At 38.7% G+C, this 142612-nt stretch overlaps 14 protein-coding genes, 1 long non-coding RNA gene and 3 pseudogenes across 21 annotated transcripts in view; 6 read left to right on the forward strand and 12 right to left on the reverse strand.

Annotated features, from left to right (window-relative positions):
• Positions 1 to 5833: 5833 nt before the first annotated feature.
• On the reverse strand, positions 5834 to 7807 carry LOC121780575. The gene is made up of 3 exons (XR_006046050.1): positions 7346 to 7807; positions 6935 to 7029; positions 5834 to 6625 (listed from the first exon to the last, which is right to left on the reverse strand). It is a non-coding gene; the product is annotated as an uncharacterized LOC121780575 (long non-coding RNA).
• A 2376-nt stretch (positions 7808 to 10183) lies between these two features.
• On the forward strand, positions 10184 to 10651 carry LOC121781336 (F-box protein SKIP19-like). The gene has a single exon (XM_042179083.1). It carries the CDS (start codon positions 10184 to 10186, stop codon positions 10649 to 10651), a length of 468 nt encoding a protein of 155 aa, XP_042035017.1.
• Positions 10652 to 18277: 7626 nt separating this feature from the next.
• LOC121782576 lies at positions 18278 to 23200 on the forward strand. 2 transcript variants are annotated; one of them, XM_042180470.1, is made up of 6 exons: positions 18278 to 18532; positions 18639 to 19153; positions 19279 to 20000; positions 20096 to 20185; positions 21686 to 22468; positions 22719 to 23200. In XM_042180470.1, exons 2-6 carry the CDS (start codon positions 19066 to 19068, stop codon positions 22851 to 22853), a joined length of 1818 nt encoding a protein of 605 aa, XP_042036404.1. In that variant the 5' UTR covers positions 18278 to 18532; positions 18639 to 19065; the 3' UTR covers positions 22854 to 23200. The 2 variants fall into 2 exon arrangements, with proteins under 2 accessions (XP_042036404.1, XP_042036405.1); XM_042180471.1 differs by having other exon boundaries at positions 18669 to 19153.
• Positions 23201 to 23729: 529 nt separating this feature from the next.
• Positions 23730 to 32825, reverse strand: LOC121781126. 4 transcript variants are annotated; one of them, XM_042178828.1, is made up of 20 exons: positions 31067 to 32825; positions 29725 to 29810; positions 29396 to 29480; positions 29123 to 29310; positions 28923 to 29006; positions 28411 to 28788; positions 27888 to 27948; positions 27572 to 27668; positions 27310 to 27416; positions 26995 to 27243; positions 26616 to 26857; positions 26309 to 26539; positions 25968 to 26189; positions 25814 to 25867; positions 25670 to 25735; positions 25431 to 25571; positions 25287 to 25340; positions 25045 to 25104; positions 24485 to 24883; positions 23730 to 24355 (listed from the first exon to the last, which is right to left on the reverse strand). In XM_042178828.1, the coding sequence occupies exons 1-20, from the start codon at positions 32397 to 32399 to the stop codon at positions 24212 to 24214; spliced, it is 4281 nt and encodes a 1426-aa protein (XP_042034762.1). In that variant the 5' UTR covers positions 32400 to 32825; the 3' UTR covers positions 23730 to 24211. The 4 variants fall into 4 exon arrangements, with proteins under 4 accessions (XP_042034762.1, XP_042034761.1, XP_042034760.1 ...); XM_042178827.1 differs by having other exon boundaries at positions 23730 to 24358; XM_042178826.1 differs by having other exon boundaries at positions 23730 to 24361.
• A 2130-nt stretch (positions 32826 to 34955) lies between these two features.
• On the reverse strand, positions 34956 to 36183 carry LOC121782051 (annotated as a pseudogene).
• A 1433-nt stretch (positions 36184 to 37616) lies between these two features.
• LOC121780969 (DNA-directed RNA polymerases II and IV subunit 5A-like) lies at positions 37617 to 40476 on the reverse strand. 2 transcript variants are annotated; one of them, XM_042178636.1, is made up of 5 exons: positions 40380 to 40476; positions 39719 to 39924; positions 38856 to 39035; positions 38456 to 38569; positions 37617 to 38025 (listed from the first exon to the last, which is right to left on the reverse strand). In XM_042178636.1, exons 2-5 carry the CDS (start codon positions 39914 to 39916, stop codon positions 37900 to 37902), a joined length of 618 nt encoding a protein of 205 aa, XP_042034570.1. In that variant the 5' UTR covers positions 39917 to 39924; positions 40380 to 40476; the 3' UTR covers positions 37617 to 37899. The 2 variants fall into 2 exon arrangements, with proteins under 2 accessions (XP_042034570.1, XP_042034571.1); XM_042178637.1 differs by having other exon boundaries at positions 39719 to 39921; positions 40380 to 40427.
• A 1104-nt stretch (positions 40477 to 41580) lies between these two features.
• LOC121781059 (histone acetyltransferase of the MYST family 1-like) lies at positions 41581 to 46334 on the forward strand. Its single transcript, XM_042178741.1, has 9 exons — positions 41581 to 41870; positions 42259 to 42347; positions 42535 to 42594; positions 43076 to 43285; positions 43520 to 43588; positions 44204 to 44365; positions 44959 to 45052; positions 45624 to 45766; positions 45852 to 46334. Exons 1-9 carry the CDS (start codon positions 41582 to 41584, stop codon positions 46053 to 46055), a joined length of 1320 nt encoding a protein of 439 aa, XP_042034675.1. The 5' UTR covers position 41581; the 3' UTR covers positions 46056 to 46334.
• Positions 46335 to 47747: 1413 nt separating this feature from the next.
• LOC121781337 lies at positions 47748 to 48335 on the reverse strand. Its single transcript, XM_042179084.1, has one exon. It carries the CDS (start codon positions 48333 to 48335, stop codon positions 47748 to 47750), a length of 588 nt encoding a protein of 195 aa, XP_042035018.1.
• Positions 48336 to 51303: 2968 nt separating this feature from the next.
• LOC121781338 lies at positions 51304 to 51744 on the forward strand. The gene has a single exon (XM_042179085.1). It carries the CDS (start codon positions 51304 to 51306, stop codon positions 51742 to 51744), a length of 441 nt encoding a protein of 146 aa, XP_042035019.1.
• A 29739-nt stretch (positions 51745 to 81483) lies between these two features.
• On the reverse strand, positions 81484 to 98592 carry LOC121782976 (LRR receptor-like serine/threonine-protein kinase GSO1). 2 transcript variants are annotated; one of them, XM_042180990.1, is made up of 12 exons: positions 98487 to 98534; positions 98284 to 98339; positions 97795 to 97907; positions 89359 to 89739; positions 88987 to 89205; positions 88395 to 88607; positions 88061 to 88197; positions 87229 to 87591; positions 86409 to 86621; positions 86056 to 86310; positions 84206 to 84349; positions 81484 to 83801 (listed from the first exon to the last, which is right to left on the reverse strand). In XM_042180990.1, the coding sequence occupies exons 8-12, from the start codon at positions 87524 to 87526 to the stop codon at positions 82648 to 82650; spliced, it is 2064 nt and encodes a 687-aa protein (XP_042036924.1). In that variant the 5' UTR covers positions 87527 to 87591; positions 88061 to 88197; positions 88395 to 88607; positions 88987 to 89205; positions 89359 to 89739; positions 97795 to 97907; positions 98284 to 98339; positions 98487 to 98534; the 3' UTR covers positions 81484 to 82647. The 2 variants fall into 2 exon arrangements, with proteins under 2 accessions (XP_042036924.1, XP_042036925.1); XM_042180991.1 differs by lacking the exon at positions 98284 to 98339 and having other exon boundaries at positions 98487 to 98592.
• LOC121781339 (receptor kinase-like protein Xa21) lies at positions 81584 to 82192 on the reverse strand. Its single transcript, XM_042179086.1, has 2 exons — positions 82090 to 82192; positions 81584 to 81975 (listed from the first exon to the last, which is right to left on the reverse strand). Exons 1-2 carry the CDS (start codon positions 82190 to 82192, stop codon positions 81584 to 81586), a joined length of 495 nt encoding a protein of 164 aa, XP_042035020.1.
• On the reverse strand, positions 87557 to 93423 carry LOC121781341 (putative receptor-like protein kinase At3g47110). The gene is made up of 5 exons (XM_042179087.1): positions 93336 to 93423; positions 92068 to 92172; positions 89359 to 89739; positions 88395 to 88607; positions 87557 to 87591 (listed from the first exon to the last, which is right to left on the reverse strand). Exons 1-5 carry the CDS (start codon positions 93421 to 93423, stop codon positions 87557 to 87559), a joined length of 822 nt encoding a protein of 273 aa, XP_042035021.1.
• LOC121781342 lies at positions 94595 to 95539 on the reverse strand. The gene is made up of 2 exons (XM_042179088.1): positions 95213 to 95539; positions 94595 to 95134 (listed from the first exon to the last, which is right to left on the reverse strand). Exons 1-2 carry the CDS (start codon positions 95537 to 95539, stop codon positions 94595 to 94597), a joined length of 867 nt encoding a protein of 288 aa, XP_042035022.1.
• A 1313-nt stretch (positions 98593 to 99905) lies between the features above and the next one.
• Positions 99906 to 107279, forward strand: LOC121781343 (annotated as a pseudogene).
• A 1318-nt stretch (positions 107280 to 108597) lies between these two features.
• Positions 108598 to 118283, forward strand: LOC121781344 (annotated as a pseudogene).
• Positions 118284 to 131331: 13048 nt separating this feature from the next.
• Positions 131332 to 134668, reverse strand: LOC121781286 (probable LRR receptor-like serine/threonine-protein kinase At3g47570). Its single transcript, XM_042179026.1, has 4 exons — positions 134500 to 134668; positions 133870 to 134088; positions 131824 to 133794; positions 131332 to 131722 (listed from the first exon to the last, which is right to left on the reverse strand). The coding sequence occupies exons 1-4, from the start codon at positions 134600 to 134602 to the stop codon at positions 131355 to 131357; spliced, it is 2661 nt and encodes an 886-aa protein (XP_042034960.1). The 5' UTR covers positions 134603 to 134668; the 3' UTR covers positions 131332 to 131354.
• Positions 134605 to 135595, reverse strand: LOC121781345 (leucine-rich repeat receptor-like protein kinase PEPR2). The gene has a single exon (XM_042179089.1). The coding sequence runs from the start codon at positions 135593 to 135595 to the stop codon at positions 134693 to 134695; it is 903 nt and encodes a 300-aa protein (XP_042035023.1). The 3' UTR covers positions 134605 to 134692.
• Positions 135596 to 137613: 2018 nt separating this feature from the next.
• LOC121780797 (putative receptor-like protein kinase At3g47110) overlaps positions 137614 to 142612 on the reverse strand; it is a 6994-nt gene continuing 1995 nt past the window's right edge. Inside the window, exons 3-4 of the mRNA XM_042178425.1 lie at positions 138369 to 140342; positions 137614 to 138071 (exon numbers count right to left, since the gene is read on the reverse strand). Of these exons, the coding sequence (XP_042034359.1) occupies positions 137698 to 138071; positions 138369 to 140342 (2348 nt within the window). The 3' untranslated portion in view covers positions 137614 to 137697. The remainder of the gene's footprint in view (positions 138072 to 138368; positions 140343 to 142612) is intronic.

Below are 142612 nucleotides of genomic sequence, written 5' to 3' on the forward strand. Positions count from 1 at the left end.
TTTTGAAATTTGGAGGATGCATAATATATTTTGATTGTTTTAAAATATATAAAATGGCAATATAAGTTTTTAGTGATTGTTTTGAAATAATTTTCTTTTATTATTCAATTTCATGATAAAAATGATTCCTATAAAAATAAAAATATTACATGACGTATTCAAAAATTAGAATTTTGTTGTTTTTCACTCTAAAGTTTACGCCATTTAAATTGTTTAAACTACATATATCATATTTAAAAAAATCATAATTTTCACATTAGTTTCTTTGCAAAGAAGAATACTTTGTGTATAAACAAGTGTATTTTCTTAGGTAATGCACTTTTTATTAGTATTAAATAAACCTTCAAGTATACATAGTATACATAATATAGCTAAAGGTCAGTATCGGATATCGATTATGAGAAAAACTATCACAGATTGTCTACATTCTACTAAGTTTCTTCTACTACTTCAAAAAAACAAAGATTTTTGGTTTTGAAAAGTAAAAACTTGTAAAATAATGAAAGCAAGTAAACAGTTGTAAATAAAATCACAGAGATAAAACAAATGAGATAAGAAAATTCCAAGGATGTGATTTCACAGTCAGTTGCGGACGTAGGATTCTAATACCGGGGGGGTCCAAACTACTGTTAACAATTATTGTACTCCCTCTGTTCCGTTAAAAATGAAATGTTTTCCTTTTTGGATTGTCCCATTAAAAATGATACGTTTCCTAAAATAGAAATAACTTTATCTCTACTTTTCCTCTCTTTTACTTTACTCTCTCTTCTTTAACTCACAAAACAACACTACATAAAATCTTGTGCCGAAAAGCAAACGTTTCATATTTATTGGGATTGAGGGAGTAAATTTTTATTTTCAATTACAATAGAAACAATTCCGACTTGAACAATATATAGTTGTGATGGAGATAGATTGAAAGATAATAATTTGAAAATGAGCAATATAAGTTATGATACATATAGTACTAGTGTCGGATACATATAGTACTAGTGTCAATATCGAAATAATTATAGAATATATTTATTAAAAATGAAAACGGAACTTTAAAAATTAAACTTACTAATATTATATGATATAAATACATATTTATAAGGCTAAGGTACTATTATTATAAAGAACATTACTATTCATTAAGGCTAAGGAACTCGGTACTATTATTATAAAGAACATTACTATTCATTAAGGCTAAGGAACTCTTATTATAAATGAATGAGTCAATCCGATAAGGATACGAACCCAATAAAGTTTGATATGGGTTCGGATCAAGCTTTATTGGGTTCGTATCGTTATTGGATTGATCCATTAAAAATCCAGTAAATTCATGCTGGTTACAGATAACTCATTAAAAAGTAATCCCTCAGAAGAGATCACCTCCTATATTATACTCCCTCCATCCCTTTGTAGCTGAGTCATATTCTTTTTTGAGTTGTTCCATTATAGGTGAATCATTTGTTTTTTGGCAAAACGTACTTTACTCTCTCTTCATCTTTCTATCTTTTTCCTCTCCACTTTATTCTTCTTTTACTTAACTCATTTAAAACAATTTTTCTTAAATCTCATGCCAAAAAGAAACACCTCTACTAGAGAGGGACGAAAGTAGTATGGGTGTCGAAACAGGTACCCGCACCCAATTTCAGCCGAAATTGTTGTCCCGATACCTGCCCCGCATTATGTCGGGTATTACTCGATACCCTAGTCGGATATCCCGCAACCGACCCGAAATTAGAATAAAGCTACTCTATTTGTAAAAACTTCGAGCTACTAATTAGCTCATTAACCATAAGTAAACCCACTCTATATCCCTCCTATGCATTCTCAGTAACTAATTTCTAGCTAGGCAGGGGCGTATCTACATGTAACCTCATGTTTTCTATCCCATGTATTTATAAACCTTTAAATTAATTTTTTTAATCTTCTACTAAATGCCCGTTCTCAAAATTTTAAATTTCCTTCCTATATAATATAAATTAAAGACTAAAGTTCCAAAATGGTCCTTAACATATTGCGTTTTTTAATTTTGGTCCAAAACATTATCTTTTGAATTATTCGGTCCCTCACATTTGAAATCGGATCACATTTGGTCCATTTTGGACGGTTCCGTCAAATATTTGACGGTTTTAACTACCGAGTCACTAATCCGTCACTAATTGGGAGAAACTGATCCGTTACTAATCCTTCACTAATCCGTAACTAATCTGTAACTAATCTGTAACTAATTCTTTTAAATTGTTTTATCTCCTTATAAAATATTGTCTTTTGATAATATTCAAAACAATATTATTTCATCAAAATAAATGGAGTATTTACTTTAGTGAAATCATATAAGTTAAACAGTAAAAGATGATATTTTAAATAAACAATTGGAATGGCTAATTAAGACGAATATAGTATGATGAGAATTACATATGAAATGTTGTCAAAAGACAATATTTTATAAGGAGATAAATCAATTTAAAAGAATTTGTGGCGGATTTGTGACGGACTTGTGACGGATCAGTTTCTCCCAATTAGTGACGGATCTGTGACCCGGTAATTAAAACCGTCAAAAATTTGACGGAACCGTCCAAAGTGGACCAAATGTGATCCGATTTCAAATGTGAGGGACCGAATAATTCAAAAGATAATGTTTTGGACAAAAAAAACGCAATATGTTAAGGACCATTTTGAGAGTTTAGTCTAAATTAAATAAAGTCTCATTTGGTAGCCACGTATACATAATTAGTTATAAAAATTAGGCAAACTCCCACCAAGTTGGTAGACATAAAGAAAAAAAAAAACAAAATGGATTCCTTCCTTTCTTGGCTGCTCTATTCCTCATCACCGCCGCAACATGGTTCATCTCCTTCCGCCGCAAGAAGAGTCTCCCGCCCGGGCCAACGCCCCTCCCCATCATCGGAAACATGCTGCAGATCAGGTCCCAACCCCACGAGACATTCGCGGAACTATCCAAGCAATACGGCTCTCTGATGTCCATCCACCTTGGCAGCCTGTACAACCCCGGAGATGGCCAAGGAAATCCTGGTAATCACGGGCAGGTATTCTCCGGTCGATACACGGTGCAGGCGCTGGAGGGGTGCGGACACAACCAGAACTCCATGTCGATGATGCCAGTGGGGGATTAGTGGCGCGACATGCGGAAGATATGCAAGGAGCAGATGTTCTCGAGCCAGAGCTTGGAGAGAAGCCAAGAACTCCGCAGGCAGAAGCTGCAGCAGCAGCTCGGCTACGCCCAGAAATGCTCGGAGGAAGGCAGGGCCGTTGATATCAACAAGGCCGCATTCGTTAGTAACTATAAGTTAAATATACAATTTATCTTGGCACGCTAACGACCAAAATATGATATTACACAATCAAACTTGTTATGATATGATTAAAATTTATGTTCCATGTTAATTGAGTCATTTTTCAATTTTAAGAAGTTCCAAGATAATTGAGTCATTTTTATTTTTGGTAAAAAGTAACTCTGTCTCTTACTTATTCTCTCTAACTTTATTTGCTATCCACTTAACACACTATACTTAATCTTTGTGCCAAAAAGAAGCACCTCTATTAATAAGAAACGAATAAATAAAGTTAAAGTATAATACTTTTTAGTTAATAAAAATAATTAAAAAATAATATTGTTTTTTAAGTGATAACTAAAATCGAACGTAATCCAACCTTAACCCAACCCGAGATTTAATCATGTACCAAAGCAATCAAATAATGCACAGAAGAGTCTTACAATTACCCATCCAGCCATTTACAAGATCTGTCGATGAATGCACAAAGGAACCCTAATTGATGTTCAACTACTCAAGTAATTCTACATGAAATTAAATTGATTGGTTACCTGCAGCCTGGGTAGGTTGAGATCTTGACGGTCGGCCTCTTTTCGTCATGTTAAATCTGTGAGACGAACCACAAATTAAATCGCCGAATACACACTTTTAAACCAGTAAATAATTACAGTTTCTATATAAGACAAAACCCTAACCAAAATGACAACCCATATGTGATTACGCAAAATTGCGACCAAGGCGTGGTTAAAAACATTGATTTTTTGGTTGAAATATTCAAGAATCGACTAGTAGACGTTGTCTATCGTCGTCTACCGAGTGCTATTACTAAAAAAACTTTTTGTAACCCTACCTTGTCGACGCGTTCAGCAATATGTTTGCGCGCTACCGGAGTGAGAGTTGGAGAGTGAAACGAACGAAAACGATCACTTTCTGGAGATACCCGGCGAAAAACACTGGCAGCTAGGGTTTGACGAGTGGTGGAATATGGGGAGACGAATTGCAGAGACGTAGAGAGAGGGATAGACGTTTGGAGTGAGACAGAGAGAGAGTGAGTAGATGGAAGGTTGTATCAATATCCCGCTTAAATTTCGCTCATTCCATTTTAGGTTGTTTTCAATTTTGTTTTTGTACTTGTTTACCCTTATAATGCACAGAATCCTCCCTATAATGCAACACGGGATCAAAATTAAGGATTTCGTCCGGTCCCTCCATCCATCTAATCTAACGGTCCAAATTAAAAAGAAACTTAAATCTAAGGGAGCAATAGGAGATTAATGTTCCCCTGTATAGGGGGGAAGCACTATGGCGCATCCTTAATTAGAGTTACAACGTACATCCAATATAGTGCTGCCATGTGGCACGAAACATGTAATATTGTGCACATCAAAATGCAATATACATTTGTGAAGCTGTAAATGGATTTCCGCATATTGCATTTTATAGTGTTGAGTTTTGCATTTTAACCTAAACTGTCGACAATGCAAAATAAAGTATACATAAATGCATTTCGTCTATATATAAAATGCTAATTAAACAGTCAATGTCTACAATGTAAAACTCAACAATATAAAATGCAATATCTCTATAACTAAAATGCAATATCTATATAACTAAAATGCAATATGATGAAATTCATCTACACCTTTTACAGATGTATATTGCATTTTTGTGTTTACAGTGTTGCATGTTTCGCGACACATGGCAGCACGAGATTGGATGTATGTTGTAACTTTAAAATTACTCCCTTCGTCCCATTTTAGGAGTCCCGGTCACTTTTGCCCAATAATAAATAGTTAAAGTGGAGAAATGATAAAGTAAGATAGAGAATAATGTTGAGAAGAATCTTCTCAACAAGAAACTCTCTTAGTTAATTATTTCTCCACTTTAACTATTCATTATCATTTTTATTAAACGAGTCTACAAAAGTGACCGGGACTCCTAAAGTGGGACGAAAGGAGTAGTTGTTATAGTGTACTTATAAAATAACTCAAACTAGAATCACAACATCATTCCAACCATATGCTACCACATATCACTTATAAGCAACAAAATAACTTTATTAAGCAACAAAATTAATGGATGACATTGATGGATTTTCGTGGATTGTATAAAAGACTATTTATGTTGTATTAAATGCACTTTATTTTGCATTGTAGACTAAAATTGCAAAATAAACACTACTACAAAATGAGCCTTTAATGACACCTAAAATTGCCACTAGAAAACTATTGTTGTGGCACTTTGCTTGTAATGGCACTTCATGCAAGTGCATTATCGGTAGCTGTAGTTATAGGTAACGTGTAAGGATAGATCTTGTATTATGGCAATCAAAAAGTGTCATGAAACATGACGTGTAATGTCACTAGAAAATGCCACGATATATTTTCTTAAACTACATTAACTTTTAGAAAAATATACAACATACCCCAATAAATATTTATTATTACAATTTTCCCTCATTTTTTTTAATTTACTTTTTTCACCTACATATTTCTGTAATTTATATTTTTATCCTTCAAATATTTATAAATTCATTTTAATCCTTCAAATTTAATAAACTACTCACTCAAATAAAATGACAACTATTTGAATAATATTCAAACCATCAAATGATTTTACACAAAAATGTAACGTGTTTGAGCACACAAACTAAACAATATTAAAAGTGTTGGTAACTGGGCGAAGAGGAGCTGACTCGTTCTCCAGAACTCCCCAGAATTCCTCCTCATTCGACAACCACATCACCATGGTTTCTGTCAACATAGCCAATAGAACCTTCTGTATCTTCTCTTTTCCTAACAGAACATCTCTCCTGCCACCGCGGCCAGTTGCTGCAGCTTCCCGAATAATGCCTGTGGACATAGCAAATTACAGAAGGGGCCCTTCCCAAGCTTCAATAAACTGGACAACACCTTCCTCAGTTCTAGAATACCAACTGAGGGCTGTCGGCTAATCTCAATGAGCTGGTTTTCAAGCATGGCTTTTCTCTTCGAGAGCGCAGACTTGAAAGAGGAGCTTTCATCAGTTGTACTATACCCCGTCCCTTTCAGCTCGGGGTAAGTTCGCTCTTCTGTATCAATTGCATCTATTGCTCTGCCAGTAGAACATCCACATGCTCCAAAAACAGCATTCGTCGATCTTCCACTTCAGTTGAGAATATTCCATTAGTTTCATTAGTTAGAGGGTCCTCAGCCTCTGAGACATCTCCACCAGCTCCACTCCATTCTTCCAATTCACGAGACACGCCACTCATTAAATCCTGGATAAGAATCCCATGGGAAGAGATATGCTTTTGGAGCTCATTTAACTCGTGCTTCATTTCAACCACTTCATCGGATAACCTACAATTACCAAAAAAAGGTATTTATACAAAGGCATACACTCGGATAACAGCTTTAGGTCAAAGAGACTAAATCGGAACCAAGTCTTCTTATCGGAAAGTGATGAGTTTAACCCAATTCAGCTTATTCCTATGTAAAATATATGGTATTAAGAGAAGTTTACATTAAATACCATTCAAGATTGCAGTACACTTTTTCTTATAAATCTTTACACATGTATGTGTATGAGATGATTATACGAGCAAAATCTACATAACATCGTTCACAATATAGCCATAATACGAGCAGAAATCAAGCCGTTTCACTCACCTTAAAAAGGCCAAATACTTTGTTCGAGTATTGCTGCACAAGTTCTCAACTGCATCTTTCAAATCCAATAGCTCAAAACAGATCTTTCTGATTCCCTGCATCAATTTAAGTTGCAAATTGTCACAAAAAATGAGAGGATTAAGTATTTACATTCACTCTTAAGCAGACTCACAAGACCATGAAGCATTAAACACAAACAAAACAAGAAAATAATCTCTAACACAAAAGGTTAAAATCTCAGTAGTAAACATAACAAAAAAAATTCTGCATTTCTGATTTGAATGGATAATTTTCCAACAAAATTCCAACATAAATGCATCTAAATGGAAGCAATCCCCCAAAACGTGAGGGCAAGAGAAGAAATAACACATTCCATATTGTCTAATAAGAGGAATGATAAAAGTAGGATACCTTTGGGCAACAGGGGCGAGAGATCGATCGGAGCAATGCCTGACGCGGATCTGAGTGAGGGAACCTGAGCTCCAAACGACGACGGATCGGAGCATATTATCAACCCTGCGCTTGAATTCGGGAGTCCAGAAGCGACGGGCTGAACCGCGACAGTCGCGCGGCGCTGCTGAACACCGGGGAGCAACTGGCGATGACTCTCCGTCGTGAGGAAAGGAGCGACGGCAGTGATGCTCGCCGAGAGCGGAAATTTGGCGGAGGGGCGGCGACAGATTCGAGAGAGAAGAGAGAGGGCGACGACGCTGAATCACAGAATCGGGAGACGGCGACGGGCAATTTTCGAACTAACGCCGAGAATGAGAGAGCTAGGGTTGTTTGCCTGTAATTGGGGATTTACCTTGAAGACGAAGAGAGAAAGAGGGGAATAGATGGAGAGATGGAACGATTTTTTTCCCGTAAGTTCTAGAGGGAGTTACTTCTCCTTTATCCCTTTTTTTTTAATTTCATTTTATTTTGAGTTTGAAACAAATTTTTCAATGTATTATTTATTGGTATGACACTTGGCACAAGTGCCACTACATGAATCTCTTCATGGCATTTATTTGGAGATGTAATATTAGTTTAGGATATAAGTGTGGCTAAATGTTGGTGTATTGAGTGACTATCTGTAGTGGCAGTTTTAAAAAAGTGCCACAAATTTAGTGTAGTCTTAGGCTAATTTTCTAGTAGTGAAACTGCATTTAATGCAACATAAATAATCTTTTATGCAATTTGCGGAAATTCGTTAATGTCATCCTTTAATTTTGTTGCTTAATAACCTTATTTTATTGCTTATAAGTGCCACATGGCAACATATAGTTGGAAGGATGTTGTGATTCTAAGGGTAAAAGAACACTAGAAACAATTGATCCTTCCCTAATTTCTTCATGCTTTTATAAAATGCGGGGAAACGATCCTTGAATCATATTGCCCTGCATGGGAAAAAATAATAATGAATGATTTTAGATAAATAACTGTAGAAACGTATTAAATAAGAAACAATACATCCATACCGTGCGATCATGGAAAACGCATTCCAAGGAAGTTACATTTGATTTGTCTCTATGTTTAGTCATTCTAAAAATACGCACACACTAAACTCTGATGACTAATTAGGTATGCCGGTAAAATCCGGTATACCGTATAGGAAATCTAATAAAATATCAATTAAAGTTGTTCAATAAGACGATAAATATTTCAAAATCAAATTACCTTTTCATTGTATTGTAAGGGTATATTTTGATGTCCTATCTAAAATGGATTATTTCCTTTGTGACAAATTATAATATAATGCATTTATTTTTTATTTTATTTTTACTTATCTATTCTATTCTTCCTTTTATTTTATTAATTCTTTACTTAATTTTATTAATATTGTTTTTTTTAAATCTCTTGCCAAATAAAGCTCCTCATGGCAGGAGGAGGGAAAATAATATATACATGTACGCTAAACATAAATACATATTTAAGGGATGTATTCATTTTGTTTTTGCATATTTTCTCCTTTTTCCTTCTTAATCTCAGCCCCACGATTTTGTCATGTGACGGTTAGATTAGTGTCACGTGTCATTTAATAATGCAGATTTTCCGTTGAAAAATGCACACCGACTAATAATACACCATTATAGTGTAATAATGCAGATCATCTGGACCGTTGATGAATGAGATCTAACGGCTCGTATTAAGAAGAATAAAGGATCTAAGGGATGAATAGGAGAATAACGTGTTTAATTTACTAACTATTTAAATCAAATAAAATTCTCCGCCAAAATATGGTGTCGGTTTTATTCCTTAAATTTTGGGATTGCCCACTAGATCTTGGAACTTGTGGAATCAACTAGATTTTCATCGAACTAACAAATAAGTAGGCAAAATAAGATAGTCATAGATAGAAATAGAGAAAAAAAGGGAAATATGTGAATATAAGTGCATTTTCTAGATTTTCATAAAACTTCTTCCCTACCAAATACACTCAGATAAAATGAAATCATTCATGATTTCAGGTTCAAGCATAATCCGCCATTTATGAAACCACTAAATTCAAGTTGGGATGTCAATAAAAGCATAAGAGGAAAAAATATAATGATGCCTATGGTACAACAGTGGAGATTTATTCAGGTAAAGAATCCAAGATTTAAGCTCTCCAAATTTATGAGACCTGTTTGACAAGTAAACGAATAAAACTTAAATGTATTAACAGTATAAATCAGCTTTCATTTAGAAGCACTCAAATCCTCATAGGTTTTGGGTGGAAACCTTTAAGATGTACCAAAATTGCACCTGAGATTTCAGTGATGTACCAAAATTGCATAGTTATAGTAGGAGATATTTAAGCTTCTTCACAACTAGCAACGATGGTATAAAGATGAAGACAAACAGAGACCGAAGATAAAAACAAATCTAAACTAAAAATAATATAAACTAAATATGATATTAAATACTAGTATAAAAGATACACTCCAGTCCATCAATAAAGATGAATATATAGTCTAATGTTTGGGCATATTGAAAACCAGAATTAAATAAAGATATAATCACTTTATTTATATTGTAAAATATAGTACGCATGGACTTGAAACTTTTGTTTTCCACTCTATAAATATCCAAAAATACTTCCTTATTCCTTATATTATTATTCCATGGAACGATTTGATAAGCTATTCTCTCTATATCACTCCTTTCCCCTTGAGAATAACCTTCATATCCAACCGGATTCTCCACCGGATTCCACTCCTCGCAATGCACCTTCTCCTTTCTACACCTCCCGAGGCCCCCACATCCGCTTTCATACTCGTAAATTCGATGGCAACGACCCCACTGGCCTCTACATACTTCGACTTCTACCCTGCTCCTCACCATAAGCGAGCACGCTTATTGGATCAATCCAGGGGAGGCCAAGCTTCAAAGTGGCTCCGATGGATGCGGACCAACGTCCTTATGCCTCTGAACAAAATTCCGGTGGTTTCTTCATCCTTAGTCCCTCCGTGGATTGAACTGCCTGGAGATGTAACTGCCAATATTCTGCAGAGACTGGGGGCGGAGGAGGTGCTCAGAAGTGCGCAGGCAGTGTGTACTACATGTTGGAAGGTTTCGAAGGATCCACTCTTGTGGCGAGTCATCGATTTCTCAAACCCTAGGCAAGGCCTTTTCAACGACGAGTACAATGCTATGTGCCGCTGCGCAGTGGATCGCAGTCAGGGACAACTGGTCGACCTCACCATACAGTACTTCGGCGACAATGCACTCATGGACTACGTCGCCAATCGGTAAACTTATATCAACAATAATATTTTGTCGTTCCTTTTCATCTGTTACATTTATTATAACTAACCCAAATTAGAATTCATCAAAATTCATGTTTTTCCCAACAATTTTTGTGTTTATTGTGTTCAATCTTTTTCTTAGCTAATTACTCTTTCACTGATTCTTTTTAGTAATATTAATTGGAGATTTGCTTTGTTTCAAATCTGTAATTTAGAAGTGTGTCTTTGTCACTTGCTTCGGCTTTGTAAATTGTACTCACTCCGTCCCTTAAATTTAAATTAAACAGGATATTTAGTTTTATAAAGTATTAATTTTATAATAAAATGTGAGTGAGAACGAGTTAATAGAATGCGATGTTCATTATTAAAAATGAAAAAAAGTGAAATGGGTCAAATTTTGGATAATGGACAGAAATAGAAAAATGTGAGGGTATATAAATTGTATATAGTGGTAAGAGTCGAGGAGATACAAAGAATTATTTATTTTTTTCTTGAATGCTTCTACTTCAACCTTGCTTATATTTTGCCTGATTCATCCTACTTCTCCGTCCATTAAAAATTATTTCATTTTTTTATTTTAATTGATCCGTTCATAAAAAAATAATCTCGTTCAAAAATAAAAAGGTTCTATTAAATACTTTATCCATTGTTTTCTTTCTTCTCTCTACTCTATCCATTTTTTCTCTTTAAATCTCATACTTTATTCATTTTTTCTCATTCTCTATTTTATTTTACCTTTTTCTCATTAAAACTAGTGTTGCCTATCCATGAGACTATTTTTGATTGACGAATGGAGTATAATGTAGTAGATGTGAGAAGATATTTGAGTTGTTTTGAACATTTTCCCTTAATTCTATATCACGTAAGCTAATGTAAAGTAGCTTCTATTATATGTTAAAGTTATATAATCGTTTGATATTTTACAGATCACCAAGTCTTACACGACTTAAACTCGGAACTTGCGTTTTTATATCTGGATATTGTGCAAAAAGAACGGTTGCAAAACTTAGACAGTTGGAAGAATTACACCTTACTCTTAGACCATGGATTGGTGCTGTCCAAATTCAAGATATTGGTTATTCTTGCCCATTGTTAAAATCATTCTCATGCAATGGACTTAAGTGCAAGCTTCGGAGATACGAAGATATTATTCATAATGATCGGTTTCGGAATGCGTATGCTCTTGCAATCAGCAAAAGCATGCCTAATTTAAAAAATGTGTAATACCTATTTCTTGAGAATACCTATAAAAAATGTGTAATACCTATTTAAAAAATGTGTATATACACTTGTGATCATATAATAACCCATAAATCATACTATAATAATGCTATAACCAAAGTGGGACTACACATCTTTTTTTCAATCATGTAGCTGAAATTGATCCCTTCCTTTTTCCTTAATTTGAAGGACAACTTTGACCTTTGAATATATGCATCTATATCTATGCATCTATATCTATATTCTATATATCCTTAAAAGCAAGGCTTTTTTAAGAGCATCATTAACGCACTGGGCCTGGCCGCAAAACGTGAGTCCCGGCCCGTCCTAAGCGTTGGAGGGGCAGAAGTTCCGGCCCAGGCCGGTCCCGGGGCCGCATTTGCCACCCGGTGACGCTCCCGGGGTCCGGCCCGGCCTGGGGTTAACTGCTTCGGGACGGGCCGCAAACCCCTCAAAAAATTATTTTTCTTTTTCTTTTTTTATTTTTTTTGCCTATTTTTACCCATTTCTTCAACATTCTTCCACCAATTTCTCCATTTATATCCTCTAAATTATTTCAATATTTTTTCTAGGAATTGTAATTTTTATTTTCTAGGGCTTAATAAAAAGAAATTTTCTAGGATTTGTAATTTTCTTTTTTTCGACTGAACAATGTATTTTCCTGGCTTGAATTGTTCAACGTATTGCATTTACGAGTAAAATATATTGAAGTTGTGAATAATGTCATTTATTAGTTGCGGCCCGGGTTGGGGCCTGCAGGGTTAGAGCAGTTGGGGCCTGGGCCGCAACTGTAGAGGAATAATGACGTGGAGGGGACTTGGGGCCTGAAATCGGGCCGGAGTTATTGATGCTCTAAGGGAACTTTGAGGGACCTTTCCCTCACTTTCAAATTGTATATTAGGAGGGAAAAGTTTCCACTAACATAACAAGGTTAGTAGATGATTTTTTGGGTGGGAAACAAGTAGGGCCCCACCAACGTAACAATATTTTGGGTAGATTTCTTTGGTGGGAAAACAAGTTTCACCAAAACGTCTGAAAATGAGCTTTTATAAAAACATTTACCGCTATTAAAGCTACATGCACCAAAGGTTAATATAAGGAATGTTTTTTTAATGCTTAATCCAACAGATTTTAGAATCCACTCTGAAAAGCAATGTTGAGTAGACCAAATACTAACAATCAATCAAATCATCTTACACAAAGATAATCTCTAAAATTGAGATTTGGAAAGCATTCTCAGATTGAGAACATGATTAAAGGTTCTTTGAGAGCCAAAACAAGGACTTTTTTGGAGCCAAATCTTCTAAGGGGCAAAATACAAAATCGGGATCACAAAGGATGTAAAGGTAAATAAATGAACTTAACAAAAAATTGTTCTATAGCTGTCCAAAAAACATATTCTTCTTCAATAGCAATAGAGTTGTATCTCTACAATTTCACTGCATTTGTTTACCTTCTCTATTTTCTTATAGCATTTCTTTATATTTTTACAGAAATTGCAGATTAAAATGTTGGAATAATTGAATAAACAATTATACGAAGCTCTCTATGATAATTAACCAAGAACAACGGAGAAGGACCACAAATCGTAAAGCGGAAGCGTACCTTGATTCATAACGAATTGAACGGCGGAATTGCTTTGCAGCGGCTATGGATCTTCCAGACGATCAGAGACGTCCTTCACAATAGTCTGCCGAAAGAATACAAAGATATTGAACGTTCTTCTGACTCTGGGGACCCTAGCTTATATTTATATAAAATATAAGACCCTTTATCTTCTATTATGTCCCTCGTCAAATAGAAAATCTCATATGGTATCTACACTTATTTCATAACAAATAAATACACCTAAGCCCAAACTTTAATCCTTATAGGATCATTTTAATTGGACAACTAAAAGATAGTCATACACATTATATTAGTCATGTGGAAGCCCAAATTTCTAACAATCTCCCACTTGGTAAACACATGACACCAAATAAATGTGTACAAACCGAATGAGCGCTCAAATATGCTATCACATAGCGTATTCCCGAACAATCTTATTATCAACCATATCGGCATAGGACTAAAGAGACAGTCAACATATTTTTTCATGATCAAAACCATCAGTAATCACATATACAAATATAATCAATAACAAATGAATTACAGAGTGTAGCATGGAAATTTCATGCGAGGTGATCATACATGCCTATTTCTAACTGGTCCTCACAAATCCTTAGTGAGATCAAACCAAAACCAAATTACGCAAATGATGGACAAAACATAACCTTTAATTCTGCAGAGAATAACAAAACACAATATAGAGCAATAACTAAAATTGCTCCCACTAAACGGAAGCATCCTCAAATGACATAACACCCCATTGTGGCTACATGCCCATGAAAGACCTTGGGTGATAGTCCCTTAGTGAGCGGATTTGCTATCATCAAATCCGTTCATTTATACTTTATATGTATTTGTCCATTCCAAACTCTTTATCTCATAACCAGGAAGCTGCTCCTGTTGTTTTAGAATATAATACCGCAGAGTTATTGTCACAGCATAACTTAAGTGGTCTTTCAACTTTAATACTATGCAGCCTAGTGACAAAATTTTGCAGTCATATTCAATAACTAGATGCCCCAAAACAAGCTTCGAATTTTGTTGTCATGGCAGAAGGTGATACAAGTGTTTGCTCAACACTTCTCCACGAAAGGGCTCCACACCCAACAAACGCTTTCCCTTAAAACGACACTGTTAATTGAGAGTGAGGGCTTTTCAATGGTCTTAGGAGCTTGATAAGGCTCGTTTCATGCATTGGTTTTAGATCTAAATTCTGTGTTTTTCAGTGCGCTAATGTGTATTTGTAAGTTCAGGTGCGTAAAAATCTGCCGGACCTAGGAACACATACAATTTGCCGGGGCAAGGAAAAAGAGGAGAAAAAAGTGAAGAAAGGAGCAAGGTTTAAAGATCCGATTACATGGTTAATCGACCAATTTTTTCGGTTCATAATATTGAACCGAACAACGAGCCGATTTACTGTCGAACCGATCGAGTCAAGTGACTTGTTCCGATTTTTATAGCACTACTATATTATTGAAGTGTCTTTCAAATTAAAAATAGTGAAACTTTTAAACCATATGAGTGGGCCAAAGGCCTGACATTATTGGGCCATCTTTTCTTTAGACGAAAGGTATTTTTATATACATAAGACTCGGTTTACCTATTTTATAGATAATGATAAATAATAGTACTCCAAATTAAATAGGAGTATCGTTCTAGTAGTACATTTACCAGTATTTTACCTATAACTCTGAATTAAATATCCTAACAATAATTTATCATTCCAATTTTGTTCCACCTTATATACTTCTACAAGAAAAGAAAACTTCAAATTCGGATCTTTTCTTTTTCATCTTTTTTCCCGATATACTTGTTCCAATATTTGTGCATTCTACTTTCTATTACTTCGAACCATGTTTCAATTATTTTATAAGTAGAAACGTAAATAAGGCTCTAATTAATTGTTCAATTTGACCAATTAGATCAAGTTTTTGTCCTGAATGAAAGGGCTACGAAATAGATTGATCTTTTTTTAAACTTGTAACTACATGGACAATATATAGTAATTTTCATTATATTTTCAGTATTTTATATGGTAGGGTTATAGTAAGTGAAACTAGTGCTATGAATAGAATAGCCTAAGGCGAATAGTCAAACACATCTCAAATTTAATAGTCAATTTGTATTATTGTTTTATTTTCGAAACTGCAATATATATCTGAAGATTGTGATCAATAGACTTGAACCCAAAGATTTTTGTCTCTATAATCACTCTTTATTTGGGAGCAGATGCAGAAAATATTATTGGAGGAAGGCAGGAAGCTATTCTTAAAAAAAATTGAGTTTGGAATCTCAAAATGATATTTTTCTTGCTATGAATGGATGATACACCTATTGTAATATAATTCAAAAAAAATATTTCAATAAGTTAACAATTTTCAAAAAAGAAATTACGCAAAAAAAGAATTGTTTGGCTTTGTCCCAACTTGCACGCCTATACAAAACACGATTTAACATTAAATCGTCCACTTAATGAATCAATATTAAAATTACATTAAACTGTACCGATTTATTGTCATAAATTTGACGTGGTTATATATTGATGAAATGCTTTAAACGTTACGTTACACTTGTAATTAATTGATATTTTTAGCAATTAATTCAGATAATTAAAACAGATAATTTTGAAATAAAAATGAGATTTTTGCAGATTAGCATCATATATTGAGAAGATTTTATTATTCCTTTATGACAATTTTGGGAAGTAATTGTCGAATTCTAGAAAGCAATTTACTTTTCATGGATCTTTATTTCTTGTATCTTTCTTTTTTGTATGAAACCAATTTATGTTGATACAATTACAAAAACTCAAAGTGTCACACTACACACTCATTTCAACTTTTTTTCTCAATTTCCTTGTTTGCTCTTTTGATTTAAGAAAAAATGTTCAAATAAAAAATATTACAAATTAAAAATATGAAAATAATTCGAAAAATAAATATTAGTAATAAAAAATAATAAATTTAAAGTTCTATATAAACCTATTATAAAAATAATAAAACTAAAACAAACTAGCAGCACACGAAATAGCATTATTTTCCTCGGTAGCTAAAATACTCTTCTAGGAGTATGTAAATACTAGTATATTTTTTCACTATTATTTGTTACTATCAGAGATTTTGATATTCTATCGGTTCACAAAAAATATTCCACTTTAGATACTACCTCAAAAAAATCTACTTCATTATCAACTTTTTTACTTAACCAATATTGACATAATCGCCATTATTGAATCCATTGTAAATCATTTATTTCTCAACACACTCAAGCACACAGATCATCAAAATTAATGCCACTAACATTAGTCATATTTTTGAGAAAAAAAAATGCTTATGACTATTCATCGTAGATATGTACATAGGGGTGGATTTTGATTTCGTATAATTTTTTAAACCTTTTTAAGATATGTACTCCCTCCGTTCCACTTTAGGAGTTTCGGTTAACCATATTTATGTGTCGCACTATAAGAATCCCGGTTAACCATATTTGGGTGTCTCACTTTAAGAGTCCCAGTTGAAATATTGCATAAATGGTATTGGTCTCACATTCCACTAACATTTTTTCAATTAAATTTTATTATAGAATAAATATATAAAAGTATAACCCACATTCAACTATCTTTTTTCACTAAACTTCCTTTACATCCCGTGCTGAACTCAAATGAGACTTCTAAAGTGGGACGGAAGGAGTATTATAAATAGGGATATTGGTTTCTAATATCACGAAATTTTTTAAAAACTGTTTTGTTTCCACGAACTTTGACTTGATATATAATACCATGAACTTAAATAGTTGTTGACAAAATGTGACTACATTAAAATGAGATTAATAACCATATCTGGCTTCTACGAACTTTGTATTCACATCACTATAATTTTTAAGTGGTAATCATATCTTATGTGATGTACTAACAATGAAATGTAGCCGGATTTTGTCGTCGATGGAAAAAATTCGATAATTATTTAAGTTTGTTATATTATATGTCAAGTTTAATACAATTAGTTTATTGGACAAGGCAGAAACCTAGACGTTTAGGTTTATGGTTAAAATTTCTTTCGAACTGATTCACAACTAAAATTGACAATTTTTTATATAATAAACAAGCACAAAATTAATGTGTTAATGTCAATTGTTATTATGTTCGCGTTCTTATTGGATTGACATGATAAGCAGACGGTGATATTGTGTTTGATTCTAGTCGGATATTGGAGTTATTATTAAGTTTTTATTTTTTCATTTTACATATGACGCATTTATTCTTTCCTTTAACAACCATGACTGATTTGATGACGTTGTCGGATCATACCTCATCCACAACAAGTTATCGCGTGGTTGTCGTGTGTTGTCATTATTTAGTTTTTGCCTCGTCATGCCAAGTCATACCTCCTCCACAATACATTTGAATCAGTTCGTGTCATTATCGCGTTGGTTGTCGTGTGTTCTCAAGTTTGTGCAATTATTGTGTTTTTATCCCTAACGCATTCGTGTAATAAGATTATATCGCTAACGCATTCGTGTAATAAGATTATATCGCTAACGCATTCGTGTAAAATGTCGGACTTGTGTTTGAGTTTGTTTGGATTGAGTTGTCGATAACAACTTAATCTGCTCAATTTGTCATTTTTATCCGTACTCAAAATAGATTGACTCAATACTTTTAAAAGCTCAACATTGATGTCCCTACTGAGTATGCACTATTTCATGAGACGAAGAGAGTATATATATATAGTTTCTCTTGTCCACAAAATCGAAAAAAAAAAACAATTTAAAAAGACACATTTATTTATGTACCCTAAGATTAGCCTCTCTACATTCACATTTAAATCCATCGTTGATGAAATTCACATCTTAATTTCGCCGCCTGCATTTTTCCTGCTGCCAAACCGTAAACTGCAAAAACGCTCAACAACTGCGAATTCACAATCTTTCCATTTTCTTCGTGCCCAAAATTCGACCTTATATACTGTTTTGTGGTGGAGTTTTTTACTACTCGTAGTGTGGCGATTGTTGGAGGGGATAGGGTTTTGTGCGATCCTTTTTTTGGGGATTTTTTTACGAGGTAGGGTTACTTCTCTCTCTCTCTCAATTGATTTTTCGTATTTGGATATTTATGCGAACGAATTAGTTTTTTATCCTGGTTTCTGAGTATATTTATCTATTGACAGAACCTAGTTTTGGGGGAATTTGTCATTTAGGGTTTGCCTTTTTGATTCGCCGCATATCACATTCTGTTTACGGTTATCAGTTTATGGTTATGTGACATTTCAAGAGAGGGACGATCGTGTATTGGGGAATTAATCGTGGAATTCGGGGGGTTGGAACAGAAATTGTTAAGAATGGAGTGAAGTAGGAAGAATTTTCATTGTTGATTGAATATTACGTGAGGATTGTGGGACAGTTAAGCAGGACGGTTGCATTCCTGGGGGTTGGGGGAAGTTTGGTTTCCAGGAGTTAATACACCGTCTAAAGGCACTGTTTGTGGGTCTATAAATCGCGTTACATTCAAAAGGATTCATTTTGGGGATAATCAGTACTGTGTTGTGGCATTAGAATTTATTCTTTCTAAGAATAACCAGATCATGTCTGGTGCTGATGGAAAGAACTGAGCCAGCATTAGTTCCAGAATGGTTGAGATGCACAGGAAATATTGCCGGAGGTGGCGCAGCACTCCATGTCTCAGGTAAAGTTACTTCGATGATCTTTCACACATTCACTGCACTTTTTTATTTACTGATCATTTGTTCTGCCTGGAAGTTCGGATTGTTATAACTGGTTTTGATTATTAATTTCTATTTTTCTTGTCAGATACTTCTTCGCCGCGAAGTAGGGCTTTTAGGAGCAATAGTGAGAAGGAAAGCTCACATTACCTTCAGAGGAGTTCTTCGTCGAATTCTAGGCGTAGTTCAGGTAGTAATGGCTCTGCAAAGCATCCGTATAGTAGTTTCTCAAGGAGCCACTGGGACAGAAACCGTGACAGGGAGAAAGAGAAGTCTATTTCTGAGGACTTCTGGGAGCATGGCTCTTCTGACCCTTTGGTGAGTATATTAACTAGTAAAGTTGAGAGAAATGCCTTGAGGCGTTCTCAGTCATTGGTTTCAAGAAAGACTGGTGAACCTTCACCTCAAAGAGTAGATAACAAGGACTCACCTATTACTGGGAATGGTGTCCTTTCGCGGGGGAGCAAGCTAAACGTAATTCAGAAGTCTGTGTTTGAAAAGGATTTTCCATCGCTGGGGACTGAAGATAAGCAAGGTGTAGCAGGAATTAGGAGAGTCTCATCTCCTGGTTTGAGCTCTGCTGTTCAAAGTTTGCCCATGGGCAGCTCAGGGTTTCTTGGTGGTGAGAAGTGGACATCTGCATTAGCAGAGGTGCCTGCTGCTGTTGCAAATAATGGCACATGTCACTCTCCTGTTCAACAGAATGTTTCTACATTTCCAAATTCATCTTCTGGGGTTTCTAGTACTGCTGGTCTTAATATGGCTGAGGCACTGTCACAGCCTCCTGCACGAGTTCATACTAATCCCCAGGTAATAAGTGTATGTTCCTTCCTTATATGAGCATATGTTTATATCTTTACTAGCGAATAAATTTTAACTTATAGTCTCTTCAATATTTATTGCAGCTACCAGATAAGAGTCAGAGACTTGAGGATTTGGCCATCAAGCAATCGAGACAATTAATTCCTGTGACACCTTCAATGCCTAAACCATTGGTAAAAGGAGTGATTATACTACATGTTTAAGATTATCTGATATATGATGACGACTTGCAAAATTCTCATTCACCTTGAACATTATAGCAGGTCTTCTGTAACATTTTAGTTTTAAGCCCTTATACTCTTTTGTTTACAAAAAAAGAAGCATGAGGTGCTACTTTATTTATAGTCAAGGAAAAGTATGTTTTGTCAGATCCTATAGATGACAGGATATCATGCAATTCGCCTCTATTAATATATATGCCTAGCATGTGTCTTTTCTCAGCATGACTGTATCCGCTGTTTCAGTCTTTAGCAATGATAAATTGATCTAGGCACTCCTCTCTTGAGCGCACAGCCTTTCCTTTCTTTCTTTTCTGTGGAGTAATAAATGAGAAAGTAAAGAAGCATGAGAGGCCCTTATTTATAAAAGGTAGTTGAATGGGATTAGTATCTGAAACAGATAATTGGCCTCTATAAGGAGTTGATGCACGCTCACTTTTAAAAGTTTGTGAGTGTTCTGTGACAGTTGAGTTTCCTTTTTCTTCCTGAATTAATGCAACATCAAGGTACTAAAACTGTTACCAGTTCTCACTGCTGTAATATCCTGTCATATGACTACAAACAAGTGTGTCCCTCGTCAAATTCTTTCATGTCATGCCTCTGTTGGTAGAGCACATCCAATTCTCTTTCAGTTTCAGTGTTGACCTTGTTTTTCGTACTCGTGTGTTGCCACTTGCCAGATTCTTAAAAGGTTGTTGTTACAACACAAGCAGGCCAATTCTGTGAAAGTTTGATTGAATCAGTTATTCTTATTCTCTTTAACCATCAAATTCACTGCGTAGTATGTATTTGAGTGTGTGCTTTGGAATTGGTAAACATCTGCTAACTGATTGGTTCTACTCTCAGAATGTAAACTAACTGGGGGTAGTAACTAGTATAACTACTAGTCTTATCAAGTTTGGGCAATATGTAGTTGTGACACAGTGTAATTATGAGGCTGGTCAGGAAAGCATTGCTACTGGCTATTCCACTCTTTTCTTCATTTTTTTCATTTCCTCTCTCTGGCAGAACTACCAAACCTATAAGAGTTTTCCCCTTAATGCATGCAATATGTAGTTTCCAGGATTTACATACAAACATTTGTTATTGCAGTGAACTTTGTCATGCTCTGTACTTGCCCAACTAATGTTAGTGATGCTGAGCACCCCATATTTCTTTTGCATTTTTGCAAATCTATACTTCTGCATTCATAACCATGAGTTGCTTAAATATGGAACTACATCAAATGATGGTCAAAAGTTAATCTGTTCTGTGGTTGATGGGCTGTCATGTTACATTGATTATGTTGAGCTAGTTTTTCTCAATTCACAGTAAATGCAACCTAAGTAAATGCTCATTATAGCACTTCTTGGCTTATATGTTTGCTACAATACATTGCGTTAAATGGCAAGTGGTTTCTTTTCTTTGACTTGGAGTATGAAGATTGTATGTGTTAAAATCGGCTGCCCTTTTCAGGTTCCTGGCACTGCAGATAAATCAAAGCAATTAAAGATTGCTCTGAGAACCAATGATATGACTTTGGCTCCCAAGGCTGTTCATGCACAGCCCAATTCTTCTCATTCTGCTAATCAATCTCGTGCTGGACAAACCAGGTCTGATTCTGTAATCAACCCTCATGTTGGAAAGTTTCTCGTTCTTAAACCCGGCCGTGATAGTATCGTCGTTGGACAAAAGGATGTAAATAGTGCACCTGGTAATGGCAATGGAAAAGGAACTAAAGATGGCCAGCTTGCTATGGGTTCATGTACTGCGACTGCATCAAATAGTGTGAGCAATGCGAGGGTTTCTGTTCTTGAAAACAAGTCTGCTGCCCTATCACAAGGTTCAAGATCCCCCGTGGACAAGAAATCACCCCAATCTCTGGCACAAAGCAGAAGTGAATTCTTTAATCTGATGAGGAGGAAAACCTCAGTCCGTGCTCCTGCCATTCAGTCAGATTCAAGTTCGGATATTCTCTCTCCCACTGCAGAGACAACTGTAGAAAATTGTAAAGAAGGCCATGCTTCTGACACTCCTTGTGTTTTGGAGAATGGAAACCAGATGGTGTGTAATGGTGATAGATATGACATTACGGAGAAGACAGGATGTCTTCCGGATGTCGAAGACAGTAGCTTGTCTTATCATGGATCAATTTACCCTGATGCAGAAGAGGCTGCTTTCCTTCGTTCACTTGGCTGGGAGGAAAATGGTGAAGATGAAGGATTAACTGAGGAAGAGATTAATGCTTTTTATGACGAGGTGAGTCTGCCCAGTATTCATTTGTTACTATTAGTTTGATGTATACCAATATTATTTCTTAGGGAGTACTAGTGCATCCGCCATAAACTCTCTTGCCACAATCCATGTTGAATAAAGCAATATAACAAAAAAAGGAAATGAATATGTCACCCTCTCTGTTGACATGTATACATTTGCTAAGATGGCCATTTGTTTTGTTAGCTCCTCACCATGTATATCTTAATTAACCTCTGTTACGTATTCTATGCAGTACATGAAGCAGAGGCCATCCATGGAGGCGTGTCAAAGCTCTCAGCCCAAGCAGGCTACACCGTCAAAACTTCCAAATGCTATTTCAGATGCAATCTCTGACTCCAGCTCCTCTGAGTCAGAGCCCGAAGCTTGATTGTCGGGACCATGCTGAAAGTTATGTGGAGAACTCAATTTTGTTTGCTTTTTTCTAGAGGAGACCTAAGGTTTTTGCTTGATAAGGATTTTTGGCTGTGGATACCGGCAGAATGAGGGGCCGTATAATAAATAGTTGGCACCTGATATTAGCAGAAACGGCATCTTGTTGACCGGTCTACGTCTGAAAGACAAGATAGGGGATGCACTCTTGCATTTTGCGTTGACAGTAGTTGGTAGGACTTCTTTATGGTATTTTCTTTCTAGAGGAGGTTGGGAAAAGAAGTTACCATGTTTTGATTAATTTTACGCCAATAGAAAGGAAATGAAAAGTGGGTTACATATTTATTCTTTTGTTTGTAGCTTGGCTTTTTTTGCTGATTCTCTTTCACTTTTCCTGCACATTAATGTGGCCTCTAAATCAAATTTTATAAATGAGAATTAGGTATTTGAAACATCAGGAATGCATAAATTTATGTGTATACATTCTCATTTTCTTTCCTATACTTGCTGTTTTCTTCTTGATTCTTCCTTCTGCTACAGCTGCACATCTTTGTTTTTGAACGGCGTGAGAGACTGCGAGCCTCTCACGCCTTCTCCCCCACGCGGTGGAAGCTGTTCGCAGTGGAGATCAAGCTCTTAACTAGTTTATGCTTGATTTATGATTTTTGCTGCTGGTAATTATGATAATTCTTTGGAAATATTTATCATATAAAACATGAATATTACTACTTAATATGATGACAAAGTTCGCAGGTTCTTATTCGCAAAAAGACATTAGTAAAATTCAAATTCATAATGTCCAAATATAAGAAAGATAAATATAAACTGTACACACATCAAGATAAATATAAACTGTCGGGACAGAGACCTTGGATGAATCTAATTGGACTAAATTGCATTGATTCTTTAATCATGATACCACTACTATATACACAACTTTACAAGATGCTACAAGAAACATAGGCAGATGGTTTTGTACAATTATTACAAGCAGCAGAGCTCCATTGCCCCCTTTCCAACTAGGAAATGTATAATTTAGTTTTAAAAGGTAGGGAAAAAATAAAGAAATAAGATGGCCAGAGAAATTGAGCCGCTGGACATACATACAATGGGAAAAATACACCGAATCCCACTTTACAGTATACTCTGACATGCATGTACAACAATGGTTCCGATCTATCATCATCTGCGCTGGTAAAATCGGCCCTTTCGGCATTAAACAGGGCCATACCTTGTGTAGCACCAAATGTCCCAGGGAGATGATGATATGCATCAGGACTCAGCCGATGCAACGTCTCAGATCTAAACGAGAGTCTCAGGCGAAACAAGTCTAACCTTGTATGTTCCATCTGGTTCTCATGCTCGGGCATCTGAGACGGTATCCTTGTCCTTGGATACGCATCGTATTGGAACGTACACGAATCCTTTTGGTAGCCGCTGATTCTTCATGGATGCTTGGTCTGATGTCATTATGAGCTCTTTTTCGAAGGTTTCAGTGTGCTGCTGCTACACCAACATTTAACAAGAAGGCACGTCCTATTAATTTGAAAAGTAGAATACTGTGACATATATCACGATATACATGATATTACAAGAATATGAATTATGGAAACCTGGTCATCGACTTACTTTTCTACTTCTCGTTCGTTTTTCAGTGTCATTGGAGGGATTCCTCGGTTTGGCAGAAGGTCTCTGGGGGAATTTCTTCCCAGCAAAAGACTGTCTCTCTGGTGGTTTCAGAGAATGGACATTCTGCGATGTTGAACTGTCCTCTGTTCTCTGATCGTTATCCACAGACATGGGGATTTTAACACGCCTCTTACAAGCGACTGTGCTGTCAACCGATATGTCATCTGATCTTTGAATCATTTCACTGCTTGATCTGTAACCATCAGTGTAACCTTTGATGGAGGTTGTTGCAGATTCTGAACTAACTTCAGGTTGGTAAAATGGGTGACGAGCCAAATTAGACAAAACGGAATCTCGACTTGAAGCAAGAATATCATGAGAGCAAAGAACCAATTCACGCTGCAAAGTAGAAGAAGGTTAATATATGGGTAATATATAACGATAGGAGCAAGAAGAGGAGAAGTTGCTAACAGCAGCATAACAATGAGAAAACATAAAGTGATTCCATTAATATAGAATCAGTAATTGATCTATGAAAATTCCAAGGGCAGTAAGCTTACTTTCAATTTCTCCCTTTTTATAATTCTCTCGCACAAAAGACGCAATCTCTCCAATTCAACCTACAGGAATCAAAGCAGAAAGACCAAACATCAGCTCTTGATAAATTTAGCTAAAGAATTTGCATCAGAACACTTCTTATTTATGGGTTCAACTAACAAAGAACTATCTAAAACAGTGAATGAGGTACAAATGTACAATGAGCAGATTAAACCACCCAAATATTGCACCAGCTATCACTTACCCTGACTTGCTTAAGGCTCTTGAACTCTTCCACACCATGCTTCTGAGTGTCAGCCTGAAGAAGTGCATATAGAAAACTCAAAGTTAAATTGCATGAAAACCACCTCCTCAAAAAAGTTACAAGGCAGAAGGAAAATAGTCAAACCTTTGCTTTTTGTTCAACACTATGCTTTTCACAGTAAGCCTTATGTTGCAACTTGTCACCATTAGTCCTCACAGTCATGTAGAAACCAGCACTTCTAGCACAAGTAGGATGAAATGTGGTTTGACAGTGACCGTAGCTACACTGCAGATAAGCAAAATAACAGAGAAAATTACTTATGCATGGAAGACAACTTCAAAGTAGGAAGCATGACGTACAGAAAATAAAACTGATGTCTTCACCTTAAGGCAAACACCCTGTTTACGACGGCAGACAGTGCAAGTATCACATCCCCTGGAGACATTATCCTGGAAAACAAATAGAGCTGATCTTGAACAAAAGAACAAAGCGCAATGGGGAAGGCAAGTATAGTGACAGCTAGTTACCATGCCCACAATAGGACTGACTTGTCCCCTTTTGTATGTTGACTCTAACACCCACTACATCGAGATCAAAATAAAAACACTTTAGCTTTGAGAAGGATGCCAGGCATACACTTTCCAGATAGAAATAAATGGCAGATGAGAAAGAATCAATTACTTCAGCACATAATGCGTGTATCCATTGGCCACCAACTGACTTTCTAAAAGCACCTGCAGTGCCTCCACATAGACCACATTCTGCAACATAATAGGGCTTCTCCCAAGAATTTGTTGCCAGAGCTCCCAAACCCCGAGAAGAAAATAAGTCCTCACACAATTCACAGTGCCATGGCCCAGTGGCACTTCTATCACTACGGTAGCAATCCATGTGAACTGTAATCTGCATTCCAAAAAGAATTGGCGCAAGAGCAGTAATATATATCTGATTGTCCATGAAACATGAAGAAATGTACGATCAGAACTTTGAAGAGAATTTCAAAAGAATATTATGGCAAGAACCTTGCAACTTGAACAAACTAAAACAGGGTTCAAAGTAGTCTCTGGACGTCTGCATACGTCACATGTCCTAGGATGGTCTTTAGAGAACTCAGAAGTTGACCGGGCAGAATCCAAGTTCACATCAGATGAAGACCTCACAACAGCAGACCTTGAAGTAGTCTCTTTTGCTCGAGGATTGAGCTTGGAGTAGAACCCAGGTCTTACATCAGATGAACCATTCTTATGAAGATCCTGGATGAAAACACATATATGAAAAAAAGTTCGAAGCAATAGCTCCAAAAGCTAGGATATTTTAGAACAAGTGTACCTCATGTTGATCTTCTAAGGTGTCCTTCCTAAGTGATGATATTCTAGAGGAAGCTGCAGCTGCAGCAGTTGCAGCAGCCAGTACAGCTTGAGCTTCTTTATGCCGACGTTCTTTCCTTCCCTGCTTTTTTGCTTCTCTAAGCTCAAGATTATACTGACTAACAAGAACAGCATCCCATTTTTGTTTTCCTGCAGCATCTAACTCCTGTGGAAGACTACTGACAACCTTTGAAATCAAATCATCTGCCATATTGATACAACAAGGAAAATATTCAGTACCCACTTAAAATGGTATAACTCTAATCAACCACACAATGTGCACTAAAATGCCACAGAAAAAGAAAATGCAGAAGAAATGCTAACAGGTTTAGAGTAGAGACCACTTATTCGTTTTCTCGTAGTAGCATTGCAAAGGAGCTGTTGTTGATAATATATAAGCGCTCCTTCCACTTCATCTCTAGGAGATAGTTTTAATATACCCAGGTCTCTTGCCTTGGCCAATTGATCAATATTCAAACCCTCACAACTGGAAGTCTGGTCAGAAGATGTAGCTGGAAGGTTATCAATATTGCAACCAAGGCGTGAACTGGAAGATACTTTCATCTGCGAAACTTCCCGATCTCTCAAAACTGCCAAGAAACTAATCAATCCCTGAACTTGACAGGCCAAATAAGGAGAAGCAGACAGGAACCTACCTGCAGACTGGTCGAATACAACTTTTTCAAGCATGTCACTCTTGGTCTGCATCAATTTACAGTAGATAAATGGATGGATGTATGAAGCATGGTTTACTTCCCCATTTCTGCATAACAAAATGCAAGAAAGAGGTCAGTGTCGAAGACCCGATCTTAGGCAAAACAACAAAAAGGAGAACTAACTAGAAGCCACATAAGACCCCTTATTGCATCCATAAGTCATTGAGAGGGTAAATAAAAGGAATCTCAAATAAAAGATTACCTGAAAACGAGTGAACAAGCATCCATCGTCTGAGATTGTTTGGTTTCCCCAACCAGACCATCTTCAGAAAGACACTGCACTAGAGCTCTGAGTTCATCTGCCAATGACAGAATAAAATCAGAAGAAGCACATACATACCCAAGATGTAAAAAAAATAAGTAAAATGATGCAAGATGCCAATAAATGAAACAGCTGCAGTAACTTGTATTGTGTTGAATAAAAAGTTCTCTCTAACATCTATACATTCTTATGTAGAGCTGGTTTCATAGGTCTAGAACCTCAGTATCCTCAAGTAAAACAATTTAAGAAAACAAACCTTCAATTTTAACAGAATTATTTGTTGAATTATCTTGCTGTTGCTGAGGATCGGGCAAAACCTACATACCAGAAAGTAAAACTTTTAAATGCCTCATTAAAGCCAAGGAACTTTGAGAATTTCATTTCACGCAATTAAAGGTTAAACAGTAAAATCGGAATTCTAAATATGTATCACAACAAAAAATAAGAACTACATTCTTCCACCATACCAGCCAAGAACTGGTAATATAATATTTGTAGTTTGTACAAGGATATATGTACAGAGAGATTTTACAGAGATACTCCCTCCGTCCCGAGCTACTCGCTCATTTCCTTTTCGGCTCGGAGATTAAGGAATGAGTGTATAGGGAAGTCAAAAATGACGGCTGTAGGTGAAATTTTTTACTAAAAATGGAAAGAGTGCAAGTAACTTGGGACGCCCAAAAAGGAAATAAGTGCGAGTAGTGCGGGACGGAGGGAGTATTAAATTACTGCCACACAATTATACTTCCAAAAAGCAGACTAAAAAATAGTAACAATACCTTTTTGGACTCATCCGGACAGGAGTCACTTGGCACATCATTAGAGTGTTCTCCAACAAGAAGAGATAGACAGGCATCGCCCTCAGTTGTTTCGTTGTGAGTCTTGTCAGTTGAAAGGCATGAGTTATCGTCTTTCATAGTCCACACGCTGCTTTTGGTTCTTCTCCGAGGTGGAACAGATTTAACTGGAACAGCATCAGAGAGACCAGACTCCTCTATTGAAACATCACCAACACCCTCAGCTACATCTGGCACAGGCTTTGATCCTAAAGATGATCTAATCATCACTTGTAAAGTCTTTTGTAAGTTCCCAACATGAACATGGGTCTTCAACCATTTAAGTAATTTATATTTACACTCGGGAACCATGTGATTTTCCTGCATAAACAAAAATTGGAAAATGAGAAGATAAGTAACCAGGAAGTAGACCCAGTAAATTCAACCAAAAGTAATTGGTCTGGAACAAGAAATATCTTAACTGACTCTGCTCAGTACATTAATCAAAGCATTACCGTGAGTACTGTATTTAAAGAATCAGCAGAAACACCAATCTCTGAGGCGAGATCTCTAGCGTTGACTTTCCCTAGATCAATCAACTGTGAAAACAAAATATAAAAAATAGGATAAGTAACACAAAAAATCTGCCAAAAGGAAAGGAAACAAAACCAAGTAAAATATAAATATCTGGCTGTTCTTGGTAATCTTTCAATACCTTCTTCAAAACCATAGAGAAATTGGGAGGACCGCAGGTATCAAAGCCCTCATTGCCATTCCTATCTGCTGAACAAAGAGCAGTACGCAGTGCAACTCCATTTTCTGGATGATTATCAGAACTCATACTATCTACCAAGTCCTCCCCATCCAGTACAATGTCATTCAGCTTGCGAAGATCCGAATCAGCTATTCCAAAGTAAACAACCAACTTATAACCATTTCTTTGGTTAATGATATCACTCATGCTTTCTAACATAAAAAGTAATTTCACCTGTCAACGGAATGTCCCCAATATCTTGACAGCCACTTTCAGACTGGACTTCTGAATGCTTTGAACAAAAAGCACGCAATTCAACCTAAAAGATATGGCATACATCAATATCAGCGCAAAAATTGTAGAAGACTGAATATTACAACAGGAAGAAACTTGAAGGGCAACAACACAATAAATGCACATGCATGCCCATGCTCATAACATCCCAAAATGTACGTAAAATCACTCATGATTATTAGGACAACAGTTCCACTGAAGTTAATAACAATAGGTGTGGACTAATTGTTGGTTCATAACTAATAACATAAGACCAAAAAGAGAAACACCTCATCAGATCTAATCTTGCCCCATATCTCCATTCTGTGTTTTGCTTCCCTTGCACAAATAGGATGGAACGATGTTCTGCACGATCCTAATAAACACCAAAGGAAACAAATCTAATCAGCATACCAACACCTGGATAAAGACAAAAGGAATCATAATCATCAATACCAAGAAGGCAGATATCTCATTATATATGATGACTCAATTTAAAATGTTCTTATGTACCAGAATGATGAAACAAAAAATCCTACAACATCCTTTACAGGAGTGCCAGCTATGCAATTCCATACAACACAGAGGTACTCTATTCCAATATTACAGCTATTCAGGTCAAAACCTATCACTGAACTAAGTCCGTTTCAACCACACAAGTATAACAAAAACTACGTGCAAGTTGGAACACTCTTCCGGTATAATTAATAGCTCAGGGTTGGACAAATTTTGGTCAAATGCTGATTAACTTAGCCTGTTAGTCCAGAAATCTTTTCTATGGAGAATGGGTTAGAAACCCTTAAGCTCTCTACAGACTGGTTTAAAGTTGTTACATAAATTTCTGATGTAGTTTTCTTATTTCAGTAAGGGGGACAAAACCTAATTCAAGAGTATAGGCGTGGCACAGTCTTCTGCCAGCAATTAAGTAGCTTCCAGTTATTTACTAGACGAAGGTGTCATCCCCAATTGAATATATGCAGCTGCATCAATATGTTTCCATAATAGAAAAAATGCCTATTGTACTCCTGTTAATAACAAATGCCTATTGTACTCCTGTTAATAACATTCATTATAGTATGAGTAAACAAATCTTAAGTCAGCCAACAATATTATGGGAAATTAATTTTTGTCGTGAAATCTTGAAAGAATCTTGGAGAATATTAGCGACCATCTTGATAATTTAAACCACCCACTTGACAGGGCTCATCAGCATTGAAAATATCATATTCAAAATGTGACCAGAAAAAGAATATCATACAAAATTGCTGATATTAAGCAGTAGCATATATATTCAGAGGTGCTGGGCATCATTTTCATTGCACATGTATATGAATTTCCATATCGAATGTTCAAATGCCCCATTCCATATATTTAAATTTGAACACCATGGCTTTTATTATTTATGTTTACTCCAGGCTACAAGTTCTACTACCTATAAAGAAAAGAAGAGAACATGAACAGCTTCCTGGGAATCAAATACTCATAAGATGATAAAACCAACAGCTAATGAGTTATAAGGATTAATATAAGAACTTATAAAACCACAGCAGATTACAAATAACACAGATTCTTCATCCTGACACCTTACAAAAAATGTAGGGGCCTCTAACATAAAAAAGCAACAAAACATACCATTGCTGCATCGGACACAGGTACCGTGCTTAACCTTGCACAAATAACAAATTAACTTCCTTCTAGTGTCCTTCAATTCGCCCATATTCATGATAGACTCCATTGTATCAATGTTATCAAGATAAACCTCAGGCATCCACAGGCAACAAAATAAATGAGCGAACTTCGACTTCTCATCATTCTCGTTACCAAGTCCTCTTTCAAGCATAGGCTTCAGGGCACCGCCTTGCTTTGGACAGAGTAAACATGGTTTCTCTACACTCACATCCACTTTATTCCTCCATATACACCATGAGCATAACCACAAACTATCTACATCTTCTTGAACTCCATAACACTTTTGATGCACCACCATCCCACAAGAAGAACACTTAATTAACTTATTCAAGAGGTCACCAATGTCACCAAAACTACAATAATGGCACACAGACTCTACACCTTCAACTGGGCATGCTACAAGGAGCCTATCCAGACCAGCATTTTTCCCAAAAAGCTTTCGTTTCTTGGAGTGCCGCTCTGATGCCAAATAAATCCTGTTCCTTGAACCTAAAAGCCATTCTACACCACTAAAAGAAGTAGTAACTTCCTCGTTATTCATTCTTTCCTCTGCATTACTTTCTTCAACAATCTCCAACTCCTTTCTTTCTACTTCATCATCGTCAACAATATCCATAGAACAAGGCCCATTCTCTTCTTTCTCAATCTTCACGCCAGGGTTCAACTCAACACTATTTTCTAAGTTCAAGCTGTCCTCACATGCTCTTGAAAGCATCCCATTGATCATGCCATATCGGTTACACAAGCTTTCATCATTATTCAAAGCTGGGACTAAGAAACACTTCTCACTGCTCGAACACCCAAGATTCGAAACCCTCTCAAGCCTCTGGACATCCTCAGCAGTCAGTTCACGAAAATATTCCTCGTTCTCCGCCCAAAAGTTGTTTCCCCGAGACCTCCCCGAAGCTGAGGACTTGTTCTCTGAGCTCGAGTGCAACTTCTTGTGCCGTTTCCTACTATCCGATTGCCTACTCAACAAATGCGACACCCCACTTGGTAAACTGTTCCCACTGGAAACCAACGCGGTGGGCACTTGAGAGTCCTCTGAATCGAAAGGGGAACGAAACGACAACGCCTTGAGAGCTTGAGTGTACAAACCAAGCTCAACTCTACAAGCCGGGGGCAGTTTCGTAAATTCAAAAGAATACAAGGGCTTTTCCGTAAATTCCCGCTTCAAATTAGGGCTGCCGCGATTCGAACCAATTACCTTCGCCTGGGCGGCGCCCCTACCACCGGCCATGCCCTTCCTCCGCCTCTGGCATCTGCCGCCAGTCATCGCGTTCCACTACCGCCGCCCTTGCAACATACCCTTCCCAACAACAACAAGCCCTAAAATCCTATTTTATCCTAAATAAAAACGATATCCAAAAAATTCAATCCCCGTCCTACAGAAGACAGGCTCTAACAGAGAGAAAAGGAGAAGAAGCGTGGAGGGGGAAGAGAGATTAAACGCATCTGCTTCGTTCTCGGGTTGCGGCTAGGGTTAGGGTTCCTATTCGGTTTTGGGGCTAAAAAACAATTTGGGGCTATTTTTAATTATTTTGTGGTCAATTTCGTTATTTGGAATTGGATCCGTTTCGAAATAATCCTTTTTTTCGCTTTCTAGAGAGAGAAAGAGTCGCGTTTTTTGGAGGCAGAGTCGGTTTTAGATAGAGAAAATAGTGCGTGTGTGTGTGAGAGAGAAAGAGAGTAAGTGAGAGAAATTGAGAGTGCGAGTAAAGTGTAGCCGCTTCCAAATTTAAAGGACGCGTCCGTTTGGGAATCATTGACTGCCTTCGGTGCATTGAGCCAAGCCAATAAACATTAATGTTTTCGATAAATTTATAAATGTAGGGTGATGTGGAAAATACGGATTGGGTTTGGTCTTTGACTTGGATTTCGTGCACATTTGCACTTGGAGGCAGGGAAACGAAATTAGTGGCAGGTTAATTTCTTGCAAAGTGATCCTGTTGGAATTTATATTTGCATACAGGGGCCTGTGGAACTTAGAATTAGTATATGAACACCTACTTTTCTGAGTGATTGCATTTCTTGTTGTGTATATATTGTTTTTTGTTTTTTTAAAAGGGAAGAAGCCAAGATTCTTTAGTTGAAAGAACCTTTGGGATTTTTTTAGTGAAAAGGGAGCCGGAGATGGCTCCACAATGGGGGAGAGTCGGCAGAGGTTGATGTCTCGGTGCGGCCCCGATGTCCACAATGCCCGTTTTGGGCAGGACTCAACGAAATAGGGGTGGGTGGTTCAATTTTGTTTAAATTTAAAATCTATAATACAATCTCAATCCTCGCTCAATTTCTCAACAATCCCTCACAAAAATTGTCTCTCTAAAAAATGAATCCGAGACCGGACAAGAAAACCCTCTGCGATCAAGTTATAAAAATGTTCATGAAGGCCATACCAAATCGAAGAAGTTCGGTCAAATACCAACATTTTCCAAAATTGACTCACATGCTCTATAAATTTGAATCCACCCATTTGTAATTTTTTCAAACTTTTGGCTATTCGAATCAATTTGTTCGTATATTCGATTTTTCTTTAATTTAATTTGATTTGATTTTTTATTCAATTCGATTTTAGCAAAAAAATGGATCGATACAAAATTACTTGGCTATACTCTATGCTAAAATAATAAGAGTGACTTTGGTAGGTGGGTCCCGTGTGAGTTTTGGTAAAAATAATCATGAATTTATCAGCTATATGGTTCTATTTTGCAAAAGTTCTTAACCCGATTTGGGAGCACTTTGTGGGAAGTTGTCTTTTGTCATTGTTTTGAAAGAAGCAATTTTGGTTGCATTGAACAAAGAATGTGTGAGCAAACAACAAATTGCAGTATGTCTATTGTCTCTTGAGCAATGGGATCATAGATATTAAAGGGTAAATTTGTAAATTTAATCAATCAGATTCAAGATAATTTATGTTGCATGACATGACCAGTCCAACTGGCCAACCAAACTAAGCACTGTGTGCCAATTTCTTTTCGGGGCAAATTGCCTAAAAAGTCATCAACTTTGGGAAAAGTTTTATTTTTTTCTCGAATTATAAAGTTGCACCTAATATCACGAACTTTATCAGATTATGCAAATTTCCCAAACTACCCGACCTAACGACATATTTCCGTTAAAAACTTATCTCACGTGGCATGCCGTAGGCGTGACTTGACAAAATTTCAGACTGGGTACAAAACGAAGTCATTTTATGCTTTTTTTACTAAATCTTCTTTACATGTTGCCGATTTTATCCCTAAACCGTTTGTCGACTATTTCACTCTTGTCATTTAAGTTTTCCATCGATGAATTGGGGTTGCGCTTTCGAAATCAACCAAAAAGAGGTTATTTACCTGAGTTCATAAATTTTGCCAAGTCACACCTCCAGCATGCTACGTTGGATAAGTTTTTAACGGAAATATGTCGTCAGGTCGGGTAGTTTAGGAAATTTGCACGATCCAATAGAGTTCATGACTTTAGGCGCAACTTTTATAGTTTGTGGGAAAAACTAAACTTTCTCCAAAGTTTGTGACTTTTTAGGCAATTTACCATTTTTTTTTATTTATAAGTATGTTATTGGAGTGGCATTGAAAGGGTCGTGACACACATGCTTTATTATTTTTCATTAAGTTATGCGTCAATCTAGTGAAGTAAAATTCATGTTTTATAAGGGCAATAAATATCGTGGGAATTTGAATTTTGACCAATCTTTTATAAAAAAAATGTTTTACTGTTTGAATGTCCCGAAAGGAACAATAAGATTATGAAAATTGTCACCATGTTCAGTTGTTCACCATGTACAATACACTAAGATAAAAGAAAAAATAATTGTGTAAAGATATGATTAAAGTATGATTTAAGAAAACATTTGATTCATTAATACTTGACACTAACATAATACATCTTTAAAGGCACATCACCGTATCATATATTTGATAAGCAGCGTATACCATACAATCACATTTCTTTTCCAATTTTTAAAATAACATCAAATAATCATAATTTTGCATCTTTGGATAATCTGTGACGACTTGATCCAAAATACACTTCTAAGGGGCATAGCCACCGTGACCGCCACCTTCGCCGCTACCAGAGCCTCCACCATATCCACCTGGATGCTCGCCACCACCGGCATAACCTCCTCCAGCACCACCACCACCCCCATGCCCACCACCTCCCGCAATCGACCCTTCCCCACCCGCATAACCCCCACCGACCCCAGACCCACCTCCATGCCCACCCCCTCCCACAGCCGACCCCGGTCCACCAACATATCCACTGCCCCCGCCAATTCCACCTCCTTCACCACCACCTCCGTACGCTCCTCCATGAGCTCATCCACCACCTGCACCCGCACCTCCCCCACTACCATATCCCCCTGCTCCCCCTCCAGCATATCCCCCGCCCCCACCAGCCCCCCTCCTTCCCCACCCCCATAACCCCAACCATGAGCCCCCCCACCCCCACCCCCACCCCCACCTCCACCTCCACCTCCACCTCCACCTCCACCACTCCCATAACCACCCGCACCCGCTCCTTCAGCGGCCCCTCCTCCACCATGTCCACTCCCACCGCCATACCCTCCATCCGCGGAATATCCACCCCCAACACCTCCACTTTCACCACCACCATACCCACCCGCATGCCCCCCACCGGCACTACCACCACCTCCACCCTCCACCTCCTCCATTCACACCACCACCAGAACCCCCACCTCCTCCCTAACCACCCCCACTCCCATAACCAACCCCATGCTCACCACCACCAGCATAACCACCTCCTCCACCACCACCATTGCCCGCCCCACCGCCACCCCCACCATGCTCCCCACCGCTGCCATATCCAGCCCCACCTCCAACACCACTCCCTCCCCCCGCTAGCATCTGCCACGGCCCCACCCGATCCCCCCCTCCACCATGCCCTCCACCACCAGCGCCACCATAACCGCTCGGCTCTTAGCTAGTAAGCGTCCTAGAAGCAGAGCATAAGGCTACACCCAACAACACAAAGAAAACAACATTAAACACTCTATTTGAAGCCATTTTGAATGGCATGAAAACGGTTGATGAGAATTGCATGGAATTGTAGGCTATTTATAGGCGCTACAGAGCACACAATTGGATCAAAAGTGCGATTTCCAACAGTTGAAATTTGATATCTAAGAAAAGAGAAACGCGGTTTGTCCCACTAAGTGGTCCATTTTAGTAGCACATGCATCTCTCTATAGTGTGCTTCTGCCGTCTCCCACATTTTCATAACCAAATCATGCTTCATATCCTATCAAGATTTTGAAACATTATATGATGCTAATTCTAAGAATTTGCCAATTTTATGAAATTATATTGATAATATAGGATTGAGTATTTTTATCTTTCCCAAAATTCATGAAATCTCAAGTTAAAACAAAAGGATTTAGAATGTCCTGAACTTTAATTAGTACTACTCCATATTTTCTTAGTGCATTAAGTTATAATCCCAAGTTTCATTTGAATATGAGCAGAATTTGTTCATTTATATTCATGCACAGTGAATATTGGAGAGAAGAACGTCTTACCAACTGAATTACGCTTATACTTAAAAATCTTTTCATTATTTTGGTGTCATGTGCCCACCTTTCGTAATTTTTGTATTTTATCTTTTGACTTCTTGGAATTCAGTTCAATTTTGTAGCATGGGATTTACAATTCAAGTTACTAAATGATTACACCATTTCTCTAAGCCTCACCATAGTAATAAAAGCATATTAGAGCTTATTATATAACAAAATTGTTTTATAGTAAGTATCTTTATATTAATGTAATAAGTAGTGTAGAATAGTGAAACATACATGACTTTTGGACTTGTTGATAAATCTTCAATGTGTAATGTTGGATTACATAGTTGTGCACCAATGATAGTATAGGCTTCATTAAAATACAAGAAATAATGGAAGTTTATGACCGAATTTGCTGATGGATATTGGATAAGATCTTTTGCTAAATTCTTTTTATTGTTTAAGAGTCATATAGGAAACATAATAATGTGGAGATTATCCTAAAATACAAAATACAAGAGGAGCTTTTTTATATACTTAAATATTTTTCAAAGAAGATCTGTATATTTTTTATTTATTCAGATGGTTGTGGTGGCTCGAAGTCTCAAACCCCTAATCTATTAATTAGAGGCTAGGAAAATATGCATAAATTTATTTTGGTAGGAGCTATATATTTTAACTTTTAGAGTTTGAAATTTCTAGATAACAAAATTGATATGTGTTTTTTGTAATAATAAGAGTATAAGACATTTTGATGATCTCTAAAACTCCCAAAACTCAAATATCTTGTTTGTATTGGTGGGTCATGATTAAAAGCGCTTATTACCATAAACGTTCACAAGAAAATACATTTAAATAATCAAGATTAACCAAAATTGGACTTAGTGCAAAGTGCAAACAACACTTTTATTATCACTTATATATCATGATGGAAATCCAACTCACTTTCAATCTTCTTTTTTCTTTTCAACACAAAACTTATACAGTTAAATATTTTCTTAACAAAAAATGGCACAAGAACAGTCATACAGGTCATGTCTTCACAATCACAAAATCTATGAAATTATGAAGTTGCAAAAATAGCTAAAGTTACACTCACAAGATGTTTTTAGAGAGTTCAATTACACCACCAAAAAGATTATATTTCCAGTTGGGAGCTGTGTTGCAGGCTTGCGGCCTTGTGTTTTCTCGACTGCTTTGTGCCTTATTGTCATCTGCTGCTGTCATCGACAAGATCAGCAGGTACAGAGCTTCCCATGATTCAAACAACGTATCGGTAGGTGATATAACGTCCAGCAGTTTCACTCGGTCGTATGATCTTCACAACCTGCCCTCGCTTGAGCCCATAGTATCTTGCAATCGGGTCAGTTATCTGGATACGAGGGAGCTGCCAACGGAAAGCATCAAGAAAATATACTCATTTCTTAGGTCTACTCGACACAAAACAATTTTTAGAATGCTGTATAGGAAAAGGTTCGAGTAAAGTGAAAGGCGGATATGAATCAGCACAAAAAAAAATTCTGGGCGTCAGATTTCAAAATTATAAGCTAAAAAGAGATCCAGAGATAGTGCTGGTCCAAAAGCAACCCAAATGCAGCATAAATCGACACTGACTAATCAGAAAAAGCTAAATTCAACAAAAACGGCACATGAAATGGTGAAAATGTACTCGACACGATAGAAGTCAAGCAGTGTACAAGAGAAAATAACTGCTTCTGTGCTATAGTAGATTTCCACTGTGCAAATATTCGATGCTACAGAAATCACTTAGCTGTGCATATTTAGATGGCATTGATTATTGGAAAATGGAAACTAACCTGTGTTTCTTTCACGGTGTACCTCTCCAGCAACGTCTTCTTTTCTTCAGCCGTAAGCAGCTGATGCTCGGGAACTAGAACATGTTCTTTTATGTTAACTAACAACTCAGCTTCCTGCACTATTGCAGCAAGAAAACATGAATTCCCTCGAAATACAACTGTAAATGAGGCTCACTTGTAAGTAACTTTCAAAAACACCGCAAAAATATTAGAAGCATAAAATGGCGAATATCAATAATACCATATTACATAGTGATGAAAGCGATGCCTCATAAAATTTAAGAGTTCTTGAGACCATATAGCATGTTAAACAGAAAATGAATCTATGTCCTAATAAGATAAAATTTATTAGTAGTGAAGAAATATAGGAAATAAATGAAATGAGAGCCCCAACAATAACCTGGAAGACTTCTAAGTGAAATTTAGTTGATATTTCACTAACGCAGGTCCTTGCAAACGGTGTTAAATTTTGCTGGACCACTAAGATTGCCCGATGAACACCTTCTTCTTTCATTCGATTAGTGTAGGTCTTCATTGTCTTCACACCAACTTTCTGTTCCTCGGGAAAGAAGACGTATATCTGGAAATAAGCAGACAAGAAAAAAATGGTTATTAGGTGCTATATCGGTTATTTTCAACAATTCAGAAAAATGCTCACAAAATGCATTATAGTTTGACTAATTTAAAAACGATATATATAGAAAGATCTGAACTTAGTACCATTGTTTAGAACAAAAATATCTCTGTCATTATAAAACTTCATTTTTTACTGATAGGCAACTACGTAACAGAAAAGAATCGAGCATTTCTACTGGATATCAGAGGAAGATAAAATTGATTAAAAAATGCGATGTCAGTTACACAAATTGGTACTACTACTTTCTTACTATGGGACAAACATCTTTAAAATTAAAGTTAAAACAGTGGTTGTTCTTTGCTAGATTGATCGTGTAACCTATAAGACATCGTAAATGAACAAATTTTAAGCATGCAAACCAGTGCAATTAAAACACAATAAGAAACTGATTCATCAGCCTCAATTCTAACATAAGCTCTTCTACATATCTCACAGACGAGATACCTTAATTCATCACCTCAATGACATTATTCTTTTCTGACATTGTTCCACCAAACACAACACCAGCTACACAATCATACATCTTGTATGCAGAGAAACAAGATAAAATATTTCCACTGATTTCAGATAATACCCATTTTCAAGGCCACACATTGCAAACATATTCTACATGAACGGAACCACACCTGTTCAGAGCTATTACGGAAGCCTTTATTAATAACGAGGTCCTCTCTCTTCATATTCTCGCCATATTTCTGAACGAACTCATACTTTGTCATTTCAATCTCAAAATCTCCCACCATGTAACCTCTATCCTTCAACATCTGCATCACTGTCTTCCGGATTCTGAAAAGCCGGGTAATTTCCTCTTCCAACAAAACCATCTTGCCTACTTTAGCCAAAGAAACAAAAAGAAAATGAACAAAACTTAAAGACAATGTAAGACATTTTGACAACTACTACTTCCTACTCTAGCAACACACACACACACACACATTATATCCATTTAATCACCTAAAAATACAATCTTTAACCAGATAAGTGTTTCCATCCACTGTCAATAGCTACAAAAAGAAAACTAATTGCCTAAACTCCAGTTTAATCAAGTAATGCTATTTTTTCACTCAATGGCTTAACAGCTACAGATTGATCAGCAAAGGATAAATAATCAAATTAAATCATATCAATTTCTGAGTTTCTTAATCCCCTCTCTATCTCTCTATCTCCATGAATTAATCCTTCACTCCGCCTAAATGTGGAACCCTTACCGATTCAGCTAAGATCAGCGTATAAGCAGAAAAAAACGATCTTTAAATTGGATGATAAGAATATAACTAGAAAAATAACCTGAGCTTAACGAGTGTTTTAGCTGTGTAGAATGTGCGCGAAAGAGCGGGAGCGGCACACAAAGGATTGAGAGAGGCTGAATTTATATGCAGACACAGCTTCTCACAGAACACAACTATATAATTATAAAACCACCTCTTTACTTGATTATATTACATCACGACCCTATATTTTGCTACGCACTTTCCAAAACGAAATCCTTATGGTGCGATATTTCTACGTTAAAGGTTCTGTTTTATAAAGAGTAAAAGTCAATTTTGGTCCTAAATACATGATCAAAATATGAATTTGGTTCAAAACATTCATTTTTTGAAACAAAGGTTAATAACAAATGAAAATGTCGACAATGATTTCATTTGTTATAAACATTTTTTTAAAAGTAAATGTTTTGGATCAAATTCATATTTTGGTCATATGTTTAGGAGCAAAATTGACATTTACTCTTTTATTTTTAGTTTTACAAATTGAGTTTTTTCGATCTAAGTTCGGGTTAAGTGTAAGCATGTCGGTATGGACACATGTTTTAAGAAATATAAATAATTGTTAATTGGAAAAGTGAGTGGAATACGAAATTTATTTTTTTATATTAATTTTTATAATAAAATATGAGTGAAGTGAGTTAATGGAATATGGATCTACTTATCATTTATGATAAAAGTAAAATATGACTTAAGTTTTTAATTAATATAAATGGGACGGAAATATGACTTAAGTTGTTAATTTTTATAATATAAATGAGATGGAGGAAGTAACACTTTTATCAATTATATTTTGTAAATTAAAACTCATTAGATTACTATGTACATTTTGAATATTTTTATTTATTAATATTGTCAATTTATTTACTTTAAGTTGTTAATTTTTGTGATTGAGGTTTTTATTAGTTCGTTTTTTTTATTTGATCATAGGTGTACCGAATTCTTTTTTGGCGGAATCCGACTAATTCTGTTTGATCGGGTTTGTCGATAAAGGCCAAATGTCTCTCAGCGGGTGACAGAGTTTGAACCCGTCACCTCAAAGTTACTACAACTCTGCGCTGCCAACTGCGCACGTAACGACCCGTTGGTATCGAAGTACAAAAATACTTAAAAAGAGGGGATGAAGTTAGAATTTTAAGAAGTTAAGGGGGTGAGATTGAAATATAAAAAACTCAAATGCTTTAATACTTTTCCCAACCTGCAATTTTGGGTAATCGGTTAAAAATGGTTTCAATTGACAACACAAATTCCACCACCGTCAACGGCCACGGCGCCGCCGCAGCGGCCGTCGATGATATGTCCACTGATCCTCCGGCGCCAGAGTCCAACGGTTCTCAGCCGGAGTTCGACGCATATCGGAGGAGGAAATTGACGATTCTGCCCTTGGAGGTCGGTACGCGCGTCAATTGCCGGTGGCGTGACGGAAAGTACCATCCTGTGAAGGTTATCGAGCGCCGCAAGCATTTCTCCGGCGGATCCAACTATTATGAGTACTATGTTCACTACACTGAATGTAAGATTTTTTTATATATTAATATAATTAAAAAATTATTGCTATGTTAAGAATTTCGAATTAACCAGTAATTTTTCACTGAGGAATTATGTTTCAGATATATTGTTTGCTGCTGACTTATTGTGGCATTTGCTGATGGTTATTTGTATGCACAGTGTTGAATTACTGGAATTGAACTTGATGAACAATCTATGCAATTTCAATTCCTGTGTTTTTAGCCTATTCAGTTCTTTTTTCAGGCATTCACATTCCTCATTGTATCACGCTGATTATATTTGATTTTTCAACAATAAAAGATTTTTTGTTGTTACTCAAGCTTCGGCCGAAACTGTATGTCTGTATGATTCAGTCTTATTTATGCTGTGCACTTCTTCATTTTGTTGGGCAGTCAACCGCAGGCTTGATGAATGGGTACACCTCGATCAACTTGATCTCGGCTCTGTAGAAACTGATGTGGATGACAAAGTTGAGGACAAGGTAATATACTGCTCATACCTTTTGCTTTCCACGCTTAAGATAATTGTAGATGAAAGACTCAAGCTTTAGTTCAAATTCAGATTCATAGGGATCAGAACTCTCTTCTTTTAAGGTGGTTGTAGTACTGACGTAGTCGATGACACTGAAATTTCTTCATCGTGAATGTACTCACCTGAAAATATCTCAGGTCACAGGCTTGAAAATGACGCGCCATCAGAAGCGCAAGATTGATGAAACTCATATAGAGGTATTTTTAAATACTTTTGTTAATCACTTAGCAATATATGTATGACAGTTTTGTGGTTTTTTTTTTCCATATGTATTGTCATTCATCATAGACCTATTGGTTCCTTATCATGGAGCCATTGTTACTTTTACGGTGTTTGAAAATACACATCTTGACAAGCAGTTGTACCATCAGTGTGGGTTTAGATTATGCTTGTATGGACCCATGGGCATCATGTCTTGGTGTGATTCTTGTTGGTTTACTTCTTCTCCGGCAGAAAGCTAGTAATGTATAATTTCTCAGTGGTGTCCTATGAAATGGCTAACAATGATAGTCCAATCAAGTTTATGTCAACTAACTGCTTTGGTATATGCTGGGCAAGTTCACTCATTCAAATGAGTTGGAATATCATATCCTCTAACAGATTGAAGTTTTTCACACTTTGTTTCCTCAAGTTTCCTCATTTTTTGTTTGGATTCCTAAGAGCTTGTGGTTAAAATAGGGCCACGAGGAGCTTGATGCTGCTAGCTTGCGAGAACATGAAGAGTTTACCAAAGTGAAAAATATTGCAACAATTGAACTTGGAAAATATGAAATTGAGACTTGGTACTTTTCCCCATTTCCACCTGAATACAATGAATGTACAAAGCTATTCTTCTGTGAATTTTGCCTGAATTTCATGAAGCGCAAAGAACAGCTTCAAAGGCATATGGTAAGCTTCCTTTCTCAGCTGTTCATTTATCCTTGTCCACTTGTTTATTTTATTTTGAATTAACTCCAGTGATCCAGTAGAAATCCTTTAGTTTTGCAATTGTGCCAGCTACTTGAGCATTTGATTATGTTTATGATAAATATTCTAAATACTAGGCTGTAAAAGGAGATACTTCTGTTGTTTCTTAAATAAAGATTTTCCTGTAGTTACTACATTTCATATTTGTATTTGCAGAAGAAATGTGACCTTAAGCATCCCCCTGGTGATGAAATATATCGGGACAAGACTTTGTCAATGTTTGAGGTATGTATTGCATAACTCTAGAACTCAACTCTGAAGCATGAAGAAACAATTATCAACTATGAAAAGCCCTATTATTAAGCACATGAAAAGTTTTTGGCATGAATAGAGAAATTGAAAAACACTTGTTTTTCTTCCCTTAAGGAATAATTGTTGCTCTTAAATTCAGTGTCTTAAAAACTCTCTCATAATTTCTTCCCTTTATTGTGTTCAGACTTTCTATGCAACAAGATGAAACATCATATGAACAAATTTCCCTTAAAAACCTGGATGTCACTCATGTTGGTTCATATAAATTAGATGCCCTTATTAAGATTAAAAGGACTTTTGTTCCAAATGTTCCTCTATATATTTCTTTTCTAAGGATCATTTTTTCGAATGGTCTTATTTGGAAATCAAATGGAGATTTGATCGAGGCGGTTACTGGTATAGCCCTCATCTTTTACGTGAATGTGGTTTACATGGAAATTTTATTTTTCAATATTAAGCTTGGCTCGCACCGTGTACTTAGTATGTGCAGTTGTCTTACATTTTCTGTTTGTCCAAATGTCCAGATTCCAAATTTGGTAGAGTTGTTAATAAGAAAACCAGAATCTAATTTTTGAATTGCTAAAACAGGTTGACGGCAAAAAGAACAAAATTTACGGGCAGAACCTTTGTTATCTGGCCAAGTTGTTTCTTGATCACAAGACCCTGTACTATGATGTAGACCTATTTTTATTTTATGTGCTATGTGAATGTGATGATCGGGGATGCCACATGGTGGGCTACTTCTCCAAGGTAAATTTTCCCCCTAGAAAATTACCAAGTTAATCTTGCTCACTTTTGTCATCCATTATCATTGTTCACGACAGATGAGTTCTGATTGAGTAAAGGGATATACAATAAATACTCGTTCTACTGAAAGGCAATATTAGATAGTATTGAAATGGCAAATCTACCATGTTAGGCAACTTCTACTTCATTCTATAATTTGATAAATCCTAACTCTAGGATGTGGACATAGACCACATAATTGGCCCATTGTTTGATTCTAGATTACTATCTAAAGAATATAATGAAAGGTGCTACTATCTAAACAATAACGAGAAGTTAACTGAATCAATTAATCACAGAAACAAGATACAAGAATATTCATAAGTTCTTCGCTTTTAATTGAGAAACCACAGTTGTATCATCATACGCTTTTTTCCACTAGCCATTTAGGTCACCGTCTTTGTCACATAATAGCATTCCTGTAAATTGACCTCTTCTCGTACTTACACGTAGTATACCTAATGGCTTATTCCAGAGTTTGAAGGATAAGATTTTGCATGTTTTTTTCAGAAATGATATTTAACTTCCATATAATACTTTCATTACTTGATGTACAGGAGAAGCAATCAGAGGAGTCTTACAATTTAGCTTGTATACTCACTCTTCCTCCTTATCAAAGAAAAGGCTATGGGAAGTTCCTGATTGCATTTTGTAAGCTCATTATTCATCCTCATGCTTAATTTCTATAGACTTTAATCACTTTTATGAATATGGTGAAGAAGTGAAACTTAAATGCAAATAAATGAAATCGAATCCTGTTTTCTTGTAAATTTTTAGACCAACTATTATGCTTTATTATGTCTTATATGCACTCAAACCTGCTGATCACGCAGTGTGACTTATGAACATTTCATTGTGTTTTCTTGATTAAGGAGTTCTAAAAGTAGAAGCTTTTTACACACAAAAAGTTAGTCAACTTAGTAGATCCTATCACTTTAAACACAAAACACAACTTTCTTAATCTATGTGCCCAATTCAAGCAGGCTACTTATATTGGGACGGAGGAAGTATAATGTAAGACTGAATTGCGCATACGTTTATATAAGCAGAAGTAATTGCCTCACTGTTCGTCTTAGAATTCTGAGGACATTTCTGTTAGACATGAAAAGTTGTTTCGAGGAAAATTTGACATTTGTATATTCCTTTTGTTTAACTTCCTAACTTATACTGATTAGATTTATCGATAGGGATTTGCTTAACTAACTGCAACGTTCTGGTGCAGCTTATGAACTTTCAAAGAAGGAAGCCAAAGTTGGAACACCGGAACGACCCCTCTCAGACCTGGGCCTATTGAGCTATCGAGGATACTGGACACGGGTTCTTCTAGATATACTGAAAAAACACAAAGGCAATATCTCCATCAAGGTTGCGATCAATTAGCTATTGTCTATTGAGTTCTACATCAATTCTTCCCTTTGTCCTTACTTCCTCCTTCTCATTGCTTATCCAGGAGCTCAGTGACATGACGGCCATCAAGGCAGAGGATATCTTGACTACCCTTCAGAGCTTAGAGTTGATCCAGTACCGGAAGGGGCAGCATGTGATATGTGCAGACCCAAAGGTCCTAGACCGCCATCTCAAAGCTGCAGGCCGAGGCGGTCCTGATGTCGAAAGCAGTAAGTTGATCTGGACCCCTTATAAAGAGCAGAACTGATCTCATCTCAAATCTAGATGAACTAATCTCCATTTTCCCCCTTTTGTATATACAACTCCACCTTCGTTATAACCTACTAGCTATTTCTCACTCGAATTCGTCAAATCTCCTATATATAACAATGTATGAGAGTGTGTATGTATCTTTCTTAAACTTAGAACTCAAACTTAGAAGTTGACATATTTACTTAAAACTTAGATTGCATGTTACGTTGTTGTCAAGTTGTCACTGATGTCACCTAACGCACCCCTATCTCTATATATATCATCTTTAGCTTTATGTTTGTCCCCTTTATCTGTTTAGTTTTTTCTCCCTTTGTCCCGATTAATGTGGTTTTTTTTAGGTCGTCCCACACATTACGGGCTTATTTTCTTTACACAACCCAATTGTTTTAATGAGTACGGCTAAAGTATTTACAATACAATATTGTGTTTTCAGTGTTATGTCAGTGGTCAAGAATTTTCTCCTCACCGTCTCTATCGGAAAAGGTGTGTAGTTTGGACCTTTAGAAGACTTGGACTCGATTCGAGTTGCGTTATTCACACTTCATATGATTGAAGTGGACACTATATTAAAAAAAACTTGTAACATAATTATCAATTTCAGAAATTGCGGAACAAATCAAATCTAATTTCCATCAAATGTAAAGTCGAGCTACGTGACAGCCGTGGGTGGAAACAGAAAACAACCTTTACCTTAATTTGAATTTTAATTCAATTGAATATATTCTTTTGTGTTTTCACCACATTTTGAACACGAAGTCGCTGACTGCTAAATTGGACGAGCTATTGTTTGGTAGATTAGAATACAATTTTTGGTAGAAAAACATTATGTCACGTGATGATGATGGATTATGCTAGTTACTCCAATCATTTTGACCTAACTTTACTCCAATCATTTTGACCTTTTATTTAATTAAAATTTGGCTCACTACTTTGTTCGAACATATCTGCAAGAACAGTTATTAATGGCAGAAATAAATTCGTATTGAAAAATGAAGAGAGATCGAAATTGGATGAGGACACAAGAACTAAAACCATCAACAAATTTCTATGTTTGCGGCGAACTATACACACATATATTTGCAGTAGGCTTATTTGTTTTGTTATATAATTAATTTAATAATTAAATTCTACGGTACTATAAATTGTTACTTTATTCATTTAAATTTAGAGTTATATAGAAAATAGACGAACGCTTATTTAAAAATTAACAACGTCGTCAATAATAAAATCTCTCAAGTATTAGAATCAAATAAACATTTAAAACAAAACAAATATTAGTATAAGGTTTGTAGACCAAATATTTCTAACTAACTGGATTACTTGATTGAAAAATAAACACTAAACAAAATAAAATACAAAAAAAGGGAGAGAATAAAGTACTCAATATTCTGCAAAAATGTGGGACAACCTTAATTTGAACCCAAACACATACCCTGACTATCATTGTCAAAAACCATTCTGTTAAAAAAAGCAATGAAAAAGAACAAAGAATAAAAGAATAAAGAAAAAAAAAATTCTACCATTCTATTTAAATTTATTCGATCCGTTATCTACATCAAAATCACCAATCTAAATTATTCGATCCGTTATACATTGATCGATCGTATACATCTAAATTTCCAAATTAATTTATAAACTATATAACTAAATATATATAAATTGAACCTTTAAATTTAAATCCATCTCCTCACTGCATAAACCTCGTACCGTCGTCAGCCGCATCTGACGACGGTCGAAATTCCTTAGCCGGCAAACGGATGGGTTGAATACTCATACTACTTTTCACCCCATCAAATCTTCTCTTCCACAAATTCACCTCCCCGGCCTCGGCCGCCGCCCTCTTCACCACCGGCAGCGGCGGATCCATCTTGCTAATATCCAACGCCGCCGCCGCCGGTTTAACACTAAACAATTCTTGATCAAAGCTACCCCTCGCCGCCGGCCTTCTTGATTCTCTCCGGCAGCTCCGGCTCACACTTTCCCGGCCGCCGGCGGCGGGTTTTGGTGGAAAAGTGTGTGTTTTTCTTGGCTTGTTGGGGTGTTTGTGGTGGTGGGAGATGGTGGTGGCGGAGGAGGGATAGCCGGAGACGCGGCTGTTGCGCTTGACTTGGCCGATGCAGCTGACTCTCGGGGAGGTGGGATCGGCTGCGGCGGCGGCGGAGATGGGGATGGTGTTGAGCTTGACGTCTTTGATGGATAGGCGGCAAAACATGGGGAGGAAGATGATTTTTTGATCGTGGAAAATGGTTTCTTCGTTGTAATTCATAATTCCCATTTGTTTTGATTGTGGTTTTTCTTAAAATCAAGAATTGTAGAGAGAGGGAGAGAGGTGGAGTTGCTAAATCGGAGGAAAACGGACGGAATTATGTGGAAAAGGGAGATCAGTGTAGCTAAATATGTACGCGTCAATAAATACCTACATATATATGTTGATATAAGTCAGCAGTCACACAAATACTAAAGTGGGTGTAATATATAAATATACTTCAGTGTGTAACTGAAAAGTACTCTTTCCTCTTTCCTCCAATCTTTATTAGAAGTCTCGTTTTGCTATTTTCGTCCGTTTTAAAAGTTCTATTTCATTTTTACTATTTTTGGCAAATGGACCTCACGTTTCGCTAATTCGCTTTCCTCATATTTTATTATAAAATTAATATATATATATATATATAGGGATGTATTCATCTCTTTTTTGTATCTTTTGTTCTTTGTTTTTTTTAATCTCAGCCCCACGATTTTGTCATCCGACGGTTAGATTGGTGCCACGTGTCATTTAATAATGCAGATTTTCCGTTGAATAATGCACACCGACTAATAATGCACCATTATAGTGTAATAATGCAGATCATCTGGACCGTTGATGAATGAGATCTAACGGCCCATATTAAGAAGAATAAAGGATCTAAGGGATGAATAGGAGAATAACGCCCCCTATATATATATATATATATATATATATATGGTAGTGATCTATGGCAAACACCCCTTAACCAAATAACTAGAGAACAAATCATAGCCACAAGATCAAGAAAATCAAGGGCTATTATTAATACATGTAATTTTTGAATTTAAAGGAGAAATTAGTTCCCTTATCACTAATTTACTTCATAATAATAAGGCGGGGGTATAATGGTCATTGCACAAATAAAATTAGGGTTAAACTCTAACTAGTCGCTCATTCCTGAAAATCATTTCTCCCGCTCTTCTATTTTCTTCTCTTCTCTACTCTCTTCTTCTCGTTGAGGGAGGTGGCGGTGGGGCTGTAGAGGAGCGAGAGAGGTTTTTATGGGTGGTAAGGTCGTCGCCGACGGAGGAGCAGGCGGTATCTGAAGCCGCCGGAGCCGGATTTGGAGGAGCTGCTGCCGGCGGGGTTCGTGGAGCGGATGGGGGAGGGGGATGGTGGTGAAGTTTGTGGAGCAGATGGCGGCGTGGCCGATGTACGCGGAGCATCACTTCAACAGGGTGGTGTTCGTGGAGTACATGGAGCTAGCGGTGAGGGCGGTGGAGGATGAGGAGGGGATCCTGTCGACGGAGGAGGTGGAGAAGCAGGTGGTGGAGCTGATGGAGGGGGCAGAGGAGGTGGGGAGGGAGGTGGAGAAGAAGAGCGTGGAAGCGAGGGAAGCCATGGTGAATGGGGGATCTTCCCTATCTGTGTGCGTGATTGAGATAGAGAGTTGGGCGAAGACTATATCAGTTGATAGCAACTCATGATGTATGATGAACCACCATCTCAAAATTTGAGCAAACTTATCAATTCAAATTTAATCAGTTGTACTACTACTAATTTCCAGTTCACTTATCCAACTATCACCGAGGAAATCATGAGTTTTAATTTCCAATTCACTTAACAACAGTAATAGTAATGTATTTTGTTAGAATAAGAGTGATGTGTTTTGTAAACAAGAGTGAAGTAAAATCAGAATAAGAGTGATGTGTTTTGTAAACAAGAGTGAAGTAAAATCAGAATAAGAGTGATGTGTTTTGTAAACAAGAGTGAAGTAAAATCAGAATAAGAGTGATGTGTTTTGTAAACAAGAGTGAAGTAAAATCAGAATAAGAGTGATGTGTTTTGTAAACAAGAGTGAAGTAAAATCAGAATAACAGTGATGTGTTTTGTAAACAAGAGTGAAGTAAAATCAGAATAACAGTGATGTGTTTTGTAAACAAGAGTGAAGTAAAATCAGAATAAGAGAGATGTGTTTTGTAAACAAGAGTGAAGTAAAATCAGAATAAGAGTAGTGTGTTTTGTAAACAAGAGTGAAGTAAAATCAGAATAAGAGTGATGTGTTTTGTAAACAAGAGTGAAGTAAAATCAGAATAAGAGTGATGTGTTTTGTAAACAAGAGTGAAGTAAAATCAGAATAAGAGTGATGTGTTTTGTAAACAAGAGTGAAGTAAAATCAGAATAAGAGTGATGTGTTTTGTAAATAAGAGTGAAGTAAAATCAGAATAAGAGTGACGTGTTTTGTAAACAAGAGTGAAGTAAAATCAGAATAAGAGTGACGTGTTTTGTAAACAAGAGTGAAGTAAAATCAGAATAAGAGTGACGTGTTTTGTAAACAAGAGTGAAGTAAAATCAGAATAAGAGTGACGTGTTTTGTAAACAAGAGTGAAGTAAAATCAGAATAAGAGTGACGTGTTTTGTAAACAAGAGTGAAGTAAAATCAGAATAAGAGTGACGTGTTTTGTAAACAAGAGTGAAGTAAAATCAGAATAAGAGTGACGTGTTTTGTAAACAAGAGTGAAGTAAAATCAGAACAAGAGTGACGTGTTTTGTAAACAAGAGTGAAGTAAAATCAGAACAAGAGTGACGTGTTTTGTAAACAAGAGTGAAGTAAAATCAGAATAAGAGTGATGTGTTTTGTAAACAAGAGTGAAGTAAAATCAGAATAAGAGTGATGTGTTTTGTAAACAACAGTGAAGTAAAATCATGCTAAGAGTGATGTGTTGAGATAATTACAATTAGTATATTTTAATTGGAAATCTGAATTTGATTGTGTACATAATTGTTCGCCTAATTTTTGGCAAGATACAAAATGCTCAAACCATGGTAGTGACAAGCAATAAAAGACAATACAAAGATATTTCAAAATCGAAACAACAAAAAGTTGTGACATTAATACATAGATAAAAACAAATGCTCTATCTTAAACTTCTACATAAGAAATTCACTACATACACAAAACTATATATAGTGACCACTCCTTTAGCAAGTCAGTGTTGAGATCACAGAGTAATTAACCATGAAGGAAAAAAGTTCGAGGTTGAAGCAGCTGATATCAATGGCGAGTTGCATGACCAAAGCCAAATGCATAGCCGTCAGAAGCAAAACCGACGCCATGAGAGCGCTCCTCATGCTCACATCGCTCACGCTTCTCTCCAAGAAGAAGAGCTTCTCCATCGCCACCATCACCACCAAGATCAACCACATTTTCCACCACCACCACCACGAATCTGGTGACGAAATCGACGACAATGATCCGAGCAAGGAGATCGTCCTCTACAGCAGCAAATCCGCGGCCAGCTGCTGCAAAGACATCAGCGGCAGATGTGAAACTATACGAGAATTCTACGGCGTCGGCGACGACGATGATGATAAATATCCAGATCTGAGGCACTCGCTGTTCGAGGAGGAGGAGAAGAAGCTGGCGGAGCTGCTGGATGATCCGAATTCACAGATTTGAATGAATTTGATAGCATGTAAGACGCAGGTTTAAATTCATAATGTAATTTCCTAAAATACCCTCAGCATATTTTCTATAATTAAAATAAATAATATTTATTCCATTAAAATGTGTATCTTGATCACTATCCTATATATATATATATATATATATATATATATAGTCTCATTATTCACAAATCCACTCTTAAAGACCGAACCACCGAACCATACCAAATTAGGGTTTTTAGATCTAGTTTTTTATGGATGAGAGACACAAATTTATCAATTATTTTCGCCTTCATCACGAGCCTATTTTAATTCACCCGAAGGTAAATAAGTCATACTAACATGTTACGAAGATGTAATTTCATTCCAGTAGGTTTTTACTTCATTCTAGTATGTTTTTACTTCATTCCAGTAGGATTATTACTTCATTCCAGTACGTAAATGCGGTTTCGCAGTCGCGTGCCTTTCTTTCTCTCTACAATATCTATCACCACCGCCACAACGCTGATATGGTGTAATAAACACATGGAATGATGTAATAAATTATTGGAATGAAGTATGTGTAGAAGCATTTGAAGTCCTACTGAAATGAAGTAAAAACCTTATCCAATGAAGTAATAACGTTTCTGAATGAAGTAATAAACGCACTTGAATAAATTGCATTTTTTAATGTAAATAAAGTAAAAATTCAGGTCAATGAATTCAAATGAAACATATGTTGAATCATTTCAAAACCTAGTGGAAGAAAGTAAAAACATGTTGTAGTTTCAAAGTATTACGTACGAAATGAAGTAATAAACCTATACAATGAAGTAAAATGGGCTTGTAATGAAGACCGAAAAATTTACACAACAGCACATCTCATCAAAAAAACTAGATCTAATGGCCCAGATTTGGTCTCTAGTTCGGTCTTTAAAATTGGTTCGACATTGATCACAACTCTCTCTCTCTCTATATATATATATAAATATTAATTTTATAATAAAATATGAGTGAAGGGAATTAGCGAAACGTGAGGTCCATTTGCCAAAAATAGTAAAAATGAAATAGAACTTGATCACAGTCCTATATATATATATATATAGGGGTGCATTATAATGATAACCCCAATTTCCGTAATAACCCTATAACTAAATCTGGACCACACATTTTTAAAATCACGTGGTCTAGATTCGAACTTAGATTTACTTCATAAAAAAACGCGCGGGGTAAATATGTCATTTCGCTCATGCTAAAATTTACGTATCCAAATTTTTCTCATTTAATTTCTGAATTTCGCTCATTTTATCAGTCAGTCAAAAGTATCATTTTATCAACTCAGAGTATCATTCTATCCAATAAACCTAACATATATCATTTTATCAGTCAGTCAAAAGTATCATTTTATCAACTCAGAGTATCATTCTATCCGGCAAAACTATCATTCTATGCAATAAACCTATCATTTTATCATTTTATCAGTCAGTCAAAAGTATCATTTTATCAACTCAGAGTATCATTCTATCCGGCAAAACTATCATTCTATGCAATAAACCTAACACATATCATTTTATCATTTTATCAGTCAGTCAAAAGTATCATTTTATCAACTCAGAGTATCATTCTATCCGGCAAAACTATCATTCTATGCAATAAACCTAATATAATCGGCACAATACATAATATACAAACCTACAAAGCAGTAAACGTATCATTTTATCAACTCAGAGTATCATTTTTATAAGGTTACTGTCATTTTATCCGCTTAGATTATCATTTTATCAGGTAAAAGTATCATTTTATTAAACAAAAATGTCATTTTATACACCAAAAATACCTATCATTCTATCGGCTGAAAGTATCATTCTACCCGGCAAAACTATCATTCTATCGGCTGAAAGTATCATTCTATCCGGCAAAACTATCATTTTATTCAGTAAACCTAACATTTATAAGCTAAAAGTATCATTTTATCAACTCAGAGTATCATTCTATCCGGAAAAACTATCATTTTTATAAGGTTTCTGTAATTTTATCCGCTTATATTATCATTTTATCAGGTAAAAGTATCATTTTATTAAACAAAAATGTCATTTATACACCAAAAATACCTATCATTCTATCGGCTGAAAGTATCATTCTACCCGGCAAAACTATCATTCTATCGGCTGAAAGTATCATTCTATCCGGCAAAACTATCATTTTATGCAGTAAACCTAACATTTATAAGCTAAAAGTATCATTTTATCAACTCAGAGTATCATTCTATCCGGCAAAACTATCATTCTATGCAATAAACCTATCATTTTATCAGTCAGTCAAAAGTATCATTTTATCAACTCAGAGTATCATTCTATCCGGCAAAACTATCATTCTATGCAATAAACCTATCATTTTATCATTTTATCATTTTACGTGATATTTGGAGAAATTCAGAAATTAAATGAGGGAAATGACAGTTTTACCCCTGCGCTTTTTTTTATGAAGTAAATCTAAGTTTGAATCTTAAAACTATCGTTCTATGCAATAAACCTATCATTTTATCATTTTACGTGATATTTGGCAAAATTCAGAAATTAAATGAGAGAAATGACAGTTTTACCCCCGCATTTTTTTTATGAAGTAAATCTAAGTTTGAATCTCAACCGCATGATTAGAAATATGTGTGATCCAGATTTGGTTATAGGGTTATTACGATATTTAGGGGTTATCATATGATCACGACTCTATATATATATAGAACTTATAATGAACTAATAACAAACTTATAATGAACTTCAGATCTTTATATTATGCTAGACGATGTCATTGTTTTTAAATCTTTGAATTCCCTATAATGAACTACAAATAAAATTGTAATGAACTCTGCGTTGTTTTATAATGATGTGTTTGGTGTTTAGAGTTTAAAATTAGTTTGGTATATAAAACAACCCTATATATATATATATATATATATATATATATATATATAGGGTTGTGATCAATGTCGAACCAATTTTAAAGACCGAACTAGAGACCAAATCTGGGCCATTAGATCTAGTTTTTTTGATGAGATGTGCTGCTGTGTAAATTTTTCGGTCTTCATTACAAACCCATTTTACTTCATTGTATAGATTTATTACTTCATTCCGTACGTAATACCTTGAAACTACAACATGTTTTTACTTTCTTCTAGTAGGTTTTGAAATGATTCAACATATGTTTCATTTGAATTCATTGACCTGAGTTTTTACTTTATTTACATTAAAAATGCAATTTATTCAAGTGCGTTTATTACTTCATTCAGAAACGTTATTACTTCATTGGATAAGGTTTTTACTTCATTCCAGTAGGACTTCACATACTTCATTCCAATAATTTTTTGCATTATTCCATGTGTTTATTACATCATATCAGCGTTGTGGCGGTGGTGATAGATATTGTAGAGAGAAAGAACGACACGCGACGGCGAAACCGCATTTACGTACTGGAATGAAGTAATAATCCTACTGGAATGAAGTAAAAACCTACTGGAATGAAGTAAAAACCTACTGGAATGAATTTAAATCTTTGTAACATGTTTGTATGACTTATTTACCTTCGGATGAATTAAAATAGGCACATGATGAAGGTGAAAATAAATTATAAATTTGTGCCTCTCATCCATAAAAAACTAGATAAAAAACCCTAATTTGGTATGGTTCGGTGGTTCGGTCTTTAAGAGTGGATTTGTGAATAATGAGACTCTATATATATATATATAAAAGTAAAACCCATATTCGACTAACGTTTTCTACTTCTTTCATTTACAAAGTTAAATAGTAACTTCATAAAACTGTACAGGTAAAAAATGAGACTTCTAGTGGGGAACGTACTTTGAAATGCCTACAAATGAACGAGATAATTAGTTATTGATATCGCCAGCGAATATCATAGTCTTGAAAAAAAAAGTTGAATTTTCACCTTGTAATCACAATTTATATCCCCAACTTTAATAATTTTCTCAATTAAGTGATACTGAATAATTAAGTGATACTGAATGACCATATTATATTTATCAGCATGAATAAACGAGTAAAATTACTTAAACCGATTGTTGTTATGTAGACGTGACTCCATAAATTTACGAGATTCTCTATTTTCATATTCTCTCCAAAAATATATTATATGCAAAAAGTTTGATTCATATCTCATTTAACATAAAAAGAAAGTTGGAATTAACCCAAGATTAAATTACTTATAAATGGTAGGAGTAATAATAATTTTCAACGTTTAATTAACGACATCTTTTTTAGAAATATTCGAGGATATGATCAATAAGTAAAATTATAGTAGTAACAAATTTTGGTGAAGAACAAAGTGATGTTTGATTATAATACCACAATATTGTTGGGTTTCTGGTTTAACATTAATTTGGCATTTCTTGCTATGTTGAAATTAAGTTAGAAATCCACCACTATTGCCTTGAATTCAGTTCAAATCAGTGGGATTCGCTCCTTGTATTTCCCCACACATAAAATCAACCTAAAAAGGTCTTTGAATTTTGTAATGTTTTTTGTCAACTAACTTATGGGGTAATAATTTCTTGGGATGGGAGAATAAATTTATTGAAGTCTTCTTGTAGATAATAAGTACTATTATCTACATGAAGAAAATTGTGAATATGTATGTAGCTTTTGGTGTCTTACTTATATGTGTATATATATAAAATTTTATTGAATATAGTACTTTGGATAGGAGTCTGGTTTATAGATAAAACTTACTCCTATATTATCTGTAATGTACATTTTTTTTTGATAGAGCATAATTCTTTCATGTATTTTATAGTATATCTTAGACTCTCCTCCTTTCTCATTGTGAATACTAATTAATACTCCATCCGTTTTCAAAAATTAGAAATTTTGGGAACAACAAGATTTTAGTATAAAATTAGTAAAGTAAGAGAGAGAAAAAAATAGTAGAATTAGTATTAGTGGATTGTGTGGTCCATTTCTTATAATGGAGAGTTTCTATTTTAAAAAATGGACTAAAAAGGAAGAAATTTCAAAGGAATATAGGGAGTTCTTATTAATATTTATACAAGTATTCAATATGTCAATTAAATATATCGAAGTTTTATTCGCGCAAATCAGTGATTATCAATTTCTTGTGCCGGCTTATAAATATGTGTGCATTAGAACTATTATTTTTAAAATAAAAACTAGCTTACTTCGTAAATGTGGTTTACTTAATATTTAAATCAAATGTTGTGTTCATCCAATGACAAGTGCACGCACAAGTTACCATGTCTCTATCGTTGAATTTTAATGGTCCTAATTAATAAATTAAAATGAAATACAACAGAATTAATACTTGGGGTGTTTGTGGTAGTAATGATATTTAAAATAAGAAAGCAACTTATAACCATCTTGGAAAAAATATAATAAAAATAAAATGATGGGGATCGAAGAATGCAAGAGTTGAATAGTGAAGCGTGTTAAGATTTCTTTGTCTCAAAGGTAGCTATCTTTATAGACCAAATGACTTAGTAAATGGTTCAACTATAATGGCACTTATTTTGTTATGAGATAGTTGAGCAAGAGGCTATAGACTATATACCCCTACATTATTACCCTATTTTCACATTACAAGCAATATATGCATGCTACCTAAATCACTATTTAACTTACAATAAGGACCCCATTTTCAGCTACAATTCACTTTTCCTTTGTCACATAAACATTTTCAAATTTTCAAATTCAGTCAAAACACATTCAAGTTGAACGCACTTGTGGCGATCATGAAATTGAGCCTTATTGTGGATGTCCTTAGAGCATTCCAAAAGACGATGCTCTAGCTCATTCCACAGGGACATAGAACACAATGAATGCGCCGTGGGGACGTTTAAGAGACATATGTCACTTATATAGCTAAGGGTACGATTTGTCAAATTTATATGAGATAAATTGGAGGTAATCTAATATTTGATATTTCAATAAGATTATAGGGTGTCCAAGCAATTAATTTATGCAAGTATATGTTCAGTTTTCCAACTATTCCCAACAAATTTTAAATCCAATAATCTTTAATTTAAAAAAACTTTGTAAATGTTTGATTGTGCTAGATTGTCATTGAATTGTGAATGCTTAGGGTTTGTTTATACTTTGAAGATTGTAAATTGACATTTTATACACATAATTAGCATGTAAGTACATGAAGGATCCATATTGAATTGGTTAATTGATGATCTCACTCCCTTGATTGGATAATGTGAGAAAAGTTGGACATCTAAATAATAGTGTCTTTAGTCATGCCATAAAAATACTATAATGTTGAAAGTGATATAGACATTACATGAAGTTCCAAAGGAAAAAGGAAATGAGTGTGTTGATGGCCTCTCATTTCTCGTGGGCAACATTGTTTTGTATTTGTAGTGGACCTATATATCTATCTTTTTATTATCAACTTTTAGGCAAAGAAAAATGTCCCAAACCCCTCATACATCCATCCTTTCCATCTTTTGCATATTGCACACATATATTATGGTGATCTCTTTGGGTCAGCCGGTCTCACGGTAAGACGGGTCAAGATACATTATCTTCATGATCACTAGTAAAATCATAAAGATAATTTGCTAGTAAATTCTTAAATACTAATTGTTATCATTATAGTTTTGCATACTAACTTCAAAATTTGTTAGTAAATTATTAAATCATGAATATGTGCTAATTTTGCAACCGAACTAATTAATTTGTTTTGATTTTACAACCAATCAAGATTTGAACACTACATAGGTTGATGACACTATCAGACGTCAACCAAAATGATGCCATATTTGAGTTTATATTAAGTCATAAATAATGCTAGAATCTTGACTGATTGCAAAATCAGAATACCCTGATTATAAATTTGTCACTGAAATATCAAGTTTGAATTCAGATCTCGCTCGGTCTCACACTGAGATGACTTATACAAATTTTGTAGTATGTAATTCACAAAAGCAATAAAAATTAATCAGAGTTAATAATAATAATAATCGATTTCAACCATGCACGGTCTAGGTATAAATAAACAATTGAAACTTATATAAGAATTTGAAATAATTAAAAATTAAACATAACTTGATTTAAAAACAAGGCATGCATGCAGTCAATCAAATACATACTGAAAATTTTACTTTACTAATAAATAATCACAATACTTTTTTTATTCTTATTTTGATTCTTTGATTTGTCTCGTGGGTACTGCGATGCATAAAATCTCTATTACTTTAGAAATAAATATAATTAGGAATTACCTGCATCAATGCTGTCGAGATATTTCTATATATTTGACAAAAAAATAAAAAAATAATACAGATAATCTTAAGAAAATGATGTAATTAGGGTCCCAGGTTTAGTTAGCTTAAAATGGCCTTTTATACAAAAGTCATTGTTAGATGTGATTGAAAGTCAAAGCTAATGAACACATTGTGGGATATCCTAACAGTTAGGATAATAAATTTGTATTTAATATCCCCCACAATGAAAAATTCAAATCCCCGAACAAGTTTCTGTTTTCATATAGCTTTTTGATCTAATAATTTAGTGAGTAATTTGTTCGTAAATTTTTAAATTTTGCATACCAGCTTTAAAATCTTCATGTATAGTATACTAAATTATTAATTTATTCTAATTTTATAATTAATCAAAATTTGGACACTAATATAATTTGATAATTTATTTATGTGATGTTATTATGTGTTATATTATTATAAACTATCAAACAATATCGATTAAATAACATGGGACATAGGGAAAATTTTTTGTTGAAGTAAAGTTTTTCTTAAGAAAGAATGACATGGAAGGGAGAAAATGTAAAATGGAAAATGAGAAATAAGTTGGAGATAGAGAATAATGAATGAAATTATTTAATTTAAATGGAAAATGAGAAACAAGTTTAAAAGGAGAACAATAAATGAAATTATTTAATTTAGTATAAGAGCATCATCCATGATGGCACCCGTCCCGGCGGACGTCCGGCCGGCATGCCGGAGTTCCGCGCGGGACGTCCGCCATTGCGCAGCGGTGACACGGATACGGACGTCCGCTGCGGACACCGGAGTTTCGCGGCGTTCCCGGGACGTCCGTCGCGACGTCCTTGTTGACGTCCGCCATTGCGTTGACCCCACGGACGTCCCGATTATTTTATATTTTTTTTCAAAAATTCTATAAATACGGCTTGTTGAACTTCATTTCATTCGCACCACTTGTATTAACGAGTATCTCTCTCTCTACGTTTCTTTTATATATCCAGAATGGCTGATAGTGGTAATGGTAGTGGCTTTGGTGCGGGCGATAGCGGTGCGGGTGGTAGTGGTGGGCATATGATGACATAATAAGACGAATTCATGCATGTGTGCGGGAGGCAGCGGAGAGGGAGATACAGGCGGCCTTGGCGCCGGCGGTACCTCGACCCATCCATCGTCGATCTATAGTACCCCGGCACCACCTCGCTGCACACCGTCGGTTGTACGAGGATTACTTTGCTCCGGAGTCACGATTTGGGGAGAACATGTTCCGGCGACGTTCTAGGATGTATCGTCCGCTCTTTCTGCGTATCGTGGGCACTTTAGAGCGTCGATACGGGTATTTTAGGGTGCGGGAGGATGCGTCTGGTAAACCCGACCACACTCTGATTCAGAAGTGCACTGCCGCAATCAGGCAGCTGGCATACGGAGGCGCGACTGACATGTTCGATGAGTACCTCCACATCGGCGAGACGACTGCCCGCGATTGCCTAAAGTATTTTTGTTAGGGCGTTAGGGAGATATTCGGGGATAGGTATCTTCGGAAGCCTACCCCCGAAGATTGTCAGGCTCTGCTGGATATGCACGGGACTCAGCACGGGTTTCCGGGGATGCTAGGCAGCATAGATTGTATGCATTGGGAGTGGAAGAACTGCCCCGCTGCCTGAAAAGGGGTGTACACTACGAGTTTCAAGGGCAAGAATCTCACGATGATCCTTGAAGCGGTAGCTGACTACCGACTGTGGATTTGGCATGCCTATTTTGGAGTAGCCAGGTCGAACAACGACATCAACGTCCTCCAGTCGTCGCCCCTTTTCAACGACCAGTGCATGGGCGTCGGTCCGACCGTCAATTTCGTCGCCAACGACAATCAGCACAACATGAGCTATTATTTGGCTGATGGGATATACCCTATGTGACCCGTCTTTGTGAAGACGATCAGATGCCCAACATAAGAAAAGAAGGTATATTTTGTGGGTCGTCAGGAGGCAGCACGTAAGGATGTGGAGCGGGCATTTGGTGTGCTCCAGGCTCGATGGGCGGCAGTGAATGGTCCATCACGGCTGTGGTATGCTGACAACATCGCCGATATGATGTACGCATGTATTATCATGCATAACATGATCGTCGAAGATGAAGGTCCAGCACTGTCGGATTGGGCCAATGATGATGCTGATGTTGCGGGTCCAAGCCACAGCGTGGCCATCAGCAATGTACGTATGGGGATACCCCATGACGAGGTCAAGCGAGTCCGTGCATTTGCCGACATGCGCCAAAAACAAGCCCATATTCGACTCCAGAACGATATAATTGAAGAAGTATGGCAGGGGAGGGGTCGTCGTTGATGGAATTTGTATTTATTGAAGTGTACTTTTTTTAGTTTTTTTTTGTTGAAATGTACCTTTCTTTTTTTTATTTAATGAAAATTTTATTTCGTAATCGTGGTGAAATTTTAATTTCATAAATTGTTTAATTCCGTAAATTGTTTAATTTGGTGAATTTGTGAATTTTTATTATTGTGGGAAGTCCGTCTGGATGTCCTTGGGGATGTCCGCCACTGTGCAGTGGGAAGTCCTTATGACGTGGCAGGAGGTGTTTTTGGGATGTCCTCGGGGATGTCCACCACTGTGGATGCTCTAATACGACGTCGTTTCAATTCACTACCTTCACTATAATGACATTTAGTTGATGCGAGATAGTGTCACGTAAGTTAGTAATCAAGTCATATCATTGAAAAGTCTTATTTAGTTGCAAAATCTTAATCAATAATGGCAATATTGGAGACTTTTGTAAAAACTACTCCCTTTGTCCCAACTTAAGAGTCCTATTTCACTTTTAGCATAAATGGTAAGTAGGCCACACATTCCATCAACTTATTCAACTCACATTTTATAATAATATATATAAGTGGGAGCAATATTGCACTAGCTTATTCAACCCACTTTTCTTTACATTTCTTAAAATCTGTACCCTAACTAATTAGGATTCTTAAGTTGGGACAAATGGAGTATTCATTATCGAAAAAAATTACCATTCATATTTATTTAAATAGAAGTTCTCATTTAAAATCTCAAATGGAGATTGCGATCCAGTTACATTCTTAGAGCATCCGCAGCGGTGAGCAGGACGCTGTCCGTTCGTCCGTGCCAACGGCACGACACCGCCGTCTGCCGCTGCGCTCTTGCCGCTGGCGCGGCACTGCTCGATGCATCGAGCACATCCGTGCCAGCGAGCAGCTGACGTGGCGCGTTCTGATTGGCCAACGGCATTTCCGTTGGAAATTCATTTTTTTTAAAAAACGAAAATGATGCCAAAAATAAAAAAAAAATTCAGAATCCCATAAATTTGGCCGTTTTTTTTACCGTTTTTCTGGATTTTTTTTTATTTTTATTATCCCCAAAACCATCTATAAATACACACATTCATCATCCATTTTTCATATCAAATCATCTCTCATTCATATTTTTTCATAGAACTTATATCTACATCTTCTTCTCTCACTCAAACCCTCAAATGGATTTCACCCAACTCATTGCGGATGCGGAGCGCGAAGAACAAGAATACTATGAACAACATCGTGCCGCCTATTAAGCCTATGTGGCAGCGAATACCCCCGCCCCCCTCCTCAACCTACTAGATCAACTCGCCGATACATCCATCGTGACCGGGAGAGAGCCAAAGAAAGGCTCGTTGCCGACTATTTTTCCGACCAGCCGCGGTTTCCGAAAGATTACTTTCGGCACCGTTTTCGCATGTCAAAACGCTTGTTTATGCGTATTGTCAACACATTGTCCGCCCGTGTTGAATACTTTCAAACAAGTACAGACGCAGCCGGTCGGCAAAGTCTCTCGGCGTTGCAGAAGTGTACGTGTGCCATCCGACAACTTGCTACTGGGCAAACGGCTGACCTCTTCGACGAGTATTTGCATGTCGGTGAGTCCACTGGAATCCTTTGCCTTAAAATTTTTTGCGATGGCGTTCGTTCAACTTTCGGGGATGAATTCCTTCGGGCACCCACCACCGATGATTGCCAACGGTTGCTTCGTCTTCACGAAACAGTCCATGGTTTTCCCGGTATGCTTGGCAGCACTGACTGCATGCATTGGAGGTGGAAGAATTGCCCGACTGCTTGGAGGGGGCAACACTTAAGCGGCCACAAAGGCGGTGGCCCAACACTTATCCTTGAAGAGGTCGCCGACTACTACCTATAGATTTGACATGCATATTTCAGTGTTGCCGGATCCAACAACGACTTGAACGTGCTCTATTCTTGACCACTCTTCAATGATGTGTTGAATGGTGTAGCACCGGCGATCGAGTACACCGTCAACGGAAATACATACCACGTGGGTTACTATCTCACCGATGGTATCTACCCAAGGTGGTCGACTTTCGTGAAGACGCTCAGTAACCCGCAAGACCCGAGACGGGTTCTTTTTGTGCAGCAACAAGAGTCCGCTCGTAAAGATGTCGAAAGAGCTTTTGAGGTCCTTCAAGCCCGATTCAACATTGTGAATGCCTCGTCTCGGCTGTGGTACGTGAAAAATATTGCCGACATCATGTACACGTGTATTATCTTGCACAACATGATTATAGCTGACGAAGGACCGAGGGAGGCTAGCTTTTACGATGAGGATGAAGCCGGAAGCTCAACCGCGAGGTCTCCACCATGCCGAGGTGTGCATACGACGGTGGGTGAGAGGATCGAAACAAGGCACACAATGTGCGATACCCGAACCCACGTTGAGCTACAAGAAGACCTAATCAAACACATTTGGGCGAAATTCGGCCACGAGTAGTGGTTTTTTTTTTAATTTTATGAATTTAATTATGTAATTTTTAATTTTTAGGATTTAAATTATGTAATTTTTAATTTTTAAGACTTTAGTTTTAAAAATTTTAATTTTTAGGATTTTAATTATGTAATTTTTAATTTTTTGTAATTTGTAATATTATTCTGGTTATTTTTAATGCATTTTAATATTGTGGAAATATTTTTATTTAAATTGAATAATAGAATGGTGGGACCCTTGAGTTTGTTCTTGCGGAAGAGCACGAAGGTGGGTGTTGTACTCTTGCCTATGAGCAGGGAGTAAAAGTGGGTCCGGGCCTATATCCGTGATCGTTGATAAGAGCAGGGACGTGGATGCTCTTAGGTGGAGTATGAAGTGGGTCTCACTCGACTCTAATGTCGAAGGACTAGACTCAGGAGTAAGCGAGTGTGCACATATGAGAATTAATGCAAAGCTCGGTCCAGACACAACGCTCCTTAAATCCACTGGATCACTGGGTCCAGGAACTCTAGAGAACTACAGTGTTTTTGTCGTTGGACACACTCGACTCCCCTTCAAAATTAAATCCCTCAACCCGAATACTATGAATTAGTATAGGGAAGTGGGGTTGATCCCACAGAGATGGATTCACAAAGTAGTGCTAAGAGACTATGGAAACAAACGGCTGCTGCCACACAAAGGGGTTGAGATTTAAACTACCACTAGATCTAGGCAAGAAATGTAAACGCTAGACCTAGGACACAGAAAACTTACTGGAATCAGACATCAATACCGAAAGACACAATTACTCCCTAGACTAAGTAAACGACTACCTAATCTAGCTAAACAGTAAGCAACTAACAGTGGGGACCATATTTCCAGAAATAGCAAGTACGGTAAAAAGCTGCAGATAACCAACCCATGCTCCAACTAACTACGACATGCACCTTCGCAACTAAACTAAACTCGCAGATGAAGAAAACAGAGCACACTCCTAGATTCAAACAGAATATAAAGATTTGGACGCCGGAAACATGCTATGAATCGGAAATACATCAGATCTACATAAACTAGGCGAAATGAAATGAAAACACGTAAGCTAGGCATAAAATTAAAACACTCCTGTTCAGAATCACTTCAGACGCTTAATCCACTCCGGATCCAAGCCATCCGAACTCAACAACCAACAAAATCAACTCCATAACTCCGATTCTCACAGATCTGCTCCGATCAACTCCAAATTCCAACAATCACAAACAACTCCACAACATCAGCAAAACAAAACCCCGATTCATCCACAAACAAACTCCATTCTTCCAGATCTCACCATTAACCTGCAATAATCCGGAAAATAACCACGAAAACAACCAACTCCAACAATCCAACTCCAGAATTCAAGTAAACACAATCAATCGACAGAAATCATCACGATCGACGTAAGCGAAAACGAAACTTGCATAAAAGTAGAGAAATATCCAGAAACAAAAGAGGACCGAGCTTCGAACAGTGAAGCTCGGTGAATTCAGCAGAAACGAAAAAAAATAGAAATAAATTGTTTCTTCGCCCCAAAGAAAGACGGTGTTACAACCCACAAACACTATCGGAAAGCTAAAAGTGAACCCCAGCGCGAACCCGAGATCCTCCGCGAATTAGAACCAAGTATGTGAAAAGTGAACTGAGCAACAGGCTGTTCGTGAGGCCTCCACCGAGAAGATCCCTCCAGCTTGCATGCTTCTTCCTTTTATAGATGCGGACATAGCCTTCTAGAGTCTTCGTAGAAATCCCTATTCTACCCTTCAACTCCGAGGCTTCCTCCGTCAAGCAATTTCTTTCATAATGTCCGCTCTTTCACCAGTTTCCTAGGACTATGCAAGCTTCCTCTTCTTTTCCTGGATCTAGCGAAAACCTTCACACACCTGGCTTAAAACATGCGTTAGACCCAGTAATTTCACGAAATAAAACCCCTAGACCGATGCATGAAATTAGCCTTATCAAACTGCTCACACTTAAACCATGCTTGTCCTCAAGTATGAAAGACAAGAGAAAGAAATAAGGCGAATTTCAATGCACGGTCCCCAAGAACGACTCTACAAACAAAAACAAAAACAGACTCCTGGACCTAGACAACTGGCAAAATAAAAAAAACAGACTTATAAAAGAAAACAACACAAAGAATCAAAACACAAACAAGCATGAACTAGGTTCGACTTTTAGGCAACCGTCCCCACAAGCTTAAGTTCAATCCGATCGTCTACAGTCTTCAAATCTTCCCCCTTCCCTCTTCTACCTAAACGGTCCGTCAGTTCGTCAAGATAGCCTATTGACACCCCAGCTGTTAGGTTCGCTCGATCACTCATTCCTCACCAGGTATGTTAGGATCAAAACGCTCCCCAGTTAAAGTTATGCCACTAATGCGTTGGGTTATGAGAGTTTTACCCTTCTTACTTCTCTTTTTTTCCCATTGATTTTCCTGGGTCAGGTTGAAATTGCTTCCTGCCCTTGAGGATACTAATATTATATTATATTTATTTTTTTATTTTTTCCTGTATTATATCCCCTTTTCCCCTGGACTTCGTCCAGCTTATACCTCCAATTATTATTTTTTTTTACTCCTCCCCTGGACTTCGTCCAGCTTATTCCACCTTTTCCTGGACTTCGTCCAGCTTATACCTCCGAAACCCATTTTTTCTCCTTCATACTCTACTCCCTAAGCATCAAGTGGCAGCCCAATTTACATGTTAGCACAAAAAAGTGTTTAGGCTTATAACTCGCTCTTATAGTAGGGCTGCACAGCTGGGTTATCTAAGGCTTTTTCCATCGTCCCAACTTCATTCAGACCGCCTTTGGTTTGTTAAGGAAGAAGGTATCAAAGTTGACATGCATTCTCTCTTCAATCGCTCTCACTAAGGGAAACCTGCCTTATTATCTCACTAGCTCATGCAAAACACACATCCTAAAGACTCTTAAAACAGAAAGAACACAAACACCATACTTACTCCCCCCCTCCCACTTCACTCAAGCTTGTCCCCAAGCTATCCTAGTGAAGGGAGGAAAAGGAAGTAAGAACAGCAGACAACAGACACAAACGCAAACAAAGCACAAAACAAAACAAACTTCTCACTCTTAGACCGAACATCGAGCTAAGTGGGAGAAAGCGAAACATACAAAACCAAAACAAAACAACCCCTTCTCACACTTAGACCAAAAATTGGGCTAAGTGTAGGAAGGTATAACACATATATACAGAACGATGCATGCTGGCAGACTTGGGTGGCACTGTCTGTTGGGTCACTTTAACTTTCTTTCTTGCCGGTGACTCCGGCGTCTCCTTCTGATCTTCTGTGGGTCGGGGTACGGTTTTCTTCAAAAGCACGGGCATGGAGGAAGACGGGGTGGTCTGAGGCCTTTGGGCTTGTGGCGGCTTCTGCACAGCTAGACTCCCTTGACCCGGCGTCTTGGAACCGCCGCTAGGTTCAGGAAGTCCCTTCGGTGTCTCGGGGAACTTCGCTTGAAGCCACTTCGTCATCTTCATTATCAGTGCGACGGCCTCCGCCATCTTGTCGGAAAGCCTTGACGATTCTGCCACTAGGTCGGTGATACGCCCATTCAGGGCTACGGCCTCCTCTCTACTTCTCCCCATTTCCCTCCGTATCTCCGTCACTTCTTTTCGTACACTGATTACCTCCTTCCTCACATTCTCTACTTCGTTTCTCACTTCCTCAACTGACTTTTTGACTTCTGCATCCTCAGCACTGTCCCTTCCTTTACCCCGTAGGGCCACAATCCCCTCCAAAACCATTTTCATCTCTGACCTCATCCATCCAACCTCTTTCCTTACTTCTTCTACTTCTATCCTGGCTCCGGCTTCCATGTCAGCAGTATCCTTCGCCTCCACCATCTCAGGCTCCTGCTTCGTCTGCGCCTCCGACTGACCGACCTCATAAAAGCACACGTCCCTTCCCTGTGTAATGAGCAGCCCCTTATTGAAAAAGTAGTCCACGTTGAACACCTCCGGGGGTAGACACATCTTCACTTCTCTGCAGGACTTGTGGATTTTCATAATAACGTTGCGTTGTAGGTAAGCCCCTAGAAGGTGGCATGTGTAAAGATGTCGGGAAGGGTTGGCTGTCACTTGATGGCAGGCTTGGGCTAATCAATAGCCCAAGTGAACACGTACTCCCTTGGCCATGCAGCAAGTAAAGTACAAGTCGGGGGTCGTCAGAGCGTTGTTGGCTGTGCCCATCAGGTTGTAGCTAATGAAGGTCTGGGCGAATCGCAGGACCCTGTTCTCAATATGGTGGGCCTTCGACCAGCTGGTTTTGAACTGACCTACCCTAGGGTGAGCCACAAACTCCCATGCGTTCTGCGTCTTGAATCCCGGCGTCAGCTTCGGTGGACCAATCATTCTCTCGCTCCACAAACCCTCATCATCCTCTGTGCGCGTAAGCAGTCCCATCCGCAGAGTCCATTCACGGATGCTCATCACATGCTCTTCATTGAAGAGCCGGAATTTGATGGAGTCAGCATTCAGATCGGTGGTGGACTTAAATCGGAAGGTGGAGAAGAATTCCCTTGCCAGGTCGATTGGAACTTCGGCAGTGCTGTGCTTGAGCAACCAATCAAAGCCGATTGCGTCGATATAAGTTCGGAATTCATCATTGCAAGCGATCTGCTTGAGCTCCGATGAGCTGTACATTTTTCCAGACTTAGCGTACTTGCCCTGGGCACTCTTCTCCTTGTGGATGGTTGCGCGTTTCGGGTCGTCAAACTTTCTCATCTCGTCCAGGAGCTCTCTTGTAATCCAGATCTCAGTTGGCTCAAAGTTGAGCTCCTCTTCTTGTTCTTCTTCAGAGTCACTAGACCCAGCAGAATCCTCGGGCTCTGCAGCGTATGGTACCTTGGCAGGTCGAGGAAGTGGGGATTCAGTGGATTTCCCTTTCGCCTTCTTGGTCTTGGAAGGAGCAATTTGTTTCCCCTTCCTTTTCTTCTCGGCCGCGTGGCGGCGTTCCTCTGCATCACTCACCCCTCTGCTCGGTCTGGGAGATTCTGCCTGCTCAGGTGCTATGGCTTCTGGACCCAGCATTTCTTCCTCCGTCTGCTGGACGGTTTCATCTATCTCATCAAGCAGGCTCCGACGAGCCTGTCTCCGCGCTTCCCTTGCGTTAACCGGTGAATCGGTCCCTTTGGGGACATCAGTCAGATCCACTATCAAATCCAACCCGACATCGACGGGTTCTTGGACATTCTCAGCACCGAGGGCTTCTCCTTCCTTGTTCAACAATGGGGTTGCCCCTGAAAAATAAACAGGGGTCTTTATCCCCTCCAAACCTTCTCCAACGTGGGTTTCTGTACCCGCAGACTTCTCAGGGGTTTCCCCCTCTCTGACATCTTCCTCAGTAATTAGGGCTTCGTCGCCCCCAACCACTTCTGGGGTTTCCCCCTCCACATCTCTTTCAGCATCTAGGGCTTCGTTGCCCTCTAGAATTTCAACTCCATCAACAGGGGTTTCCATCTCAACAAACTCCTCCAAAACAGGGGTTTCCCCCTCAACACGGCTATCAGTAACAGGGGTTTCCCCTTCAGAAACACCAACCACTCTATCCTCTAAAACAGGGGTTTCCCCCTCAGTGGCAGATCCTAACCTGGGTGCACTTACGGCCAACAACTCCAACCCCGCGGCCAGATCTGCTTCGTCTTCGCGAGTTTCTGCAGCGGTTGGTTCTGAAACGGCGGCAGTGGGTTCTGCGACGGCCTCCGGCTCAGCGGTGGTTTCTTGAACGGTCTCTGGTGGTGGTGCGGAGGATGTTGAGGTGGTTGGTACGGATTTCCCCAGCCGCGAACATGGCAAACGCCTCCATCGCCTTTTCTGGTCCCCCAAATTTTTGTAGCATGTCTGCCATAAACGCCGCCGCACTTGAATCGGCGGATCCTGAGGTGTTCCCGGCACTTTGCTTGTTATCCATGGAGAATTCTGCAGAAATTTTTTTTTTTTGACAAAGACTTGGACGGAAACTTCTTTGATTAGGGTTAGAAAAGAAAACCTAGAGAGAATTTGGGATGTAGAGAGAGAGAGTATGGTAAGTAAGTAAGTAAAAATAAAAGAACACGGTTATTATCCGATAAGTATGGGCGAGGACGGTTTTTGCAGGCGGGTTGCAGGCATGACGCTAGCGACTGTACGCCTCCCATAAAGGTGTCTTTTGAAATCCGAACCGGTGCCAACTCCCTCCAAAATTTTACTTCTCAATTCCCTGCCCAAGTAACTTCCTTCTGCAAAATCACACTTAGAGAAAAACATTAAACTAAAAAAAATGAAATGCCAGACTCCCCGGGTCTAGGGTATGACAGTATCAAAAACATTCCTTAAGGAGTCTAGTATTTCGAAAATATTTTTGGAAGATTATTTTTTCTGATTTGTTTGGGTTTTTCTTGATTTTAAAGAAAACGATTAAATATTTACATTTTATGTTCAAGTGTTCTCAAGATTCCCTAGGTCAGGACATGTTAAAACTTCTTTGATGCTGGACCTAGGAAATTCTCTAAGAACACTCACTTCCCAGACCGATTAGGCGATATCAGGGAGTGCGCGTAGTGGCATTTCGTCCACTACACACATCTCCGAATTATCCCTAAATACCTTCACCCTATGGCCATTGACAAGAAATGGAGTAGAGTTTGGAGCACTTCCCTGGATCTCTACTGCTCCATTTGCACGAAGACTCACAACAGTGTATGGTCCGACCCATTTGGACTTCAGCTTACCAGGCATCAACTTGAGCCGGGATTGGAATAGGAGAACTTTCTGCCCAACTTGCAATTCCTTGACTCGGAGGTTCTTGTCATGCCAAAGTCTTGTTTTCTCTTTGTACCACATTGCCGATTTATATGACTCCAGCCTTAGCTCCTCCAACTCCTGCAGCTGCAATTTCCTCTCTTCCTCGCAAGATTCGGGTCTCATGTTTATCTCCTTGACCGCCCAATATGCTCGGTGTTCTACTCCCATGGGCAAGTGACACATTTTGCCGAACACAAGCCTATATGGTGACATCCCAATAGGCGTCTTGTATGCCGTCCGGTAAGCCCATAGTGCGTCTCCAAGCCTCTTACTCCAGTCTTTTCTAGACGGATTAACCGTCTTTTCCAGTATCGCCTTTATCTCTCTGTTGGATATTTCCGCCTGGCCGTTAGATTGAGGATGATAAGGTGTAGACAGTCTGTGGTGGACGCCATACTTTCTCATCAAAGCTTCAATAGTCCGGTTGCGGAAATGCGTCCCATTGTCAGATATTATAGCTCTGGGCACTCCGTACCGATTGAAGATATTAGCTCTAAGAAACTTCGATACCTCCTTAGCTTCGCAAGATGTGGTCGCCTTGGCTTCTATCCATTTCGAAACATAATCCACTGCCACTAGTATGTATGTATTCCCGTATGAAGATGGAAATGGACCCATGAAGTCCATTCCCCAAACATCGAAAATTTCACAAACGATCACCGGGACTTGCGGCATTTCATCTCTTCTGGAGATTCCCCCAGTCTGTTGACACCTCTCACAATTCTGACAAAACTCGAACGCATCCTTATGCAATGTAGGCCAGTAAAAACCACTATCTAACACCTTCCTTGCGGTCTTCCTAGGTCCAAAGTGACCTCCACAAGCTAGGGCATGGCAATGATTCAGCACATCCCTCTGTTCCCACTCCGGAATACACCTCCGGATTACTTGGTCGGCTCCCTTTCGCCACAAATACGGGTCATCCCAGAAATAGTTCTTGGCCTCGCTTTTCAATTTCATCTTCTGGGCCCGGGAAATTACTTGCGAACTGGGCACCTCTCCAGTGACTAAGTAATTTGCCAGGTCTGCGAACCATGGCTCAGCGTTTTGATGACATTTCCCTTTTTCGGCATCCCCTGGACCTGTTAACACCATAATCTCTTCCCAGCTGATAGGTCGAGGAATTTTTTTTACGTAGTACAAATGTTCCTCTGGGAATGCATCCGGTATTGCTTCCTCGGTCTCCCCTTGAAATATCCTGCTCAGATGGTCGGCTACTTTATTTTCTGTTCCCTTTTTGTCTCTGACTTCCCAATCGAATTCCTGCAAAAGCAACACCCATCGGATTAATCTCGGCTTGGATTCTTTCTTTGCCAACAGGTACTTTATAGCCGCGTGGTCGGTGAAGACTATCACCCTCGACCCAAGCAAGTACGGGCGAAATTTCTCAAATGAGTATACTACCGCCAGCATTTCTTTTTCAGTAGTGTCATAATTTCTCTAAGCTTGATTTAGCGTTTTTGAAGCATAAAAGATCTTATAGCTTTTCCCATCAACTCTTTGACCTAGCACCGCTCCCACGGCATAATTGCTTGCGTCACACATAATCTCAAAGGGTAGATTCCAGTCGGGAGCTCTAATAATAGGCGCAGATACTAGCCTGTCTTTTAACAACTGAAAAGCCTTTTTGCATTCCTCATCAAAGACAAAATCAACATCGTTATGCAACAAGTGGGTGAGTGGCTGAGCAATTTTTGCGAAATCTTTTATGAACCTCCTATAGAATCCTGCATGCCCTAGGAATCCTCTCACCTCCTTCTGATTCGTCGGGTAAGGCAGTTTTGAGATCACCTCAATTTTTGCCTGGTCTACCTGTATACCTCTTTCCGAGACTACGTGCCCTAGGACAATTCCCTCAGGGACCATAAAGTGGCATTTCTCGAAGTTCAAAACCAAATGTTTTTCCTGGCACCTTCTCAATACTATATCCAAACTAGCCAAACATGAGTCAAATGAATTCCCGTACACAGTGAAGTCGTCCATAAAAATCTCGATGCAGTCCTCCAAAAGATCCGAGAAGATACTCATCATACACCGCTGAAAAGTGCCTGGCGCATTGCATAGGCCAAACGGCATCCTCCTGTAAGAGTACGTGCCGAAAGGACACGTGAAAGTTGTCTTCTCCTGGTCCTCAGGATCCACATAGATTTGAAAATACCCACTATACCCGTCTAGGAAACAGAAGTATTGCTTGCCTGCTAGCCTCTCCAGCATCTGGTCAATGAAATGTAGAGGGAAATGGTCTTTCTTGGTCGCTTCATTTAACTTCCTATAATCGATGCACATCCTCCACCCAGTAACTAGTCTGGTGGGCACCAATTCATTCTTGTCATTCTTGACCACCTGTATTCCTGACTTCTTGGGTACCATATGGACTGGACTCACCCATTCACTGTCTGGTATGGAATAAATGATTCCTAGGGAGAGTAGTTTTAATACTTCTTGCATTTCCTCCCTCATGTTAGGATTCAATTTGCGTTGAGGATCTCTGCAGGCTTTTGCTCCTTCCTCCAAGCGGATGTGATGCATGCACAAATCTGGACTAATTTCTACCAGGTCAGAGAGTGTCCACCCAATAGCCTTCTTGTTTCGTCGGATTACCTTCAGCAGTCCCTCTTCTTGTCCCTCGGTCAAGCTGCTGTTGATAATCACAGGGAAAGTTTCGTTCTCCTCTAGATAAGCATACTTTAGGCCTGGTGGAAGTGTTTTCAACTCTTTCTTGGGAACATCTTTTTCCTGGGACAAGGGATTTTTCTCTGTTACTTCCGTTGTCATTCCCTTCCTCGACCCAGCAGAACCTTCCACACTCGCCACATAAGGTGTATTCCTTGACCTAGCTAGCTCCGGATTTGCACATAATTTTAGAATTGCTTCAGCTAGCTCCTCATCTGATAACTCGCTTGTGTTCATTGCTTGACACCAACTGGCCACTTCTCTATCAATGGCATGACTCATCCCGGAGTTCTCAATCTGTTCCTGCATTAATTCCGTCTCAAGGTATTCTTGGACCAAAGGGTTAATAACATCATAGCATGCAAATTTTCAACGTCAAGAGGTTTCTTCATTGCCTCATCAATGCTGAATGTGTATTTCTCCCCATTATAATCAAGGCAAATTGTTCCATCAAAAACATCAATGATAGTCTTAGCGGTACGTAGGAAGGGTCTCCCTAAAAGTACTCCGCCCGACTCTGCAGACTCATTATCACTCATCTTAATCACATGGAAATCAGCAGGGTACAAGAAGTCATGTACCTTGACTATCACATTCTCAAGCACCCCTTCAGGACAGATGCATGACCTGTCCGCCAGTTGAATCACAACCCTCGTGTCTACCATGCCTACCCCCACTAATTTCTTGTATATGGAAAGTGGTAACACATTTATCGACGCACCCAAATCACACATAGCGTGCTCGATTCTCACATCACCAATAGAGATGGGCAAGGTGAACATACCTGAGTCATTGTATTTTGAAGGCATCTTCCTCTTCTGAATCACTGCGGAGACGTTCTCGCCTATCAGAATTTTCCCACTGGGCCTAGCCTTCCCAGCTATAAATTCCTTGATGAACTTGCTAAAGACTGGCATCTTCAGGGCCTGTAAGAATGGCAGATTGATTTCCAACTTCCCAAAAATGTCCATGAAGTCTACCGGTTCTTCCTTCTGTTTCTTGGCTTCCCCCCGACTCGGAAAGGGTTTCAGTCGCTTCCCTGCTTTAGTAGAACTTTCAGCTGATAACTCTCCAGTTTCTTTTCCCACTGCCTCATCTTCCAACTCCGGCTCTGGATCGAGGAAGAATGGTTCAGTTGATCTAGGCAAAGGTTTCTCTAAATCTCCTGTCTTAAAGTCATCCTTGACCAAGGGACTTCCTCCCTCCAAGTGTCTTGGCCTAGGAATTGTATCCTCTTCTTCCCTGTCTTCCTTGGGATCTGTCACCTCCTTTGTTCTTACCACTGGCCCATCATATCCCTTCCCGGATCTCAAGGTAATCTGACTTATATTAGCTCTGTCCGGTGGCCTTACGGAGGCGGGAATCTTCCCTTCATTTCCCCTCATATCACGTAAAGAAGTAGCTACCTGGGACAATTGCTTAGCCAGCATATCCATGGCTGCTTTCTGCTCCTGTTGAGCATCTTGAAGCTTGTGCACTACGTCATTGTTCGATTGCAGGTTGTTTTGCATATGTTGCTGAGAACTAACGAGGTCGTGCACCATATCATCGATACTTTTTGGTGGTTTCGGTGGCTGACTGGGTCCTGGGCCGATACTTAGAGTCGGTCCACTTGCTTGATTCTGACGAGCGTTTCCTTGACCGCCTGAAGAGTTATTGTATTGATTTCCTTGGCCCTGGTAATTGTTCTGACAATTCCTTTGGTGTGTGGGTACATAAGAGTTCCCTTGACTGCTTTGATTCCTGTTTCCCCAGCTCGAGTGGTCTCCTTGGTTCCGATTAATCCAGTTGCCTTGCCCCTCTTGATTCCTTCCTGACCAATTACCTTGTCTTTCGGGCTGAGGTGCAAACTGTTGACTTTGTTGCGGTGCCGGCTGATTCTGTTCATTGTCAGTCCATCTGAAATTTGGATGGTTTCTCCAGGGCGCATCTCTCTGTCTCCCTGGATTCCAGCTCCCATCGGGATTCCAACTTCCCATTGCATTGACCTGGGCCTGATAATCTCCTTCCTGGGTCCCGTAATATTGTTGAATTTGATTATCTCCTGGACCAGGAGATTTCTCCTTCCCTTGTGAAGCCAGTGGAATCGCCTTTTCAATCGCGTTCAAAAGAGCATTCTCGAGCCTATACATCCTTGCTTCGACTTTGTCATCTTCTTGTTCTCTCACAGCATGCACCGATCCTCTTCTCACTGCATTCCTAGGGTTATCGTACGCCTTCTTAGCGTCAATCAACTTCCCTAGGATCTCTCTTGCCTCACTTCCCCTTTTTCTTGTGAAATTTCCCCCACTCGAGGAGTTCATTAAGTCCTTTGACTCGGGAGTGGCTCCTTCGTAAAACAGAGAGTAGGTCTCTGCCTCTATCATTCGGTGATTCGGGCATGCATCCAACAACCCCTTAAATCTCGACCAATACTGACTCAACGATTCATCGTAATCTTGCTTACACTCTAGTATTTCTTTCTTAAGTGCATTCGTCTTGTTGGATGGGAAGAAATAATCTAAGAATTCTAACTTGAAGTCCCTCCACGTGCGGATAGAATCCAGAGGCAACCTCAATAGCCACGTATTAGCTTCCCCCTTCAAGGTAAACGGAATCGCTCGTAGGCGATAATCCTCCTCTGTTGCATCATTCAGCCTCTTCTGAATACCACATAACTTACTGAATTCATTTAAGAACTCATACGGACACTCATTTCTACGCCCAGAGAACGTCGGCAAGATGCCGAGTACGTTTGTCTTGATCTCGATAGTCCTCTGGCGTGGATTCATCACTATAGCTTGAGCTGGTTCTCCATCTAAATGGGCAGTGAGAGAGCCGATTTCTGGATCCGGGTCTACCACCTGCGCCATGACTACTTCCTCTGCTTCCCCTATTTCTGACTCTGTTTCTGATTCGGGTGGTGATTCTGGATCTTCGCGTCCTGATGACGTCCAAGATTCGTCGCTAGTAAATTCACTCGGAAACGGACCTCCCGTGGTGAACCCTGATCTGGTGGTCACAGTAGAGACTGTATCCTTAACCCGCCAATCAAACTGGCCGTGTTTCCACCCAGATGAGTTGCTCCAGTAGGTAGATCTTGAGCCTCTGCTCATAAACTGCAAACAAAAGAGAAAGAAAACAAATCAAAACTATTTACACCACATACTCTGAACACTAACACTAAGCACGCCATCCATCCCCGGCAACGGCGCCATTTGAAGTGGGTCTCACTCGACTCTAATGTCGAATGACTAGACTCAGGAGTAAGCGAGTGTGCACATATGAGAATTAATGCAAAGCTCGGTCCAGACACAACGCTCCTTAAATCCACTGGATCACTGGGTCCAGGAACTCTAGAGAACTACAGTATTTTTGTCGTTGGACACACTCGACTCCCCTTCAAAATTAAATCCCTCAACCCGAATACTATGAATTAGTATAGGGAAGTGGGGTCGATCCCACAGAGATGGATTCGCAAAGTAGTGCTAAGAGACTATGGAAACAAACGGCTGCTGCCACACAAAGGGGTTGAGATTTAAACTACCACTAGATCTAGGCAAGAAATGTAAACGCTAGACCTAGGACACAGAAAACTTACTGGAATCAGACATCAATACCGAAAGACACAATTACTCCCTAGACTAAGTAAACGACTACCTAATCTAGCTAAACAGTAAGCAACTAACAGTGGGGACCATATTTCCAGAAATAGCAAGTACGGTAAAAAGCTGCAGATAACCAACCCATGCTCCAACTAACTACGACATGCACCTTCGCAACTAAACTAAACTCGCAGATGAAGAAAACAGAGCACACTCCTAGATTCAAACAAAATATAAATCGGAAATACATCAGATCTACATAAACTAGGCGAAATGAAATGAAAACATGTAAGCTAGGCATAAAATTAAAACACTCCTGCTCAGAATCACTTCAGACGCTTAATCCACTCCGGATCCAAGCCATCCGAACTCAACAACCAACAAAATCAACTCCATAACTCCGATTCTCACAGATCTGCTCCGATCAACTCCAAATTCCAACAATCACAAACAACTCCACAACATCAGCAAAACAAAACCCCGATTCATCCACAAACAAACTCCATTCTTCCAGATCTCACCATTAACCTGCAATAATCCGAAAAATAACCACGAAAACAACCAACTCCAACAATCCAACTCCAGAATTCAAGTAAACACAATCAATCGACAGAAATCATCACGATCGACGTAAGTGAAAACCAAACTTGCATAAAAGTAGAGAAATATCCAGAAACAAAAGAGGACCGAGCTTCGAACAGCGAAGCTCGGCGAATTCAGCAGAAACGAAAAAAAACAGAAATAAATTGTTTCTTCGCCCCAAAGAAGGACGGTGTTACAACCCACAAACACTATCGGAAAGCTAAAAGTGAACCCCAGCGCGAACCCGAGATCCTCCGCGAATTAGAACCAAGTATGTGAAAAGTGAACTGAGCAACAGGCTGTTCGTGAGGCCTCCACCGAGAAGATCCCTCCAGCTTGCATGCTTCTTCCTTTTATAGATGCGGACATAGCCTTCTAGAGTCTTCGTAGAAATCCCTATTCTACCCTTCAACTCCGAGACTTCCTCCGTCAAGCAATTTCTTTCATAATGTCCGCTCTTTCGCCAGTTTCCTAGGACTATGCAAGCTTCCTCTTTTTTTCCTGGATCTAGCGAAAACCTTCACACACCTGGCTTAAAACATGCGTTAGACCCAGTAATTTCACGAAATAAAACCCCTAGACCGATGCATGAAATTAGCCTTATCAGAGTACTATATATTTATTTATTTATATGATTTTTTATTGGTGGGGAAATACTAGTAGTGCTAAAATTGGAATTTGGAACTTGAAACGTTAAGACAGAGGCATAAAATTTAAGCCAATATGGTAAGAACGTGATAAAGTATTCACGTGGGCCCCCTACTCATGATCTAGTTGATTTTGTTTCCGAATATTAAGAATTAATATTAAAATCACAAAAACAATAATAAAGTTAATTCTCTCTCTAGATCTGGTATTAAGAAATACGAGAAAAAATCAAATTAAATCCATTGAACACACATATGCATCATGCATTCTTGTTTGATTATTTCATCAACTTATGTATTGCATCATGCAACCTCACAATGTTCATAAAAATTGATTTGGTTGCGTAACTGCAATATATTTGATTTTGTTCATATCAAGCTTGATATATTAGCGATCTCTTATGATCACCAAACCTCTAATTATCAATACTGCAAAGTGATAACCATTATTAAAATATTTCAAAAAATTCATATTAAAATTGCAAAATAGATAAAAGTTTATACATTAATAGGCAAATAACCCAAATATTAATCAATATATAGAGTGGTGAACTCTATTCAAGAGTTGTAACCTCATATAATCCTAGGACGGCAATAGCCCCCACCCATGTTACTAATTTAACATTAATTAAACGTGAAATAGTAAAACTACTGTGCTAATTAACAAGTACTCCATATTATTAGATTAGGGTTATTTTGTCTTAATAAAGGGTGCAGAAAGTAGCCTAAACTTTTCTAACTTTTGGTGACTCGTCTTATTACTTTAACTTAAGCCAAAAAAATAATAATATAACAAATTAAACTTCATCGAGTATTAGCTTACTTAGGCCTCCACCTCAATATCTCTATACCGTCTCATTCCTTAACTATTCATGGGCCTCACTGTACTTTTTACCCCATCTCTTAACTAAGAGACAACATCTGCAACCCTCCATCTCTTAACCATCTCATCCCTTAACTATTCATTCAATTTCATTTTTATTTCCAACAAATTCAATTAATATTTCCTTGAAATATTAAATTCATACTAATAATTCATAAAATCATTAAAAACCACAAAAATTACAACATCCAAAAATACGAAAAATACATAATTGATTAAATTTGGGAGAAGAATAATGTTTTGAGATGAAGAATGTAGAGTGTTTGAGTGAGAATAGAGAGTTTTTTGATGGTGGATAATTTGTGGGAATGATTTGATATTTATAGAAGTGATTGGGGGATTAAAAAAATAGAAAAAAATATTGGAAAAAACGGCTATAAACAGCTAGTATTTTTTGGGAAAAAAATAATATTTTTTTTTATTTTCGATTTTTTTCGGAATTTAAAAAAACATTTTTAACGGATATAAACGACGCCCACTCACGGGCGGGCGAGTGGGTGTCACAGCCGCACGAGAGCTCGCCACGTACGCGCGTGGCGAGACAGCTCGCCAACCTCCTCTTGGCGGAGGGACACGGGACGAGACGGAGCACCCGCATCGCCGTCTTGATGCCGTCTCGTCTCGCCGAGACGAGACCGAGCCCGCATCAAGACGGCGATGCAGAGCTCTTAGAAATAAATTAATTAATTGGTGAGCACTTGACTTTATTAGTGCCTAGACGAGACCGAGCCCGCATCGAGACGGCGATGCGGATGCTCTTAGAAATAAATTAATTAATTGGTGAGCACTTGACTTTATTAGTGCCTATTAATTAACTTTGGATCTGTCTAAAACAGGTGAAAATGATTACTCAATGCCTTTGTTTCTTATCATAATATTGGGGCTGAAATTAAGCATCTGAACTGAGTGAAGTGTGTTGTGGCAAATGGTGGTAGCTTGTGCCTCAATTATCTAACAAATGTAACATGATTAGTATACAAAATCTAGATGACTAACATATTTAATTATTAATCTTAACTCTTGATTTTGGATGGAAGCAAAAACAAGAAATCCAACCGTTAGGATTTAGGAATGGAAATTGATAGAAGCTAATTTTCCTAGAAAACTAATAAAAAATATAATTTTTTAAGTTAATTTTCGTTCGAACAATTTTCTAGTGACATTATCTAGGAAACTATATATAATGGTATGCAGCTTGCATGGGACAACAGAATACGAAGTCTTGAAGTCAAGAGTGACAACCAAGCAGTGGTCTTTATGATTAACTCGGATAGAGAGGATGGGAGTTGTTTCAGTCTCGTTCGAAATATTTGGAGTATGTGTGACAGAAATTGGTCTGTGGTAATCAAACACGTATATCGTGAGGCTAATTCAGTAGCAGATTTTTTGGCAAGCTGGTCGTCAGGTCGGGATACATGTATGTACCTACATGATGAGCCACCAATTCGGGTACGGAACTTGTTATTGAGCGATCGTTTGAGAACCTCATATGTTCGAGCTGGATAGGCTGTAGTATTTTCTTAAGAGCTATGCCCTCGCTTGCAACCAAAAAAAAGAAGAAGGAACTATATACTAACATGGTAGAGTGGTGCTCGTGCACAAGTTTTAAAAATAGAAGAACAAAAAAAAGGAAAGATTCAAAAGAACAAGATGCACTAACATATGATATTCTGCCAGATTTTGTTCTTGGACTTATATAAAGGAACAACATATTATTTCCTTGGAACATGCACTGCATCCATGCACACACCATATATATAATCTAAACTTTTCAAATTATAAAAAGCTAACAAATAAATTATTTTAAAAATGTTGCAATGGCTGAGAAAAAAAAACTCTCCGTCTCAACGACACATTTTCCTTCTTGTAATGCCTTTTTCATAAAGTGACACATTTCTAAATATGAAAACCCGTTCTCTCTAGCTACCATACTTACTAAACGACACTACATATACTCCCGTGTTGTAAAAGAATTGTTTCGCTTTGAAATGAGATGGATGAAGTATATTATATATAGCTGGAGGATGAGATAAATATATATCATGTCCAGATCATAGAAAAAGCTGTGCTTGCTAGTTGTCTTTGCTTAACTTATTCAACTCTTATCAATTGTGTCTCTCTTCCTCTCTTAGACTAATAAACAGAGAAAAAGTTTTCCTTTTTAACTTATTTATATTATTCAACTATTATCCAGTCAACAAGCAGGCAAGCAAACGTGAAGCAGATTATTAATTATTAATAGCATCAATAATTGGGAAATATTCCTTCTTTCTCATCATCAACTTATGAGGCTATCTCATGATAATTTAATAATAGAGCTCTGGAAATAAAATAAGATAAGCTATGAAAAGTCTGAGACTAAGATGAGAAACAACTGTCCATTTAGGTCTGATGAATTCTAAGTTGTTTTCTTAATAATAAACTGTGATTCTTTAATAACAATGGTCTTTTTCCTGTTAGTACACCAAAATTCTAAACATATTGCATAGATTATGACAGCTCCAACTAATCTTAATTTATGCAAAAATATTTTAAAATAAAACAATGTACATAATTTAACAAACCTGCATAATTTTCATAATTAAGGATTCACTATACAACCTAAGCTTCTCCATAGACAAAGTAAGAGTGCACACACTATGTTACAAGCATCATAACCCATTATTGTGAATACTAACAGAAAAAGCATATGGTGGACGATGACTTTTTGTTACCGTTGTTGCATAGATCCTCTGGAGAGTAGTCGCTGCTTCAATCATGTTGATTCTTTCATGCGGTGCAACGGCTAAACATTTCATTGCTAGCTCAAAAATTGACAACACGCATTGCTCCTTTGCACAGAAAAGTTGATCTTCACTAGATAGCAAAGTGGGTGCAAGAGGAACTGATTTTTCTTGTAATGCTTCACTTACCCACTCTTTTAACCTCATTTCCCCACCAAACATATCATCTGTCGGCTTCTTCCCTGTAAACATCTCGAGCAACATTATCCCGAAACTGTACACGTCTCCATGTGTGGACACTTTCCCTTCCATTCCCAACTCTAACCGCACAACATGACAACATGCATCATTAGTATCATATTAAACATTGATATTTTAAAAAGAAAAAAACTATAATATAATTGAAGATGGAAAGTTTTAGCACTATGCATCACTTGGTGCTGCATAACCGATGGTTGCCAATGTTTGTGTCTGGACAACAACTTCTCCGTCACCAAAAAGCTTCCCAATGCCAAAATCACCAAGATGAGCGACCATGTCTTGATCGAGCAAAACATTGCTTGGCTTTACATCACGATGGACAACTGGGAATGTATGTCCATGGTGAAGATATTCCAAGCTCCAGACAATGCATGTTGGAATATAACCATTTATCCAAGCTCACATTTGGCATATATGTGAGAACCAGAGCTTTAAACTCTGGGCTACTGCAACATCCAATAACTCGAACTATGTTTCTGTGTCAAATGCTCCCAAGTATCTCAGTTTAAGTATCAAAGCTCCTTTCAGCTCCTGGTAATTGCAAGTTGAAATTTTTTACTGCAACTCTCAACCCATCAGAAAGCGTTGCTTCAAATACCGAACCAAAACTTCCTCTTCCAAGAAGGTTGCTCTCACTAAAACCACTTGTTCCTCGCTCTAGCTCTATGTAAGAAACTCTTCTATATTCAGTCACTGGCGAAATATCACTGGGCAGTGGTGATTTCTTCGGTTTAAATTTCTTTAAAAACACGAGGATAACAATCACCACAGTCACAGATAATATCACTGAAGGCACAAAGGGCAAGGTTGTTGGTAAAAGACTTGTCACTCAAGTTACCAAAACAGCCCTTGTCTGGAATTTCCCCAACCAATTTGTTGTTAGAAACATTGAAATACTGAACAAATTGAAGGTCTTCCAATGACTTGGGTATAGATCCAAAAAGGTTACTGTAAGACAAATCTAATGCTATCAAATTTCTAACATTTCCCAAGGATTGGGGAATAGATCCATCTAACAAATTTTTTGATACGTAGAGATATTCTAATGACTGGCAACCATCAATCGAGATGGGGATATCACCTGAAAATTGATTAAAAGACAAGTCTAGATAGTAGATTGACTTCAAATTTCGAAGTTGAGATGACATTTGACCACTCAAATAGTTTGAGGACATGCTCAAAGCCAAGAGGTCTGTAAGATTCCAGAAGTTGGAAGGGATGGTGGAATTCAACTGGTTGTAGCCTAAGTAGATCCCTCTCAAGGATTTGACTTCACCCAAACATTCAGGTATTGAACCCACAAACACGTTCCCATATAAGTACAAGTCCCCCAAATTATTCATTTGGCAAATGTCGTTAGGAATAGACCCTCCCAACTTATTACCATAAAGATACATTCGTTGGAGTTTCTTCAAATTCCCAATTGATGGTGGAATGGGTCCACGCAATTGACTCCCTCCAAGATTTATAGACAACAAACTAGTTAAATTTCCAATTTGAGAAGGAATGACACCAACGATGTTGTTGTTTTGTACCCGAATTTCTTGAAGAGAAGAGGATAAATTACCAATTGAAGCAGGTAGGATACCATTCAGTGAATTATCTAATGTTTCCAAGTACTTCAAATCTCGACAATTAGTTAACGAAGAGAGAAATGTCTCTTGAGCTCCACTCAAATGATTTCCCCCGAGGAATATAACTTGTAGGTGTTTCAAATTACCAAAGTCTGGCATAAAGCCAGTGAAGAAGTTGCTGTCCATGCCCAACCCCATAAGTTTAGAAGCATTGTTGATAGAGCTTGGAATCGGACCATCGAATCGGTTGTGACCCAAAATAAGTGATTTGAGATCGGGAAGTGAGATCCCCATATTTGAAGGAAGAGTACCTGAAAACTCATTTAATGAAAAAGATTCTTCAAGACTGAATATGATAGACTTAACAATGTAGTTATGTTCTCCTTAGTTTCATAAGAATATGTTAAAAGAACATTGTGGTCAAAAGAAAGTTGTTAATTAGCTAATCTATGTTAATGTATAACTCTAATAAGGCCATCACAGTACAGGTTGAACTTTCTTTACACAATATGATGAAATCTTATATAAAGATAAAAATAATCATATACCTACTAAATCATCAGTATACCTTCTAGTTTACATCATAGCTTTATAAAGTTGCAATACTATGTTCATTAGATGAATTTAATGTGGTAAGAAACAAATCATTTTAAACTCCACACAAAACTATGAAAGCTTAGTGAGCATCTATGTGTACAGGAAAGTTGATAATTACCAGATAAGCTGTTGTCACTCAGTGCCAGTTCTGTCAAAGAAGAAATGTTGAAATTGGAAGACGGGATATTTCCAGTTAGAAAGGCGTTTGTAAGTTCCAATACTTGTAGTCGTGTAAGCTTTCCTATTTCTGCTGGAATTCCTCCTTAAATAGTGTTATTTAACGTATCAGCGAAATTCTACTGTTGATCATCGCAAGAATTATATGCAATTTCTGATGTGAAAGCTATAAAGTATAATATGGAGTATTTGAATATCCAAAATAACTGCTATAAAATCGTACTCCCTCCATTCATGATTAATTTTCCTATTTTTTCTTTTTCGTCCATCCACAATTATCTGTCTTTTTTTATTTTTACTACTTTTGGTAATGGACCCTACGTTCGACTAACTAATTTTACTCACATTTTATTTTAATGTTTTTCCTTGTATCAGAACTATACCACAAATTAGAGAAAGTTGAAGAAACAAAGTGCTACATAGTTTTGTTTCTCATGGAAGATACTTTGTGAGTGAAGGGAGTGTATTGAATATCTCAAATTATAAAAGAATTTCAACGACGATATGTTGAACAGTGAAGATGGAATGTTTCCAGCCAGAGAGAAGGCTGGGATACTTAACCTCTCTAAGTGTGGATTCCCTATTTCTTCAGGGATTAATCCCGCAGTTTCTGAAGTAGAAAGATATCATGAGAGGATGCCTTTTAACACAACAATTTGGATATGATCTTAGCATGTATTTGATAATGTAACCTGATTTAATTAGATAATCATTTATTTCTTCAAAACCATCTTTTAAACCATACTAGCTGGTAACAAAATGACTTTGTCAACACGTTTGTAAAAAGGAATTACTCTACTCCCTCCATCCGGAATAGGAGTCCATAGTTGATTTGACACGGGTTTTAAGAAAATGTAAAGAAAAATGGTTGAAAAAGTTAGTGGAATATTGATACGATCCCACATCGGTTTCACACGAAAGTGTGGAATAGCATGTAATAGGGAGTCAACCCTTTACCTTTGACCATGGTTTTGGGTTAAGTTAGGGCTTCCTATCTTATATGCTTATCAATTTGGTGCGGTGAACGTGGATCCGGATGTCCTACGGAAAGGGGCTACCCGTAGGTGTGACTAAAGGGGTGCCACCGAAAAATGTGGGCCCGAAGGAAAAGGGCAGCAAAGGGGATGGTGGGCCCGTGGCTTTGGGTTTGCCACCTGGCGTGTGCCGTCCGTGGACGTCCGGTTTAAGAGAGGGATGGATTGATACGATCCCACATCGGTTTCACACGAAAGTGTGGAATAGCATGTAATAGGGAGTCAACCCTTTACCTTTGACCATGGTTTTGGGTTAAGCTAGGGCTTCCTATCTTGTATGCTTATCAAATATGAGCTTCACTTTTATACGGTAGAAGAGTGATAGGCTAGTTTTCGTCACTCGGATTTGATTATTTTCACACTGCATTGTAGAATATTTGCATGAGAAGAAAATGCTCATTTTGGCAGGGAATGGAGCTTATGGTTCGAATGCAAGGCAGAAAAGCATGTGTGGTGAATTGATGCTGAAAGGAGGCAAAATGAACAAGAATTGGAAGAAAAGTGAAAGAATGTCAAACTGCCAAAACTGTTAGCTTGGTCAATTTGGACCCGACGGCAAAATGCTTTAACTTTAAATATTTTTGAATAAAAGGGACACATGCCTACGACACGCGTGCAAAACCCCTTATTTCAAAGTGATTTCATAAAGTAGAGAATTGAGGAGAGTTTAAACTAGGAAAGATTAAAGGGTTTGCTTTTTACTAAAACAAGGAAATGACTTGCATATAATGGGACGGCTAAAGAGATGTGTATATACCTTGAAAATTGTTGGAGCCCATATACAACTCCCTAAGCATGCTCAATTTTCCGATTTCAGATGGGATGTTGCCACTGAAATTGTTGAAGGATAGTGCCAACTTCTCAAGATGTGTGAATTTCCATATATTCGGCAGAAATCTGGCTTTCAAGTTGATTTCTGCTGAGATAAAGTAGTTTGAGGTTGGGCAAGCGGCATATATCACATGGGAGCCAATCTGATAGTTTGTTATCACCCCTAACATTAGTATCATACCTCATAGTAGACATGTCGAAAAAACAAGCGTTATTTAGCTGCTGCTTTAATGGTTCATTTTTGCAATAGAGGATATTTGAAATTATAGACATACATACCTTGTAAGTTGTTATTAGAAAGATATAATGCCTCTAACATAGGCAGATTGAGAGAAGTTGGTATATTTCCAGACCGACTGTTATTAGATAGGTCCATGAATTTCAACGAAGATATGTTGAGCACTGAAGATGGAATATTTCCGCTCAGAGAGGAGGCTGGGATACTTAACACCTCTAACTGTGAAAGATTCCCTATTTCGTTAGGGATGATTCCTGCATTTTTACAAGTACACAGATATAATGAGAGGATGCCTTTTAACACAACAGTTTGGATATGAGCTTACCATTACAGCAACCTGATTTAATTAGATAATCATATATTTCTTCAAACCCATCTTTTAAATCATACTACCTCCGTCCCGCATTAACTTTCACATTTACTTTTCTGCACTCGTTTTGTAAAAAATGATAATAAATAGTTAAAATGGAAAACTAGTAAAGTAAGAGAGAGAATAATGTAAAGAAGACTCTTCTCTACCTTATTCTCTCTCTTATTTTACTATTTTTCGACTTTAACTATTTATTATCATTTTTATAAAACGAGTGCAGAAAAGCAAATGCGCCAGTTAATGCGGGACAGAGGTAGTACTTTTGTTACTAGCTAGTTAAAAAACGACTTTCTCAACACGTGTATAAGAAAGAACTAAATATATGGACAATGACCCCTTCCTCCATTCATTCATGCAAGTGTCTCTCCATGGTAACAGGGTAGAGAGAGTTCCATGTCTCATGTGCAAGTTGAAATGAGTTTTCATAGCAACGATATACTAATAATATAGAAGTCACATATATGTAGCTAATTAAAAAGAGATGCATATACCTCTGAAATCGTTGAAGCCCAGGTACAAGACTCTAAGCATACTCAAACTTCCAATTTCACTTGGGATTTTTCCATTGAAATGATTTACAGATAATTCCAAGTCCTGAAGGTGTCTGTATTTCCATATGTTTGGTGGAATTTCTCCAGAAAGTTGGTTGTTCCAAATATCAAGTACTTCAATATTTGGTAGATTATTGCAGATATCACTTGGGATATTTCCAGACAAACTGTTGTTAGAGAGGTACATGTATTTCAATGAAGATATGTTGAACACTGAAGATGGAATATTTCCTGTCATGGAGGAGCCTAGGATGCTTAACACCTCTAACTATGAAAGATTCCCTATTTCATCAGGGATGATTCCTGTATTTTTACAAGTAGAAAGATATCATGACTCATGAGAGGATGCCTTTTAATACAACAGTACGAATATGAGCTTAGCATGTGTTTGATACAGCTACCATATCATTTATTTCTTCAAAACCATCTTTTAAATCATACTCACAACTAGGTTTGCTAGCTAGAAAAGAAAAGTTAAAAAATTCCTTACGCATGGAAGATAGCAGAGTAAATATATTGGAGCACTCTGTATTATTTATAAAGAAGATATAAAATGATTACTAACGTATATCGTGATGACTTGCACCCTTGAATATTAATTCCGATTAGAGAGAGTGGCCTCTAAAAATCACGGTATGCCAAAAATTCGATATTTTGGTATTTTTCTATACGATAAGACCTTTGTTTCGGTATTTTTACCCACCCTTATATCCACGTACAAGTTTCAATGTAAAATAACATGTGAAAATAAAAAAGGGATGCATATACATACCTCAAAAGTCGTTGAAGCCCATATACAACTCCCTAAGCATGCTTAATTTTCCGATTTCAAATGGGAAGTTGCCACTGAGAAGGATAGTGATAACTTTTCAAGATGTGTGCATTTCCATATAATTGGCGGAATTTGGCCTGCAAGTTGATTTCCGTTGAGAAAAAGTATCTTGATGTCGGGCGTATTGATGCATATATCACTTGGGAGCCAATATGATGGTTTGTTATCAACCCTAATATTAGTATTATACCTCATAGTAGACATGTCCAAAAAACCAAGCGTTATTAAGTTGTTGCTTTAATGGTTTCTTTTTGCTATAGAATTATGGACATACCTTGTAAGTTGTTACGAAGCAGATATAATTCCTCCAACTTAGGTACATTGTGAAAAGTTGGGATATTTCCAGACAAACTTTTGTTAGAGAGGTCCATGAATTTCAACGAAGATATGTTGAACACTGAAGATGGAATATTTTCGGTCAGAGAGGAGCTTGGGATGCTTAACATCTCTAACTGTGGAAGGTTCCCTATTTCTTCAGGGATTATTCCTGCAGTTTTACAAGTAGATATATATCATGAGAGGATGCCTTTTAACACAACAGTTTAGATATGCCATATGAGCATAGCATGTGTTTTATACAACAACCAGATTTAATTAGATAATCATTTATTTCTTCAAAACCATCTTTTAATTCATACTAGCTGGTAACAAACTGACTTTCTCAACCATGTGTAAAAAAAAACTAAATATTTTGATAATGACCCTTCCTCCATTATTGTTCTCTTTTATTTATGCAAGCGTCTCTCCATGTTAACACAGTAGAAAGAGTTGCATGTCTCATGTGCAAGTTGAAATAATTTTTCATAGCAACGATATATAATATAGAAGTTACATATATGTAGCTAATTAAAAAGAGATGCATATACCTCTGAAATCGTTAAAGCCCAGGTACAAGACTCTAAGCATACTCAAACTTCCAATTTCACTTGGGATTTTTCCATTGAAATGATTGACGGATAATTCCAGGTGCTGAAGGTGTCTGCATTTCCATATGTTTGGTGGAATTTCTCCAGAAAGTTGGTTGGCCGAAATATCAAGTACTTCAATATTTGGGAGATTATCGCACATATTACTTGGTAGCCAACCTGATAGATTATTATTTCTAATTCAAATTTCTCTAAGTGAAGACACATTGAAAATAACATGTGGTATGAACCCACTCAACTGGTTATAGTTTAAGTTTAATATTTGTAACATCTGGAGATTGGAATTGTTAAACAATGACGCAGGAATTGTACCTAAGAAAATGTTGTTGTACAAATAGAGTTTTTCCAGTTGAGGTAAACTGCCCAACCATGTTGGTATTTCTCCAGTGAATGAATTCATTCCCATATTCACCCTCAGACGATGCAGTTCAGAGAGCTCAAAGGGTAAGATCCCAGTGAAACTATTGGAACTGATGTCCAAATATCTGAGAAACGTTAGGTTTCCAAGATGTGGAGCAACAGTTCCAGCAAGGTCGTAGCCAGAGAGATTGAGGGCAGTGACGCGCTGGTGTTTGAGGCCGCACGACGCACCAATCCAACTACAAACTGATGTATTTTGGGAACAATTGGTGCTCAAGATAGCATAAGGGTCGGAAGTGATGGAGTTTTTGAAGGAAACGAGTGCATTTTTACCTGTGATTGAATCCAAGGAGAGGGAAAAGCCATTTAATAACAAGATTGAAAGAAGAAAGGAAAAGATAGAAGTCTCCATTACTAATTTGCTACAGTACTTGTTTTGGGTTGCTCTCTTTATGTAGACACAAATTGGTGCAAAATGAATATACTTGGCTATAACCTCACAAGACTTGGTCAAAAAGTAGATGATGCAATTAATTTGCAAGTGATGTTTGGTTGTCGTCGTGAACTCAAATTCTTCTTACCATATTTTTTTTCAACAAGAATTATGAGAAGGATACTTTGTTGTCATTGTCTGTAGCTACGAAATAAACTAAAGGAAACAAGTTCCACACTATCAAGATTTCTATATGTATTGTATTACGTGATCAACTGGGCAAAAGATGTGATCGTCTTTGTTAACTCAGCTTGCCACATTTCTATTTTAGTTTCAAAATATTAACGCAACAAAAAAAATAAAAGAACTATATATATGCATGTGGTGTCCATTAAATGTACAAATATGAAGATAAATAGATTGATGTATTCACTCTAAATTTATTCAGACTTTCTTCTATGAAATAATCCATTCGTCCCTCTTAAAGTGACTCATTTTGCTTTTTGGGACGTCTCATTCAAACCAATGACAGAGCCAATGTATAGTGAGAAGGGGCAAATGCCCCCCTCAATCCTCCTCCATCCCAATATAAATGACACATTCATTCTAATTGGCACATTTCCTAAAATAGAAACATTATCATCTTTACTTTATTCTTTATCCAAACAACTCACAAGAAAAATTGCATAAAAAATTAAAAACTCATGCCGAATTAGAAATGCTCAACTTAAAATGAGACGGATGGAGCATTATTTTAATATAGTATTTAGTAAGCATTAAATTGACCCCTATATTTAAAAAAAAATGTAATTGCCCACCCTTAGAAGATATAAGGCGGTTAGAGCCCTAGAGAATAGAAAGATGAAATTTTTTTTGCCCCCCTTTCAGAGAACACAACATAGATAAAAAAATCTCGTGTTGAACAAGAAATACTTCACTAAGTGGGACGAAAGTAGTATATATTTGTCCAAATATATATACATGTGGAATATATTACCACTAAGTAATGTGGCATTGTGGCTGGTCTTTCCACTTTCGGCTGTCTGTGTTCGTCATTCAATAATATTTTCCTTTTTACCTTAAAAAAAGTATTTTATGTTAACTATCATGAACACTAATCGTGTTTAGTAAAGTTATTGCTTAAGCTGATACTATTAAAGGTGCATTTTCTATGATTTCAGCAAAATATCTTATTGTTTCTGGAGTAATAGAGTATTTCATTACTAAATGTTTGTTAGCCACACATATTTTCTACAACATGACTGCGAGAAAGTACAAAATTTCTATTGACAACTATGCGAAGGACACTTGTGTATCAATCTCTGACTGTCCCTAAAACATGACTGTCAAGATGTCTATATATTGTATTACTTGATCAACAGGGCAAACGATTCTGGTCATGATACGTGCATATATATATAAAGATCCCCATATCTTTATTAATTAGTTAATTAGTGATTTGTCGTATCTTTTCCATATATGTTTAGGATATTTTCTTGTTCCTTACGTTAGTGTAATTAGCATTATAAATAGGTGTCATTGTTATTCCTTTCAATCAACGAATGAATGAATTTATGAATTTACGTTTCTTTCTGTTTTATTTTACACACTTTGTTTAAGCTTGAGATGTCGACGAGATTCCGCCTCCCGGGACTTCTCTTTTATCTTGTTTATCGTCTCCGGCAAAGTGATAAGGGGAATACCCTTATCAAATTGGTGCTTTCATTATTTATATAAAGATCCCCATATCTTTATATAGATATGCACGTATCAGGTCACCATCATCATCAAACTTCTATTTTTGTTTTTAAAGCATGCAAACAAATCTATCAAATGAAATTCTCAAAACAAAGTGATATGGACACCAAATTTCTAGCAGTTTCATCAACAACCAATGTTATGGATGGCGTATGGCGGCTTACGGCGTTGAGCCCAAAAACCGCCACAGGGATATGGCGTATCAGTATGGCGAGATATGGCGGTCGATAAATAAATTAATAAAATATTAGTAATATATGTATATATAAATTCAAAAAATTAGAAAATATTAAAAAATTGTAATATATCAAGTTATCAACTATTAAAACAATAAATAAAGCATAAAGTCATAAGCAATTATATAATATGCCTACCATAATAAGTCTTAGTTCAACAATCAAAATATAAAGTCATCATCACAAATTCATAATACATATCAAATCTAAATTAAAACCTTCCTCAATCATCACCATCCCCAACATAGTCATCCTCCACAAGATAGTTATCCTCATCCTCATCGATATCATCGTCCTCCAACGAAGTAGATCCTTCTTCTTCATCCCCAACTTCTTCGTCTTCCAATTAAAAGGGCATGCAAATTAGAAAATATGGTACAATTTCGGTTACCTTCAAAATCTGGGCAGTGGGCTGCTCTAGACGGACCGGCGGCGGCGGTCGGCGGCGACGTGACTAGGGCAGTGGGACTGGGGGCGCAGCAGGTTGGGTTTGTTTGAGAGGGAAAGAGATACTATGAAAAAAACCCTAGATTTTGACTTAATTGGCATTTTATTTCATTATTTGGGTCGGGTTTGGGCCGGGTTAAGGGTTAAAAATCATTTGGGCCGTGTTATTTGGTAATTGGGCTGAGGTTTGGGACAGCCCAACCAAAAGTGACGCCATAACTGCCATGGCACCGCCATGGCGCCTCACTCATGGCGGTAAATGGCGGTCGCCATAAAAAAGTTTTGTGGCAGCTCGTGGCGATGGCGTTTTTTCCGAAACCCGCCACGCAATGGCGCCACGGCGGCGCCATGGCCGCTTTTTAATAACATTGTCAACAACACAAGCCCAGCCCACTACATAGGCCCATGAAGAACCCTCGACGACCACAAGCCCAACAAAGACCCACAGCTCGCCGAACTCGCCTCTGTTAGGTTTAGTATACTGAAAAGCATGTTTCGAGCAAGTTCGCGCGAATATAATCTTGCTTGTGTACGGAAAACTCTACAATCCACTTTTAACCCGATTCAATATTATTCGAGCAGTTTGCACGAATAGAGTCAATATATTATTACATTGTGTTTACTTGTGCGTTTATAAGATGTTTGATAAACATTTAAATGCATAAGAAGTAAACAAAGCCTAAGTTTTTTTGCTTAGTAGACTGGTTGTTGGTGTCGTCCACTTAAAGGTAACTACAGTCGGTTCTATGCAATGCTTTGCAAAAGAAAAAGAAGAATTTCTCAACCTAGATAGGCTTTGGCTACCTATCGCGAAAGGTTGCAATGTCAGTCCGATTATTTCTAAGCCTTATTGAAATAAGATGACGTTGGTGTGGTATAGCACTAAATGGATCTAACAGCAAGACGTGTCTTTATGCTATCTACTGAAAGACTAGGTCTTGATAAAATACTACTCCCTCCGTCCGGCAATAGGAGTCCCATTTTTCCATTTCGGGATGTCCGCGATTAGGAGTCCCGGTTCACTTACCATATTTGGAAATTGCAATTTAATATACCATCCACCCCCCAAACCCCAACACCTGTCCTGTTTTTAATTCTCACTCTTATTCTCACTTTGTCTATCCTCTCACTCTCTCCATCCATTCACTTCGTCGAACCCTAATCGCCGCCTTACCCCTCCTCCTCAAAACCTAATCGTCACCGCCTAGATCGGTGAAATGTACTCCGATTCCGAACCAGTATCACCAATCTCTCTCTCAGAGACCCCTAACCCCCTTCCATTTCCTCCTCAAACCCTAATCGGCGCCGCCTCGCCTCACTCCCAGGAATGGGTATTCGACCCCTCAGAGGCGTCGATTCCGACCCCAATCGCGACCCACTACTCTCCAATCCCAACATATTCTTGGGAGAACACCGCCTACATGTATGCAACTGTAGTTCCTGAGACTCCGATGGGCGAAGACCTACTCCCTGAAACTTCGGTGTTTGCGTCGCCTGAGTTTGATTGCACCACCACTGTTGTCCCTGAGACGCTGATGGACGAATCCCTACTCCTTGAGACTTCGTTCACTGAGTTTGAGTGGGACACTCCTTTTGTCCCTCAAACGCCGCTGGTCAGGCGACCGAGAAAACGCCCGATTGAGGAGGAGGAATGGTACAAGGAAATGTTGGTGATACTCTTGCCAGGCATGAAGGATGTACTCTAAATCTGTGAGTCTTTCTTTCAATTTTCCCTTAGAACCACCCCCTACATTCTTAGGGTTTGGAGGTTCATAGGGTTGGCGATTTATGGGATTCCGAGGGGGTTGGGGGATATCTGGCTCTATGATGAACGGTGTAGCCACCCCCAATGTTGGGTTAGGAGGCTGCTCTGTGATGAATTCTTTGTGAGGAACGGCTTTGTCCCTGTATTGGTTAGTTTAGCCACCCCTAATGTTGGGTTTGGAGGCTGATTATACACTGTCCTATGATGATATTTTGCTGAGGGTAATTGGGGTTCTGTATTTGGTGAATGCATTCTGCTATGTTGTGGATTGATGTTCTGATTGGTCCTGATGATGTTGCTATTATGTTGGTGTTTCTTGGTTTGTCTCTGCCTTGGGTTAATTTAAGTTCAGCCACCCCTTTAGAGGTTTGGAGGCTGAGTATAGACAGCCCTATGATGATATTTTTCTGAGGGCTTTGAAGTAAACTTCACTAAATATGTGCATTAGTACATGTTCTTTGCACTAGTTCTACATACAAAACACAAAATATCAGACCTTACTGACCAAAAACATGAAGGTCTTACTACCAAAATACTTCAACTATCTATCTAGAAGCCAAAAGCAGTAGCCAAAGCCATAATGTCATATCCGCAACCAGCATTGTTCTCTGGTTGCTGTAAGTACTCCAACACATCTCTCACAAGATCTTCATCTACATCCAGTGCATTGGGCAGTCCCACAGTTCTTTCCAACCTGTCCTTGTTAATGTGAGGGACCTTGTAATTGTTCCCACCCCTAAATACCATGATCTCTGTGAGGCAAGCCTGCAATGAGAGGAATACTCTGTTTAGGGTTTGTGGTGACAGCTCTTCATAAGAGCTACACACATTCTCCAACAATGTGTCAACATTATTGCATGGTTTCTCATGTTGCAATGTCTGAATGGCTCTGAAAAACCCTAGGTCTAAAATATTGGTGTCAGGTGAATTGGGTGGTTGACAAATCAGCTGGATTTTAAATCCATCTGATTTGGCAACAGCCTCAAATTCAGCATCCACACCATTTATGTGGGGTGTGGCATTGTCTTGCTGGATATAGATCTCTTTGCTTGCCCACTCAGGCCACTTGGCCTTAATTGCTGGTACAATCTGTAAATTACAAAAAAAAAAACCTAAATGATGATGTTTGTAAAAAGAATGATCTGATAGGTTGGGAAAAAGGCTTACCCTGTTGATAATGCAGTCCCTCATCACACTCTTGTTCACTGAAGAAATTGGTTTAGTCTCAAGTGTGCCTTTAGCCCTATTCTTGGATTTCCTTTGTGCTGCAACCAATTCAGTAAAAGGGAAAATACCCAACTTTCCATCAAATTTGGTTTGGCCATCCAAGCCAAAAACAGGCCTAGTTACAGCACACATGAACATCACTTTGGTGATGAACCTCTTTGACTTGCATGCCCTATATGGCTCAACCTCATCAGGCAAGAGGTAATACCTGTCTGATGTCTTGGTCATATAGAACCATTTTTCATCAATATGCACAACATTGTGCATGCTTTCAAACTGAACTCTACCTGCATTTATATGTGGCTCAAGTTTACTAAGGGACCACTTCAACCTAGCTAACTTATTTGCATCAGTTAAGGCAGGTTTAATCTACATATGTTAGCATTGCGCATACGATATTGATTATGCACTACTTTGACTTATCAAAAGGTGCGGGTTTTTCGCAACCCAATAATCCTGATATATTGGGTAGTGGTGATTAATATCTAGCGGTGCTAGGATTGCTATTATGTTGAATCGTGCGCGAGGTGAGTCTCGTTTGATAATGTCCTCAAGAGGAGCTTGAACAAAGTTTTATTATTCGGAAACTGGTCAGTTGGAATTTAATTATTCAATAAATACTAATAAATAAGTGTTTCTTGCTAAGTCTACTCTTGGAATTAATAAGATGTTAATTAATTAAGTCCATAGCAGACTTTAATTAATTAATGGACATTTATATCTTAAGCGCGAGAAGTAAATAATAAATAAAATAGAAACCCGGATTACTTGTAATTTCGGAATTGGACTGCTCGTAATATTCCAATATAAGCTTGTATTAAATTGTGGGTTCAATTTAATTAGTAAAAAGCTAATTGGGGGAACCCATATCCAAAACCTCCCATAGATCCTGACTGAGCCCAATATGTAACTATTATAAATAGGAGATTAAAGGAGACAGATAGGACGATTAATTGTGAGAGATAAAATTTTGTCCCTCTCCTCTCTGCAGTAGGGGACGAAAATTTCAGCTCTCCTCCGTGAGTTCTTCAGCTCTTCCGTGAGAAAACTCTGTCTTCTTTATTCGAGTCCTAGTATTTCAATAAGATCAGCCCACACTGATATCAGAATACAGTTCGGGAATCAGTCAGAAGATCCGTGGTCTAGTATTGAAGATCATCGTGGAGAAGGCGCGAGCAATCGACGATTCTTTGGAGAATCAAATCGGTAACTCTAAACCGTAGAATTCATGTTTTAGGATTTATATTCTTTAAGCATGAATTATTTGCGTTCTAGCATGCAATTCTCATATGAGCAATTTTAGCTAGGGCAGTGCAGGGCCAGATATGGCATTGATGGCTATGTCGACACGTCTATCCGATAGTGTTTTGTTGATGAAGAAATATTGGTTTTCCCGCGCGAGCCACGCGAGAGGCTCAGATCCATCGAACATTGGAAAGGCCGTGAAGCACGAGAAGATCAAAACTCCAACATGAAATTCTCCATCTTTGCTATAGCCTTCTCCAATCCAACCACAACAAGTGTGGCTTCTATAAGTGAATTGACCATCGTCCACCACACCAAATTGATAAGAGTAAAGGCTTCCCTCGAAGAGACAAGCACGAGAGCAACCAACATCCGTATCAAAGCTTGTTTGAGAGTCTTAACAAGGTTGGTCCTCCCATCATTCATTTGCTTCAAGTATTTTATGATGTCATTCACGACTTCCACTTGCAGTGTCGGCTGTGAAGATCCGACACCACAAAAAAAAACATGTGAATAGATTAATCCCATAATCTGTCAAATAGATCCTACGTCTGATTTATTTGTTTTGTACAAGTCTTCCGCTGTACAAGGGGCTCCAAACCTCAACAGCCTCAACCGTGCCAAGCCCACCCCAACTCAAAGTAGCTAGCACCGACATGGGCTCCAAACAATTGCAACCATCCAACACGAGAGATTTCAGCGTTTGAGATTAAATTGGAAGGTCTTTCAGTATCTGAGATCCAATTCGCACCTCTTTGAGAATATGGGATCGGGGCACGCGAACTTTTCATTTTAGAAGATTTTTGTATTTTTCTCCTCTTTTATCTTATTTTCTTATTTTTCTCCCTCACAGAAAGCATGCATTGACAAGCTGCCCTTTGCCTTATCTTTCCTTATTCCTCCACGGGACATATCGGGAGGATCGATCCGCTTCTAAAATGAGTTCACAGTTAATTCTTCATAGTTCATACCTCATTGGTTCTTGCTACTTAATGTAAAACTCATTCGATATCTTCTAACTCCATTTTTAGCTCAACTTATCCATTAGTTATGTTTTAAACTAATGCAAACAAATCAGCCAAATATTAGAACTACTCCATTATTGCTCTAATGACAGTCGAGAAACCATACTCTCCAGACAAACTTGCATTTGATTACTTCAATATGGTAAATGTTAAACATACCATCACGTAAATCTTGAAATAATGAACGCAATGATAGAAAAGAAGTGCACATGTTACAAGCAACCTGATAACAATGATAGAAAAAATACTTACTGTAGCTGCTCTGTCCAACTCCTCTGAAGATCGAGCCCAAAGGGAATGAGGCTGCTTCGATATTAGCATATTGCCAAGGAAATCCAGCATAGTTACACTGTCCCTTTCCGCATCTGCAGCGTTGTTAAAAAACGAGACTATAAATCCACGAATATTTCAGCTCACCAACAGTTGATATAGTGATTGGCAGGCAAAAATACTTAAAAGAACAAAATCCAAGAGATCATATAATAGACCAGCTCAAGAACTAATTTTAGAAATTAAAGGAAAATGACTAATTAAGCTACATTTTCTGTGGAGGAAAACTAGCAACTAAATTACCCATCTAAAAATCAAAGCCTCAGCTAAATATAATACAAATACAAATTAATGCAAATATAAGAATTAAAAAAAATCCGATTTTTCATTATAAAAAGAACCGACAACTGCATAACACATTGCATAAGCCTTCGCATCAGAAAATTGATGAACAACAAAATTTTAACTTACATAATTTTTTTTTTAAAATGTGAAATTATTGAAACTGAACGCTCTCATCATTAATTCTGCCAAAATCAACGAATATACACAAATGAAAAGATCCAGGTAACAATAATTGACACAAAAGAAAGGAAATTCCCTAAATTCGAAATGCCTCAAATTAAACAATCAATTAACGGTAAAAGAGTCTGTGTCAGTGTGTGTAACAACACCTTTCGATGGCGCTCGAGGAAATCGTTCCACGCCGTCGACGAGCTGAGCACGCCGGAATTCTCCATCGCGGATCGACGGCTGCGATTAAACCCGGTTGGGTTATTTTGGGTAATCACGTGGAAATTGTGGGCCAGGCCTGCTCTGATTTATTGGGCATTTATGAAAACGAATTGATTTTCGGGCCAGATAGTGGGTCGAATTTGGGCCCAACTCAATTCATCATTTATAATTCGATCCATCTAATTATCCAGGTAGTTACATCTCTTGCAATATAGTCCCCTAAAAATAGAAAATTTATAAATAGCACAAATTTTAATTATGAAAAGGATAAAATAAAAAAAATCGAACTATTAATATTGAAAAATTGAATACTCTTTAATAAGAATGATAAACTTTCAAAATTAAAAATGGACTAATTTTTGAAAATATATTTAAAGGAAAAAATATATATTTTCTTGGGAGGAAGGGTTAAAAAAAATACTCCGTTCTATCTCATTACTTGAGTTGTTTCTGTTGGATCCAAAAATGCCCAATTATAGTGTTTCATAATTTATCAGGGGAGAGAATAAGGTACTCCCTCCGTCCTATTTAAGATGTCTACATTTCCTTTTTAGTATTACTTTCTATATTTGGAAATAAATCTCTTTCTCTTCTCTCCTCATTAAAATATTCAACTACAATTTTTCTTTTTATTTACTCCACCTAACTCTTCCTAAAACCTCGTGTCACCTAAAAATCTGGACATTTTGAGTGGGACGGAGGTAATATAACTATAGTAGAGGAGAGAAAAAGTAATGTTTTTTTTCACATTTTTAGTAAATATAAAATAATTAATTTCTTTTTCACATTGTTAGTAAATATTCTCTTCGTCCCTGAAAATTTGTCACATTTCATTTTCTGCACTCGTTTTGAAAAAATGATAAAAAAAATAGTTTAAGTTGAGAGAGGGTAAAGTAAGAAAGAGAATAATGTAGAGAAGACTCTTTCTTACTTTACATTATTCTCTTTTTTACTTTACCTTATTTTTTTTATCATTTTTCAAAACGAGTGCAGAAAATGAAATGCGACAAATTTTCAGGGACGGAGGGAATATTTACTAACAATGTGAAAAAGAAATTAATTATTTTATATTTACTAAAAATGTGAAAAACATTATTTTTATTTGATTGGGTTGATGTTACTAATGGAAGTACAAGTTATATTAAGTGGAGATTGTATATGTGCTTGGGAAGAAAATCACTCTTTTATTAAAGTATTGATTGAGATTGTCTCAAATGTGGCAATGGATATGGAGATAGCCTCAAGGATGGCCATAGAGATAAGATAATGGTCAATTGATTCTCTGCATTTCCTTATAAATAGGGGAAATCAAGTGTCACAAATATATCCACATACATCAATTCACAACATACTGAAGCATGGAAACAAGCTGGCTATACAGTCTCTTGGTTCTACTTGTCATAGCTGTTGGAAAGAAATCAAGTAAATCAATGTGAGAAGATTTTGGGAATCAAATCAAAGTGCAAATAATTGTGGAGATATGGAATTGATTGTAAATTACCGAGAATAAGGTAATTAGAATTAGGGTAGATCTTACCTTATTTTGTGTAGCCTCCCTCCTATATAGTTTGATGTAATACACGGCTGATCATAAGTTGAATGAAACAATAAACCATTTCAACATGGCATCAGAGCAAAGGCTCAGAAAAAACATCATCATAGCCCAATAAACCTTTCCCGACCTAAGGCAAAAACCAAGTCATGGCCTAGGATGAAACCAAACCAAATCTCCCAGACGACCAAAAACTGAGAGTGAGTAAGAATGTTACCGTAGCCGTGAAGCTTAATGGAACAAATTACTCGATATGGGCCCGGCTCATGAAAATTCAGATCGGGAGTAGGAGGGTTCTTCGACACATCAACGGTAACCCGACACCGCCCGAACGAGGAACGGCCGGTTACACGGAGTGGGAGGAAACGGACTTAATCGTTTTCTCATGGATTCTAGACAACATCGAAACCGATATCGTCATCGATTTCGCCCATCACCAAACGAAAGAGGCCTTATGGAAAAGCCTAGCCGTGATGTTCAAAAGCACGTCCGATCCCTTCCTACTGTTCGATCTGGACGAGAAGGCAGAAAATGTTAAACAAGGAGAATAGAGCCTTGAAACATATTGGCGGCACTTACATGGAACATGGATAGACGTGGATCGGTGCCAAGAACAACCCGTCACGTGTTGTGGCAAAGGAATCGGACAGTTCCGAAAATACATTGAAACGCGGCGGCTGTTCAAATTTCTTACCGGCCTGAACCCGAGGTACGACCAAATGAAACGGGAGGTGCTCAAAGACAAACCTTGGCCATCAGCCGAGGCCGCGTACGGTTGGATTAAGAGGGAGACCGCCCGGCTTAGGGTCATGCCGACAACCACCACCGAATCCACCGTCACAACCAACGATACATCATCATCGGGCGGGATCGGGCTCGGATTCGCGGCCCGCAACCAGCAGAGGAGTGGACAACCGCCGCATCGCCTCGGCACACCGACTGCCCCAAATTGCCGGCCATTCAAACAAGACAAGTCGAAATTGTGGTGCTCACACTGTGGAAAACACAAACACACGAAGGAATCATGTTTCCTTCTTGTTGGATTCCCGGAATGGTGGGATGAGAACCAAAAGGCTAAAGCAAGATTGGCGATAAGTGTAACCGAAAGCGGAGGGGGCACGTTCCCGGCAACCGGAGCTGGCAACCAAGAGGCCACCGACGCTCAAGGACGGTCGGTGAACAGAGGCGGAGCAATTGGGGAGGCAACGATCGCCGAGTTTCGGAGGAACGACGGACTTTTCGGAGGTAACGGGTTGGGGTTGTTTAACCCTAACCCCCATTTTGCTTTTACATATAAGTCCACTAGTTCCCAGAAATGTCAAAATGTACCCCATCCAGCTTTCCCCATTGCACATAAGTCCTCCATATCCGATAAATCACATAATTTGCCCCAGAATGTTTTGTCTATGCAATTGAGTCCTCTAAAAGCCGAAAATACTAAAACTGACCCCCCAGTTTTGAAAAATCCTTTTATTAGCCTAATTATTTTGCACCCCTTGAAAACACCCATATTGTGTGCATGGCAAAAAGTCATACGGAAAGTGAGTGGATTTTTTATTGCGGAGCTACAAATACTATGACTTATGATAGAGAGGATTTCTCTACTTTTAATGGAGCAATTAAAAGCTAGATTCAAACCGCAGATGGCGAATTAACATCTGTACATGGAAGTGGAACTATTGAAATATCTACAAATTTGAAACTCACTAATTGTCTCTATGTGCCGAAATTGTCTCACAAACGGATGTCTATTAGTCACGTGACTAAGGAGCTGAATTGTACTTTATTGATGCACCCGAATTTCTGTGTGTTGCAGGATATCAGGACGAGGAGGATAATTGGGCGTGACACTGAGCATCAAGGCCTCTATTATGTGGACGAGATAGCTCACCAAGGTGGCGCCGCGATGCTTGCTCACGGATCTGCTAATAGGGAAGCTTGGTTGTGGCACCGAAGGTTGGGTCATCCGTCTGCGGGTTATTTTAAATTGTTTTTTTCCGAAATTTTCGCATCTTAAAGACATTTCTTGTGAGTCGTGTGTTTTGGCTAAGAATCATAGACAGTCTTTTAAATCCAGTAATACGCGTGTTAAAGACATTTTTTCCCTAGTTCATGCTGATGTGTGGGGCCCTGCGCCTATTACTGGTAATCATGGTCTTAAGTATTTTCTCCTGTTTGTTGATGATTGCACAAGAATGACTTGGGTGTATTTTTTGCAAAATAAACCTGAGGTGTTTGAAAAATTTGCCATATTTTTAAAAATGATTCAGACACAATTTCACAAAACTATCTCGGTCCTTAGGTCAGACAATGGGAGGGAATTTGTCAATAAAGACATGGAAAACTTTTTTAAAACACACGGGTTAGTGCACCAAACCTCCTGTCCTTATACACCGGAGCAAAACGGTGTAGCTGAAAGAAAAAATCGAATTCTTCTTGAAATAACTCGAGCTCTGTTTTTTGATTCAAATGTCCCAAAATATCTTTGGCCAGAAGCAGTTGCTACCTCGGTATACCTTGTTAACCGTCTTCCTACGAAAGTACTATATATGAAAACACCACTTCAAGTCCATTAAAAAATGTCAAAGATCCCTGAACCGCTCACTCTTCCGCTAAAAATTTTTGGATGCTCTGTCTATGTACACATTCCGAAACACGAAAGGACGAAATTTTCTGCGTGCGCTATGAAATGTGTCTTTCTTGGGTATGGGATTAATCAGAAGGGATATAGGTGCTATGATCCGTCATCTAGGAAAATAATCACTACTATGAATTGTAATTTCCTTGAGTGCGAATATTTTTACCAAACCCAACTTAGAGGTCGGGGGGGAGAGTAGTGGAAATAACCTAGGAGAGATAAGTGGACCCCCAAGTTGGTTGGTGCCTCAATCAAGCATCTCCGAGGCGGAGCCAACAGAACAAGCTAGTGCCACCGCCGAGCAGGTCACGTCTACTGTAGATCTTCCTCAGCCAACCACGCCAAAATCCAATCCTCATCCAGTGATATCTGAGGTAGCTTCCGATCCTGAACCCGAAAGTACATCTGTTCCTATTAATAGTCCTGACGCAGATGGAGTCACTGCCATTGATGGAGATACTGGTCGGTACATTCTTCCCCAGCGCAACACTCGAGGGGTTCCACCTAAAAGATACAGTCCGGAGAAAATCGGGGCTAAGAGCAGGTATTCAATAGCAAATCTTGCTAAAGCCAACCTCACAGAAATGACTAGGGCATTCACAACCGCTCTGTATGAAGAAGAAGAAGAGGTGCCTCAAACAGCAGAGGAGGCCATGAGAATGCCTCATTGGAGGAAAGCGATGATGATAGAAATGAATGCACTAATGAAGAGCGAGACATGGGATATATGTGCTAAGCCAGAAGGTGTGCGAGCTGTAGGATGTAGGTGGGTCTTAACCATCAAAAGGAGACCAGATGGATCGATTGAGAGATACAAGGCGAGATTGGTGGCCAAAGGGTACACTCAAACATATGGAGTCGATTATGCCGAGACATTCTCCCCAGTTGCCAAAATGAACACGATCCGAGTCCTATTCTCTATTGCAGCCAATATGGAGTGGCCCCTACACCAATTTGACGTTACTAATGCCTTCCTGCATGGTGAACTCTCAAAACCAATATACATGGAAGCCCCACCAGGCTTCTCTGAAGACTTCAAAGGTGAACAAGTATGCAAACTCAAGAAGACGTTGTATGGATTGAAACAATCACCTCGAGCATGGTTTGGGAGATTCACCGAAGTAATGAAGAAGTACGGGTATAAACAAAGCAACTCTGATCATACCTTGTTTCTGAAGAAGAGGGAATGAAAGATTACCTGCCTGATCATCTATGTAGATGACATGATCCTCACCGGCGAGGATGAGGAAGAAATCAAACTGTTGAGGCAGAACTTGTTTTCAGAATTTCAGATGAAGGACCTTGGACTGCTGAAATACTTTATGGGAATAGAAGTATTGAGATCAAAGAAGGGAATCTTCATTAATCAGAGAAAGTATGTCCTCGACCTACTGGCGGAAACTGGAATGTTGGATTGCAAGCCAACAGATACTCCTATGGTGCAGAATCATGGGCTACAGATAGTAGAGGGAGCAGACCTACTAATCGCACGAAGTATCAACGCTTGGTTGGAAAGCTAATTTACTTGTCCCATACGAGACCGGACATCGCATATGCAGTTGGGGTGGTGAGCCAGTTTATGCACAAACCCCAAGAAGCTCATTGGGAAGCAGCATTGAGGATCGTTAGATACCTAAAAGGAACTTCGGGTTATGGAGTGATGTTTAAGAAGCATGGTCATATGGACATATACGGATTCACAGATGCTGATTGGGCCGGAAATCCAAATGATCGAAAATCAACCGCAGGGTATTTCACATTTGTTGGTGGCAATTTGGTCACCTGGCGAAGTAAGAAACAAAAGGTGGTAGCTTTGTCAAGTGCTGAAGCAGAATTTCGAGGAATTAAGAGTGGATTGACTGAGATCCTGTGGCTAAGAAGACTAGTGACCGAGTTGGGAGTGATGCCTCCCGGACCCTGCAAACTATTCTGTGATAACAAGGCAGCTATCCGCATATCCGAGAACCCAGTACAACATGATCGGACAAAACATGTTGAAGTTGATAGACACTTCATTAAAGACAACATTGAAGCCAAAATTGTGGAACTACCGTTTGTCCGACCAGAAGACCAGCTAGCTGATATTCTTACCAAAGCTGTGGACTCCAGAAGCTTCCATGAAGTATTGGGCAAGTTAAGTATGGATGATCCCCTTACTTAACTTGAGGGGGAGTGTTGGAAAGAAATCAAGTAAATCAATGTGAGAAGATTTTGGGAATCAAATCAAAGTGCAAATAATTGTGGAGATATGGAATTGATTGTAAATTACCGAGAATAAGGTAATTAGAATTAGGGTAGATCTTACCTTATTTTGTATAGCCTTCCTCCTATATAGTTTGATGTAATACACGGCTGATCATAAGTTGAATAAAACAAAAAACCATTTCAACAATAGTTATTGTGAATTTCTATGTAAGAAGAGATAAGAGAAATATCCCACCTAGCCCTAGTAAGAGACTCCCTCTTCTATGGCACCTCCACCTCATGAAATTCCCCCTCCACCGCACCTACCGCACCCTCTCTCAAACGCTGGGCCCCGTCTTCTCCCTCGGCTTTGGCAGCCGCCTGTTGGTGGTGGTATCGTCCCCGGACGCCACAGATGAATGCTTCACGAAAAACGACATCGTTCTGGCCAACCGGCCGAAGTTCCTCTCGGCTAAGTACATGGGCTACAACTACAAGTCCATCGTCGCCGCATCCTACAACGACCATTGGTGCAACCTCCGGCGCCTCACCAAGCTCGAGGTCTTCTCCGGCGCCCGTCTGAACGCGTTTCAGTCGATCCGAGCGGACGAGGTTCGTATCCTGCTTGGGAGCGTCGCCCGCCAAGGCTCTTTCGTGGTTGAGCTCAGGTACGTAAGTTAATTTTCGCTGCATTTTCTTGTGTTGGAAAATTTAAAAAATCGGTCAAAATTGAAGGCGCAAAGAAAAAATGCTTTCATTTTGCTTTTTTTAGGACAAATTTGTCAACTACCATCACATTTTGCTATTTTAGGCTATCCGCCATTTACAAACATATTTACTTTCTTTTTTTTCCACTTTTAGAAAGTGAGTCTTATACTCTATTAATTTATTACCCTCACGTTCTACTATAAAACTACTATATAAATATGTGTTGTGCATTCTATTAACTTTTTCATTCATTTCATTTATAAAAATAAAACAATTATTTAAAACTCGTGTCCAGTTTAACCTTTTGAGAAACTTTCATTTACGTTCCTTAATTTTAATTGAGAACATAAAAATGAAATCTTAGGTACTGTATTTAAAAACATAAATTACCATCTGATAAATAGAAAAACACAAATTAGCGTCATTAAATAGAAAATGTCCTTAGCAATACTAATTTTTGTAGTGAGGGTTTGATAAAAGAGCATTTGTGTTGTGTATTTATTGATCAGACCGTTGTTGTCGATCTTGACCTTCAACAACATGATGAGGATGATAGCGGGGAAGCGGTATTTCGGCGTGGAGGACAAGGACAACGAGGAGGCGAGGGAGTTCCGGGACCTTCTGAAGGATGTTTTCAAGTTCACCGGTGTTGCAAACCCCGGGGATTTCATGCCGCTTCTGAGGTGGATCGATTACAAGAATTTCGAGAAGAATTTGAGTGCGCTCACGATAAAGATTGATGCATTTCTGCAGAGATTAATTGAGGAGCACAGAAGTAACAAGGGAGGAAGCACCATGCTTGACCACTTGCTTTCTTTGCAGGTGTCTGAACCTGAAATCTACAGTGATCTAGTCATCAAATCTATCATGCTGGTAACATTTTCGTCCGTTTCACAAAAATAGATAATTTTTTATTTACAAATACTTTTTTTAACAATACTATTAAGAATATTAGATGGGTCCCACGATTCATTAATACTGCTGTAACCTGCGGTCACTTTTATCTAATCAAAATTGAATTTGATGATAATGCAGTCAATGCTACTAGCTGGGACAGACACGTCATCAGTAACGGTAGAGTGGGCAATGTCCGCGCTCCTGAACCACCCCGACAAGATGGTCAAGGCGAGAGAAGAGATCGACAGAGTCGTCGGGACTGAGCGTCTCCTCCACGAGACGGACTTGCCCAACCTCCCGTACTTCCAGAGCATCATCCACGAGACGTTCCGACTGTTCCCAGCCACGCCGCTGCTGATCCAGCACGAGGCCTCGGCCGAATGCAGGATCGCGGGGTACGACATCCCTCGTGGCACCATCGTGCAGGTCAACACGTGGGCCATCCACAGGGACCCGAGTATTTAGGATGACCCCGAGACCTTCAAGCCCGAGCGGTTTGAAAATACGGACCCTCCCAAGGCTCCGCGACTGCTCCCGTTCGGCATGGGGAGGCGCACGTGCCCGGGTAACGCCTTGGCCCAGTGGGTCGTTGGGCTGGCGTTGGGGTCTTTGTTGCGGTGCTTTGGATGGGAGAGAGTTGATGAGAAGTTGGTTGATTTGACTGATGGGAAAGTAGGGGTCACCATATCCAAACTTGTCCCTTTGCAAGCTAAGTGCAAAGCGCGCCCATCATATGAAGCCCTATATGTTTGAGGATATTCTTGTATTTTCATCCCTTTGGTGTGTTGAATTTAAGAAAATGGATCTATGTGTCTTTTCAATACGGCTAAACAGACTCGCTGCCCAAGCCCGAACAGCACTAGGAAGACTCGCCCGTGTCGCACACGAGCCCTTAGCGGATAAGTTTTGCCCTGGATTGTTGGGAGAAATAGTTTAATTTTGTTGGGATTAATTAAAATGTACTATCTCTCTCACTTTACCAAATTTGAATTAAAACTCGTGTTGCCATCCATTACCTAAGTAGGAAATATCCATGAAACAAAACTTGTTGGACCGAGCATTAAAAAAATTAATAATTTCAACATCAAAAATAGTGCCAAACATTTCGTTCTAGAATATTTTGTGTATTATCTATCAATTCGGGGATTCTTGTGGCACATTTTGCATCAAATGGAGTAAAAAATTGTTGAAAGTATTTTACACAATTAACTTAGTCAAATATTTATGCATCTATCCATACAAGCATTGAATGTATTAAATGTCTAAATCTTGTCTCACAACGACTTAATGAAAATCTCATTTAATTTATATAAGTGTGGATAGGGTAAGTGGTCCATTTCGAATATAATACCAAAGCGGGCCTAATATTATTTCAATAAGTTTTTCTTTCTATGTACTTTATCAACTTTACAGTAAAATTCATGTCGATCCAAAATTTTATATTTTTATGATACAAAGGAAATACAAACGAATAAGGATGGAGACATAAATTTATCTTGTAGGGGCATTCTAAATTTTGATTTGAAACTTGCGACAGTAAATTCATAAGTTGAATAGGTGTTTGGTCACCATTATAGTAAATTTTGTGACATTTTTCCTCAAACTTTGTGACAATTACTCCTTCCGCCCTTGAAATTTTGTCACATTTTTTCATTTCCATCCGTCCACATTTCACTTTTTACTATTTTTGATAATAGACTCCACATTCCACTAACTTATTCTCATTCACATTTTATTATAAAACTAATACTTTAAAAGTAGTACCCACATCCTACCAATTTTTTCAACCCACTTGCTATTACATTTTTTAAAACTCGTGTCCGGTCAAACTATGACAAAATTTGGGGAAGGGATAGAGTAATAATAATAACGTCAAATCACTAGTAAGCGGAAAAAAGTTGCCATCTCCTATTTAAGGTGACACATGGTACCTTATTTCTCTGTCCAAATCCTACACTGATCTAACTGGTAAACCCTAACAAAGCACCACTCACTACCCACTATTCTTATATACAATCTTAATTATAACCATATGTTGTGATTTCTCAGGATTTGATTAGCAGGAGCAGCCATGAAGGTGAAGGTCCTGAGCAAAAGGCTGGTAAAACCACGCACCCCAACTCCACAAACCCTCAAAACCTACAAGATCTCATTCATGGACGAACTCAACCCGACCATGAACGTCGTCGGAATGTTCTACTACCGGTCCCGACCGCCAACCTCGATCACCTCCACGAAACTCTATCATCGATCCTGCCCGCTTTCTACCCTTTTGCAGGGCGATACAAGAAGCAAGACCACGTCGTTGATTGCAGCGACCAAGGCGCTCTGCTCATCTAGGTGAACGTTGATCTCCCACTCCTTGAGGTTATGAATCTCGACGCTGTCGAGGAGCTCAACGACATTTTACCCTGCGAGATGGTGAGGCGGACGAGGAAACCGACCCTATTTTGCTCGTTCAGCTCACCAACTTCAAATGTGGTGGTGTGGCTATTAGAATATGCATTTCGCATAGGGTCATCGACGCTGGCTCCCTAGGCACATTCATCTCTGCATGGACGAACGCAGCCCGTGAAGAAACCAGGGAAGAAATTTGTCCAGTTTTCAACGGACCAGTTTTCTTCCTAGGGAAGAATTTCTCTGCCCCTGAGTTTGGGACAACTCGGGGCAGGGAAAATGGCCTCAATAGCATCATATGCAAGAGGTTCCTGTTTAACAAAAATGCAATTTCAAGCCTCAAAGAAAAGGTTGGCAAGACCACTGAGCAACCCCATCCTCCTTCAAGGATCGGGGTGGTGTCTGGGCTTATAGTCAAGGCCTGGGCCCGGCCACAGATTTAGTCGTGGCGCAGGCTGGCAACCTCAGGGAGAGGACCGTGCCGGTTCTCTCCAAACATTCATGTGGGAATTTGGTAGCTCTGTTGTCACGACTGCCCTTTAGGGTTAGTAAAAGTGGGCGATCGTGATTAATGGACTTAATGAACAGACATAGAAAACTAGGGTTTCAATAAAGGTTTGACCAAGAATTTAAGTTTAATAAATAAACGACCAAGGGTATTTATGTTTAATAAATGAAAAGACTAAATGTTTGACATTATTCAAAAGATAACGAGTTTTCAACATCTAATTAAACAGTTGCAAAGTTTAACACAAGTAAGTAAAGAAAACATCACAGCGGAAGCATCCAAGAGAAGAGCGAAGTCATGTGTGAGGACACAACGACACTCAGAGTTTCAAAACAACCATAGTATATTATTAATTCTGCTCAACACCACCAACCACTCGTCGCCGCTCAACCTGCACATAGGGAAAACACATGCAGGGCTGAGTACTATGAAAATACTCAGTGGCTCATGCTGAAAACATTTTAAAGAAGAGTATATGTTATCATGCCATATGTAAGTAACCATCGGGGTTTTAACTTTAGAAAAGGCCCGAGGCACCCAAAATATTTTTCATTGTTCAAAATAGCGACTGCGCAGTCATTTTCCCATAGACGTCAACCATATCTCCCAATACATGACAAGGAATGCGGCCGCAAACCAGGTCACTAGACCGGCCAGCCCGTACGCTAGCACACGGTCTACCATAGGTGTACACTAATCCAAGTAGGGTTTGCGGCCCTACGAGGACCCGAATTCGATTTATATAATAGTGGCAAAAGCCACATCAGATAGGCACGTAAAAACAAATCAAGGCATGATAATCATAGTTATTTCCATCGATAAAATATAAGGACATAGTCCTTATTTAAAAGAGAGCCCACCTCGACCGTTTAGATTTCAAGTACTGCTTTCTCTTTATTATCACACTTCGCGCACGCGTTATCACCTTTAGATGATATGTATTACCAATTAGTCACAAACATTGACTTAATATTATGCATGTCCTCGACGGTTCCCTTTTCCCAACAACATATGGAAATCACATCATAGCATACATCTTTGAATAACACATCACTTCATCATAGAGTGGTTCTTTAACCCATATATAAATCATGTATATCACTTATATTATAACAATATAGTCATCTTGTATAGATAAAAATCAAGCAGAACTGCGCAACCTTTTTGTAAAAATCATTAAAAATTCACCCGACTTCCGTTGGGGCTAAAACTTTACCACAATGCAGTAGACTCATCAAATAACTTCCATTTTAAATAATTTCATATCAATATACACCTTTTAGGTCGGTCAATTCGAAAACGTAACCTACTGGTCGAGAAAATATTTTCTGGCAGAGTTGCACAGTCAACTTAAAAAATTCACCAAAAATTCATATTTTTTCCAAAAGGGTTAAAATTCACACCCAACACAGAAGACATCATGAAGGTTACTCAGGAAAAAGAATCGATCAAAACGGAGTTCATTTGGTCGGTCAACTACGTGTCGGAACCACTGTCCGAACTCACAGTTTTTCATGCTTTTAAATCCGAATTAGGGTTTTATCCCCATTTATTCAAACATAATCTTTTCATGCTTTGAACACACAAACATGCTTGAAAGAGTCATCACCCTCATGTTTTCACATAATCACACATCATTCACCAATGATTCATTTAAATTCATACAATTTCATTCAAAACGCATACACACATACAAACACAAATTCCCACCGATTAAACCCTTAGATTTGAATTTCCTACACTCTCTACATGCATGAGGGAGTCAAGGAATGTTTAGATGGAGAGGAATGAAGAATGGAGGTTTGATTTTACCTTCTTTGGACGAAACAAACGGTAGGAACGAATATAATTCTCGATTCTTCAACAAACCCTTGACAATTCGAAAGGATCTTGAGTAGAGTAGAAGAACAAGTGGGAGATGTGGAGGGGAAGAAAATGGCGTGAGGGAGAGAGTGGAGTAGGCGTGTGATTAGTGGGGCTAGGGTTAGGGGTTTTGGGTTATCCCTATTTATAGAGTTGGAAAATACAATATTTACCAATTAATTCAAGATTTGGGGGAATAATTGAAATAAAGATTTGAGAGATTTGAGGAGATTTGATGGGAGGAAATGGCGTGAATATTGAGGGAGAAATAAGGAGGATTTTCGAAAATCATGGCTATTTAATTAGCCATGATTTAATTTGGTATTTCCATGGAGCAGAGTAAAATAATACGTAGCAGAAAATTAATGAAAATCCTCCCAAATAATATGGTAGTAGGTGTGTGGAATATTCCTCCCACAAGGAATAATTTCCAAATCTTTAATAAAATAAAGTAGGGAAAGAAATCATTAAGGGATCAAAATAATGAATAATCCCCTCCTCCCAAAAATTAGGAGATTTCGAAATCTCCTTTACGAAAAATAATAGGGGTCGATTTTTATCATGAAGCAATAAGATGATTAGGCTTTGGATTTAATTTGGATAATTATCCCAAAACAAATAATTAAATCCAAGAAAAAGAATTTCCTCTCCAATAATTAATAGTGGTCGAAATTTTCTCCATAAAAGGGCAAGGTAATTATTTATGATCCTAATTAAATCTCACCCCCTTAAAATATAACAATATATATTTCATTCCACATCAATTAATTTAAGCCACATCATAAAATCAACGGATTTGACTCGGTCAAATCAAAATTAGGTTACCAAAGCAAACACATAACAATTCGTCATTTAATTGCGGCAATCAAAGTAATAAATACAATCGTCTTAGGGTTCGAAAATTAGGGTTCGAAAAGTGGGGCGTTATATCCTACCACTCTTAAAAGAAATTTCGTCCCGAAATTTGGTACTCTCATGGGAAGAGTTCTGGGTATAACTCCATCATCTTGTCCTCGAGCTCCCACGTGGCTTCTTCATGCCCGTGGTTTCTCCAATGTACTTTCACGTAAGCAACTGGTTTATTTCTCACATTTTGGACCTTTCGGTCTAATATCGTTTGGGGTTTCTCTTCGTAGCTCAAGTTCGGGTTCAACGCGACTCCCTTGTAGTGAATCACGTGCTTCAGGTCAAAAACATATTTCCGCAACTGCGACACATGAAAGACGTTGTGTACATTTTCAAGGCTTGGGGGTAGCGCCAAACGGTATGCAACAGGACCCACTCCTTTAAGGATTTCATACGGCCCAATAAATCGCGGCTTCAACTTTCCCTTAACACCAAAACGCGTTATTCTCTTCGACGGGGATACTATTAGAAAAACCTTGTCGCCAGCTTGAAATTGTAAGTCGGTTCGTCGTGCATCCGCGTATGACTTCTGTCTGTCTTGAGCTTCTTTTATCCTCGCACGAATTTGTCGAACGATTCCTACCACTCTTCAACTTCTCTCGCCAACTTTGTCCCAGTAGAGCGGGGATCTACATTTTCTCCCATACAAGGCTTCATACGGCGCCATGTTTATCGTTGCATGGAAACTGTTGTTGTAGGCGAACTCAATTAGTGGTAGTGCGGACTCCCAACTTCCTCCTCGGTCGAGCACCAAAGCTCTCAACATATCCTCGAGGGTTTGGATCATTTTTTCGGATTGTCCATCGGTCTGCGGGTGAAGCGTCGTGCTAAAATTCAATCGAGTTCCAAGCTCGCGTTGCAGACTCATCCAAAATCTTGAAGTGAATTTCAAGTCACGGTCGGATGTGATTGTCACTGGAACTCCATGCAGTCGCACTATTTCCTTTATGTAGATCTGAGCTAGCTTGCTCGATCCATGCGTTGCAGGAATCGGTATGAAATGTGCACTCTTGGTGAGTCGGTCTATAATTACCCATATGGCAGTATTCCCTCTTTGCGTCTTTGGCAATGCTGTCACGAAATCCATGGCGATGTGCTCCCATTTCCACTCGGGAATTTCTAGTGGTTGCAACTTCCCGTACGGTCGTTGATGTAGAGCCTTCACCTGTTGGCAGGCTAAGCAGCGCTCCACGAAGGCCGCTATATCCCTCTTCATACCATTCCACCAAAAGGACTTCTTTAAGTCTTGGTACATCTTCGTACTTCCTGGGTGGGCGGTGTAAGGAGTCTCGTGTGCTTCGCTCATCACTTCATTTTTGAGCTCCTCGTTGTCCGGCATGCATAGTCTTCCTTTGAAGGTAAGAGTGTTGTCACCTTTTTCACTAAAGTTTCCAGATTCGCCGGTTCGCACCTCTACACGTATTTCCTCTAGTTTCGCATCCATCCGTTGTGCTTCAACAATTCTCGTTCTTAGATTAGGTTCGACCACTAAGGTGGCAATTCGGCCTTCCACTGTTTTAGGTGCCCTTACCACTTCCAAATGCATTTTACTAAACTCTCGTATTAGACTTTCCTCTTCCGTCAGAAAAACAGCTAGTTGCGAAAGGTTCCTTCGGCTCAAAGCATCTATCACTTCATTGGCTTTGCTAGGGTGGTAGTTGATGCCTCAACTTAGTCATTTACTAATTCAAGCCATCTTCATTGCCGCAGGTTCAAATCTCTCTGCTCGAAGAAATATTCCAGTCTCTTGTGGTCCGTAAAGATTTTACATCGAACTCCGTGGAGATGGTGCCTCCAAATCTTTAGGGCATGTACTGCTGCTACTAGGTCCAAGTCGTGGGTTGGGTAGTTCAACTCGTGCGGTCTAAATTGTCGTGATGCGTGGGCGATCACTTTGTTGTTCTGCATCAACACGTGTTCTAGTCCCACCTTCGAAGCGTCAGTGTAGACCACGTAACTCATTCCAGGCTCTGGCACAGTTAAGATTGGTGCAATGGTCAGTTTCTTCTTCAAAAGCTGAAAACTTGTCTCACACTCCGGGGTCTAATTGACTTTCACCCCCTTCTTGAGTTGTTGGGTCATTGGCCTCGCTATCTTGGAGAATCATTCTATAAACCTTCGGTAATATCCTGTCAAACCCAGGAAACTCCGAATCTCGTTTGGTGTCAAAGGTGCCTTCCATTGTTGTACAGCCTCAACCTTGGCGGGATCCACTCGGATTCCTTCTGCCGACATGGTGTGACCGAGAAAATTGACTTCGTTCAGCCAAAACTGACACTTGCTGAATTTAGCGTATAGCTTCTCGGTCCTCAACGTCTCCAAGGTGATTCGTAGATATTCCTCGTGCTCTTTCTCATTCTTCGAGTAGACCAGAACGTCATCTATGAAGACCAAAACGAATTTATCCAATTCATCAAATCCTTGAATACTGCAGGTGCATTCGTTAATCTAAACTGCATTACCACAAACTCATAGTGACCATATCTTGTGCGAAAAGCGGTCTTCGGTATGTCCTCTCTTTGGACTCTCAATTGATGGTATCCGGACCTTAAGTCCATCTTTGAGAACACACCGGCTCCTCGTAGTTGATCGAATAGGTCATCTAACCTCGGCAGTGGCTATTTGTTCTTCAGGGTCATTTTATTCAACTATCTATAGTCGATACACATTCTCATCGACCCATCCTTCTTCTTCACAAAAAGTGCCGGCGCGCCCCACGGTGAAACACTGGGTCTAATGAAACCCCAGTCCATGAGCTCTTGAAGTTGTATCCTGAGTTCCTCCAACTCTTTAAGCGTCATTCGATATGGGGCCTTAGACATAGGTGTTGACCCTGGCTTTAGGTCGATTGTAAACTGCAATTATCGATCTTGCGGCGGTCCAGGTAATACTTCAGGAAAAACGTCTGAAAATTCTCGTACGTCTGATAACAAACTGTCACGACCGCCCTTTAGGGTTAGTAAAAGCGGGCGATCGTGATTAAGGGACTTAATGAACAGACATAGAAAACTAGGGTTTCAATAAAGGTTTGACCAAGAATTTAAGTTTAATAAATAAACGACCAAGGGTATTTATGTTTAATAAATGAAAAGACTAAAGGTTTGACATTATTCAAAAGATAACGAGTTTTCAACATCCAATTAAACAGTTGCAAAGTTTAACGCAAGTAAGCAAAGAAAACATCACAGCGGAAGCATCCAAGAGAAGAGTGAAGTCATGTGTGAGGACACAACGACACTCGGAGTTTCAAAACAACCATAGTATATTATTAATTCTGCTCAACACCACCAACCGCTCGTCGCCGCTCAACCTGCACATAGGGAAAACACATGCAGAGCTGAGTAATATGAAAATACTCAGTGGCTCATGCCGAAAACATTTTAAAGAAGAGTATGTGTTATCATGCCATATGTAAGTAACCATCGGGGTTTTAACTTTAGAAAAGGCCCGAGGCACCCAAAATATTTTCCATTGTTCAAAATAGCGACTGCGCAGTCATTTTCCCATAGACGTCAACCATATCTACCAATACATGACAAGGAATGCGGCCGCAAACCAGGTCACTAGACCGGCCAGCCCGTACGCTACCACACGGTCTACCATAGGTGTACACTAATCCAAGTAGGGTTTGCGGCCCTACGAGGACCCGAATTCGATTTATATAATAGTGGCAAAAGCCACATCAGATAGGCACGTAAAACAAATCAAGGCATGATAATCATAATTATTCCCATCGATAAAACATTAGGACATAGTCCTTATTTAAAAGAGAGCCCACCTCGACCGTTTAGATTTCAAGTACTGCTTTCTCTTTGTTATCACGCTTCGCGCACGCGTTATCACCTTTAGATGATATGTATTACCAATTAGTCATAAACATTGACTTAATATTATGCATGTCCTCGACGGTTCCCTTTTCCCCAACAACATATGTAAATCACATCATAGCATACATCTTTGAATAACACATCACTTCATCATAGAGTGGTTCTTTAACCCATATATAAATCATGTATATCAGTTATATCATAACAATATAGTCATCTTGTAAAGATAAAAATCTGGCAGAACTGCGCAACCTTTTCGTAAAAATCATTTAAATTTCATATCAATATATTCCTTTTAGGTCGGTCAATTCGAAAACGTAACCTACTTGTCGAGAAAATATTTTCTGGCAGAGTTGCACAGTCAACTTCAAAAATTCCCCAAAAATTCATATTTTGTCGAAAAGGGTTGAAATTCACACCCAACAGAGAAGACATCATGAAGTTTACTCAGGAAAAAGAATCGATCAAAACGGAGTTCATTTGGTCGGTCAAATACGTGTAGGAACCTACTGTCCGAACTCACAGTTTTTCATGCTTTTAAATCCGAATTAGGGTTTTATCCCCATTTATTCAAACATAATCTTTTCATGCTTTGAACACACAAACATGCTTGGAAGAGTCATCACCCTCATGTTTTCACATAATCACACATCATTCACCAATGATTCATTTAAATTCATACAATTTCATTCAAAACGCATACACACATACAAACACAAATTCCCACCGATTAAACCCTTAGATTTGAATTTCCTACACTCTCTACATGCATGAGGGAGTCAAGGAATGTTTAGATGGAGAGAATGAAGAATGGAGGTTTGATTTTACCTTCTTTGGATGAAACAAACGGTAGGAACGAATATAATTCTCGATTCTTCAACAAACCCTTGGCAATTCGAAAGGATCTTGAGTAGAGTAGAAGGACAAGTGGGAGATGTGGAGGGGAAGAAAATGGCGTGAGGGAGAGAGTGGAGTAGGCGTGTGATTAGTGGGGCTAGGGTTAGGGGTTTTGGGTTATCCCTATTTATAGAGTTGGAAAATACAATATTTACCAATTAATTCAAGATTTGGGGGAATAATTGAAATAAAGATTTGAGAGATTTGAGGAGATTTGATGGGAGGAAATGGCGTGAATATTGAGGGAGAAATAAGGAGGATTTTCGAAAATCATGGCTATTTAATTAGCCATGATTTAATTTGATATTTCCACGGAGCAGAGTAAAATAATACGGAGCAGAAAATTAATGAAAATCCTCCCAAATAATATGGTAGTAGGCGTGTGGAATATTCCTCCCACGAGGAATAATTTCCAAATCTTTAATAAAATAAAGTAGGGAAAGATTTGTTAGGACATTCCAATTAAAACATGGAAAGGAATAATTAAGGGATCAAAATAATGAATAATCCCCTCCTCCCAAATATTAGGAGATTTCGAAATCTCCCTTACGAAAAATAATAGGGGTCGATTTTTATCATGAAGTAATAAGATGATTAGGCTTTGGATTTAATTTGGATAATTATCCCAAAACAAATAATTAAATCCAAGAAAAAGAATTTCCTCTCCAATAATTAATAGTGGTCGAAATTTTCTCCATAAAAGGGCAAGGTAATTATTTATGATCCTAATTAAATCTCACCCCCCTTAAAATATAATTCACCGCAATATATATTTCATTCCACATCAATTAATTTAAACCACGTCATAAAATCAACGGATTTGACTCGGTCAAATCAAAATTAGGCCACCAAAGCAAACACATAACAATTCGTCATTTAATTACGGCAATCAAAGTAATAAATACAATCGTCTTAGGGTTCGAAAATTAGGGTTTGAAAAGTGAGGCGTTACATCTGTCGATCACTGAATTCTCTGCTGAGGAGACGAAAAAGATGGGGATCGAAGACTATGTTCGTGTGCTGGGGAGCAACGCGAGGAAGACAGTGCGCGAATGCGTGGGCTTGATAAGTGAGGAAGGGCAGAGGTCATGGATCCAGCCATCCCATGAGGTGTCTGAGATATCTCTGAGGAAGGATGTGAATGTTGTGTGGGTGACTGATTGGAGCATGTTTGGATTCTACGAGGCCGATTTCGGGTGGGGGAAGCCGGAGTGGGCGAGTGTGGCGAATGTGATGGTGAAGAACCATGTTACTCTGATGGACACCAAAGAGGGAGATGGGATTGAGGCATGGGTGCAGCTTGAAGACACCGAGATGCCTTATTTCGAAACCCAGATTCGAAACTTCGTCTCTGCTTAGTTTGGTTACTTTATCGATCCCATGTCATCGTTTGTGTTTTTTTTACCTTCCCTTGTTTGATCAAATAATGCCTTCTTCAACGTTGATTTGGAAAAGGCCTACGATGTACGATTACTGTGTACGTGCAGTTACTTGTATCGAAATCATGTCGTTATCTAATGATACAGAGCTGAAAGTACGTGCAGTTACTTGTATCGAAATCATGTCGTTATCTAATGATACAGAGCTGAAATTATTGATATGAATAAGTCCAGAATTATTCTCCCCCCGTCCTGAAAGTGCCACAAAATTTGTCACATTTAACTTTTTTACCATTTTTGGTAGTGGACTCCACATTTCACTAACTTATTCCCACTCAAATTTTATTATAAAACTAATACTTTAAAAAGTAGGACTCACATCCTACCAACTTTTTCAACCCACTTTTCATTACATTTCTTAAAACCCATGTCCGGTCAAACTGTGACAAAATTTTAGGGACGAAGGGAGTAACATATATTGCACATTGAGAATTTAAACAAAACAAATAGAATTATTTACTTGTTTGTAGTTAGTTTTTGAATTTTATCAAATCCTGCATGGTGAATTCATTACTTTTGGCCACGTGCATTGCCAATCCGATGCGGGAACAATGTTAACTTTTAACCCTAAACCCTAAAGCTCAAATATGTCCCAAAAATTGTGTTACTTCAACATCTCACTTTTCTCCATGTTGATTTTAAGTGAGCGTTGCGAAGTGACAATACAAAATCTCATCGTCTGGAAACAAGGAATTTTTACTAACCAAGATCCGGAATAAATGATCTAAAAAAACTTGGTGCATATTTTAGTGTGATACGTGATTAATAAAAGTTCGATAGTGTGTTTGGTGAGAGAGAATGATGGTGTCATATTTAATTTCTGGTAAATAAAAGTGCAAAATGTTTAAAAAATATAAAAGAAAGGTATGGAAAAATATAAAAGAATAATGTTTAAAATTGCTCATCTACATTTGCCTTTAAAACACTTTTTGATCTGTGTAATTAGTTCACTATATGAGCGTTTTAGTTCACAATATTAATTTGAAAATAAAGAGTGAATCAAAACACCATTATAGTGAAGTATTTACTCCGTGAAGGATTTAGTTCATTGTAATGGCGATTTGGTCCACTCCTTCGTGTAGTGGACTAAAACACTTTAATAGTGAACTAAATCGCTCTTATAGTAAACTAAATTTGTATTCTTTAGTTATGCATTTAGATAGTGATTTCCATAGAATTAATAATCGGATCCAAGCTTCTTCGATATTTCATTACATCAATAATTAACAATAATTAAACAAGAGATATGACAAGTGTTTATATTAATAAGAACTTTTACAATGAAATAAAGTGGTTAACCAATTATTAATGTACACTTAATTTTCACCTACATATCTCTTGTAAATAATTAGAAATAATGTTGACACATCTTGATGTGTTTGTACGAGACTCAAATCACGTGAAAATTTTAAATTGATTATCTGCTATTTCATTACTGCCACAGCCCACATACACATCTAAATTAATTATATAGGATTTACATGATATCAATGTAGGGTCACTCACGATTATAAAGTGGAAACTATATTTTAGAATCTTCCTGAAAAGTAGAAAAAAACCGTGGAAACTGCTCAATTAAATAGAGTTTCATTTATAACATAAACTAGTGGGCCTAGTTATAGGTATCGATCGTCAGTATACGAGGAAAATCAATAATTGGTTTATTTAAAAATCAGATGCTTGACTTATATCTTTCATAAGAAATTCCATATGAATATAGAGTGGTTAACCAAACGTTTAAACGTGATTTACAACAAATAGATTTCATATTAATTAAAATGCAGATGGCTCATCTTGAAGTTATGTATGAGACTCAAATCACGTGGAAATTTGAATTGATTTTCTGAATTAATTTTAACCTCGGTTATAGACGCATTCACTAGTTCCACCTCTATTTCTTGTATGAGTAAATAAATTGATGTGTATGGATAATGAGTTGATGACTATTTTTCATATATGGTAATGCACATATGGACGAACGAAAATGAAAAGTGCACATATTTTTATGGGACCAGGTATTAGAAATGGACCCTCACCCTTTAAAAGGCCTTATAAGGAGAGGGTTATCCACACTTATATAGACAAGCTAGGATCACCACCAAGTCGATATGGGACAAGATTTAAGAGTTTTTAACACCGATGAGTATTATCGGAAACAATGGGCATGTTCACTCTGTAAAAGGGCTACAAGATCGTTTTGGTAATTATAACGTTCAAGTTGGAAGAGTGTGATAATGGAGATAGTGGATGTGATGATGTGTGATCAAATACTAACTAATTTACAGTAATAATTAATAATTAATTTCAATTTTATATGTTAAAAATATTAACAAAAAGCCATAAATTTATCAATCTTCTTGTGTTGATAAACTTATGTCTTTGTGTTGATATTTAAATTTACATGTTGTATTGATATAATTATGTCTTTGTATTGATAATTTTAATACACAGAATTGAAAGTTATTAGTTATTACTGTAAATTAGTATTATCCTCGTGCGACCCGGTGATGGTGTGTGATAGTTGTGATGAAAAATGGTAGAGATAGACCGATAGTAGAAGAAGTGGATAAATGGAAAATATCGTTTTTCTTTTGTAGCAATTACTCCCTTGCGAGTAATATATGAACCTAATAAGTTGATAATAAAGTCTAGTCTTCTCGTTGATTATGCTGAAGGGACACCCATTAAGATTTAAGCATGTATCAAAAGATGGAATGACCACAAGTCCAAACTACCAACACTATTCTACTACTTGAAGACACCAAAAAATTATGGCAAAACCACTCATATCTACTCCCTTCATTACTATTACCCTATTGCACTTCATCTTCCTTCACACTCCAACAGCCATACGGATCTTGAAGCTCTTCTAGCATTCAAGAAATCCATACACCACGATACTCCTCGCTTTGAACTCTCTCCGTCCCACTATATGTGAAGAGTTAGGACCAATGGGTTGGAAAATGGGTCAAAATAATAAATTGGATTTGGCAAGTCGAAAGGGGCCCAAAAAGAGAAAGGCCTAAGACGAGATTATGAGCCTAGTGATAAATGTATAAAATGTACATACATAATCGAACTTTTTCGACATTTTACAATGGAAATCAAAGGATGAATTAACTTAAAATAAATTACATGCTAATCATTCCATAACAATCCAGGTTTAAATTAAATATCTAAAAAATTAAGAAAAAAATTATTATTTTAATTGAATATTGCATAATTATTGAGAATCAAACTTGAAATCATGTGAAACTTTGTTATAAATTTTCCATATCACTTATTTTGTATTTCTATATAATAATATAACTAATACAAACAAAACTAATTTAATTTGTAATATAATTCAATTAAATTTAAAACTTAAGGGTATTATGAACTTGCACAATTCATTTATATTTATCTTTATTCTAACCTAAATGAGAGATCAAAAGATTTGGAAAGAGATTACAAAACATTTTGTACTAATCTCACTGATTTTGTCTAAAAGATTTTGTACTAATTTAACTAACTTTGTGGAGTACATAATATTTTGTAATATAGCTAATTTTGTATAAAAGATTTGGGAAGATATTACAAAATATTTTGTATGCTAAGAGTGTCCACAATGGGGGAGCCGCGGCCCGCGGCTCGGCGCGCGGCCCCCCATTGCAAAGGCCGAGAGCCGGGGCGGTGAGGCGAGAATCGTGGCTGAGCCACGGCCTTCACGCGGCTGAGCCGTGTGAGCCGCGGCCCTCCCATTGCAAGGGCCACGAATCGCGGCTGGGCCGCGGAAAATTATTATTATTTTTTTTTTTTTAATTTTCGAAATTTTGTTATAAATATACTACATTTCCACTCCATTTTCCAACTCCATTTTACTCCCATTTTCCTCCAATCTTCCCTTCCAACTTCAATTTAACCTTGTAATTATGGATTCCGGTGCTAGGAAGGACGTTGAGCGAGCTTTTGGTGTACTGCAAGCGCGATTGGCCATTATACGGTGCCCGGCTCGACAATGGCACGAAAATGATGTCGCAGACATCATGACTGCATGTATCATATTGCACAATATGATAATAGATGACGAAGGATTTGCTGCAGAGCGATGGACACCCGAAGAAGGTGCTAGTACGAGCTCGGGTATTGCCATGGAGCCCATACAGATGGGTGTACCACGTAGTAATGAATACTTGATCCAGAGGTACACCGATATGCGGAGCCAAATATCGCATGATTCACTGCAGGTTGATATGGTTGAAGAGGTCTGGAACCGTAGAAGGGGCGCTGCAGAGTGATTTGGGTTTCCGGCTTGTTGTTTTTAAATTATGTCACTTTCGTTGTATAATTTTCCTATTTCAATATAATACAACGAAGTTATTGTTACATTTTTTCTAGGTTGTGAATTTTCTAATTTACAATCCACATTATTTTACTTTAATTAAATTTATAAATATCATAATTTAAAACTAATAAAATTTATTAGACTTAAATTAAAAAATAATATTAAAAAAATAAACAAATTAATTTTTTTTAAAGAGGGCCACATTTGGTGGCCCTTGTTATTTTTGATAGTTTTGTTGACTTTACCATTACGGAAGCCACATGAGAGCCACGAATGGTGGCCGGGCCACAAATGGTGGCCTTCAAGGGCCACCATCAAGGGCCACAATTGTGGACACTGATACGACCTTACGTCGTATCCTATTTCTCCGGCGTCCTAACGAAGGATCGGCGGTAACAAAGAACCGGCTGTGCGCGGGAATTCCTCTCCGTCGGGCAGCGCGAGATCTTTAAGAGAATTCTCAATACGTTGTTTGGGCAAAAGATTAATATTTTTCATTCATATTCCTCAAGTTTGTGAACATAGCCCTATTTATAGACTAAGGACCCTAGGGTTGGTTCGACTCCTATCCTAGTTCATCTCGGGAAAGAACCAACAAAGAAAACCCGAAACGTTTATGGAAAGTAAATAATAAAAATAACTAATATCCAAAAATAAGTAATAAGAAATAAATAATAATAAAAAGACTCTTCCTATGACTACTTGGAAACATAGTCGCCCAAGAAGTCTGGCGGGCGACGGATTCTCTTCGGCCTCGCCGTTGGGATCGACGGCTGCTTCTCCCCCTCCGGGCCTGCCGACTCCACTTCCTCACGGTTTAGCTCCGTCACCGGCAGCGGTGGCGGTTGATCCTGGACGGGGTCCGTATCAACCCCCCCCTCCATAGCGACCTCCTTGTCCTCAAGGAGTACATTGGGAAACCGACGCTGCACAAGTCCTAGCGGTTCCCACGTCGGCGACTCCGTACCATCCGACCAACGCACCAAGACATGCTCCACAGGCTTACCATCATGCCATAACATTCTCCTGTCCAACACTCGCACCGGATATACTACCGGTCTATCCCCGAAGAACTCCGACGGCAGATCCATGGCCCTCTCCACGTCACTCCCAGCTACGAACTTCCGGAGGAGGCTAACATGGAAAACATTGTGAATTCTACTCCCCTCCGGCAAACGCAATCGATACGCGACCTGCCCAATACGTTCCACTACTTCAAACGGCCCATAGTAACGTCGTGCAAGCTTAGCCGATTGAGGGCGAGCCACCGAGTGCTGCCTATATGGCTGGAGCTTCAAAAGAACCAAGTCCCCTGCCTCAAATTCCAAGTGCCGACGGTGCTTGTTTGCGGTTTCGCGCATACGCTGCTGGGCGCGTTCCAAATTCTTGCGTAGCTCCACCAAAAGCTCCCCCCGTTGACGAATGATTTCCGCCGCCGAGGGCGGGGTTGCCGCCGAGGGGGGCGCGAAGATCAAACTGGGCGGTTCCCGGCCATAAAGGGCCTTATAAGGAGACATGCCCAACCCCTCATGATGGAAACAATTCAAAGCGAGTTCGGCCCACGGGAGGAAGTTCGCCCATTTGGCCGGCCGATCGGCAGTATAGGCGCGTAAATATTGCTCCAGCCCCCTGTTTCGTACCTCCATCTGACCGTCTGACTGCAGATGGTAGGCGGTCGAGAAATTCAATTTTGTGCCGCTAAGGCGCATCAACTCCTCCCAACATTTATTCAAGAACACCGAGTCCCTGTCGGAGACCAACGTTTTCGGAAAACCGTGATGACGGACGACCGTGTTGATAAACAGATGAGCCACTTTCAAAGCATCGAATCTTGTCGGTAATGGCGCGAAATGCGCATATTTAGACAAACGGTCTACGACTACCATGATTACCGTGTAGCCCCGGGATTGAGGCAAGCCTGTAATAAAATCCATAGAGACGTCCTCCCAAACTTGGGACAGAATTGGCAGAGGTTGCAGCAATCCAGCAGGCTTCTGAGTTGAATACTTTGTCGTTTGACATACGAAACAGGCCTCCACGAACTTCTTTACTTCTTTCTTCATGTTGGGCCAGTAAAAGCCCGCCGCCACGCGGCGCAGCGTGCGCTCAAATCCCGGGTGTCCTGCCGATGGCGAGCTATGATATTCAGTCAGAATAGAAATTCAGGTCGAGGACCGAGAGCTCACAAAGATACGGCGGTTGTAGTATACTAGTCCGTCTACCCAAGATAAATGCGGCGGGGCTTGTCCCTTCCTGATCTCGGACGTGATTTCTCGCATCTCTGGGGATGACGCCGTTTCCTGACGAAGCACATCCAATAATTGGGGAATGGGGTGGGCCGCTGCTGCTAGAAGCACGCCATCCTGGGCGGAACTGAGGCCGTCACCAACCTCCGTTGCCGTGTCCTCCCGCGGGTCGGACTGGTCGGCGGCCTCACGTCTCGACAGTGCATCAGCTGCTCGATTTGCACTTCCTTTCTTGTATTCAATAGCGAACTTATACCCCATGAGCTTGCGCACATAAAGCTGTTGATCCGGGGTTTGCACAATCTGTTGGAGCAATTCCTTCAAACTCTTTTGGTCGCTCCGAATAATGAACTCCCTCCCTAGAAGGTATTGACGCCATTTCTGCACTGCCTCCACTACAGCGTATAACTCCTTGTGATATGTAGACGCGACGCGGCGTCGAGGGCCTAGTTTCTTACTGAAAAACGCGATTGGGTGCTCCTCTTGAAGTAAAACCGCACCCACCCCCGTATCCGAGGCGTCCGTCTCTATGCAAAAAGGCCGCTCGAAGTCGGGCAGACGAAGAACAGGCGCCGTAGTCATGGCACCTTTTAGATCCAAGAAGCTAGAATCTGCTGCCGGGGTCCACACAAAAGCCTCTTTTTTTAATAACTCCGTTAAAGGCGCTGCTATCATGGCGTACCCGGCGATGAAGCGACGGTAGTACCCGGTGAGGCCCAAAAAACCACGTAGTTGCTTCACATTCTTCGGTTTAGGCCATGCCGTCATAGCACTAATTTTGTTGGGGTCGGCCTTCAGGGTCCCGTCGCCGATCAAGTGGCCCAAATACTCAACGGTGGAGCTGCAGAAAGAGCACTTGGACAACTTAACGTAGAAGCTGTGTTCCCGTAAAACATCGAGGACAGCAGACAAGTGATCACCATGAACCTCCAACGATGGGCTATACACCAGGATGTCGTCGAAAAACACAATTACAAACTTCCGCAGCATGGGCTGAAAAATAGAATTCATTGCCGCTTGAAAGGTGGACGGGGCGTTTGTTAACCCAAACGGCATCACCAAAAATTCGAAGTGACCGTCATGAGTTCGAAAAGCAGTCTTAAAGACGTCCCCATCATGCATCCTGATCTGGTGATATCCCGAGCGCAAGTCGAGCTTAGTAAATACACGTGCCTTGCCCAATTCATCAAAAAGCTCGTCCGCCGTGGGTATAGGAAAATGGTCCGGGACCGTGGCGGTATTCAGTGCACGATAGTCTATGCAGAAACGGAAGGTGCCGTCTTTCTTGCGGATAAGAAGCACTGGTGACGAAAACGGGCTGTTGCTTCGCTGAATAATCCCTTGATCAAGCATGTCCTTGACCTGTCGCTCGATCTCGTTTTTCTGGAAGTAAGGATATCGGTACGGGCGCACGTTCACCGGTTGGGTCCCCGGTAAAAGGTGCACGCGATGGTCAAAGGGGCGAATTGGCGGCATTCCCACCGGTGTGCCAAAGACCCCTCTGAATTTCTCCAACACCGCTAAGACAGCCGGCGAAAGGTTCGCGGGAAACTCTTCCCGACGTGCCGGTTCCGTTTCCTCCTCGTCGAGGCGTAGCAACACTACCTCGAATAAGTCCACGTCGTCCCCCGAAGACGATAGCATAGATACAAATTGGCGATTGATGCGACGGGGAGGCGTCACGATTCCCTTCAAGACTACCGTCTCATCCCCGTGTTGGAATTCCAGGGTCTTGCCTGCGAAGTCTGCGGCCACCTTTCCCAGGGATTCCAGCCAATCCATCCCGAGAATCACGTCCGGCCCGTGTACTGGCAGAATGTGTAGATCCACCAAAAACGTCGAACCTTGCATCTCTAACTTTGTTTGGCGCGACACATGAGAGCATAGAAGAGCCTCGCCATTCCCCACAATTACCCGAAAAGGTCGAATCGGGGACAGGGGCAGATGCAACGACTTTGCTATATCGGGGTGTAGGAAGTCCCGATCACTTCCCGTATCGATCAGCACACTCACCTCGCGTCCCTGAATCGTTCCCTCGACACGCAACGGCCGAGACCCCCGACCTCCATGCAGGGCGTTCACATAAGCGACCTCCTTCGGCTCTGAGTCCTCCCCAACATCATTCCCGGGACCGCCCTCGTCCCCCACATCATCCTCGTCCGCATAACATAGGAGACGCTGTTTGCACACGTGCCCCATGACCCATTTTTCGGGGCAATGCCAACACAAGCCCAGGCGGGAGCGCTCTGCCTTTTCTGCTTGAGACACCCGAATTACCCCCGGGCGCTGCTGCTCCTGTGCTCTACCCGAACTCCCCTGCGATGGCCCCGTACCCGTTGCAGCTCGTGGCGGCGGGTGGGTGCTGGAGGACACCGGCATGGTGCGGTTGTCGCGGTTCTGCCAAGGCCGACGCGGCGGCCTGTCCGCTTGGGAGTCCGCGAACTCCAACGTGAGAGCCATTGCCGCGGCTAGGGAGGGCGGCCGATGGAGCCTCAGCCGCTCCTGTAAATCCGGTTTGAGACCAGCCACAAATAAGGTAAAGAGGTCCGACTCGGATACCCCCCTAACCCTGTTTAGATATTTCTCGAAGGTGTCATGGTACTCCTCCACCGTTCCTGTTTGTGTGAGTTTGGCGATCAGGCCGTAATAATTCTTGAAACTCTGCCTATCAAACCGGTGTCGCACGTCCTCCAAAAAATCTTGCCACGTTACGAAGTCGGTATTCGCACAATAATTAAACACCCACTCCGAAGCTGGGGGGTCAAATAACATCACCGCATAATGTAGACGTTGTGCCTCCGGCAACATTAAGTGGTCAAAATAATAGTGAACCCTGGACACCCAATTCGTTGCATCTGAACCATCGAAACGGGGTGGCTGCATCTTCACACGGTCCGTTTTGTCGAACCCCGACGCGGTCGATTGGAATCGCTGGGGGGGTCCCAACACGAGGTCGGTCTCTCGAATTGTTGCTCTAGCCCTCCTCCCCTGCCACGGTAGTTTAGGCCACCTGGCGGGTTCCAGCCCCCCGCGCGCCCTCGGTCATCCCGACGACCACGGTCCGTCCATGGGCCCTCGCGTGAAAAACGGGCAGGGTTTCACGGCGGAAATTCTCGCTCCCCCGGGTTACGACGGCGACAAACCTCGTCTCCCCAATCATCACCCTCGTCGAACCCTAATGGTGGTTCCGGATCGCGGCCGATTGCAGGATCGCTGTGATCGCGCCGGCGATCAGACTCGCTTTTCCATGCTTCCAAATTATCGATCTTCTCCATCATGCGGTCTAGTTTCTGACCTATCGCATCCTCGGGGCGTGAATCGTTCCCGAATCGACTCTCGAATTCACTATCGTCAAACTGTGTTCGCTGGTACGTGGTGGCGTTACGCGTCCCCCGAATCTGTTCAGTGGGTAAGATTCCTGACGGCTTGAGCCCCACACGGCCTTGCCGTTATTGTTGTAGCGTTTCATGAGTACTGGATGAAAGCACCAGATGATACGACCTTACGTCGTATCCTATTTCTCCGGCGTCCTAACGAAGGATCGGCGGTAACAAAGAACCGGCTGTGCGCGGGAATTCCTCTCCGTCGGGCAGCGCGAGATCTTTAAGAGAATTCTCAATACGTTGTTTGGGCAAAAGATTAATATTTTTCATTCATATTCCTCAAGTTTGTGAACATAGCCCTATTTATAGACTAAGGACCCTAGGGTTGGTTCGACTCCTATCCTAGTTCATCTCAGGGAAAGAACCAACAAAGAAAACCCGAAACGTTTATGGAAAGTAAATAATAAAAATAACTAATATCCAAAAATAAGTAATAAGAAATAAATAATAATAAAAAGACTCTTCCTATGACTACTTGGAAACATAGTCGCCCAAGAAGTCTGGCGGGCGACGGATTCTCTTCGGCCTCGCCGTTGGGATCGACGGCTGCTTCTCCCCCACCGGGCCTGCCGACTCCACTTCCTCACGGTTCAGCTCCGTCACCGGCAGCGGTGGCGGTTGATCCTGGACGGGGTCCGTATCAGACACTCTAAAAGGAAAGATGAGAATAACGTTAGAATTATTTATTATTATAATAGCCTCTGTCTATATTTTTAAACTAACCGACTTGACACAACCCTAATAATTTCCTCTCATTCTGTGATTTGCGCGTAAGTTTTATGCTCTTGTCTTTTCTTTTGCCGCTTTGTGTTGTATTTTGGTAGTATATGATTACTAAAGATTACGATTGGAGTGTAGATGTCTTAATTTATGTTCAATTGATTGATTAGATTAGGGCAACTTCACTTAATCAAAGTTAGATTTCTTATCGTCCTACTTCCTGTTTAACGAATTCAAATGCCTAGTTGTTTAATTAGCTCTTCAGTTAACAAATACCGTCTCATCTTTCTTATACTACATTTTAGGTGAGATTTATCATAGAGTTATTTACCCTAACAAACTAAACTTTTAGGGGTAGTTTGGTAGGAAAGATAAATAAACAAAACACGACAAGAACACACATTTAATTTGGTCATATAACTTCAAGATAAATGAGTTAATGACCCCTTATTGTTTAATGCATAATCTTGTTGTAGGCCATGTCAGCTAATGATCCCTCTCTTACTCCGGCCAAGAGATGCGCCATGTCAGCCGACGATCCCTCTCTTGCTCCGGCCAAGAAATGCAGACCCGAAGATGCTGATCCAGATTTTTTTTCGGAATCCGACTCAGATGAGAATACCAATTTATTTGAGGCAAGTAAACATGATTTTCTCTGATTAAGTGTCCACTTTCTTTTCGTCATGATTTCGAAAGATGTAAAGTATAGTGTGTTGAAAAAGTGTGTAAAATACGAGTCCACTCTTAATGGGGAGCACGGACCAAAATAGTAAAAGTGGACACTTAATAAGGAACTGAGGTGGAATATTAGGTTTTGAATTGATTTATTTTTCTCAATAGAGAATAAAGAAGAGAGAAATAAATTTATCGTGGTTGTCCCTCTTTCAAGTTCATCCTTATCACTACACAACTCCCTATTTACATATTCATTCTCCTTTTATATATTTACACAGAACTATGAAGAAGAATATGACGATGATGAGTGCTTTCAGGGAATACACCCGAATTCTTTGTGAGAGTGAAGTAATGCCAACACTTTTATTCACTCAAAACCCTTATTCTACTCTAGTATGGATTACAATCTATTTATTACTACTTCTTTTGTGTGTAGGGCTACGACTGCGTCCCACCTACATTCTCGATTTGCCAAATGATACATTGATACAGACCAAACAAGAGAACTCATCCCAAAAGACTAGCCTGTTAGGAGAGAGTCCATTTAGTCTATATACCCCACATCAGTTGTTCTCACAACCGATGTGGGAATTGAGTCCGTAACATTCGACCCTCCTTTAAGGGCCAACGTCCTCGTTGGTCACGGCCACGTTGGTCACGGCTGGTTCTTTGCCAGGCCACCACTCCGAGTTCTCGTTGGTCACGGCCACGTTGGTCACGGCGGATTCTTTGCCCGGCCACCACTCTGTGGGTCACCACTCCGAGCGGCCCCAAACGCACTCGTTGGTCACGGCGAGTTCGTTGCCCGGCCACCACTCCGAGCCGTTTGGGCTCTCAATGAAAGCACCAATTGATACAGACCAAACAGGAGAACTCGTCCCAAAAGACTAGCCTGTTAGGAGAGAGAGTCCATTTAATCTATATACCCCACATCAGTTGTTCTCACAACCGATGTGGGAATTGAGTCCGTAACATACATCCAGAACACGAGACGAAGCACGAGAAAATCGCGTTGGATTATGCCGTCCCAGCGCTCGATACCTACAACAAAGAGCATGGTAGTGGTGCTTTGCACTTTTTATGTTTTATATAACCAGTCTGCTAAGGGTCTGTTTGCTAGGGTAGATAACTATGGTATTCTGTAGTTATTTATTCTAAAATACTTAAAATGTGCGTTCTTAACATATTTTACCTTTAATTTGTTCAGAATAGGAGGCTGGTGTTCGATAGTGTCGAGAAGGTTAACACGCAGCCGGCAGCCATTGCGAGGTTTTTCATCACCTTCAAAGTGAAGGACATGGACGATGGCGGTGCCCTCAAGACCTTCCAATGCCGAATCCATTCCAGCATGGAGGGGATGGATATCGAACAGTTTCAGGAGAAACCTACGACTAAGATGAAAATTGATGAGCAACTCATGTCAGAAGCTCGATCACTCTCTCACTATCTATTCCCGTTTTTTCTCAGCTTTTATGAAATTGAACAATCAGGCATCAACTTCAGAATTTAATTTTGGTGGATTTGTTTAGTTTAACTTGTATGTTACCATTTTTCGCTCTTCTCAGTAATGCACACAACAGTTTTGGTATTTTTAAAAAAAATGTGTATGTTACAAAACAAATACAAATGTTGCATTACAAGCATCAAACTCCATTAATTTGTTCTATACTTGCTACTATTGTTGCATAAATCTTGTGCAGAGTAGTTCCTACTTCAATCATGTTAATTCTTTCATAAGGTGAAAATGCTAAGCATTTCATCGCCAAGTAAAATATCGATGACACACACTGCTCCTTTTGGTACAAATGTTTATCTTCCCTTGATAACAAAGCCGGTGCCACAATTCGCATTACTGCATTTTCATGTAATGCTTCATTCACCCATTCTTTTAAGCTCATTTCCCCACCGAACATATCATCTGTTGGCTTCTTCCCTGTGAGCATCTCCAATTGCATAATCCCGAAGCTATACACATCTCCACTTGTCGACACTTTGCCTTCCGTTCCCAACTCTAATCGTAACACATTCATTCATCGTTTTGTTAGATTACATGCATTAAAACATATAGAAAATATTAATATGATAAAGTTAAAGTTAAACATAACTCATCACCTGGTGCTGCATAACCGATGGTCGCCATTGTTCGTGTTTGGACGACAGCTTCCCCTCCATCAAAAAGCTTAGAAATACCAAAATCAGCAAGATGAGCAACCATGTATTGATCAAGCAACACATTGCTCGGCTTTACATCAGAGTGAACAATTGGGAATGTGTAACCGTGGTGAAGATATTCCAAGGCCGCTGCAACATCTATTGCTAATTCAAGTCTCTTTATAAGATCCAACCCGTACATATCGGAATGCAACCATTTATCCAAGCTCCCATTCGGCATGTAAGTCAGAACCAGAGCTTTAAACTCTTTGCTACTACAACATCCAATAACACGAACTAAGTTTCTGTGACGAATGTTGCATAGTATTTCCGTTTCGGTGGCAAAGCTCTTAGCTGCTCCTTGTATTTGCAAGTCGAACACTTTGACCGCAACTTCTAATCCATCAGAAAGTGTCGCTTTGTATACTGAACCATAACTTCCACGTCCAAGCAGGTTAGTCTCACTAAATGATGTTATGTCTGGTTCCAATTCTATGTAAGAAATTCTTCTACTATTTCTTATTCTTCTCTCATTCTTCTGTTTTCGTCTCGTTATCAACACGAGCATGGCAATCGCCACAATGACTACTAAACTCAATGAGGGAATAATGATCATGTACTTAATCGATACTCCACCTTCATCTTTTAAGCATGATTGGATTTGAAACCATACTGGACCACCGCAAAGGCCAAAGTTGTTTGCAAAAGATTGAGCAGTGAAGTTCCCAAACCGGCCGCCATCTGGAATTTCCCCTTCCAATTTGTTGTTCGAGACGCTAAAGTGCTCAAGAAAGGGGAGGCCTTCTAAGGAGTCTGGTATCAACCCGGAAAGATTATTGAATGATAAATCCAATGCTATCAAACCTTTCACATTTCCTAAGGTGTTTGGAATAGCTCCTCTAAGCAGATTATTCGACAAGTTTAGATATTGTAACGACTCGCAACCAGAAATTGTGCTTGGAATGCCACCTAAAAATTGATTAAATGACAAGTCTAGAGAGTAGATTGTCTTTAAATTGCCAATTTCATATGATAGTTGACCCATGAAATTATTTTTGGACAGGTTCAAAACAAGAAAGTCTCTGTGAGTCCAAAAGTTGGGAGGGATGGTTGAGTTCAGTTGGTTGGAACCTAAGTAGATCTCTCTCAAGGATTTAATTTCACCCAAACATTTAGGTATTGGACCTACAAGCATGTTACCACCAAGCCTCAACACCCCTAAATTATTCATTCCACAAAGATCATTAGGGATATATCCCTCCAATTGATTACCACTAAGACCTAATTCTTGAAGTTTCGCCATTTTCCCAATTTTTGGTGGAATGGCTCCACTCAATTGATTCCTACCCAAATTTATAGTTAGCAAACTGCTTAACTTTCCTATTTCAGAAGGAATGGCACCCTTGATGTTGTTGTTTGACGCGCCAATATACTCAAGAGAGGAGGATAGATTCCCAATTGAAGTGGGTAGGATACCGTTCAGTGGATTATCCGACATCACCAAATCCATCAAATATCGACAATTAGTTAACGAAGAGAGAAATCTTAACTCTTGAGATGGGGCTTGAGCTCCACTCAAACTATTTCCCCAAATGTAAAGTCTTTGTAGGAGTCTCAAATTACCAAAGTCGGGTATGGAGCCACTGAAAGAGTTGCTATTTATTCCCAATAGGGTAAGTTTAGAGGCATTGGTGATGGAGGTTGGAATTGGGCCAATCAGTTTGTTCCTACTCAGATAAAGGCGCTCGAGATTGACAAGCGAATCACCCATGTCTGAAGGAAGACTACCTGAAAACTCATTGCCTGAAAGTTGTAACGTCTTCAACGTTGATATGTTGAATATGGAAGATGGGATCGATCCAGATAAGGAATTGTTGAACACATCGAGATACTGGAGGATCGGTAGAGTACCAATCTCTTGTGGCAATTCACCTATCAAATATACATGAGGTAAGAACTTTGGTAGTAACTAATGAAATAAGAATTTGATCACACATATTAATATACCTGTGAAATGGTTGCTCCTTAAATTCAACTCTCTAAGCATGCTCATATTTCCGATTTCACGTGGGATAGTGCCGCTAAGATTGTTGCTGGATAAGTCTAGCAACTGGAGATGTTCGCATTTTTGTATATTCGGTGGAATATGATGTTGAAGTCGGTTTCGAGAGAGTGAAAGTGTTTTGATGTTGGGCATATTGTTGCACATATTACTCGGGTCCCAACCTAATAATCAAGTGATCCGAGAACATAACTTAGTTTTTTCTATGATGTCTAAAAACTAGTTACTATTATGTATAACAACTCTAAAAATTATGAACTCAAATATGTGCTAGAGAAGTTTAGTAGTGGATGCATGAGATAAAAATCAAGGATTATAGAATCATGCTATGGTGGAAAATTCATGTGTATTTCCTAGCTACTAACTTCAATATTTATGAACATATATAAGGCAAACCTACAATTCACACATCAAATTAAAAGTCCTATAGATATCACACGATTGATTTGTATCATTGATTAAGTTGCATATACCGAGTAATTTATGTGTAGAGATGTGCATGGATATACATTAGATTACTTAGATTTATTTGCTCAGAAAAAAATCATAAGATTGTGGAGAGAGGGTATACTTACTAGACAAACTATTGTTTGCAAAGCGCAAGACTGTCAAAGAAGATATGTCGAAGATAGAAGATGGAATATCTCCGGTTAGTGAGGCGCCTTCAGTGCTTAACATCTCTAGTCATGAAAGATTCCCTATTTCTGTGGGAATTCCTCCTGAAAATTGTTATTGAATTTCCAACATATCAATATACAAGTTTGGAATTTAGGAATAATGTATAAATTCACTATATATAGAGAGACAAGAGATGAGTATACCATGGAAATCATTTATGCCCAAGTTCAACTCTTTAAGCATGCTTAAACTCCCAATTCCGCTTGGGATTTTGCCATTGAAATGATTGAGGGACAAATCCAAGAGCTGTAGGCCTTTGCATTCCCATATATTTGGTGGAATATCCCCGGAAAATTGGTTTCCCGAAATGGAAAGTGTTACGATATTTCGAAGATTATTACACATATCGATTGGGAGACGACCTGATAGGCTATTATTCCTAATTCTAATCTCTCTCATGGATGTTACATCGAATATACCACGTGGTATGGGTCCAGTCAACTTATTATTGTCCAAGTCTAATACTTGGAGAGAAGAAAGATTGGAATTATTGAACAAAGAGGCAGGAATTGTACCTAAGAAAGTGTTGTTATACAAATAGAGTTCCTCCAGTTGAGGTAAACTACCCAACCATGTCGGTATTTCTCCGGTGAATGAATTATCTCCCACATTCATCACCTTCAAACGACGCAGTTTAGAGAGCTCAAGGGGTAAGATCCCCGTGAAACTGTTGGAACTGATGTCCAAATATCTTAGAAACGTTAGGTTTCTGAGATGTGGAGCGACAGTTCCAGCAAGGCCGTAGCCAGAGAGATTGAGAGCAGTGACACGGCCGTGTTTGAGGCCGCATGACACACCAATCCAATTACAAACTGATGTATTTTGAGACCAATTGGAGCTCAAGAGAGAATGTGGGTTGGATATTGTGGAGTTTTTGAAGGAGATGAGTGAATTTTTGTCTGTGACAGAATTCAAGATAGTTGAGCCCAAGGAAAGTGCAATGCTATGTAGTAACAAGATTGAAAGTGCAAAGGAAGAGGTATAATTCCCCATTAACTTTATTTCCACCTTCTTTTGATTTGAGCTTTCTGTGATTGGTTATATTGGGCCTCACCCAATCAAATTTTTTTTGTAAAATTACAAGTTTCGTCAAATCAATGTACCTAAGGTCAAAAGATTTTTTCAAAAAGTCAATGCACTCAACTTGCATGAGATTTTTAATTTGTTTAAGTTTTAGATTTTAAATGAGAAAATGAGTACGTTTTATTGGTTTAATAAAATTGATTGAGACATTAGTATTGGAATGAGAAATTTTGCTCAAGAACATCCAAAATAGCAAAATGAGACTTGTAATTGCGGACGAATTTAATCTATAAGCAAACATTTATGGGCAAATATGACATATTGTAGGTAATCAAAATTTTCACCACACATTCCATTATGTATGTTTATTCAACATGTACATTCAAGTTCTAAACATCGTCTCCTTTATATTATTAAGCCTCCTCAACAAGATTTTCATACTTTGTTTTCTTCAATTTCACATGCTAACCTTCTAGTTGATTGATATAATAGTTTGTTACGATTAAATTAAGTCAAAAAAAAGACAACATTATTTTATATTCTAAATTTGTAATCACTCGTTCACACAAAATGCGCAAAATTTAATTAATGGTGTCACGTTGTAAGTAAGTTTGAATTTTTAAAATTGCTATTGACTATCATATTGTGCCACTAGATATATAAAATTTGAAATTTTGATATCATCACATGAGATTTCATCATTATATTCTTTTTTTCCTTTCTATCCAAACACAAAAGGCCCTCATGTTTATACATTATGTAATACCGATGCCAACTAAAGATTCTTATGTTGATTAAGACAATTGTGGTTGGCTGGCTTCAATTCTTTTTGGTTTTTGTTTTCTTCACCAATAACTAATTTTGAAACCATATTTCTCATTTTCAGTTCTCATCATTCAAACATACTTACAAATCAATGGTTGAGATACCAATTTTCTGCAATTTAACAATGCTTTTTAATTGTAGTGGAGTATATTTTATTTATAAAATTGTTAATTTCATAATGGGAATATAATCTTTTATATGAATTAAATATAAATATACATATTTTTAATAAAAAGCATAGATATTATGATATTACGGTTAAAAGTAAGACACACATTTCACAAATTTTTTTATCCCATTTTTTTCACAAAATGATACTCCCTCCGTTCTATAATAGATGTCATACTTTCCTTTTTAGTTTATCCCATAGAAGATGTCACATTTCCTTTTTTTGGAAAAAACTTTCTTTAACGTTAATATAAATACATTATTTTCTCTCTGTACCTAACACACAAAACATTACCTAAAATTCCGTATCAATCCTTAAGTGGGCGAAGTATAAGACATTTATTAATAGACTGATGTTTAATATACAGTAATTAGCCACTAATGTTGAGAAAACAAGTTTTGAAGAAAGAGAATTAGGTCCTTTTTCCAACAAATAATCCAATTCCTACCTCTTCTCTCTCTCTCATTTATGCTATTCTTCTTCCTCTCCAAACTCCCCTTTCTATTTTCTGGAAATCCCCGCAATAGAGCCGAAACAAAACGTAGGCCACCCGGCCCAAAACTAAGTTCTAAAACTGAGAAACCAAAATTGGAATTCTTAAAATATACAAACTCTCCCATATAGAATGTTGGGCTGGAAAATACATTTTACGGCCCAAAAGAAAACAAAAACATTGAATGGGCCGAACTTCTGCACAAAATGCAAGCTTTATATATGTGATCATTTTAAGCCCAACTAAGACTACTTATTGGCAAAAAAGAAAAAAGAAAATCTTAAAAGGAGAGGTCTAACATAATAATCAGCAAATTTATATTTTTTCACAAAAAATTATTTTCCCTTTATAAAGGTATTTGATAATGTATTATACATTTTCTCATTTTAAGAAGTATTTTCACATCTTAATCCAATAAAAGGTAAAAGAAAGAAAAATCAGTTTTTCTAGTCGGGAGAAAAATCTAGACAATAAAATCTCAACAACAAAACATGGAGCATATTGAAATTGGTTATTGTTTACGAAATAAATTCCACCAACAAGAAAACATTAACTATCATTATTTGCATTATTCAAAACTGGAATCTATCTCCTGTTGTTGACAGGGCTGACTCTTTCTGCTGTTGCTTTGGATTTGATCTTCTGAAGAGAAGCCACTACTTCGATCATGTTGATTCTTTCCTCCGGCGAGAAGGCTACGCATTTCATAGCCACATCAAAAATTGATGACACACATTGCTCATTTGATTCAAAGTATTGATCATCTCTCGATAACAATCCAACCGCCACAATTTCAGATACTCGACTTTCTTGCAAAGCCTCACTCACCCACTCCTTTACGCTCATTTCCCCACTGAACATATCATCCGTTGGTCTCTTTCCTGTAAACATCTCGAACAGCAAGATTCCGTAGCTGTATACATCTCCATTTATGGATACTTTTCCTTCCGATCCATACTCTGATCATCATCATGACATAATTAATAAAAAATATCATGATTGAAATTATGGAAGGTTAGGGGTGTATTATAATCCTAACTTTTCTTAAATTGTTAGTGTATTAAAAATGTCAACACGATTACATTAGTTTAATGTACTGTGTGGACATTTTAAATATCAATGTCGATACACTGTATTAAAATATCAACTAAGTTTATGTTGACATTTTTAATACTCTGTATTGATGAGTTAACCGAGTTAGCAACTTACGAAAGTTAGCAACGGATCTCTCATTTGAAAAGTTATATATACATCACCTGGTGCTGCATAACCGACGGTGGCTAGGGTTTTCGTGAGAGCCATAAACTCCCCTTTGTCAAAGAGCTTGGCAATGCCAAAATCAGCAACACGAGCAACCATGTCTTCATCAAGCAGCACATTGCTTGGCTTCACATCACAATGGACAACGGGATACGGGTGGCCATGATGAAGATATTCCAAAGCTAACGCAACATCTATTGCTATCTGCAAGCTTTGGAGAAGATCCAAGCAATGGCGGGCGGAATGCAGCCATTTCTCCAAACTCCCATTTGGCATGTATTCAAGAATCAAAGCTCTGAACTCCGTGTTGACACAACAACCAATTATCCGGACTAGGTTCCTGTGGCGAAGCGCGCTTAGTATCTCGCTCTCGGTGTCAAAGCTCTTGGTAGCGCCTTCCAGCTCCAAATTGAAGATCTTCACCGCAACATTTAGCCCATCGGAAAGTATTGCTTTGAATACAGAACCAAAACTGCCTCTTCCAAGCAGATTCGTGTCGCTAAAAGAATCCGCCCCTCGCTCAAGTTCTAAATACGAAATTCTCCTCCAATCAATCTTCAATCCAATTCCCTCATCTGGAGTTGTGATCCTTTTCTGACTGCGTCTCCTTATAAAAAAAACCATGATCACTACCAAAACGACAACTGCAACGAGAGGTGGCACGAGATACTTCACCAAACGATCATTCTTCGATCTTTTAGGGCAAGGCAGCACATCAAACCTCGCAGCACCACATAGATCAGCGTTGCCAGCAAACGAATCAGCAGTGAAGTTAACAAAGCAGCCCTCATTCGGAATTTCACCTTCCAATCTATTGTTAGACACATTAAAATTCAGAAGACTCTTGAGGCCTTGGAGTTTCTTAGGTATAATTCCAGAAAGACTGTTGTTATGCAAATACAGTGATTCTAAACTTGTAACATCTCCCAAGGATTCAGGAATGCTTCCATCAAATCTGTTATCATTCAATAACAAAGTAGTCAGTGATTCACACTCACCAATTGAGCTTGGAATCAGACCACTAAATTGATTAAACGAGAGGTCTAATATGTCTATTCCTTTGAAATCCCCAATCAGAGATGGAATCTCCCCACTAAATTGATTCAACTGCAGCTCTAGATACACCAAATCCTTAAGACTCCAGAAGCTCAAAGGTATCGTCGAGTTCATCCCGTTCATCGCGAAGGAGAGGCTTCTTAGCGTTTGAATTTCACCGAGGCAGCCCGGTAATGAGCCGGTGAACAGATTCGCACTCATATTCAAGTCCCCCAGCATCCTGAGCTGACAAAGATCAGATGTGATTTTCCCCTCAAGTTGATTCTCTCCAAGCCTCAATACTTGGAGGTTTTCCAAATTTGTTATAGTTGTTGGGATCAATCCGGTTAGTTTGTTACCAGAAGTTTGCAAATTCAGCAAACTAGTTAAGTTTCCAATCTCAGAAGGAATGCCACCTCTAAAGTCACAGTATGACGCCCTAATAGTTTGAAGCGAATTCGAGAAGTTCCCGATCGAACGAGGGAGAACTCCCGCCATTTCGTGATTGTACGACACTTCCAAGGTTTTCAAAACGGGGCAGTTTGTTAGGGAAGATAGGAATTCATCAGCTCCGGTGAGATTGTTTTCCCAGAGGGTGAGCCTTTGGAGGTTTCGTAGACTGGAGAAGGCGGGAACGGAGCCGGTGAATGAGTTTCTGTTGAGTTCCAAGACAGTGAGCTTGGTGGCGTTGTTGATGGAGTTTGGGATTTTGCCGCTGAGTCTGTTGAAGAATAAAATAAGTAGCTCGAGATTGGGGAGTGAAGCTCCCATGTTCGGAGGGAGAGTTCCGGAAAAGAGGTTTTGTTGGAGATGTAATCCTTTCAATGTGGAGATGTTGAATATGGAAGATGGTATGGAGCCGTTTAAATGATCGTTAAAGGGAACATGAAAACGCTCAAGGTTTGCTAGTTTTCCTAGCTCTTCTGGTAGTTCACCTGCCATACAAGTTAATGATAATGATTTGCATTTATTATCGAGTTGTAAGTGTATAAAGTAAGCAATTAAAATAAAGAAAAAAATACGGGTGTGTGAGTTGGCCAAGCGGTAGAGATGTTAATAATGCCTGAGGCCAAAGCCTTTGGCCTCAGGTTCGACCTCCGTGGCGCGGCATTAAATTTATGTTCATTTAACCATCAAATAAAAAAATACTGCACTTGTCTCATAGAAATAAACCATATTTTCATTTTTTATATGTCACCTAGAAATAGGCATATCCATTTATGATAACTTTTTCTCCTTTTTTACTTTATCATTTACTGTCGGGTATCCATTTATGATAACTTTTTCTCCTTTTTTACTTTATCATTTACTGGCCCCGCCACCTGGGCCAATTTTGGTGCACGAAGACCAGGGACGGAGCTAGAAATTTGTAGGGTAGGAGGCAAATTTATATATGAAAGAATTATAAGAGCTTGAGGAGGCGTGAGAGATTAAAAGAAATGAAAAAAAATATACATATTGTAAAAAATATGAGGAGGGGCAAATGCCCACGTAGGCCTAAGGTAGACCCACCACCTTGGCCATCAGGCAGTCTGCAAAGGCAGATTACTCATAACATGAGATTTCCAATAACATCTACCCGCCCGGGTCATTTCCGATCCATTTGTAACTAAAGAAACGCGATATTGGAATAGGAAATAAAGAGGAAAATATGAAGAACAAAGACTTTGATTTTGAATATTGATGCTTTCACTCTAATCATTCATCCTGTGGGAGTATCTAGTTTGCTTTTCTTTTGTTTTTGTTTGGATTATTTGAATCGATTTAGGCATTTAGCTATGAACATGATGAACTAAACCATTATTTTAGAATTATTGGTCATGATGTATTGATTATATGTTATTTATCCAATTCATTGTTTTTGCTTTGCTCTTGTGATTGTTTATTTATTTTTAGTTTTATTGTTTAAGTTATTCTTTGTGTCTCCTTCGTTCAATTGATTAGTTACCTCTTGAATGTTGTTAGGGTTAATTAGATTAATCGTGAAACGAAACAATTAACTTAGATTAAATGATAATTTACACCTTGATCAATTGAACTTGGGAGAGTTGAGGTTTTGTGTGGGACATTTGTCATAGAGATTTAAGGAGTTAGATGTTAGGTATTTGAAGAGGACTTTAAATTAATCTTAATAACTAATCTTTGGATTTCTCAGCTCGGGAGAATGTTTAATCTAATAGAGTGATCGACCTAACAACACTAGACACACTAAAAGCAAGGGACATGGAACTGTGCATTGGATAGTAAGTTCTACATTCATTCTAGGCATGCACAAACCGAACTGGTTAACGGGCTGTTCAAGCGGGCCGGTTTAGGTTCAAAAAAATCGTGAACCATAACCGGTGGTTCAAAACCGCCGGTTCACCGGTTTGAACTGGCGGTTCAGCGGTTCCAACGGTAGGATTCCGGCTAGGGCGTAGGTTTTCAGGCTAGGTGTGCAGAAAAACCGGCGGTTTCTGCCGAAAACCACCGGTTTAAGGCTGGTCAGGACCTTTTTCTGGTGGCAGCGTATAGGTGGCAGTGTGTAGGCCTGAAAACAGGTCAGAAACCGCCGGTTTTTAGGCCAGAAACCGTGGACTGAACGGTTCAGTCTGAAACCGCCGGTTCAAGCTGTAAACCGGCCGAAATTTGAAATTTGAATTTTTTTTGCTTCCAATTTTACTCCTATAAATACCCCACTTCCCCTCAATTTGGTTATGTAGAAACATCTCCTTCGCCGACTAAGAGTATATATACTTATAAATTTATTGTTCAGAACTTTAAGTCTTTTTTGTAATTTGTAATTAGCTTCATTGTAGACTAGTAGTCTCGTTGTATTTAAATTTTTTGTTTAAGACTTCAAGTTTTTTTGTGATTTGTAATTGTTGTAACTTGTAATCTCAATAAAATTACAATTTTCATCGTGATTTTTTGAATTTTATTTACGCACATTTCATAGATAAATAAATAAGAAATGCAAAAAAAAATACGAACCGCCGAACCGGCCTGAAACCGACGGTTTTTGGCCGGAAACCGGTGGTTTTTTGAACCGTAACCGGAACCGCCGGAACCCTTGGCGGGCTGGTTCAGGTTCATGGAAATGTTGAACCGTGAACCGGCGGTTCCGAACCGGAACCGGCAGTTTATGAACCTTGTGCATGCCTAATTCATTCTATATCATTTATCAACATCATATTTGTTATTTAAGGTTATATTGATTTTGTTA

The sequence above is a fragment of the Salvia splendens genome, chromosome 20, assembly GCF_004379255.2.
Source record: "Salvia splendens isolate huo1 chromosome 20, SspV2, whole genome shotgun sequence".
Classification (NCBI taxonomy): domain Eukaryota; kingdom Viridiplantae; phylum Streptophyta; class Magnoliopsida; order Lamiales; family Lamiaceae; genus Salvia; species Salvia splendens.

Bases quoted from the DNA above. Each gene is read 5' to 3' on its own strand.
- LOC121781336 (XM_042179083.1), top strand. From the start codon at position 10,184: ATGGCAACGACCCCACTGGCCTCTACATACTTCGACTTCTACCCTGCT.
- LOC121782576 (XM_042180470.1), top strand. From the start codon at position 19,066: ATGGAAAGAACTGAGCCAGCATTAGTTCCAGAATGGTTGAGATGCACA. The intron at 19,154-19,278 runs GTAAAGTTACTT...TTTTCTTGTCAG, and splicing joins CGCAGCACTCCATGTCTCAG to ATACTTCTTCGCCGCGAAGT. The intron at 20,001-20,095 runs GTAATAAGTGTA...TATTTATTGCAG, and splicing joins GAGTTCATACTAATCCCCAG to CTACCAGATAAGAGTCAGAG.
- LOC121781126 (XM_042178826.1), bottom strand. From the start codon at position 32,399: ATGACTGGCGGCAGATGCCAGAGGCGGAGGAAGGGCATGGCCGGTGGT. The intron at 27,669-27,887 runs GTTTGTTTTCTT...TGTCATTGGCAG, and splicing joins TAATTCTGTTAAAATTGAAG to ATGAACTCAGAGCTCTAGTG. The intron at 25,572-25,669 runs GTGAAGACATCA...GCTTATCTGCAG, and splicing joins AACAGGGTGTTTGCCTTAAG to TGTAGCTACGGTCACTGTCA.
- LOC121780969 (XM_042178636.1), bottom strand. From the start codon at position 39,916: ATGGTTTTGTTGGAAGAGGAAATTACCCGGCTTTTCAGAATCCGGAAG. The intron at 39,036-39,718 runs GTGTGGTTCCGT...GCTTATTTCCAG, and splicing joins TCCGTAATAGCTCTGAACAG to ATATACGTCTTCTTTCCCGA. The intron at 38,026-38,455 runs GTTAGTTTCCAT...TTCCGTTGGCAG, and splicing joins ACACCGTGAAAGAAACACAG to CTCCCTCGTATCCAGATAAC.
- LOC121781059 (XM_042178741.1), top strand. From the start codon at position 41,582: ATGGTTTCAATTGACAACACAAATTCCACCACCGTCAACGGCCACGGC. The intron at 42,348-42,534 runs GTAATATACTGC...AAAATATCTCAG, and splicing joins ATGACAAAGTTGAGGACAAG to GTCACAGGCTTGAAAATGAC. The intron at 44,366-44,958 runs GTAAATTTTCCC...CTTGATGTACAG, and splicing joins TGGTGGGCTACTTCTCCAAG to GAGAAGCAATCAGAGGAGTC.
- LOC121781337 (XM_042179084.1), bottom strand. From the start codon at position 48,335: ATGGGAATTATGAATTACAACGAAGAAACCATTTTCCACGATCAAAAA.
- LOC121781338 (XM_042179085.1), top strand. From the start codon at position 51,304: ATGAAGGAAAAAAGTTCGAGGTTGAAGCAGCTGATATCAATGGCGAGT.
- LOC121781339 (XM_042179086.1), bottom strand. From the start codon at position 82,192: ATGGTCGCTCATCTTGGTGATTTTGGCATTGGGAAGCTTTTTGGTGAC. The intron at 81,976-82,089 runs GTGATGCATAGT...TTGTGCGGTTAG, and splicing joins CATCGGTTATGCAGCACCAA to AGTTGGGAATGGAAGGGAAA.
- LOC121782976 (XM_042180991.1), bottom strand. From the start codon at position 87,526: ATGACAGGAAATATTCCATCTTCAGTGTTCAACATATCTTCATTGAAA. The intron at 84,350-86,055 runs GTATATACACAT...ACACTATTTAAG, and splicing joins GGGCTCCAACAATTTTCAAG to GAGGAATTCCAGCAGAAATA. The intron at 83,802-84,205 runs GTAATTATCAAC...ATGAGTTTTCAG, and splicing joins GAGTGACAACAGCTTATCTG to GTACTCTTCCTTCAAATATG.
- LOC121781341 (XM_042179087.1), bottom strand. From the start codon at position 93,423: ATGGATGGAGAGAGTGAGAGGATAGACAAAGTGAGAATAAGAGTGAGA. The intron at 92,173-93,335 runs GTATATTAAATT...TTTAATTGGAAG, and splicing joins TGGGGTTTGGGGGGTGGATG to ACGAAGAAGTTGGGGATGAA. The intron at 88,608-89,358 runs GTACAATTCCTG...GTAAAACTGCAG, and splicing joins GTACAACAACATTTTCTTAG to GAATAATCCCTGAAGAAATA.
- LOC121781342 (XM_042179088.1), bottom strand. From the start codon at position 95,539: ATGCACAATGTTGTGCATATTGATGAAAAATGGTTCTATATGACCAAG. The intron at 95,135-95,212 runs GTAAGCCTTTTT...TGTAATTTACAG, and splicing joins GGGACTGCATTATCAACAGG to ATTGTACCAGCAATTAAGGC.
- LOC121781286 (XM_042179026.1), bottom strand. From the start codon at position 134,602: ATGTTAAGCACTGAAGGCGCCTCACTAACCGGAGATATTCCATCTTCT. The intron at 134,089-134,499 runs GTAAGTATACCC...CTTGATTATTAG, and splicing joins TGCAAACAATAGTTTGTCTA to GTTGGGACCCGAGTAATATG. The intron at 131,723-131,823 runs GTGATGAGTTAT...TGTTACGATTAG, and splicing joins CATCGGTTATGCAGCACCAG to AGTTGGGAACGGAAGGCAAA.
- LOC121781345 (XM_042179089.1), bottom strand. From the start codon at position 135,595: ATGGGGAATTATACCTCTTCCTTTGCACTTTCAATCTTGTTACTACAT.